Here is a 144,179-nt window from a genome sequence, read left to right on the forward strand (position 1 = left end):
CGAACATATGGCGATGTCCGCCGGCGCCATATTCTTTTACATTGTGAAGAACTTTGACACATGATACATCCATCGGTTTGAAGATGTGTTGGTCACTTTGGATATGAGATCATTCTTGCAGGCAAACAATCGACAGCTGCCCTCCGGATCCAGCATCAGGGAACGCCTAGACTGACAGGTGTCCGACTACATCGGGTTAACGGCCGATGTGGACGCTCTGAGAAGCGAGGAACCCCTGGACTACTGGGTGTGCAGGCTTGACCTGTGGCCAGAGCTGGCACAATTTGCCATGGAACTCTTGGCCTGCCCCTCGTCGAGTGTCCTGTCCGAAAGGAAGTTCAGTGCAGCAGGGGGGATCGTGACCGATAAGTGCACTCGCCTATCTCACGACACTGTGGACTACCTCACATTTCTTAAAATGAATGGGTCATGGATCTCCGAGGAATTCAACACATTTGACGAGTCGACCACGTTTAATTGAATTTCCTCATGACAGCCCACAAATATCCGCCACCACCCAGAACAAATAATCGTCCTTGTCTTAGGTAAATACAGTGGCATAAAAGGCCTTTTCTCTCCATTGAATGCCTAATGTTTTCGGCCTAGGAGGAATTCAACACCTGTGACGACCACGTGTTTCAACTATTATCATCTGTTTTATTTTTAAGAGGGAGGATTTCATTAGCCATGTTTCTAATCCAATTTTATATTTTTAGTTCTTTTAAACATATGTATTTGACCTATATTTGTACTGGCCCTCAGTAAAATTGATATCCTTTCATCGTCTAATAGACCTCCAGCCACATAATCACTTGATCTTTTCTGTGCAGTGAATACATAATATTTGGGGCCTGTAATACACTGGCCAGCAGTAAAATTGATATCCAATGACTATGTCATCTACCTCCAGCCACATACTTACTTGTTCTTTTCTGTACGCTGAATGCATAATTTTTGGGGCCTGTAGTACACTGGCCTGCTGTAAAATTGATATCCAATGACCGTGTAATCTACCTCCAGCCATATACTTACATGTTCTTTTATGTCCGCTGAATGCATCATTTTTGGGACCTATAATCCACTGGTCTGCTATCAATGCCAGAATAACACCCCCCTGTAGGGCAATATCAGGGACAGTTCTTTGCCCACCCTGTCCTTCAATACCACATCATCATCTAGCCCAGGGATAGATGTTTTTTGCTTTCCCTTCGGGATTCATGGATGTGCACTGGAACCCCCCGGATTGTGGTAAGACATATGGTTTCTCATTTGGTGCCGCCGAATACTTGTTATTGCCTATCACATCTATGCTTTTTGCTTCACTTTAATAATTTAATTTCTTTTCATTATTAGGGATATCTTTTCCATTCACACGTCCGCAAAATGGGTCCTTATCCGTTCCTCAATTTTGCTGAACGGGTGCAGACCCATTTATTTTTAATGGGGCCAGAATGTGCTGTCTGCATCCGCATTTGCGGATCTGCACTTCCGCATCTGTGCTTTCGTTTCCGCAAAAAAATAGAACATTTCCTATTCTTGTCCGCAATTGCAACAAGTTTAGGCATTTTCTATTATAGTGCCGGCGATGTGCAGTCCGCAAATTGCGGAATGCACATTGCCGGTGTCCGTGTTTTGCGGATCTGCAAATACACTTACGGACGTGTGAATGGACCCTCGTAGTAACATTATTAAAGGTTATGTTTTATCTTTATGTATATTCTAATGGATTGCCTTCCTTGTGCAATGTTATAATATGCTTTCTATGTTAGAAAGTATATTATAGTGCATTTGTATTGTGAAGCACTTGTGTGCGGTTCTGCTGCTATACTGCAGGTATATAGAGGGACAAGCATTATTGGAACAAATAATTTCTACTGGTGTGATATACCAGTCGCCCCCCAAAAAAACTGATTAAAGCGGGGTGTTATATACCAATATACTTTCTTTATTGTGCATTTGGGTACTGTATAGTGCATTTGCGCATGCGCATACGCGAAAATTATATTGTCGATTTTTCGCATTGAAAAAAATTATGAATGGAGATCGCAAATTCGAATACATCTGGTATGTCACTGTCCATGTTGTGGGACTATTTGTGCACTTATGGTAATTATTTCTTGGCTGCAAATATGCGCTGAATGTTTGCCTGCCATTAAAATGAATGGGACCCGCCGCGAACTTGCGGTTTGCGAACATTTGATCATGTTCGTGCAATCACGTTCGCGAACCTTCCCGGCAGATGTTTGTCCATCGCTACATGTGATGACTTGAGCAGCGGAACCTTCAGTGCAATGCATGATTTGAAACCATGACGGCGTGTTCAACCGACAGTGACCTTTGAAACTGTGGTCCCAGCTCTCTTCATGTCATCGACCAGCTCTTCCCTTGTAGTTCTGGGCTGATTCGTCACCTTTCTTATCATCAGTGATACCCCACGAGGTGAGATCTTGTATGGAGCCCCAGTCCGAGGGAAACTAACAGTCATCTTTAGCCTCTTCAATCTTCTAACAATTGCTCCAACAGTTGATCTATTTTCACCAAGCTACTTGGCAATTGCCCCGTAGCCCTTTCCAGCCTTGTGGAGGTCCACAATTTTGTCTCTGGTGTAGTTTGACATCTCTTTGGTCTTGCCCATGGTAGTCGTTGGTGTCTGACTGACTGTGGGGTGGACAGGTGTCTTTAAAGAGCTCAGACAGGTGCTACTAAGTTAAATTAATGAGTGGAGTAGAGGTGGACTTTTTAAAGGCACAGTAACAGGTCTTTGAGAGCCAGAATTCTTGCTGTTTCTCAGGTGTTCAAATACTTATGTTCAGCAGTGCAAGACAAATAGATTCTTTAAAAATCATACAATGTGACTTCCTGAATTTGTTTTTTAAATTCTGTCTCTCAGAGTGGGAATGCACATACAATGTGAATTTCAGACACCACCATGATTTCTAAGTAGGATAACTTGCAAAATTGCAGGGTGTTCAAATCCTTCTGTTCCTCACTGTATATAATAAACTAAATATCAATTCCCAATCTTGCATAGAAAATTTACTATTCACACAAAAACCCAAAGGTCCCACCTGAACCTGTTTTTTGCCTTGTGTTATTATGTATGGGTGAGATGTTCTATTTTTCTCAGTATGCAACTTATGCAAATTAATCTTTCTAATTGCTTTATGCATATCTATTTCAAATAGTATTGGATTAAAGTCACTACTGATGCAGTAATTCAGACCCCTAGATAACACTGAAGTGCAGTCTTTTGTAAGTGTAACTGATGTAAGATTTATGATATTAGTTTCTATATAGTCAGTAGGCAAACTATGTATTTCCTACTGCCAGGAGAACTGCTTGCGCTTGATTCCTCCTCTGTTGCCTCTTACGTGCCTTCCAACCCCTCCTCATATGTTTTCTAAAGGGGGCATCTGAGGTGTAAGAGCATTATTATGGTCTCCAGATCTCAATGTACGTTGAATATCTTCGTCCATATTGGAATCAGAGCAGGAGTCAGTGGTTCAATAATCTGACACTTTGTAGTTAGATTTAGATCTCCTTCGGAACCTATGTATGTTCCAATCAAATATGTGACTTGTATCAAAGTTTTGCTTATTACAGAGAAATTAGTATTTTAGTGTTTTTTGTTCCTGTCTGAACTGGATCCGATTTACTCTCCAGTAAATATGAACGCTTTTAGAGCCTTTGTTCCCAGGATTTGCACTTCATCTAAGGAATTACATTGCATAAAATTCATGTCCACATTCTACCAGCCTGCTGTTAATGATGACAAATCCTCCATATTGTGCTCATTTGTCTGTTCATTTGAACCACTTTCCATTTTAGGTAATCTGAATAGCAGTGTGCTCTAAAACAAAAGTAACTCACTAATTGAATGAAGGAGGCTTGCACTACTGCTCAAATCTCAGTCCCCCCAATTACACAAGCACATAGAAGTTTATATCTCCTTTAAGGTCACGGTGGTGCTCTATGTCAAAGTCAAATACATATTTTCTAAAGGAGTAAAAGAAGAACATGGCACTTATCATTCAACCTTTTCATCTACTTTACTGTACCATAAAAAACAGCCTGGGGTGGACAGGGTAGAGAGACGGCCGTTTCGTGCTGTCTGAACTTCGTCTGGCTCCAGAGCTGCACAAGTGCCCTGCCCTTGTTGTATAGACATACACACACATGATGGATTAAGCAAAATCAGAATAACACAAACTGTATGTCATGTCAATACTTAAAGGGAATCTGTCACTAGCATATTAGCAAAAAAAAATTTTTATGAATCCATGTATAATAAAGTACCTTATTTCCATATGGCGTTATTCTTTCTCCACGGTGCCCAGGAACGTCCCTCTGAAGTGCCGTGCCCGCCGAAATTTGAAAACTAAGAACTCCTCCAAGTTCAGCTAAATCGCCTCCCAGAGGCGCGGCTAAGTGCTCATTCCCCCACCCCCCCAGCGCCGCGCTCTGCGGCAAACACCCCGATCCTCCTCTTGCCCGCATCCGAAATCCCGCGCAGGCGCAGTGCCGGCGATTGCCTGCGCGATGATAAGACGACTGAGGGCAACAGCGTCACTGGGCATGCGCCGATCCCAGTGACGTGTTCGCTGTTTCCTCAGCCAGCTAAATCGCCGGCCCTGCGCGGGATTTCGGATGCAGGTGAGAGGAGGATCGGGGGTGTTTGCCACAGAGCGCGGCGCTGGGGGGGAGGGGGGGGGAGCACTTTGAGGCGATTTAGCTGAACTTGGAGGAGTTCTTAGTTTTCAAATTTCGGCGGGCACGGCACTTTAGAGGGGCGTTCCTGGGCACCGTGGAGAAAGAATAACGCCCCTCTGGGCTCCTTGCAGCTTCATTTGCATATCATAAGAAGCGGTTTTTTTAAGAAATGAGAAGACTCACAATAAAAAGAACAAGACATATGGAAATAGGGTACTTTATTACACATGGATTCATAAAAAAAAAATTGCTAATATGCTAGTGACAGATTCCCTTTAAAGATACAAAAAGATGCATTAAAACAATAGTAGACCCTTGGTAAATCATCACATTTTATCTAATCCAAAAATGCATTCACATCATTTCTATCATTGAGGCCGAGCGGTCCTATTGCCCTGGTTAGTATAATTAATAGGGCTATATGATTATATTTGCTATCCATTGATACATTTCTACAAAATTATTAGATTGCGACTAGACTGCCCCTTTTTTAAACTGAGTAGTAACTCCAACTTTAAGTACCTTTTTAGTATTACCAATCCTTTGGTCTATTCTGCACCCATTCTAATGCCACTATGCCACAAATCGTGTACTATATTCTATATGTTGCTAAACTTATCTTTGATGTCCATCAATATCACCAAATCCTTTAGTTTTACCCAGTGTTTTCTAATATATATTGTAGAATGACTTTTCTGTCCCTATTTGCACAACCTTACATTTACACTGACGAGCATAATGGTAACAATGTTTTGAACTTTTGACTTTCAAACTCAATATCCACTACAGCTTCAAATGTGAGACTACCATCATTTTATAGACAATTATCTTGGCTATATTATGTATATATATATATACATATATATATATATATATATATATATGCATAAATTGGACTTGCAATTATTTAGCATATGATTAGTTATGAAGATTTTTGTCATGTAACTGCATTGTTTTGCTCCTGGTGCTGGAACAAACCTTTTCTTCTTGTACACTACAAATTGCAACCTGTTCTCAGGTGCTCAGTGTGTTATTAAGTTGATTCCAAAGCGAAAGGTCACTGGTTCGAATTGAGGATTCTTCTTCATGAAGATTTTCCAAAAAAAGAGAAACAGCATCATCCAGCTGATCAATAGCGGTATCTCGGCCAAGGCAATTGCCAAACTGCATCAGATGAGTGCCATCACAGTTGGAAAAATATGAACTGAAGTCCGTCTATCCATTCCAAAGCCAAGAGGTGGACCTCCAGGCAAAATACTGAATAAGTTGGCTCATCACAAAGTCTATCATTTTTGGTGCGACAAACACAGCAGTCGAGATGGCTCATATGCTTTGTAATAGTGAGATCAAAGATGCAAAGATGAGATGCAAAGCGTATTACACAAGTCTGGAATGGTGGCCCGAAAAAAGGTGAAGAAACTTAAACTTCAATATCATGATAAAAAGTGTCCGTTCGAGTTTCCAAAAAAGTACAGTGGACAGTAGAAGATTGAAAACGGGTCATTTGGAGACATGAGACAAAAGTAAATTGACTGGGCTGTGATGGGTTCAAATGGGTCTGAAAGAAAGAAGGGAAAAGGGAGCTAATAGATCGAGAAATTGAATGTACTTGTAATGGGGTTCCGAAGGTGCACTCGGTCTCCCATTAGCCGGAGACCTGCTGCTTAGCTTCGGGAGCGAGGATCTGTGTTTGACCTCGTTCCCAGGGTGGCTTTGCTAGCTGGGAGGCCCCCTGCTCCTAAGTCTGCCTTGAGCGCCGAGCTGATCACTCGGTGCTCGACTGGTTGGTCTGTCGGTCATGTGACGCTGGCCACGTCACATGACCCTCACTCCCCACTATAAATACAGGCAGCCTGCTGGCCACAGGTTTCCTGTTAATTTAGGTTCCACCTGTGACTTTGTCTTTCCTGGCGTACTTACCGCCTGCTGAATTCCTGACGATCCTCTGCCTGCTCCTTGTGTACTTTGCTGCTCTTCTGGTATTCTGACCCCGGCCTCCTCCTGACAATCCTCTGCTGACTCCTTTCGTACTTCACGACTCTCCTGGTATTTATGACCCCGGCTTCTCCTGACAATTCTCCGCTTGCTCCATTTGTACTTTGTAGCTTTCCTGGTATTGACTCGGTCCGTTCACGTTCTGTTGTTTGTCTGTCTGTCATCCCTGCACTTATTCCAAGCTAGGGATTGCCGTCCAGTTGTCCCCTGTCATTAGGACTCGTGAGGCAAGTAGGCAGGGCCAGGGGTAAGGGTGGAGCGCAGTGGTCACTTCCCTCCCCCTGTGTGTGTGTGTGTACGCGACCGTTACAGATTAACAGGCCCAATAACCACTGTATAATGAATCCTCTGGTGACCCTGACTGACCATGTCTCTAATGTGATGCAGATGGTGCAGGAGTTAGGGGAAAAACTCCGTTCTTTTGAGTTAAGGCAAGGTTTTTCCACTCCTCAGGCCTCCAGTCCGCATTTTGAGCCCCAGATTAAGCTCCCAGAACCCTTTTCTGGACACCGGAAGTAGTTTCTCTCTTTTAAGGAGAATTGCAAACTTTACTTCCGTTTGCGCCCCGTGTCCTCTGGCCCCGAGAGTCAACGCGTGGGCATTATCATTTCCCGACTACAGGGTGATCCCCAGGACTGGGCGTTCTCTTTACCTGCTGGCGCCAGTTGTTTATCTTCTGTGGAGGGGTTCTTTCAGGCCCTGTGTACCCTCTATGATGAACCAGACAGGGCTCTAGTAGCCGAGACGGCTCTAAAGGCCCTGGTTCAGAGCAATCTATCTGCGGAGGATTATTGCACCCAGTTCAGAAGGTGGTGTGTCCCCTCAGGATGGAACGAACCAGCCATGAAGAGTCAGTTTAGGTCAGGTCTGTCTGATAATTTAAAGGATCTTCTGGTCAGTTATCAACTTCCAGAGACCTTAGAGGAGATGATGACCCTTGTTGTCCGACTTGACCGACGGGTTAGAGAGAGACGACAGGAACAACAGTTCTCTTCCCAGATGATGGTCCAGCCAGAGGCCTATCCCAGAGACAATGCTGAGGTCTCCACCGAGGAACCCATGCAGGTTGGCATGACCCGAGGGAATCTTCGACGCAGACGTGGAGAATGCTTTTACTGTGGAGATCCTGACCATTGGATCAACCAGTGTTCTAAGAAGGTCCTCTCTGTCAAGTCTCCTAAGGCAAGGCAACCTAAAGACCAGGTACACCCTGATTTTTCTAAAGGTAAGCTTTTGGTACCCATTACGATTTCTCTGGGAGTAGATAAATGGCCGGGTAAGGCCTTTATTGATTCTGGCTCAGCGGCCAGTTTTATTGACTCTAAGTATGCTGTAAGATTGGGTATTCCAATGTTTGCCTTACCTACTCCTATCCATGTCATGGCTATTGATGCTACTCCCCTTATTGGTGGTACGGTGAGCTCATGTACCTCAGAGATTTCTCTAACCGTGGGTGTGTGCCACTCAGAGAGATGTTGCCTTTTAGTCCTGGAGAACCTACCGGCTGAGGTGGTACTAGGGTTGCCTTGGCTCCGACTACATAACCCCACTATAGATTGGTCCAATGGGGAGTTGGTGAGATGGGGGCCTAAGTGTGACTCGTGCTTGTCCGTGGTACAGGCTGGGGTCTCAGACTTTACCCACTGTTGTTAGGGAATATTCTGATGTATTCTCATCACCAACCCCAGAGGTTCTACCCCCCCATAGACCTTATGATTGTACTATAGAGCTAGTAGAGGGGGCCAAGTTTCCTAAGGGGCGAATTTATAATCTTTCTAAGCCCGAACGCAAGGCCATGGAAGATTATATTAAGGAGAGCCTAATGGGCATATTAGACCTTCTGTCTCTAATATGAGGGCGGGGTTTTTCTTCGTTAAGAAAAAAGATGTTGGTCTTAGGCCATGTATCGATTACCGGAGATTAAATAAAATCACTGTCCAGAATAGATACTCCCTCCCATTGATTCCGGATTTATTTACCCAGGTTCTGGGGGCAACCTGGTTTTCCAAAATTGACCTGAAAGGGGCATGTAATCTTATCCGAATCAAGGAGGGAGACGAATGGAAGACGGCATTCAATACTCCGGTAGGACACTTTGAATATCAGGTGATGCCTTTTGGACTCAGCAATGCCCCAGCTGTGTTCCAAAACTTCATGAATGACATTCTTAGGGAGTTCTTAGGTAAATTTGTTATTGTCTATCTTGACGACATTTTGATATTCTCTCCTTACTTCGAATCCCATGTGTCTCATGTTAAACAAGTATTAGAGGTGTTGAGGGAGAATCAGTTATCCGCTAAGCAAGAGAAATGTGTCTTTGGTGTACAGGAGATTCTGTTTCTAGGGCATGTTCTGACTCCTCACGCCTTCAAGATGGAGCCTGGTAAGGCACTAGCAATTAAGGAGTGGGTAAGACCTTCATCCTTAAAGGCCTTACAACGGTTCTTAGGTTTCGCCAATTACTATCGTAAATTTATTATGAATTTTTCCGTAATTGCTAAACCGTTGACCGACCTTACTAAGAAAGGGGCGGATTTGGAGAATTGGTCTACTGAGGCCATTTCTTCATTTGAAAAATTAAAAAAGGCATTCAGTAGCGCTCCCATTCTGATCCAGCCTGATCAGGAGAAACCTTTTATTGTGGAGGTGGATGCGTCTGAGGACGGCGCAGGAGCAGTCCTTTCACAAGGTCCTGCTAGCCTCACTAACCTGAGACCATGTGCCTTCTTCTCCAGGAAATTCTCTCCCACGAGAGAAACTATGACATAGGGAATAGGGAGCTGCTGGCCATTAAATGGGCATTTGAGGAGTGGAGGCATTTTCTGGAGGGGGCAAGGCATTGTGTAACTGTTGTCACTGACCATAAAAACCTTACGTTTCTCGAGTCTGCTAAGAGGTTGAATCCCCGTCAAGCCAGATGGGCTCTGTTTTTTACTTGATTAGATTTTTCCATTACGTTCAGGCCAGGAAGTAAAAATGTGAAGGCGGACGCATTATCTCGGAGCTTCCATGCTTTTCAACCTACTGAGGTACCACCTGAATCCATCCTACCAGCTAAAATCTTTATAGCAGCTCTAACACAGGATATCTCTGCTCGCATTAGGTCTGAACAACATCTGGCACCGGTATCCACCCCAACAGATTGTTTGCTCCCGTACAATTTCGTCTCCTGCTGTTGGGTGAGTGTCACGATTCTGCCTTTTGTGGACATCCGGGTGTTGAGGGCACTAAGGATCTGGTTTCAAGATCTTATTGATGGCCCACTCTTACTAGGGATGTCAAGTCCTACGTGTCAGCCTGTGAGGTTTGTGCCAGGTCCAAGACACCTACGACTCGCCCTGCTGGTAACCTATGACCCCTACCCATTCCCAGTAGACCCTGGTCCCATATCTCGATGGACTTTATAACTGACCTACCGCCGGCGGAGGGTAAGACTGTAGTTTGGGTAGTGGTCGATAGGTTTAGCAAGATGGTCCATTTCATTCCCCTGTCTAAACTCCCGAATGCCAAAACCCTGGCGTCTATTTTTGTGAAAGAAATTGTTCGATTGCATGGTATCCCGGAAAATATTGTTTCTGACAGGGGTGTGCAGTTTGTGTCCAAATTCTGGAGGGCCTTCTATCAAAAATGTAAAATTTCATTGTCTTTTTCCTCTGCCTACCACCCTGAGAGTAATGGGCAGACTGAACGCCTTAATCAGTCTGTGTAACAATTCTTGAGGTTGTATGTTGATGATGACCAGCAATTATGAGTGAAATTTCTTCCATTGGCTGAATTTGCTTTGAATAAACGTGTCAATTCTTCTGCTGGGGTTTCACCTTTCTTTTGTAACCATGGTTTCCATCCCCATTTTCATTCAGGGTCATCCGTCTCCTCCTCTAACCCTGAGGCGGATAGGCTCTCCTCTGAACTATGCACAGTTTGGGCCCGGGTTCAATCGAACTTAGAAAAGGCTCAAAGTTCTCAGAAACTCAAGGCCGATAGGAGACGTTCAAGGGGGGTGAATTTTCAGGTTGGGGATAAGGTATGGTTGTCCTCCAAGAATCTCTCTCTTAAGGTAGATTCTAAAATGTTTGCTCCTCGTTTTATTGGCCCATATAAGATCACAGAGGTGATTAACCCGTTATCATTAGGTTGGAGCTGCCCAAGTCATTCCACATTCATAATGTGTTCCATAAATCTCTACTTAAAAAATATTTTGAACCGGTAGTACCATCGAAAGCCTCGCCTCTGCCGGTTCTTGTTAATGATGCTGTCGAGTATGTGGTGTCTAAAATAGTGGATGTCAGGAAGGTGCGTAATTCCTTGCAGTACCTGATTCACTGGAAGGGGTATGGACCTGAAGAGAGATCTTGGGTACCTGCCAGGGAGGTTTATGCTCCTAGACTTGTTCGAAAATTTCATTTAGAACACCCTGAAAGGCCATCGCCTGAAGTCTTGGGTCCGGTGGCCCCTCGTAAAAGGGGGGGTACTGTAACGGGGTTCCGAAGGTGCACTCGGTCTCCCATTAGCCGCAGACCTGCTGCTTAGCTTCGGGAGCGAGGATCTGTGTTTGACCTCGTTCCCAGGGCGGCTTTGCTAGCTGGGAGGCCCCCTGCTCCTAAGTCTGCCTTGAGCGCCGAGCTGATCACTCGGTGCTCGACTGGTTGGTCTGTCGGTCATGTGACGCTGGCCACGTCACATGACCCTCACTCCCCACTATAAATACAGGCAGCCTGCTGGCCACAAGTTGCCTGTTAATTTAGGTTCCACCTGTGACTTTGTCTTTCCTGGCGTACTTACCGCCTGCTGAATTCCTGACGATCCTCTGCCTGCTCCTTGTCTACTTTGCTGCTCTCCTGGTATTCTGACCCCGGCCTCCTCCTGACAATCCTCTGCTGACTCCTTTTTTTACTTCACGATTCTCCTGGTATTTATGACCCCGGCTTCTCCTGACAATTCTCTGCTTGCTCCATTTGTACTTTGTAGCTTTCCTGGTATTGACTCGGTCCATTCACGTTCTGTTGTTTGTCTGTCTGTCATCCCTGCACTTATTCCAAGCTAGGGATTGCCGTCCAGTTGTCCCCTGTCATTAGGACTTGCGAGGCAAGTAGGCAGGGTCAGGGGTAAGGGTGGAGCGCAGTGGTCACTTCCCTCCCTCCTGTGTGCGTGTGTACGCGACCGTTACAGAACTGTCAAGTTTGGTGGAGGAAGCCTGATTATATGGGGTTGTTTTACAGTCAAAGGTGTTGGATACTTTACCAGGATCAATGGTGGTCTCAATGCTGAGCTATATGTGAGTATCCTATTCGTACACTCAAGTACTATGCATATGAACAGAACAACATAGTGTTCCAGCAGGACAACAACCCAAAGCATACATCGAGATTGGCAAAAAAATGGTTCAGTGACAATGGAGTAGATGTGCTGGATTGGCCCCAACAGTCCCCAGACCTCAACCCAATTGAAAACTTGTGGAAAGAGTAAAAGAAAAAGCTGTATTTGTACCCAAGTGAGTCAACCGGTATGCACCAACATTGGGAACAAATAGAAGTGACCTGGGAACAGATTTTGGTCGAGACATGCTTAAATCTGATCAAGAGTATGCCCAGAATGATTCAGGCAGTGTTAAATGCCATAGGTGGATTTACATGATACTAACAATATGGTAGAAATTTTAATTTAGAATTTTAGGAGAAAAACTGTAACAATGCAGTTACATGGCAATAATCTGCATAATTATTCATCATATGCTAAATAGTTGCAAGTCCAGTTTATGTATGAGATGGTGAGATATGGAGCCTGAAACCCTTTTTCTCATCGGTATATCGTAATTAAACTTTTGTGATATTTATAGATGTAGCCAAGCTAAAATAGACTCTAATAACATGTCAGTGTTATCTTGTCACAAAAGTAATTGAAATCCATTGAAAAAGTCAATTAACATTTCTTGTCATTGTTTACTTAGCACAATAACCATTAATGTTAGCTCTGCTACATCAGTAAATTTTTCTGTTGGTTATACAAAAAATACATAATTGGAGATGAGGAAAGGGAATTAACAGGGCCAGATGAGATGTCAAATCAACCAAAGGGGAACCTCTTACGCAGCAGGGCCAGACCTTTGCAGCTCAAGTACTCTATTTTTATGAATTGATTTGTTCATCTCTACTAGGGGTGAGCGAATCAAAGCTGTGGAAGTGGAATTGGATCCGAATTTCAGGAATTATTTGATTCGCACTGAATCTGAATTTCCTCACGCTTTTTGGTAATGAATCACATTTTTTCCTAAAATGGCTGCTGCACATGTTAGGACATGGAGCAAGGAACTCTGGGAACAAGGGATCACCCACAATGCCATGCATGCAGCCAATCAGCAGCCAGCCAGCCCTGTGATGTTACAGCCCTTTAAATAGCCTCAGCTGGGGGGTGTGGCTTGGCACCCGGAGCTTATGGCTGCCTGAATCAAGAGCTCCTGCACCAAGCGACAAGAAACCCCAGCTAAAGACTTTATTAGACCCGCTTTTGCAGTTAAATACCTCTCATTCCCGCATGATGACCAGAGGGAAGAGAACCCAGCAACAGCAGGGCAAGTTGGACTATTTCTTTGACCGGCAGAGGCAAAGAGAGGAGTTGAGCAATCCCTCTCCACGGTCCCTGTCTGGCTGTCAGAGATCGGCCATCCCAACTTTCCAGTTATTGTACAATCACACTTTATTAAAAAGCAAAGGGGGGTCCTGTTAGCCTTCAGAGGTACGATTGCCTACAACCCTATCTCGAGAGTTATTAATGAAGAAAGCAGATACATTATTCAGGTTTGCTCCATCAACAACTTTGACACAGTGAGAGGTTTGGTCTGGAAAAACAGGTATTTTCCTCCCAGCATGCGCTGCTGGTTTGATTTACAGCCAGGTGAGTTCAAATATCAGACCGGATTTTATGTGCCGTTCTGGGTTTTGGCAGAACCTGGCTGTCCTTAAATAGGCAGCTGGGCTCCAAAGCGATGTCTCTGTGTTGGGATCTTGGAGCCTTGTGTCTGGATGAAGGCTTGCTACCTGTTTGGCGTGAAAACAGGTTGGTGCTGCTATCAGCAAGGACTCTTTAAGGCAGAATTGCCGCATGGTGTGAATTACCACCAACACCGCAAGGTGACTATTTTTTTGAATATGACTGCTTGTTTTGTCACTTGCCTACAGTGCGAATAAAACACTGAACTGTTTGATCCAAAGAACTTGTTGTTGCATCTATATTGCCTCCGCTAATCCTGTCTACCAGAGCGAGTCCCCACACGACCTACAGTATACAATAGTAGCAGTATATGCTCCTAATTCTCACCAGATTAGTTTTTTGAAAAAGCATTTTAGGAAAATAAACAAAGTAAAGCAAGGGCAGTTAATGCTCTGTGGCGATTTTAATATTATTCCTAACCCTGAAGTGGACTCTTCAGTCCCTTCCAGACGCAAGAACTCTCCTCTCCAGCAGAGGATCTCTTCAGAGAAACTGTTTGACATAGGGCATATTCACCACCTGCAGGAGCGGGATTATTTCTTTTTCTCTGCCACACACCAATCCTACTCCCACATAGATTTGTTCCTGCTATCTAGGTCACTACTCCCGAAAGTCCTTGAATCAATCATAGTGCTGATTAAGTGGTCTGATCATGCAGCTATCACTCTATCTTTACAAGAGAACTATCCCCCTACACATTCCACCCTTTGGCGGAATAATAACTTTCTAATGGCACACTCCACATATAGAGCAGACATAGAAACGGCACTAAGGGAATATTTCCTCTTAAACGTGGGCTCTGTGTTGTGCCCATTCTCTTTATAGGCAGCTCACAAAGCTCCAAAACACCCAAGAGTAATAATTTGTATAATAATGGAGATATGGCACTTAATATCTGGAAAGTTGCTCAAAACAAACCACTTTATTGATGTAAATTTATCACATTAAAATAATTAAAATGTCGTACAAGGTATGTAGATTGTACTAAAATTAAATAACATAAGGATAAAAGGTCACAAATGACGATACAGTAAAAAATCACTCAGGGTATATATATATATACACGTCAGACAACAATTAGGTCCTATCTCATATTCTGATTGATTCACCACAGAAATTATATTAAATTGTCGGCAACATAACACTGTGTATGTTATTTACCGATAATTCCATGAGAATTTGTGAGAATCAATCGAGAGTCACCATTATTTCGATATATTATAATCGTCGATTTTCATTACTAGGATAAAATCGTAGGCTTTTCGAATTAGTTATGAACTGTTATTTTGAATATTTAGAATAGTCACAGTAATTCTTATGTCACAGTTCTTTAAACTTATCGGATTAAAGTTCGGGAGTTATTAGCTCTAGGTGGCGTCCCACCTATTTTCGAGCTATCTTATTCCCTTACCTCCAACTTCTTAGTGTGGCTTGTTTTAATCGCCGTTTCCTCAGCATCCCACGTGTTCGATTTCTCCTTACTTTCGATTGAGTGAAAAATGGTAGTGTGTCACTCCAAGGATTTTTCGAACATAAACTCACATGTAGGACGAGTCGATCATTTAGGAAATTGTTAATAAGGAGGTATAGTTGTAGATATCCTTGCGTACGCCAAAAATGGTGGTAGTGTGGGGTCCAGATTCCTTCCAGACGCGTTTCGAAGTCCCAAGGGGTGCTGAGGAAGAAGTCAGCACCCCTTGGGACTTCGAAACGCGTCTGGGAGGAATCTGGACCCCACACTACCACCATTTTTGGCGTACGCAAGGATATCTACAACTATACCTCCTTATTAACAACTTTCTAAGTGATCGACTCGTCCTACATGTGAGTTTATGTTCGAAAAATCCTTGGAGTGACACACTACCATTTTTCACTCAATCGAAAGTAAGGAGAAATCGAACACGTGGGACGCTGAGGAAACGGCGATTAAAACAAGCCACACTAAGAAGTTGGAGGTAAGGGAATAAGATAGCTCGAAAATAGGTGGGACGCCACCTAGAGCTAATAACTCCCGAACTTTAATCCGATAAGTTTAAAGAACTGTGACATAAGAATTACTGTGACTATTCTAAATATTCGAAATAACAGTTCATAACTAATTCGAAAAGCCTACGATTTTATCCGAGTAATGAAAATCGACGATTATAATATATCGAAATAATGGTGACTCTCGATTGATTCTCACAAATTCTCATGGAATTATTGGTAAATAACATACACAGTGTTATGTTGCCGACAATTTAATATAATTTCTGTGGTGAATCAATCAGAATATGAGATAGGACCTAATTGTTGTCTGACGTGTATATATATATATACCCTGAGTGATTTTTTACTGTATCGTCATTTGTGACCTTTTATCCTTATGTTATTTAATTTTAGTACAATCTACGTACCTTGTACGACATTTTAATTATTTTAATGTGATAAATTTACATCAATAAAGTGGTTTGTTTTGAGCAACTTTCCAGATATTGAGTGCCATATCTCCATTATTATAAAAATGAGGAATAAAAGCACTCCTATATTCTCAGACAATTTAAAATATCTCAGACTTCAACTAAAAGATTTCCTTCTATATGAGCGGAACATACAGAAAATTAAAGCTAGATATTACTCACAAAATAACAAGGCAGAGAAACTACTGGCACAACGAGTAAAAGCTCAGAGAACTAAATCCGGAATCCCTTACATGCTGTCTTCTAAAGATAGCTCCAAAATTATGGATCCACAAGGTGTAGCAAACAGCTTTATGGAATACTATTCATCTCTTTATAACCTAAATTCATCCTCAGGACCCCCTCAAAGCTCTTCAACAGAGATCAACTCCTTCCTAGAAAGCCTTCACCTACCGGCTATATCCTCTGACCTAGAGGCATTGTTAGGTGCCCCTCTCACAGAAACAGAGCTTAAGAGGGTTATAGATTCCCTGCCCAAACAGAAAGCCCCTGGTCCCGATGGTCTATCAAATTGCTATTATACAGTGCCTTGCAAAAGTATTCACCCCTTGACTTTTTTGGTATGTTGGTGCCTCACAACCTGGAATTAAAATGGATTGTTTAAGGATTTGCATCATTTCATTTACAGAACATGCCCACAACTTGGAAGATGTTTTTTTTTTTTTTCTTTTTTTTATTGTGAAACAAACAGCAAATAGGACAAAATAACAGAAAAAGTCAATGTGATTAACTATTCACCCCCCTAAAGTCAATACTTTGTAGAGCCACCTTTTGCGGCAATCACAGCTCCAAGTCGCTTTGGATAAGTCTCTATGAGCTTGCCACATCTTACCACTGGGATTTTTGCCTATTCCTCTTTGCAAAACTGCTCCTTCAAGTTGGATGGTTTGCGCTGAACAGAAATCTTTACATCTGACCACAGATTTTCTATTGGATTGAGATCTGGGCTGTGACTAGGCCATTCCAACACATTTACATGTTTCCTCTTAAACCACTCAAGTGTTGCTTTAGCAGTGTGTTTGCGGTCATTGTCCTGCTGGGAGGTGAACCTCCCTCCCAGCCTCAAATCACGCACAGAGTGGTACAGGTTTTGCTCTAGAATATCCCTGTATTTAGCACCACTCATCTTTCCCTCAACTCTGATGAGTTTCCCAGTCCCGGCTGCTGAAAAAAATTCCCTCAGCATGATGCTGCCACCACCAAGTTTCACTATGGGGATGGTGTTCTTTGGGTGTGATGTGTTGGGTTTGCGCCAGACATAGCATCTTCTTTAAATGCCCGAAAAGTTCATTTTTAGTCTCATCAGACCAGAGCACCTTCCTCCATTCATTTTGGGAGTCTCCTACATTTCTTTTCACAAAATCACAACGTGCCTTTTTGTTTTTTGCTGAAAGTAATGGCTTTCTTCTGGCCACTCTGCCATAAAGCCCAACTCTATGGAGCGTACATTTTTTTGTCGTCCTATGTACACATACTCCAGTCTCTGCTGTGGAACTCTGCAGCTCCTCCAGGGTCACCTTAGGTCTCTGTGCTGCCTCTCGGATTAATGAGCTCCTTTTCCGGTCCATGAGTTTTGGTGGACAGCCGTCTCTTGTCTGGTTTGCTGTTGTGCCATGTTCTTTCCATTTGGTTATAATAGATTTGATGGTGCTCCTGGGGATCATCAAAGATTTGGATATTTTTTTATAACCTAACCCTGACTTATACTTCTCAACAACATTATCCCTTACTTGTTTGGAGAGTTCCTTGGTCTTCATGGCAGTGTTTGGTTAGTGATGTCTCTTGCGTAGGTGTTGCAGCCTCTGGGGCCTTTAAAAAAGTTGTGTATGTAATGACAGTTCATGTGACACTTAGATTGCACGCAGGTAGAAATCATTTCACTAATTATGTGACTTCTGAAGGTAATTTGTTGCACCAGAGCTTTTTATGGTCTTCCTAACAAAGGGGGTGAATACATACGCACATTCCAATTTTCTGTTTGCTATTTCTAAATAATAGTTTTATTTATATATTTTTCTTATTTCACTTTACCAACTTGTGTTCTGATCCATCACATAAAATTCAGATTAACAAAACATTGAACTTAAAGGGCTTCTGTCACCCCACTAAAGTAATTTTTATTTTTTTGGCTAGTTAAATTCCTTATACGGCGATATATGAATATATAATGCTCTTACTCACTTTCCTTCAACAGTTTCTTCAAAAAATGGACTTTTATAATATGTAAATGAGCTCTCTACCAGCAAGTAGGGCGGCTACTTGCTGGTAGCAGCCGCATCCTCCTTTCATAATGACGCCCCCCTCCTCATGTTGATTGACAGGGCCAGCGAATGTGCTCGTCCTCTGGCTGGCCCTGTCTGCATTCAAAATCTGACGCCTCCACCGTACCTGTCTTCAGTCGGCGCAGGCGCACTGAGAGGAGGACTCTCGCTTGGCCGCTCCTTCCTCAGTGCGCCTGCGCCGGGTGTAGATGTGATGTCAATGGCGCAGGCGCATTGAGGATGGAGCGGCCGAGCGAGCGTCCTCCTCTCAGTGCGCCTGCGCCGACTGAAGACAGGTACGGTGGAGGCACCAGATTTTGAATGCAGACAGGGCCAGCCAGAGGACGAGCACGTTCGCTGGCCCTGTCAATCAACATGAGGAGGGGGTGTCATTATGAAAGGAGGATGCGGCTGCTACCAGCAAGTAGCCGCCCTACTTGCTGGTAGAGAGCTCATTTACATATTATAAAAGTCCGTTTTTTTAAGAAACTGCTGAAGGAAAGTGAGTAAGAGCATTATATATTCATATATCGCAGTATAAGGAATTTAACTAGCCCAAAAAAAAAAAAAGACTTTAGTGGGGTGACAGAAGCCCTTTAAGACTGTAATGTAACAAAATACGAAAAAAGTTAAGGGGGTGAATACTTTTGCAAGGCACTGTAAATCCTTTCACTGAATCCTCCTCCCATATTTATGTGAAACTCTACAAAAAGGTTTTGCTGAGGGCAAATTCCCTGCCGAGAAGCTTTCTGCGGTTATAGTGACTATCCCAAAACAAGGAAAATCTCCAGACACTCCACAAAACTTTAGGCCTATCTCACTGTTAAATACAGATATAAAAATATACGCTAAAGTCCTGGCTAACCGTCTAGCTCTAGTGTTGATCGAGCACTGTAGTGCTCGGGTGCTCGGGCCGAACACATCGTGATATTCGGGTGCTCGACCGAGCACCCGAGTATAATGGAAGTCAATCGGAGAACCCGAACATTAAACCAGGTACCCCCTGCTATGAAGAGGGGAGGGTGCCTGGTTCATAAGAAAATGTCAGAAATTGTTGGTAACACCACCAAAATGGTTCTGTAACAGCATGGGGAGGATATATAGATGCATCTTGGATTCGCTGGTCGCTGCTGGGAACTATGCTGCCTGAATAGTACGCCACTTTTACATAATAACAATAATACGCACAAAACCAAGGGGAAAAAAAATCGATTTTAGAGGAAAAATTGATAGAAAACATTCTTTACTGAATATTTACTTGTATATAAAGTGCAAGTGCTGCCAAAAATTACAAGGAAGAGGCACTCTGATACTCCCTTAGTTACACATAAAGGAGGGCATCATACCCACCTTTTAAAAATAATTGATGGCCTGCTGGTGACCCTCAAAAACATTAGGAGCAAGGGCCTGCTGATCTGACCATCTAAAACATTATGGGCGGTGGCCTGCTGCCACTTTGGTGACTCTAGTTAACCACGTGATGGCGATGATCCATTCGGATGTCTGGCCTATGAACTTTCGATGTAATTGTCAGCTCAAAACCATTGTAAACTACGGGTATCGGGGAATCAGTGTTTGATTCCGGAGAGGGAGCCTGAGAAACGGATATGGCTACCACATCCAAGCAAGGCAGCATGCACGCAAATTACCTATTAGGTATAATTAGCTGAGGGCCTGCAGGTGAGCTGATCCTTTAAAAGATTTGAGTTGCGGGCCTGCTGGTGAGCTGAGGTGGAACCGACAAACCCAACTTTATTTTGATGGCTGCATTAATCTGCAGGTGACCGTCATACAGCTCTACAGATTTTTTTTCCATCTGCATCCTTCTCAACAATCTGTGGCCTCAGTCTTTTATCCAGACTCTGTCATTGTGCCACTATGTGGCCTCCTATCTGGTCACCTTGCCACTCATTTTTATCACCATGCTGCTGCTGATGCTGCTTAAAGGGTTTCTGTCACCCTGCAAAACTCATTTATTTTTTTTTGGATAGTTAGATTGCTCATAGTGCGATATAGCAGAATATAATGCTCTTACTTACATTCATGCGGCCGATTCTTTATAAAACGAACTTTTATAATATGTAAATTCGGGCTCTACCAGCAAGTAGGGCGTCTACTTGCTGGTAGCTGCTGCAGAAATCCGCCCCCTCGCCGTGTTGATTGACAGGGCCAGCCGTGATCTCCTCCTCCGGCGGCCCTGTCAGTAATTCAAAAATCGCGCGCCTCGCGTCATTCGGCGCAGGCGCTCTGAGATGAGGAGGCTCGTATCCTCAGCACTCCCTCAGTGCGCCTGCGCCGATGACGTCTTCTCTTTCGGTGATGTCATCGGCGCAGGCGCACTGAGGGAGTGCTGAGGATACGAGCCTCCTCATCTCAGAGCGCCTGCGCCGAATGACGCGAGGCGCGCGATTTTTGAATTACTGACAGGGCCGGCCGGAGGAGGAGATCACGGCTGGCCCTGTCAATCAACACGGCGAGGGGGCGGATTTCTGCAGCAGCTACCAGCAAGTAGACGCCCTACTTGCTGGTAGAGCCCGAATTTACATATTATAAAAGTTCGTTTTATAAAGAATCGGCCGCATGAATGTAAGTAAGAGCATTATATTCTGCTATATCGCACTATGAGCAATCTAACTATCCAAAAAAAAAAAAAAAGAGTTTTGCAGGGTGACAGAAACCCTTTAAAAGGCCTTAAACTGATGACAGCAAATTTTTGAATGGGGCTCCATCCCACATTAATTTTTTAGCGACCCCTTCCTTTCATGCCTACAGGAATGGGGGGATTCCTGTAGCTAGTAAAGATCGCTCTCTCAGACCAGGGCCGGCAGTTGTTCCATCCGTTTTATACACTGTCTATACTGTCACTGTATATAATTTCATTGTGTAATACTGTTGAGGGGGCCCCTAACCAAATCCTTTAGTCCTCCTCCTCCTGGATGGGCCCCTTCTGGGTCAGGGCCTGAAAGCTGCAGCTTCCCCTATAGCTACGCCCCTGGTCTGCACTAATCTGCAGGTGACCGTCATACAGCTCTACAGATTTGTTTCCATCTGCATCTTTCTAAACAATCTGTGGCCTTAGTCTTTTATCCAGACTCAGTCATTGTGCCATTATGTGGCCATCTCCACAGTATGTCACCTTGCCACTCATTTTTATCACCATGCTGCTGCTGATGCTGCTTAAAAAAGCCTTAAACTGATCACCAGGCCCACAATATAATTAAGGTTTTACGCACAAAACCATAGGAAAGATTGATTGAAAACATTTTTTCCTGTATATTTACTTGTACATAAAGTGCAAGTGCTGCCAAAAATTACAAGGAAGAGGCACTCCGATACAACCTGTATATCACATAAAGGAGGGCCTTATTCACATTGAGTTGCGGGCCTGCAGGTGAGCTGATCCTGTAAAAGATTTGAGTTGCGGGCCTGCAGGTGAGATGACCCTGTAAAAGATTTGATTTGTGGGCTTGCAAGCGAGCTGACTCAGTAAAAGATTTGAGTTGCGGGCCTGCAGGTGAGCGGACCCTCTAATAAATTATGTGTGAGGGCCTGCTGGTGAGCGGACCCTGTAAAAAATTATATTTGAGGTCCTGCTGGTGAGCGGACCCTCTAAAAAATTATATTCTAAGTCCATATATGTGAGGGCATTTGTCACAACCAGACAGCTGAGAAGCTCTGACAGGAGTCTTCCAGATCCTCCTCCTTGAGTTTCTTTGTTTTGGTTTCAGTTCCTCATCTCGTTAGTCTATCTCAGCTGTCATGCAGTTGGACTGATTGCTTCCCTTTAAGTTCCTCCCCATAATGCAGTAGTGTGCGGCTTATACAACTTCCTGGAGTGTGTGTGCATGCTGTTCCTATTTCCCAGTCCTCTGCAAGATAAGTGCTGTTCCTTTATTTGTGATTTTCTGTCTGCTGGATTTCAGGAGACCCTGACTCCCTCCGTGTCTAGTGTAGGGAGCCGGTGGTCGTGTCCCCTCACTATTGTAAGGTCTTCAGGTATTAGATAGCCGAGGTACGTGGATATGCGCCCATCCACCTTTGGGGTGTTCGCATAGGCTGAGCAGTCAGGGAGAGTGGCAGGTCTCATGCAGGGGTCTCCCTTTTGTTCCTTAGTTGTGGATCCAGTGGGTCATTGATTATATTGCATTGTCTTGTTTCCTGTACACCATCCGTGACAGCATTATATGTGACAAATAAGCAATGCATGTTGATATGACGGAAGAGGAGGATGAGAAAAGGAAGATTCAACCATATACTCTTGTTTGTTGTGGAAGGGGTGCATGGGAATACAGTCTATTAACTACATTAAAATCAACACATGTAAAGTGCCTTTATGTTCATAAGCATTACTCTGGTGGAGTCGAGAAGTCATGGTCAATCCAGGCCTTGTTCATTTTTATATGAGTCAACCTGTCAGCATTTTCAGTTGACAGGTGGATACGCTTATCTGTTATAATTCCACCAGCAGCACTAAATACACGCTCAGACAAAACGCTGGTAGCAGGGCAGGCCAACACCTACAAGGCGTAGACCGCAAGTTTGTGCCATGTGTCCAGCTTGGACACCCAGTAGTTGTAAGGCACTGAGGGATCATTTAGGATGCTGACATAGTCTGTTATGTATTCCTTCACCATCTTCCAAAACTTTTCTCTTCTTTTACCACTTGGCTGCGCTTCAGGGTGAGGTTGCTGGCGGGGTGTCATGAAAGTGTCCCATGCATTGAAGAGTGTTGCCCTGCCTTTGTTGGAACTGCTGTGTGTTCCGCTTGTCTCCCTTCCTTGGTTGCCTAAGGAAATACGGACTCTGCCCGCAGCGTTGTCAGCTGGAAAATTTTGGAGCAATCTCTCAACAAGTACCTTCTGGTATTGCACCGTTTTACTTGTCCTCTCCACCACAGGAATTAGAGATGAAAAGTTCTCTTTGTAGCAGGGGTCGAGAAGTCTGAACACCCAGTAATCCGTGTTATCTAAAATGCGTATAGCGCGAGGGTCACGGGAAAGGCAGCCTAACATGAAGTCAGCCATGTGTGCCAAAGTACCAACAGGCGAGACTTTGCTGTCGTCATCAGGAGGATCACTCCCAATCTCCTAATCCTCTTCCTCCTCTTCTTCCCACCCACACAGAACAGATGGTATTAAACCTCCATGGGTACTACCCTTTGTAGCTGAGACAACCATCTCCTGTTTATCCTCATCCTCCTCTTCAGTCTCCAATTTGCGCTGAGAAGAAGAACTGAGGGTGGTCTGGCTATCATCAACCTGCGTTATGTCTTCCCCCATTTCCACCTCTACCAAATGCAAAGCGTCGTCCTTAATTGTGAACAGCAAGCGTTTGAGAAGACACAGAAGTGGGATGGTGACACTGATAATAGCGGCATCGCCGCTCACCTTCTATGTTGATTCCTCAAAGTTGCGTAAAACCTCACAGAGGCTCAGACATCCATGCCCACTCCTCGCTTGTGAATAGCGGAATCTGACTGGAAAGGCGACAACCATGTTGCAGCTGGCATTCCGCAACTGCCCTCTGCTGCTCACAAAGCATGGCCAACATGTGGAGAATGGAGTTCCAGCATGTGCTCACATCACACAACAGCCGGTGAGCCGGCAATTTCAAGCACTGCTGCAGCGTTCACAGACCGGCTGAAGCTGGCAGTGATTTGTGGAAATGTGCACACAAGCGACGCACCTTCACCAGTAGCTCAGGCAAATTGGGATATGTTTTTAGAAACTGCTGAACCACAAGGTTGATTACGTAGGCAAGGCATGGTATGTGTCTAAGGTTGCCAGCTCCAAAGCTGCCACCAAGTTATGGCCATTATCAGACACAACCATGCCTGGTTCTAGGTTGATTGGTGAGAGCCACAGCTCAGTCTGGTCTCTTATCCCCTGCCATAGCTCTGCGGTGGTGTGCTGTTTGTCACCTAGGCAGATCAGCCTCAGCTCGGCCTGTTGCCGCTTCTCCACTGCAGTGCTACACTGCTTCCAGCTACCGACTGATGACTGACTGGTGCTGCACGCGGATAATTCGAAGGTGAAAGTGGAGGAGGAGGTGGGGGAGGAGGAGAAGTGGGAGTTGGAGCCACTAACGTAGGTGGTGGCGGAAACCCTCATGGAATTGGGGCCCAAAATTCTTGGCATCGGTAGCACCTGTGCCATCCCAGGGTACGATTCGCTCCTCCACAACATTCACCCAGTGTGCCGTCAGGGAAATGTAGTGTCCATGGCAGAAAGCACTTATCCATGTGTCCATTGTTAAGTGGACCTTCCCAGTAACTGCGTTGGTCAGGGCACATGTGATGTTACGGGACACATGTTGGTGTAAGCCTGGCACGGCACACCTTGAAAAATTGTGCTGGCTGGGGACTGCGTAACGAGGGACGGCCACCGACATCAAGCTGCGGAAGGCCTCAGTGTCCATCAGCCTAAATTACAACATTTCCAGGGCCAGTAATTTAGAAAGCTGCGCATTTAGTGCTATGGCCTGTGGGTGGTTGACTGGGTATTTGTGCTTGTGTTCAAATTCCGGAGGTAATGACATTTGGACGCTGCGCTGGGACAGGGAAGTGGATGTGGTCGCTGATGGTGCTTGCGAAGGTCCAGGTGCAGGGCGGGAGGTATCCGGGCCTGTGTCTTGGACAGGGGATTAGCCAGCACATAACACAAGGGAAGAGGAGGCAGTGGTATGACCCACAGACACAGATTGTTGACCCAGGTGTTCGGCCCACCTATTAGGGTGCTTTGATGCCATGTGGCGGATCATGCTGGTGGTGGTGAGGTTGCTAGTGTTCGTGCCCCGGCTCATTTTTGTATGGCGCAGGTTGCAAACTACTATTCTTTTGTCGTCCGCACTTTCCCCAAAAAAGCGCCATCATGCGAACACCTACCCCTTGGCAAGGGAGATTTACACAAGGGGGTGCTCCGTGGAACAGTTGCGGGCCTGTTCGGTGGTGCCCGCCTTCTACCTTTTGCCACCCCACTGCCTCTTCCAGCCTGTTGCAGTGCTGCAGATCCCTCCCCCTCTATACTGCTTTCCTTGCTCGGCTTGTTGCCACCTTCCCAGGTTGGGTCAGTGACCTCGTCGTCCAGCACCTCCTCTTTCACTTCCTCACTCTGATCATCCTCCTGATATGTTGACCTAACCACAACCTCAGTGATTGACAACTATTTGTTATCCTGTTCCTCAACCTCTTGAGACAGTAATTGCGGTTGAGTCATTGGCAACTGTGTCTCATCATCATCTACCTCATTAAACACTAATTGCAGTTCCTCAGTGTCATGTTCTTGTGACTCTGGATGCTTAAGAGGTTAGCAATCGGGGCACAAGATCTCAGGTCCCTCTTTAAGCATGCTTGGCAAGAGGGCCAAATCAATTAATGGCGATGAAAAGATGTCCTCGGAATATCCAAGTGTTGGATCACTTATTTGGCCAGACTGCAAATGGTAGGAGGAAGGAGGATCAGGGTGAGGATTGTGTGGACCAGACTCCTGGCTACTGAGACTGGATTTGGGGGAAGACAGGGTAGTGCTTAACCGACTGGAAGCACTATCTGCTGCAATCCAACCGAGCACCTGCTCGCACTGGGCTGACTTCTAGAGCAGTGTCCTGTGCCACCCTGCAAACTGAAACATGAAGCTAGGTATCTTGGATGTTTGTTTTTCTTGTGCTCTGGCAACAGGCACAGTAGCAAAGCGCCCAGGGCCACGGCCTCTGCGTGCACCATCAGCATCACAGCCACTTCCCCGTCCCTTAATGCTTGCCTTCTTAATATTAAATGTTATATGCACGCTTGTCACACAAGATGTGGCACGGATGTCACAGTTCACAGCAAAATTCCAAATCAGACAGCTCACAACCTCAGAATCGATTTCTGCACGGGAAAGGAGCAATCCCCATATAATGCATAAAAGATGATCCCAGCAGACGTACTTGCTCTTAATAGTATGCTTTATTAAACGGTTCACAGAATGCGTTTCGGCTAGTCAGCCTTCCTCAACTGCACAATGTGAACTGACTCTTTCTCACATTTTATAGGCATAGATCACAATCACATGGTCATGACATCATCAATCAATTAGTAAATTAGTAACACAGGAACTGACATCACTAACTGAAAAACCTCATATCCTGATTCATGTCCATCCAGACTAGTTAGTCTGGTTGGACATGAATCAGGATATGAGGTTTTTCAGTTAGTGATGTCAGTTCCTGTGTTACTAATTTACTAATTGATTGATGATGTCATGACCATGTGATCGTGATCTATGCCTATAAAATGTGAGAAAGTGTCAGTTCACATTGTGCAGTTGAGGAAGGCTGACTAGCCGAAACGTGTTCTGTGAACCGTTTAATAAAGCATACTATTAAGAGCAAGTACGTCTGCTGGGATCATCTTTTATACAGTTCACAGCAAGCACAGTATATGGAAAAAGTACGTAAAAATATGGAAAAAAGAAAAATAGATTTTATTTATATTTTTACTATATCTTGTTCGGACACACACACGCTATTGCAGCGCAGATGTGACAATTCACTGCATACACCATTTATAGACAAAGTGTGGATAAATTCTGGAAAAAATATATTTGTTGTAACTAATATTTTTCCCAATATCTGGGCCTGACACACAGACGCTATTGCAGCACAGATGTGACAATTCACTGCAGGGACCGTTTATAGGAAAAATGTGGATAAATTATGGAAAAAAATATAATTGTTTTTGCTAATATTTTTCCCAATATCTGGGCCTGACACACACATGCTATTGCAGCACAGATGAGACAATTCACTGCAGGGACCGTTTATAGGAAAATTATGGATAAATTATGGAAAATATATATTTGTTGTCACTAATATTATTCCCAACATCTGTGCCTGACACACAGACACTATTGCAGCACAGATGTTCACTGCAGGGACCGTTTATAGGAAAAATGTGGATAAATTATGGAAAAGAAAAATAGTTTTCAAAATCTTCTTCCTATCTCTGCCCCTGACACACATAAGGTATTGCTGAACAGATGTCACAAGTCACTGCAGACACCCTCTATAGAAAAAGAATTGCAAAGTATGGAAAAAAAATCAAAGACTACTTTGCAAGATTAAATTGCTGCCACCACACACAATAGTCCTTAAAAGGACTTTTGGGTCTTTGAAACGGTTTAAAATTGAATACATTTTGTTCACAAACTCCCTACACTGTCTCTTCCTAAGTGCAGCTCTCCCTGACTCGCAATGAGCCGCAACCGATGACGTGTGCCGGCCAGCCAATCACTGTAATGCCAGTAGCCAACATGGCTACTGACATTACAGTGAGGGCAGTACTTACCTGCACATTTATTGGCTGCATAGTAGCCACGAAACGTGCAGGGAGGAGACTTGAGTATGGCGCTCGAGCACTAGTGTTGATCACGAATATTTGAATTGCGAATTTTTATCGCGAATATACACTGCGTGCAGAATTATTAGGCAAATGAGTATTTTGACCACATCATCCTCTTTATGCATGTTGTCTTACTCCAAGCTGTATAGGCTCGAAAGCCTACTACCAATTAAGCATATTAGGTGATGTGCATCTCTGTAATGAGAAGGGGTGTGGTCTAATGACATCAACACCCTATATTAGGTGTGCATAATTATTAGGCAACTTCCTTTCCTTTGGCAAAATGGGTCAAAAGAAGGACTTGACAGGCTCAGAAAAGTCAAAAATAGTGAGATATCTTGCAGAGGGATGCAGCACTCTTAAAATTGCAAAGCTTCTGAAGCGTGATCATCGAACAATCAAGCGTTTCATTCAAAATAGTCAACAGGGTCGCAAGAAGCGTGTGGAAAAACCAAGGCGCAAAATAACTGCCCATGAACTGAGAAAAGTCAAGCGTGCAGCTGCCCAGATGCCACTTGCCACCAGTTTGGCCATATTTCAGAGCTGCAACATCACTGGAGTGCCCAAAAGCACAAGGTGTGCAATACTCAGAGACATGGCCAAGGTAAGAAAGGCTGAAAGACGACCACCACTGAACAAGACACACAAGCTGAAACGTCAAGACTGGGCCAAGAAATATCTCAAGACTGATTTTTCTAAGGTTTTATGGACTGATGAAATGAGAGTGAGTCTTGATGGGCCAGATGGATGGGCCCGTGGCTGGATTGGTAAAGGGCAGAGAGCTCCAGTCCGACTCAGACGCCAGCAAGGTGGAGGTGGAGTACTGGTTTGAGCTGGTATTATAAAAGATGAGCTTGTGGGGCCTTTTCGGGTTAAGGATGGAGTCAAGCTCAACTCCCAGTCCTACTGCCAGTTTCTGGAAGACACCTTCTTCAAGCAGTGGTACAGGAAGAAGTCTGCATCCTTCAAGAAAAACATGATTTTCATGCAGGACAATGCTCCATCACACGCGTCCAAGTACTCCACAGCGTGGCTGGCAAGAAAGGGTATAAAAGAAGAAAATCTAATGACATGGCCTCCTTGTTCACCTGATCTGAACCCCATTGAGAACCTGTGGTCCATCATCAAATGTGAGATTTACAAGGAGGGAAAACAGTACACCTCTCTGAACAGTGTCTGGGAGGCTGTGGTTGCTGCTGCACGCAATGTTGATGGTGAACAGATCAAAACACTGACAGAATCCATGGATGGCAGGCTTTTGAGTGTCCTTGCAAAGAAAGGTGGCTACATTGGTCACTGATTTGTTTTTGTTTTGTTTTTGAATGTCAGAAATGTATATTTGTGAATGTTGAGATGTTATATTGGTTTCACTGGTAAAAATAAATAATTGAAATGGGTATATATTTGTTTTTTTTTTAAGTTGCCTAATAATTATGCACAGTAATAGTCACCTGCACACACAGATATCCCCCTAAAATAGCTAAAACTAAAAACAAACTAAAAACTACTTCCAAAAATATTCAGCTTTGATATTAATGAGTTTTTTGGGTTCATTGAGAACATGGTTGTTGTTCAATAATAAAATTAATCCTCAAAAATACAACTTGCCTAATAATTCTGCACTCCCTGTAGGTACTTCGAAAATTTGCAAATAATTGCAAATAATTTGCAAATAATTTTGGCCACAAGCAAGAAGCAGGGAGGAATCATGACTTTAAATGGGAAAAATTATGAATATTCTAAAAAACTAATATATAGCACTATATCGAATATATTTGTTTTTTCGAATATTCGTAATATTCTAAAGCAAGAATATATAGCAATATAGCGAATATTCGAAAAAAAACTAATATAGAGCAATTTAGCTAATATAGTGCAATAATCTTCTTTGTCTAATAGTTGTAATTTTTTTCTCATTTGAGGTTCAGATTGGAAAAAAATGTCAACTATTGAAAAAAAAAAGATTATAGCACTATATTAGCTAAATTGCTCTATATTCGTTGTTTTTTTTCCAAATATTCGCTATATTGCTATATATTCTTGTTTTAGAATATTGCGAATATTTGAGAAAACAAATATACTGTATTCAATATAGTTCTAGGGCTCATGTTTTTGCTCGGCAATTGAAAAATTTGCAATAAAAATTTGCATGACAAAAATTTGCATTCTGAAAATTCGCATATCACGCGATCATTACCTTGTCGATTTTTTGAGTAAAAAAATCGTATAATTTAACGAATATTCAAATTCGCGAATATTCACTGAATATTCTACAAAATATTTGCGAAATATTGCGAATTCAAATACGACCACTGCCGCTCATCACTATCGAGCACATACAGTACTCGGCCGAGTACCGCCATGTGCCTGGCATAGTGATGCTCGAGCCGAACAGGTATTCGGCCGAGCATGCTCGCTCAACACTATCTAGCTCCCATTCTACCTAATCTGCTAAATTGTGGCCAATCAGGTTTTATCACATGAAAGCAAATTATAGGAAACACTAGAAAAGTTATGAATATTGTAGACTACATTGAGAGAATGGGCCTGGAGACAGTCTTGGTGACCCTCGACGCTGAGAAGGCGTTTGACCAGATTAACTGGTCTTTTGACTCCTCTGTGCTTCAGACAATGGGAATTTGTGGTCCTTTTCTGGGAGCAGTAAAAGCCTTATACAGTAACCCTTCTGCGAGAGTATAAGTTAATGATACTTTATCATCAACATTTATAATCACTAATGGTACCCGACAGGGATGTCCGCTATTCCCTCTCATATTTATCACTTCTATTAAACCCTTAGCACAAGCAATTTGCCTCTCTGACCAAATAAAGGGAATAGAAATAGGCGGGAGAACCCATAAACTATCACTATACGCAGATGACGTCATACTGACCCATAGCTCCCCAAAATACTTGTTACCTGCGGTAATGGAAATTACAGGGAGTGCAGAATTATTAGGCAAGTTGTATTTTTGAGGATTAATTTTATTATTGAACAACAACCATGTTCTCAATGAACCCAAAAAACTCATTAATATCAAAGCTGAATATTTTTGGAAGTAGTTTTTAGTTTGTTTTTAGTTTTAGCTATTTTAGAGGGATATCTGTGTGTGCAGGTGACTATTACTGTGCATAATTATTAGGCAACTTAACAAAAAACAAATATATACCCATTTCAATTATTTATTTTTACCAGTGAAACCAATATAACATCTCAACATTCACAAATATACATTTCTGACATTCAAAAACAAAACAAAAACAAATCAGTGACCAATATAGCCACCTTTCTTTGCAAGGACACTCAAAAGCCTGCCATCCATGGATTCTGTCAGTGTTTTGATCTGTTCACCATCAACATTGCGTGCAGCAGCAACCACAGCCTCCCAGACACTGTTCAGAGAGGTGTACTGTTTTCCCTCCTTGTAAATCTCACATTTGATGATGGACCACAGGTTCTCAATGGGGTTCAGATCAGGTGAACAAGGAGGCCATGTCATTAGATTTTCTTCTTTTATACCCTTTCTTGCCAGCCACGCTGTGGAGTACTTGGACGCGTGTGATGGAGCATTGTCCTGCATGAAAATCATGTTTTTCTTGAAGGATGCAGACTTCTTCCTGTACCACTGCTTGAAGAAGGTGTCTTCCAGAAACTGGCAGTAGGACTGGGAGTTGAGCTTGACTCCATCCTCAACCCGAAAAGGCCCCACAAGCTCATCTTTGATGATACCAGCCCAAACCAGTACTCCACCTCCACCTTGCTGGCGTCTGAGTCGGACTGGAGCTCTCTGCCCTTTACCAATCCAGCCACGGGCCCATCCATCTGGCCCATCAAGACTCACTCTCATTTCATCAGTCCATAAAACCTTAGAAAAATCAGTCTTGAGATATTTCTTGGCCCAGTCTTGACGTTTCAGCTTGTGTGTCTTGTTCAGTGGTGGTCGTCTTTCAGCCTTTCTTACCTTGGCCATGTCTCTGAGTATTGCACACCTTGTGCTTTTGGGCACTCCAGTGATGTTGCAGCTCTGAAATATGGCCAAACTGGTGGCAAGTGGCATCTTGGCAGCTGCACGCTTGACTTTTCTCAGTTCATGGGCAGTTATTTTGCGCCTTGGTTTTTCCACACGCTTCTTGCGACCCTGTTGACTATTTTGAATGAAACGCTTGATTGTTCGATGATCACGCTTCAGAAGCTTTGCAATTTTAAGAGTGCTGCATCCCTCTGCAAGATATCTCACTATTTTTGACTTTTCTGAGCCTGTCAAGTCCTTCTTTTGACCCATTTTGCCAAAGGAAAGGAAGTTGCCTAATAATTATGCACACCTAATATAGGGTGTTGATGTCATTAGACCACACCCCTTCTCATTACAGAGATGCACATCACCTAATATGCTTAATTGGTAGTAGGCTTTCGAGCCTATACAGCTTGGAGTAAGACAACATGCATAAAGAAGATGATGTGGTCAAAATACTCATTTGCCTAATAATTCTGCACGCAGTGTATACACCAATTTGGAGAATACTTCTACTACATAGTCAATGAAATTAAATCACAAGCCCTACCCATCAATGTTACATCTACTTCCTTGGCGAAACTACGCTCTAACTTCAAGATAGACTGGCAATCTGAAAGTGTTCAGTATTTGGACACGAAGGTCACCAGGAGTACTAAACTCGTATATATATAGCTCCAATTATATTCCCTTGCTAGAAGAAGTAGAACAATACCTCGCTAAATATAGTAAACAAGAAATATCTTGGGTTGGACGTATAGCGACTTTTCAGATGTAAACTCTTCCCAAAATTCTATACAAATTCAGAACAGTTCCTATCTCGATCCCGATTAACTTCTTTGCCCGTATTAACAGATTACTCAATACATTTATATAGACTCCCAAACGACTCCGAGTAGCCCTTAAACTGTTGACCAAACATAAGAAAGCTGGAGATCTGGGACTCCCCAACATGTATGACTATTACCTTGCTATTCACATGAGTTTTATGAGAGAATGGTGGAGAGGAGACTTACGACACCACTGGCTACATATTGAGACAGCTGTCTTTCTGAGTCATAACTTAAAGGCGCTGCTTATAGAGGCACTAGATCCCACTCTGGCACTAGACGCCCTACCAAGCTTTCTTGATACTTCAATATCAGTATGGATTACATTCCACTCTAAAACCTCTAAAACTCATATCCCTTTCTTTTCCTACACCCCACTGGAGACATTAACCTATTTTATTCCTGGTTTGGATGTAGCAAAATGGCTATCTAAGGGCCTAACCCAGACAGCATTCCTTTTCGAGTCCTCCCAGCTTAAACAATTTTCCTCCTTACATGAACAATATCTAATATCTCATAAATACTTTTATATGTATGTTAGAATAAGACACATTTTCCAAAATAAAGTCTTCCTTACCTCATAAGCATGCAAAGAGACCCTAGATCTCTGGAGTATTACAACCCCCCCCCCATTAAATGGTCTGAGACTTACAGTATATATGCTATGATTAACTCCAAACATAATTTTGTGAAGTCAGCACCATTCATCTCTTGGGAAAAAGAGCTGGGAAGAGAGTATCCAAACTCAAGCTGGTCTTCTTCACTCTCTTTTATATCCAAAGCTTTCTCATGAGTCACTTACTATGAAGCTGCCGTAAAAACATTGCTTAGATGGTATTTTACTCCTGATAGATTGAGCCATATATACCCAGGCAAATCTAACCTATGTTGGAGGGGTTGTGGCGATAGAGGATCCCTTCTCCACATCCTTTGGTCTTGCCCCAATCTACTTAATTTATTGAAAGATAGTTTTACTCTTCTCTCCGCTATCACAGGGATCTGTGTAAATCCATCACCTGATCTGGCTTTATTGTTGCACAATATCACAAACTTCCCAGTGAAGTCACGCTTCATTATAGCCCACATTATGTTATTGTCACGGTGGGGAGTGGGGGAAACCCCCCACCATACAATGTCAGGCATAAAGCGGAAGCAGCTAGGCCAGGACGCCGGGATCAGGGAGCAGGTCACCTCCTAAAGCAGGGGTGCACAACCTTTTCTGGTTGGGGGCCACATTGTCAACCTGAACCAATTCCAAGGGCCGAAAATAAACTTTAAAGGGGTATTACCAAGTGAAATACTATATTTAAGGCATATTGAACATACAGTATATATCATGAATCTCTAGTTACACTTCCAGGACTCCCATCTAATGGGACAATACATTAAAGATTCATGTGAGCAGCCACAAGACATAGACATACATGTCTGCTACCAGGTGGTTGGGGGCCGCATAGAATGGTATTGAGGGCCGCATGTGGCCCCCGGGCCGCAGGTTGTGCACCCCTGTCCTAAAGTATCCCTAATCCTTGCCCTAACTCCTCACCGTATAAGCGGACCTGGATGTTAGGACGGCTCATACTCAGGATACCTTTGGCCCTGATAATCCCTATCATAGGAGCAGGGGAGAGATGACCTGTTCTTCCAAGACACGGAAGAACAGGAGTCTCAAATGGCCTAGTTGCAAGGAAAAGTAGGAGACTGTATACAGTAACTAAATCAGCAAGTAAGTACACAGAAACACACTTAGGCTACTTTCACACTTGCGTTCGGAGCGGATCCGTTTGGTGTCTGTACAGACGGATCCGCTCCTATAATGCAAACGCTTGCATCCGTTCAGAACGGATCCATCTGCAAAACTGTTTTTTTCAGATCTGATTTTTTTCAGATCTAACACAGAGGCGTTCCCATGGTGATGGGAACGCTTCAAGTTAGAATATACTAAAAGAACTGTGTACATGACTGCCCCCTGCTGCCTGGCAGCCAGGCAGCAGGGGGCAGACCCTCCCTCCCCTGTATTTAACTCATTGGTGGCCAGTGTGGCCCCCCCTCCCTCCCTCCCCTGTATTTAACTCATTGGTGGCCAGTGCGGCCGGCCCCCCCTCCCTCCCCTGTATTTAACTCATTGGTGGCCAGTGCAGCCGGCCCCCCCTCCCTCCCTCCCTCCCCTGTATTTAACTCATTGGTGGCCAGTGCGGCCGGCCCCCCCTCCCTCCCCCCTAATTAAAATGACCGACCCCCCATCATGGGTGGCAGCGGAGAGATCCGATCGGAGTCCCCGATTGGTAACCATGGCAATCAGGATGCTACTGCAGTCCTGGCTGCCATGGTTACTTAGCAATTTTAGAAGCATTATACTTACCTGCGATGTCTGTGACCGGCCGGGCGCTCCTCCTACTGGTAAGTAAAAGGTCTGTGCTATAAGCAATGCGCCGCACAGACCTTTCACTTACCAGTAGGAGGAGCGCCCAGCCGGTCACAGACATCGCAGGTAAGTAAAATGCTTCTAAAATTGCTAAGTAATCATGGCAGCCAGGACTGTAGTAGCATCCTGGTTGCCATGGTTACCGATCGGAGTCCCAGCGATTAAACTGGGACTCCGATCGGAACTCTCTGCTGCCACTAATGATGGGGTTCGGTCATTTTAATTAGGGGGGGAGGGAGGGGGGCCGGCCGCACTAACCACCAATGAGTTTAATACAGAGGGGGGGGGTCTGCCCCCTGCTGCCTGGAAGCACCTGCCAGGCAGCAGGGGGCAGTCATGTACACAGTTCTTTTAGTATATTCTAACTTGAAGCGTCCCCATCACCATTGGAACGCCTCTGTGTTAGAATATACTGTCGGATCTGAGTTTCAGGATCTAACTCAAATCCGATGGTATATTCTAACATAGAGGCGTTACCATGGTGATGGGGACGCTTCAAGTTAAAATATACCATCGGATTGGATAAAACTCCAATCTGATGGTATATTAATAGGGACTCCTGACTTTACATAGAAAGTCAATGGGGGACGGATCCGTTTGCAATTGCACCATATTGTGTCAACGTCCAACGGATCCGTCCCCATTGACTTGCATTGTAAGTCTGGACGGATACGTTTGGCTCCGCACGGCCAGGCGGACACCAAAACGCTGCAAGCTGCGTTCGGGTATCCGCCTGCTGAGCGGAAGGGAGGCCAAACAGTGCCAAACTGATGCATTCTGAGCAGATCCGCATCCACTCAGAATGCATTGGGGCTGTACGGATCCGTTCGGGGCCGCTTGTGAGAGCCTTCAAACGGAACTTACAAGCGGAACCCAGAACGCAAGTGTGAAAGTAGCCTAACCAGCCGTTGCCACCATAACTGGAACCCGTGCATAAGTACAGGAGCCCACACACCAAACAGGACACCGCACTAACAACACCCACACACAGGTATCAAGCACACCAGATACTGCCTGGACCCCATGCCGCAAGGTGCACGGCAGCCCCAGGCAGCGCTGCATACAGGCTTATGGTTCACCCCTCTGGGAAACCAGCCCCCTTCTGGAGGTACACAACACAGGAACAAGTCTAGTAAACATGCTAGACTACAAACACCAAGGGACCAGATATGTAACAACCACTAGACAAGACAACAACCACCCATACATACAGTTGAGCGTACCCGAAATGTAAAGTTCGGGTTCGTACCGAACTTTAGGGTTTTCGGCACCCGGACCTGAACCCGAATATTTACATAAAAGTTCGGGTTCAGTGTTCGGCGATTTTTATGGCACTTTTTGAAAGGTTGCACAGCAGCCAATCAACATGCGTCATACTACTTGCCCTTGGCCAACTGCAGCATGTGACCCAGCCTCTATTTAAGCTAGAGTCACGTAGCGCCGCCCATCACTCTGCTCGGATTAGTGTAGGGAGAGGCTGCAGCTGCTGTGAGGGAGAGATCAGGGAGAAATCTTATCAAGAACTGTTTTTTGTACTCAGCGATCTACAGCAAAAGTGTTTTGTGGGTGCAGTGCACATTTTTTTTAAGCCTGCCCTGAGCCAACTACTGCTGAAAACTATTTTTTTTCTTCAGTCAATATCTATACATGATCGGCAGCCATTTTATGCAATGATAGTGCACCAGCACAGACTATCTGCAAGTCCAGAAATACAGCTTTGGCATACTGGGGTGAAAGAAGCCTCTGATATACTGCACATCTAGGATTAGACAAGCATAAGTGACTGTTACATTTAGGACAGAAATACAGCTTTTTGGTTATGGTGAAAAAACCCTCTAATATACTGCACATCTGGGATTACACGTGCTCAAGTCACTGTCACATTTATGACAGAAATACAGCTTTTTGGTTAGGGTGAAAAAAAACGCTAATATACTGCACATCCTGGATTAGACAAGCATAAGTGACTGTCACATTTCGGCCATAAATACGGCTTTTTGGTTACTGGGGTGAAAAAAGCTTCTAATATATTGCACATCTGGGATTACACGTGCATAAGTGACTGTCACATTTAGGACAGTAATACATCTTTTTGGTTAGGGTGAAAAAACCCTCTAATATACTGCACATCTGGGATTAGACAAGCATAAATGACTGTCACATTTAGGACAGAAATACAGCTTTTTGGTTAGGGTGAAAAAACCCTCTAATATACTGCACATCTGGGATTAGACAAGCATAAGTGACTGTCACATTTAGGACAGAAATACAGCTTTTTGGTTAGGGTGAAAAAACCCTCTAATATACTGCACATCTTGGATTAGACAAGCATAAGTGACTGTCACATTTAGGCCATAAATACGGCTTTTTGGTTACTGGGGTGAAAAAAGCCTCTAATATATTGCACATCTGGGATAACACGTGCATAAGTGACTGTCACATTTAGGACATAAATACAGCTTTTTGGTTAGGGTGAAAAAACCCTCTAATATACTGCACATCTGGGATTAGACAAGCATAAGTAACTGTCACATTTTGGCCATAAATACGGCTTTTAGGTTACCAAGGTGAAAAATACCTCTGATGTACTGCACATCTGTGATTTCACGTGCATAGGTGACTGTCACATTTAGGCCACAAATAAGTCTTTTTGGATACTGTGGTGAAAAATCCCTCTGATATACTGCACATTTGGGATTACACTTGCATAGGTGACTGTCACATTTAGGCCACAAATACGGCTATTAGGTTACTGTTGTAAAAAAAAAAAACTTTTTTTTTAATACACTGCACATCTGTGATTACATGTGCATAGGCGACTGTCACATTTAGGCCACAAATAAGGCTTTTAGGATACTGTGGTGAAAAAAAACCTCTTATATACTGCACATCTGGGATTACACTTGCATAGGTGATTGTCACATTTTTGGCCACAAATACAGCTGTCATATAGAGTTTAAAAAAAATAATAGAGTGTAATGTAATCAGGGTTTATATTGGCGGGTAATTATTTTTAACATACTTAACCACTTTTTACTTTGCTTTGTGAACGCTAACTATGAGGCAAACATCTAATAAGGGACCCGGTCATAGTCGTGGTAGTGGAGCCTCTGGTGCAGGGAGAGGACGTGGCTGTTCTGCCACAGCTACACGTCCTACTGAACGTACTACCTCAGGTCCCAGTAGCCGCCAGAATCTACAGCGATATTTGGTAGGGCCTAATGCCGTTCTAAGGATGGTAAGGCCTGGGCAAGTACAGGCGCTAGTCAGTTGGGTGGCCGACAGTGGATCCAGCACGTTCACATTATCTCCCACCCAGTCTTCTGCAGAAAGCACACAGGTGGCGCCTGAAACCCATGCCCATCAGTCTGTCACATCACCCCCGTGCATATCGGGGAACCTGTCTGAGCCTCAAGTCATGCAGCAGTCTCTTATGTTGTTTGAAGACTCTGCTGGCATCCACCTAGCCCTTCCCCAGGGGTGGAAGACATAGAATGCACTGATGCACAACCACTTATGTTTCCTGATGAGGACATGGGAATACCACCTCAGCACGTCTCTGATGATGACGAAACACAGGTGCCAACTGCTGCGTCTTTCTGCAGTGTGCAGACCGAAAAGGAGGTCAGGGAGGAAGACTAGGTGGAAGAGGATGCAGGGGACGATGAGGTCCTAGAAATAACATGGAATGAAGGTCGTGCCACTGACTTTCAGAGTTCGGAGGAAGAGGCAGTGGTGAGACCGAGCCAACAGCGTAGCAAAAGCGGGAGCAGGGTGCAAAAGAAGGGCAGCCGTTGCCAAAACAGTTTGCCTGCTACTGGCCACCTTCACCAGGGACCGAGCACACCAAAGGCAGCTTCAAGGAGGTCCCTGGCATGGCACTTCTTCACACAATGTGCTGACGACAAGACCCGAGTGGTTTGCACGCTGTGCCATCAGAGCCTGAAGCGAGGCATTAACGTTCTGAACCTTACCACAACCTGCATGACCAGGCATCTACATGCGAGAAACGGGCTGCAGTGGTGTAAGCACCTTCAAAACCAAGAAAGGGCTCAGGCCCCTCCTGCTCCCTCTTCTGCTGCTGCCTCAGCCTCTTCCTCCGCCTCTGGCGGAACGTTGGCATTTGCCGCCCAGCAAACAGAGGATGCGCCACCAACAACACCACCTCCGTCACCAAGCATCTCCACCCTGTCACACGGAAGAGTTCAGCTCTCCATGTCACAAACTTTTGAGAGAAAGCGTAAATTCCCACCTAGCCACCCTCGATCCCTGGCCCTGAATGCTAGCATTTCTAAACTACTTGCCTTTGAAATGCTGTCATTCAGGCTGGGGGAGACGGACAGCTTCAAACAGCTCATGTCGCTTTCTGTCCCACAGTACGTCGTTCCAAAATGCCATTACTTCTCCAGGAGAGCCGTGCCCTCCCTACACAACTAAGTATCAGATAAAATCAAGTGTGCACAGCGCAACGCCATCTGTGGCAAGGTCCACATAACCACAGATACGTGGACCAGTAAGCACGGCCAGGGACGCTATATCTCCCTAACTGCACACTGGGTAAATGTATTGGCGGCTGGCCCCCAGGCAGAGAGCTGTTTGGCGCACATCCTTCCGCCGCCAAGGATCGCAGGGCATCATTCTTTGCCTCCTGTTGCCTCCTCTTCCTACTCGGCTTCCTCCTCCACTTCTACCACCTCCTCATCTGGTCAGCGACAGACCTTCACCACCAACTTCAGAACAGCCAAAGGTAAACGTCAGCAGGCCGTTCTGAAACTAATGTGTTTGTGGGGACAGGCCCCACACCGCGCAGGAGATGTGGCGGGGTATAGAACAACAGACCGACGAATGGTTGCTGCCAGTGAGCCTCAAGCCCTGCCTGGTGGTGTGCGATAATGGGCGAAATTTCGTTGCAGCTCTGGGACTAGCCGGTTTGACGCACATCCCTTGCCTGGTGCATGTGCTGAATTTGGTGGTGCAGAAATTCATTCACAACTACCCCAACATGTCAGAGCTGCTGCGCTAAAGTGCGGGCCGTCTGTGCGCGCTTCCGGCGTTCTCATGCTGCCGCCACTCGGCTGTCTGCTCTACAGCATAACTTCGGCCTTCCCGCTCACCGCCTCATATGCGACGTGCCCACCAGGTGGAACTCCACCTTGCACATGCTGGAGAGACTGTGCGAGCAGCAGCAGGCCATAGTGGAGTTTCAGCTGCAGCACGCATGGGTGAGTCGCACTGCAGAACAGCACCACTTCAAGACCAATGACTGGGCCTTAATGCGAGACCTGTGTGCCCTGTTGCGCTGTTTCGAGTACTCCACCAACATGGCCAGTGGCGATGACGCCGTTATCAGAGTTACAATACCACTTCTATGTCTTCTTGAGAAAACACTTAGGGCGGTGATGGAAGAGTATGTGGCCCAGGGCGAGGAGGAGGAAGAGGGGTCATCTCTAACACTTTCAGGCCAGTCTTTTAGAAGTGGCTCAGAAAGAGGATTTTTGCAGCAGCAGAGGCCAGGTACAAATTTGGCCAGCCAGGGCCCACTACTGGAGGACGAGGATGAGGAGGAGGAGGAGGAGGATGGGGATGAAGCATGTTCACAGCGGGGTGGTATCTAATACAGCTCGGGCCCATCACTGGTGCGTGGCTGGGGGGATACGGAGGACGCAGACGATACGCCTCCCACAGAGGACAGCTTGTCCTTACCTCTGGGCAGCCTGGCACACATGAGCGACTACATGGTGCAGTGCCTGCGCAACGACTGCAAGAGTTGCCCACATTTTAACGTGTGCTGACTACTGGGTTGCCACCCTGCTGGATCCCCATTACAAAGACAATGTGCCGTCCTTAATTCCCTCACTGGAGCGTGATCGGAAGATGCGCGACTACAGGCACACGCTGGTAGACGCGCTCCTGAGAGCATTCCCGACTGACGCCGGGGGACAAGTGGAAGCACAAGGCGAAGGCAGGAGAGGAGGAAGAGGTCACCAACGCAGCTGTGTCAGCGCCAGCACCTCAGAAGGCAGGGTTAGAATGGCCGACATGTGAAAAAGCTTTGTCACCTCGCCGCAACAACCGGCACCAACTGCTGATATGGAGCGTGTTAGCAGGAGGCAGCATTTGAACAACATGGTGGAACAGTACCTGTGCACACGACTACACGTACTGACTGATGGTTCTGCCCCATTCAACTTCTGGGTCTCCAAATTGTCCACATGGCCTGAGCTTGCCCTGTATGCCTTGGAGGTGCTGGCCTGCCCTGCAGCCAGTGAACTCTCTGAACGTGTATTTAGCACGGCAGGAGGCGTCATGACAGACAGACGCAGCCGCCTGTCCACAGCCAACGTGGACAAGCTCACGTTCATTAAAATGACACAGGCTTGGATCCCACAAGACTTGTCTGTACCTTGTGCAGAATAGACATTTATGCCACCATCAAACATACATTCTTGTATTCAAATCAAGTGCAATGATTCTTTGTTTTCTTTTTTTTTATTTGTCCCAATATTTTTGGGGCTACCTACCCCAATAAAAAATAAAAAAAAAACATTGTTGGCTACCTCCTCCTCCTCCATTGCTGCCTCCACCTACAACACCACATTCACCGCCTACTCAACCTCCGACTCCATATCCACTTCCTTCTCTGAGTTGCAGGTTAATAATTTGTAATTTTTAGTTATTTTATTTCATTTTAAGTTATTTCCCTATCCACATTTGTTTGCAGAGCAGTTGCCATGCTCTTAAGCACATTTTACTGCCTTTTACATCCCTCTAGCCTTTTCAAGGACTATTTTGGAGCCATTTTAATTTAAAAGAGTGCCAATTTTAGTGCCTTAAATTAAAAAAAAATCTTATTTTCAATTGTCGGGTGACATTTTACAATTTTTGGCATATACAAACCCCTGCTGTGCCTGGGTGACAGGGGCCTAAATCTCTCAAAATCCTCTGTTCTATTGCTGGGTGACATGAACACCCTTTTGCCATGAATGAACCCCTGCTGTGCTTGGGTGACAAGGGCCTAAATCTTTCAAAATCCTCTGTTGTATTGCTGGGTGACAAGAACCCCCTTTTGCCGTGAATGAACCCCTGCTGTGCCTGGGTGACAGGGGCCTAAATCTCTCAAAATCCTCTGTTGTATTGCTGGGTGACATGAACCCCCTTTTGCCGTGTATGAACCCCTGCTGTGCATGGGTGACAGGGGCCTAAATCTCTCAAAATCCTCTGTTCTATTGCTGGGTGACATGAACCCCCTTTTGCCTTGAATGAACCCCTGCTGTGCCTGGGTGACAGGGGCCTAAATCTCTCAAAATCCTCTGTTCTATTGCTAGGTGACATGAACCCCCTTTTGCCGTGAATAAACCCCTGCTGTGCCTGGGTGACAGGGGCCTAAATCTCTCAAAATCCTCTGTTCTATTGCTGGGTGACAAGATCCCCCTTTTGCCGTGAATGAACCCCTGCTGTGTCTGGGTGACAGGGGCCTAAATCTCTCAAAATCCTCTGTTCTATTGCTGGGTGACATGAACCCACTTTTGCCATGAATGAACCCCTGCTGTGCCTGGGTGACAGGGGCCTAAATATCTCAAAATCCTCTGTTCTATTGCTGGGTGACAAGAACCCCCTTTTGCCGTGAATGAACCCCTGCTGTGCCTGGGTGACAGGGGCCTAAATATCTCAAAATCCTCTGTTGTATTGCTGGGTGACATGAACCCCCTTTTGCCGTGAATGAACCCCTGCTGTGCCTGGGTGACAGGGACCTAAATCTCTCAAAATCCTCTGTTCTATCGCTGGGTGACAAGAACCCCCTTTTGCCGTGAATGAACCCCTGCTGTGCATGGGTGACAGGGTCCTAAATATCTCAAAATCCTCTGTTCTTTTGCCAGGTAACATGAACCCCCTTTTGCCGTGAATGAACCCCTGCTCTGCATTGTTGACAGGGAACTAAATTTTGTGAAAACATCTGTTAATGATCGGAAGATGCGCGACTACAAGCGCACGCTGATGATAGCATTCCCACCTGACAGCGGGGGCAGAGTGGAAGCACAAGGCGAAGGCAGAGGAGGAGGAAGAGGTCGCCAACGCAGCTGGGTCACCACCAGCACCTGAGAAGGCAGGGTTAGCATGGCCAAAATGTGGAAAAGCTTTGTGATCCTTGGAGGTGCTGACCTGCCCTGCAGCCAGTGTATAGTGTGAACGTGTGTTTAGCACGGCAGAGAGCATTATCACACGCCGAAGCCAATGTGGACAAGCTTACGTTTATTAAAATGAACCAGGCATGGATCCCACAGGACTTGTCCGTACCTTGTGCAGAATAGACATTTATACCAGCCTCAACCATCCATTCTTGTACTCTAGTGCACTTATTCTTTGTTTTATTTTGTTATATGTCCCAATATTTTGGGGGATACCCCAATTTAAAAATTAAAAATAACACAAATCATGGTTGGCTACCTATTCCTCCTTCACCGCCGCTTCCACCTACATGGCCGCGTCAACCTACACCACCACATCCACCCATCCACCGCCTCCTCAACCTCCTACTCCTAGATCCAGATTGTTATTTTAAATTTTACTGTATTTTATGTTATTTTAAGTCATTTCCCTATCCACATTTGTTTGCAGAACAGTTTGGGCACATTTTGATGCCTTTTGCAGCCCTCTAGCCCTTTCCAGGACTATTTTAGAGCCATTTTAGTGCCCAAAAGTTCGGGTCCCCATTGACTTCAATGGGGTTTGCGTTCGGGGTCAAGTTCGGGTCCCGAACCCGAACTTTTTTTTTCAAGTTCGGCCGAACCTGCCGAACCCGAACATCCAGGTGTCCGCTCAACTCTACCCATACACTCGTGGCCAAAAGTTTTGAGAATGACACAAATATTAGTTTTCACAAAGTTTGCTGCTAAACTGCTTTTAGATCTTTGTTTCAGTTGTTTCTGTGATGTAGTGAAATATAATTACACGCACTTCATATGTTTCAAAGGCTTTTATCGACAATTACATGACATTTATTCAAAGAGTCAGTATTTGCCCTTCTTTTTCAGGACCTCTGCAATTCGACTGGGCATGCTCTCAATCAACTTCTGGGCCAATTCCTGACTGATAGCAACCCATTCTTTCATAATCACTTCTTGGAGTTTGTCAGAATTAGTGGGTTTTTGTTTGTCCACCCGCCTCTTGAGGATTGACCACAAGTTCTCAATGGGATTAAGATCTGGGGAGTTTCAAGGCCATGGACCCAAAATGTCAACGTTTTGGTCCACGAGCCACTTAGTTATCACTTTTGCCTTATGGCACGGTGCTCCATCGTGCTGGAAAATGGATTGTTCTTCATCAAACTGTTGTTGGATTGTTGGAAGAAGTTGCTGTTGGAGGGTGTTTTGGTACCATTTTTTATTCATGGCTGTGTTTTTGGGCAAAATTGTGAGTGAGCCCACTCCCTTGAATGAGAAGCAACCCCACACATGAATGGTCTCACCATTTTTTACTGTTGGCATGACACATGACTGATGGTAGCGCTCACCTTTTCTTCTCTGGACAAGCCTTTTTCCAGATGCCCCAAGCAATCGGAAAGAGGCTTCATCGGAGAATATGACTTTGCCTCAGTCCTCAGCAGTCCATTCACCATACTTTCTGCAGAAGATCAATCTGTCCCTGATGTTTTTTTTGGAGAGAAGTGGCTTCTTTGCTGGCCTTCTTGACACCAGGCCATCTTCCAAAAGTCTTCGCCTCACTGTGCGTGCAGATGCGCTCACACCGGCCTGCTGCCATTCCTGAGCAAGCTCTGCACTGGTGGCACTCCGATCCCGCAGCTGAATCTTCATTAAGAGATGATACTGGCGCTTGCTGGACTTTCTTGGACGCCCTGAAGCCTTCTTAACAAGAATTGAACCTCTCTCCTTGAAGTTCTTGATGATCCTATAAATTGTTGATTGAGGTGCAATCTTAGTAGCCACAATATCCTTGCCTGTGAAGCCATTTTTATGCAACGCAATGATGGCTGCACGCGTTTCTTTGCAGGTCACCATGGTTAACAATGGAAGAACAATGATTTCAAGCATCACCCTCCTTTTAACATGTCAAGTCTGCCATTTTAACCTAATCAGCCTGACATAATGATCTCCAGCCTTTTGCTCGTCAACATTCTCACCTGAGTTAACAAGCTGATTACTGAAATGATCTCAGCAGGTCCTTTAATGACAGCAATGAAATGCAGTGGAAAGTTTTTTTTGGGATTAAGTTCATTTTCATGGCAAAGAAGGACTATGAAATTCATCTGATCACTCTTCATTACATTCTGGAGTGTATGTAAATTGCTATTATAAAAACTTAAGCAGCAACTTTTCCAATTTCCAATATTTATGTAATTCTCAAAACTTTTGGCCACGACTGTACATAAACATCACCAAACATATGCAAGGGTAGTGAAGGGAGGACAGAGGGATGACAACAGAGAGACATCACAGGAGACATCAATGTCCCACTAGGTGGCCCTCAAGTACTGGGCAGACAGAACACCCTGAACTGGAGAAGAGCTCCAGCACCAACGACGGCTGGAGTACAACTGACTCCAGCCAGGGAGCCACAGGTAATAAAACCCAAGTGACCACACCCAGCTAAGGAGTTAACCCTCCCAGCATCAGACAGAGGAGGAACCAGGAGAAGGGGAGCAAAGAACACACATGCAGACAACCATGCGTTGCACCTAGCAACCGGAATGTACGGCAAAGGTGTCACAGCGTACAACACCGAGACCGTGACAGTTATCTACAAAGCTGGTAATCACAAGATATTGGAAATCTCCAACTATTCTTCAATTGGAAGAAGTGGTCGACCTAGTAAATTCTTCATGTGCGTATGAAAAAAATGATAACATACATGAACCACACTTATCCTCGTTATGAAGTGGCTTGGGGATCCTGGTTGGCTTCCTCCCATGCGATAATACCAATGTCACGACCATGGTATGACCGTGACTCCTGAACCACATGCAGTTGCCTGTGGTCTGGGGTTGTTGTCAATCACAGGTGAGGGCTGAAGTATGTTGCCTCACCTGTGGTTGCCGCTGGCAACATTAGGTATGTGGCAGTTGAGCAGTTGGAGCTGGTTGCTAGGCTGCTCGCTGTCATTGCATGCGGTTGCACCTGGCAACCTATCTTTGTTAGGTGTGTCTTTTGTATGTCTGGTGTGCACAGGGTTTTAGTTATGGGTGTACTTTCTCCTGGTCGAGCAGCAAACTAACATCTTCTGGCATCGCACGGCTGAGGGTTTCCCCCATCCTCAGCCGTGACAGTATGACCACAAAGGCTCCTCACCTGGTATCACCTTCGGAAGAGGGTGCAGCATGCTTCGCCATATGTTTGTGGGGTGCATGCGTGTTCTCCGGAGGGAGAGCATTTGGGGGGTTTCTCCGCTGACGGCACGGTGAGTGGCTTTTCCCCGCCATTCCTTCACCGTTGTCTGTCTTGGTGTCCCCTTACCTTTATTTCTGCACTGTTGTTTGTTTGGTGTGCGGTTGCACACCTTCAAAAGAGGGTGTAGCATGCATCGCCATATGTTATGGGGTGCATGCGCGTTCTCCAGAGGGAGAGCGTTTTGGGGGTTTCGCCACAGACGGCGCGGTGAGTGGCTTTCCCCCCCCATTTCTTCACTGTTGCCTGTTTTGGTGTCCCCTGACTTTGTACTCTTTTACCCTTCTTTGTTTGGTGTGTGGTTGCACACCTTTGAAAGAGGGTGCAGCATGCAGCGCCATCTGCTTTTGGCCTGCATGCACGTTCTCCGGAGGGAGAGCGTTTTGGGGATCACCGTTAACGGCGCGGTTGGTGGCTTATTCCCCGCCACCTTACCTTCCGTGTCCGTGTTGGTGATCCCTCGTCCCTCTCCATGTTCCTATCTCTGGTCGTCTGCTGGCAGCATTCCATTAGTGCTCCGGCGGCGTGCTAGTTAAGAGTGTCTGCTGGCAACGACTGGAGTGGGGACGTGAGTGGAGAGTGGACGCAGTGTTAGTGCGTTCTCCCCGGGCTGTTTCTTTGCTGGTCTCCGGTTCCTGTGTGTTGCTCCGGAGCCTGGCAGTCGTCTCCTGGTTCCTGTGTGTTGCTCCAGGGGCCGGCAGCAGTCCTGGGGAGACGCGCATATTATGACACTGATTCCCCTTCTCCTATCCCCTTGTATGGGTCCCTTTTTGGTTTTCCTTTTTTTTTGGTGGGGGGCTTTGAGGGGTGGGAGTGTCACGACCATGGTATGGCCGTGACTCCTGAACCGCATGCAGTTGCCTGTGGTCTGGGGTTGTTGTCAATCACAGGTGAGGGCTGAAGTATGTTGCCTCACATGTGGTTGCCACTGGCAACATTAGGTTTGTGGCAGTTGAGCAGTTGGAGCTGGTTGCTAGGCTGCTCGCTGTCATTGCATGCGGTTGCACCTGGCAACCTATCTTTGTTAGGTGTGTCTTTTGTATGTCTGGTGTGCACAGGGTTTTACTTATGGGTGCACTTTCTCCTGGTAGAGCAGCAAACTAACATCTTCTGGCATCGCACGGCTGAGGGTTTCCCCCATCCTCAGCCATGACAACCAAGCCAATAAAGCTTCTGGTATTGGACTCTTCAAATAGGAAACGCAGAGAGTACCTTGTTTAGGTTTTGTATTCTTTATTTCTTATCCATATCTTATGGTTGACACTAAGCTGCCTTAGGGCATTAACTTTGCTGGAACATTATTATTATACGTATATGTTTGTATTCCTACCTGACTTATGTATCTGCAACTCTCATCATTCTTTGATGTTCTATTATGATGTTTATGGAGGGCTTATTAGCCGTTGTGCAGTGAAGTGAGAAAAGTAAAGCCCTTTTTGGCGTGTATTAGTGGCAAAAAAATAAATAAAATGATCTGCCTTTCGCGGCCGCAGTTATATCTTCTAAAGCCTTTTTTTGGCGTGTATTAGTGGGAAAAAGGGCTTATTAGCCATTTTGTGGTGAAGTGGGAAAATTACAGCCCTTTTTAGCGTGTATTAGTGGAAAAAATATATATTATTTGCCGTTCAGCAGGGAAGTTTCATTGTACTACAGCCATTTACGGGGTGTATTAATAGGATAGATATGTACATCCTATTAGCCATTCTGCAGTGAATTGTGATTGTTATATTTAATATTTTTGGGAGTATTAATAGAAAAAAGTATATGTCTTATTAGCCAGCCTGCAGAGAACCGACATTGTTATACTGCCATTGTTGGGGTGTGTTAATGGAAAAAATAAGTAAGTGTTATTAGATGTTCTGCGGTGAATTTTTCATTGCCATACAGATATTGTTACGCTGTATTAACAGCAAAAATAAGTATGTGTTATTAGCTGTTTTGCTGTGTATTTATATTGTCATTGAGTGGTGAAATGTTTTTGTGATATAGCCTTCTTTAGGAAAGTTGGTCGGTGAATGTAGGCTTTCTTCTGTAGGGACAGAGAAATTAAATCGATTAGCCATTCAGTAGTGAATTTTTTTTGCGAAACAGCCCTTTTTGGGAAAATTGATGGGTGATTGTAGAGTATCTTCCATAGGGACTAACAATTTGTCGATTAGCCAATCAGTGGTGAAATTTGTTTGTGATACAGCCTTTTTTGGAAAAATTGGTCGGTAGCTATTACTACAGTATGGTCAACGACAATATATGTCCTTTACGGCCCACTGGGTAAATGTGGTTCCTGCCCAGCCACACCATCAACTTGGCCAGGTGACGCCGTTTCCGCCTCCACTTTCTCATGCCGTTGGTCCTGCAACAATGTTCGCCTCTGCCTCCTCATCCTCCCCCGTGTCCTCAGCCTCCACTGCAGGGGCAATTCATAGTGCTCTTCCAGCATACCACATGTGCAGGGCACGTCAGTGTCACGCTGTTCTACACCTCGTTTGCCTGGGCGAACAGAGTCACACAGGGGAGGAACTGATCCGTATCCTTCAGAAATCAAATCCTGGCTTTCACCGCGAAAACTCAAAATCGGAACCATGGTGACCGACAATGGGAAGACCATGGTGTCGGCGCTGCATCAAGGAGGGCTTCATCCACTCATACACCACCAATCACACCCTCCTTGAGCCGCAGTGGCAGAACGGCGTCCCCCAACATAGGCTGATATGTGATGTTTACACCCTTTGAAATTCCACCATCTGGAGTCGCCAGGACTACTGGATGAACAACGTCATTCCACTGATTCATATCCTGGAAATGATGCTGGTAAATATGGCTGGTCAGGGAACTGGAGACGTGGCACCTACATCCCACGGCCACATGAGCCCTGTGGGGGCTGAACTGGAGTAGGAGGACATTGGAGCTCAAGCAATGTGTAGCGAAATTGGTGTTTTTTATACACAGATGACAGGAGAGGAGGAGCAGGAGCAGCCAGAGGAGCAAGAGGTAGATGAGTAAGATGAGGCAGATGACCTAAGCACACCGTGGCAGTATGCAGTGGAGATGGAGGCAGGGAGTCCCTTCGAGTCACTTGCGCAAATGGCCCAATGTATGCTCCCTTGATTGCGTAGTGACAGCTGAATTGTCACCATTCGCCAGAGGGATGACTACTGGCTCTCCACCATGTTAGACCATCGCTACTGGTCCAAAATGGGGGTATTTTTTACAGCCACTGAGAGGAAGGACAGACTGAAATACTAAAGAGGCATCCTATGTAGCCAGTTGGTCGCTGCCTATCTGCGGCATCGTAAAGCCTCTCGCAGGTCTGACCGGAGAGGGCCCTCTGCACTCATGTTTCGCTGCCATGGCTGCTGGGGGGGGAGATGACAGAAGCAGTACCAGCTCCATCAGCAGAAGCCTGAGTCTAGAGTGGCTGATGAGCAGATTCCCTCTTCCGCATAGTGAAGAAACTACTCACCAGCAGCTAGACATAGAGCAGAACCTGAACCAGCAGGTGATGGCATACTTGGAATGCACCCTGCCACCCGTCATCAAAGATCCTACTGGACTACTGGGCAGCAAAACCGGATTTGTGGCTGCAACTGGCCGAAATTGCCCTGGAAAAACTGTCCTTCCCGGCCAGTAGTGTGGCATCAGAGCAGGTGTTTAGTGTGGTGGGGGCCATAGTTACCCCAAGGAGAACTCGCCTGTCCACCCAAAATGTGGAGAGACTGACCTTTGTCAAGATGAATCATGCGTGGATCAGCCAGGATTTCCACCCACCAATTCCTGATGAATCAGATTAGATCTTCCATGTTGCCTCACCTAAACCTTGACAAAAGATAATTAGTAGCTGAGGCTACCTGCCTCAGCTACTATTCTGATGCTGCCACCTGCCTGATGCCACACATCTGATGCCAAGTGCTCCTTCTTACACCCACCATCGTCAACAGGTACTGTTATTGTCACCCACCTCCCCACTCTGTCACCGGGTCACTCTGTGGTCTCCTCATGCTGCTGCCACCTCCACACTATGTCACCTTGCCACTCTGTGGTCTCCTCATGCTGCTGCCACCTCCACACTATGTCACCTTGTCACTATGTGGCCTTCTAATGCTGCTGCTGCCACCTCCGCACTCTGTCATTGTGCCACTCTGTGGCCTCCTCATGCTGCTGCTACCTCAACACTATGTTACTGGGCCACTCTGTGGCCTCCTCATGCTGCTGCTTCCACCTCACCACTATGTCAATGGGCCACTCTGTGCTCTCCTCATGCTGCTTCCACCTCACCACTATGTCATTGGGTTACTCTGTGGACTTCTCAAGCTGTGCAACCTCCCCACTCGATGACTGAGCCACTATGTTGCCTTTTTGGCCTAGATGACATCACCATTTTTTTGACCATTCTTCTGATCTGTGAGAAGAAAGGAAAAATGAGATGTACAATGAATCCTGTCTGTGTAGCAGCTATAAGGCCTGTATGGTCCCATCAGAGTTGTCTTATGATTTGGTAGCCAAAAGCAGGAGTGGGTACAAAACACAGAAGACCTGCAAATATTCCATTCACGTGTCATCTCTGTTTTTTATCCACTCCTGTTTTTTTTTGGGCATTATCAATACTGATGGATTACTGACCAAATGTTGACTAAGTAAAGGCGGATGCTTAATAGACAAGATCCGTTTTTTGGGGGATATTGTTCTGATGGATCAGAGGAAGGGCAAAATAATCTGTGTAGTCAACACACACTTACTGCTGACACCTCCCTCTCCACTGTGTCGGGGGGCTCTACTTGTATACGCGTTTAATAGAACAGAGAAAGGGGTGAACATTGGGACCCCGAAACGCGTCTGGTGCTACATCCCCGACTTTTGCGGCACGGAAAGACTGACTACCGAATATCAACTGCCATTGACCAGAGGTGTGTTGCTTTAATCGACGAAAGTTGAAAGCACAGAATTCTCGAGGTTTGACTATCTTCTATTAGCGAAAATCTCCCGATAAAATAGTGCTACAAACAACGGAGGCACGTTTGGGGAGTGAGAAACATCTCAAGGTCTGGCAATAGGTGAAGTCGATTTAAAGGTAAAGTGACTTGCAAGTTATTGAGTAGCGGGACGCCGCTACCTACCCTGTTTAAGCGGGACGCCGTTGTTCCAGGTGTGGGTAAATTGTCATATGAACATAGTTTTGTGGTCTTGAATTCATCGGATACTATTAACTGACTTTCTGCAGGACATTGCACATAACCGATTTTTATTAGAACCGATTTTTTTATTATCATCATTTTTAGGGTGCATATCCCTTTTATGGACACTGGGTCGAATATTCTATTGATTATATATTATCGACTATCTAAAGAATATTTACCGATTATTGAATTTGTCATTTCGAATGTATGTATGGTCTCAACTCAATAATTCGATTTTTAGTTTATTTGTAATATTGTCCACATTTATATGAGGTTGTCACCTATTATCCATATATAGAGCTAATATATACATCTTTAGCTGTTATTAGTTATTGATTTTATTGTTGGCTGACATATCAGTTAAATAAAACTATTTTCTTTGTGCATACACATGGTCCCGGATTTCTTTGAGTGCTCTGTCTTTATTTACCATTTGTTCCCTTTTTCTCTAATCGAGTGAGGGTTCTCGATTTGACGGGTGCCGGGTGGTGGTCGGGTTTCCCTAGTGCGATATTTAATTGTATATTGTTTAATAGAACAGGTTTTGTAGACATCTATGTGGAATCAGCTGACGACGGTGTAAAAAGAGTTTGTTTCTTCTTAACGCTAACATCATCCAGTAAGTCTGAGTTCATACTTGAGTTATTTGGTCAGTTTTGGCCCCGTAACTGCCCAAATAAGTGAAGTGTGCAGTGAATCTAAGAGCGATGCCTGTCATCTGTGTGTCATAGTGTCTAACAGTATTGTTTTACTAACACAGCCTACTCCCTATGCATGTTACTGCAAGGCACAGTGTTCTATACTACTATACAACTCTTTGCAGCCAGAAATAGCTGTTTTTTAACGCGATTCGCCACAAATAAATTCGGATCGAATCATTTCGTAAAATTTGGTGAACCGGCCAAATCAAATTTTTGAAAAATTCCCTCTTCTCTAATTCCTTTATATAATCCAATAGGAATAGAATTCAGCATACAGATAACTTAATTATTGCCCATATTACTCTCAAACCCTAGGGAGAAATAAAATCACTTAAAATAATTTTGTCCATACTGACAGAAAATTCTGCTTTAATGCTTATTTAGACTATTTAGATAAAAGTTCACAATTGTAGATTTGTTTAGTTAGTCCAATCCAAGCTTGTAAGGTTAATTGTCAATGTGATATCACTTCCTAGATATTTCTTTACCCTTATATGTAATATCAGTGTAGAGGAGAAGGTCTTCTATATTATACAGGGAGTGCAGAATTATTAGGCAAGTTGTATTTTTGAGGATTAATTTTATTATTGAACAACAACCATGTTCTCAATGAACCCAAAAAACTCATTAATATCAAAGCTGAATATTTTTGGAAGTAGTTTTTAGTTTGTTTTTAGTTTTAGCTATTTTAGAGGGATATCTGTGTGTGCAGGTGACTATTACTGTGCATAATTATTAGGCAACTTAACAAAAAACAAATATATACCCATTTCAATTATTTATTTTTACCAGTGAAACCAATATAACATCTCAACATTCACAAATATACATTTCTGACATTCAAAAACAAAACAAAAACAAATCAGTGACCAATATAGCCACCTTTCTTTGCAAGGACACTCAAAAGCCTGCCATCCATGGATTCTGTCAGTGTTTTGATCTGTTCACCATCAACATTGCATGCAGCAGCAACCACAGCCTCCCAGACACTGTTCAGAGAGGTGTACTGTTTTCCCTACTTGTAAATCTCACATTTGATGATGGACCACAGGTTCTCAATGGCGTTCAGATCAGGTGAACAAGGAGGCCATGTCATTAGATTTTCTTCTTTCATACCCTTTCTTGCCAGCCACGCTGTGGAGTACTTGGACGCGTGTGATGGAGCATTGTCCTGCATGAAAATCATGTTTTTCTTGAAGGATGCAGACTTCTTTCTGTACCACTGCTTGAAGAAGGTGTCTTCCAGAAACTGGCAGTAGGACTGGGAGTTGAGCTTGACTCCATCCTCAACCCGAAAAGGCCCCACAAGCTCATCTTTGATGATACCAGCCCAAACCAGTACTCCACCTCCACCTTGCTGGCGTCTGAGTCGGACTGGAGCTCTCTGCCCTTTACCAATCCAGCCACGGGCCCATCCATTTGGCCCATCAAGACTCACTCTCATTTCATCAGTCCATAAAACCTTAGAAAAATATCATAGTGAGATATTTCTTGGCCCAGTCTTGACGTTTCAGCTTGTGTGTCTTGTTCAGTGGTGGTCGTCTTTCAGCCTTTCTTACCTTGGCCATGTCTCTGAGTATTGCACACCTTGTGCTTTTGGGCACTCCAGTGATGTTGCAGCTCTGAAATATGGCCAAACTGGTGGCAAGTGGCATCTTGGCAGCTGCACGCTTGACTTTTCTCAGTTCATGGGCAGTTATTTTGCGCCTTGGTTTTTCCACACGCTTCTTGCGACCCTGTTGACTATTTTGAATGAAACGCTTGATTGTTCGATGATCACGCTTCAGAAGCTTTGCAATTTTAAGAGTGCTGCATCCCTCTGCAAGATATCTCACTATTTTTGACTTTTCTGAGCCTGTCAAGTCCTTCTTTTGACCCATTTTGCCAAAGGAAAGGAAGTTGCCTAATAATTATGCACACCTAATATAGGGTGTTGATGTCATTAGACCACACCCCTTCTCATTACAGAGATGCACATCACCTAATATGCTTAATTGGTAGTAGGCTTTCGAGCCTATACAGCTTGGAGTAAGACAACATGCATAAAGAGGATGATGTGGTCAAAATACTCATTTGCCTAATAATTCTGCACTCCCTGTATAAAGTATGTGGTTCTATCATGCCTAGGTCCATTGATCTTTCAATGTTATGTTAAAGAAGAACTCCCGTAATTTTTTTTATTCTCTGACCTGTTAGAAAGGCACATGATGTAGTCTGTAGTAAATATAATCTTCTCATCAGTGTCTGTATTCATGAGTTATCCCCCCCCCCCCCTTCTGCTTTTCGGCTTTGTCATGTGACCAGCAATCAGGCTTTCCAAATAACAATAAGTATTCCTATGGGAGCCTCAATGTCAGTCTTATAGGAATTAATAGAGAAGTAACTGACTTCTTGTCCTGTGTCTGTTGGAGATCAGAAAGTTGGTCATATGATACAGCTAAAAATTAGAAGGGAGGGGATAGCTCACAAATACAGTCACAGATAAGAAGATTACATTCACTACAGATTACATCATGCACCTTTCTAACAGGACAGCTATTGACAGCCAGGCCCCTGCTGCATCCAATAGGATCACTGCGAACTTCGATGTCAGTGGATTAACCCCTTAGATATCTTGGTCAATGCTGACTGTGGCATTAAAAGAGGGCTTCCTCTCTAACTACAATTGGCTCCCCGCGATTGTGGGGTTACAATGGTTGCCATTCCACCCAGAAGGAATACAAATACCTCTGGACCTTTTATGTATGGAAGGCTATGTGGCTATTCCCCTGGGTTGCGTCTCATAGGCAATTTTCAGTGTGAAACTGATAATTTTAATGTAGTACAATACAGCATGTATTGTACTTTATTGAAACAGACTTCAGACCCTCAAAAGTTAAGCCCAAAGTGGTACTAAGATAACAATTTTTATAAATAAATAAATAGTGTTTTATATAAAAAGTTTCAAGTAAAGGATAACTGTCATATTTTTAGTCTGTCAATGATTGCCAAAAGATCTGTAATTACCTTATAATAACAGCTTTCATTAATGTCTCCTGTCCCTTTCCACTGCTCCCTAAAAAAAACATTGCTATGGCTCATCTGTCTCCGGCTAGGAAGACAGAGGGGTGGTCCTTCACACTGCATGCCTGCATTAGGCTACAGAGTGAGGAGGCGTGTCTCTAAGTAATACAATCTGATTGGCTGGCAGGGAGCTGCTGGCTACAGCAAGTTTGTATGTCACCTGAGGGAATGCAGTTTTGGCATCAGAGAACTGGCAGAGGAGTCATCTTGAGAAGATCCTCATAATGTAGAATTCAAAACAGCCGTAACTAAGGGGAAAACTCAAGGAAAACAGTGGCAAGTGAAGAAACTAAAGATCGCAGTAACATATGCAAAAATAGATTTTTTTATGAAAATATGACAGTTATCCTTTAACCGCCTCCGGACCGCCTAACGCAGGATCGCGTTCCGGAGGCGGCTCACTCAGGCAGAGTCACGCATCTACACGTCATCTCGCGAGACGCGAGATTTCCTGTGAACGCGCGCACACAGGCGCACGAGTTCACAGGAACTGCAGGTAAGCGAGTGGATCTACAGCCTGCCAGCGGCGATCGTTCGCTGGCAGGCTGTAGATGCGATTTTTTTAACCCATAACAGGTATATTAGACGCTGTTTTAATAACAGTGTCTAATATACCTGCTACCTGGTCCTCTGGTGGTTTCTTTTGCTTGGATCGACCACCAGAGGACACAGGCAGCTCAATAATAAGTAGCACCAAGCACCACACTACACTACACCCCACCCTGTCACTTATTAACCCCTTATTAACCCCTGATCACCCCATATAGACTCCCTGATCACCCCCCTGTCATTGATCACCCCCCTGTCATTGATCACCCCCCTGTAAGGCTCCATTCAGACGTCCGTATGTGTTTTATGGATCCACGGATCAATGGATCGGATCCGCAAAACACATACGGACGTCTGAATGGAGCCTTACAGGAGGGTGATCAATGACAGGGGGGTGAACACCCCATATAGACTCCCTGATCACCCCCCTGTCATTGATCACCCCCTGTAAGGCTCCATTCAGACGTCCGTATGTGTTTTACGGATCCACGTATCCATGGATCGGATCCGAAAAACACATACGGACGTCTGAATGGAGCCTTACAGGGGGGTGATCAATGACAGGGGGGTGATCACCCCATATAGACTCCCTAATCACCCCCCTGTCATTGATCACCCCCCTGTAAGGCTCCATTCAGACGTCTGTATGTCTTTTACGGATCCACGGATCCATGGATCAGATCCGCAAAACACATACGGACGTCTGAATGGAGCCTTACAGGGGGGTGATCAATGACAGGGGGGTGATCACCCCATATAGACTCCCTGATCACCCCCTGTCATTGATCACCCCCCTGTCATTGATCACCCCCCTGTAAGGCTCCATTCAGACGTCCGTATGTATTTTACGGATCCACGTATCCATGGATCGGATCCGCAAAACACATACGGACGTCTGAATGGGGCCTTACAGGGGGTGATCAATGACAGGGGGGTGATCACCCCATATAGACTCCCTGATCACCCCCCTGTCATTGATCACCCCCCTGTCATTGATCACCCCCCTGTAAGGCTCCATTCATACGTCCGTATGTGTTTTGTGGATACGATCCATGGATCCGTGGATCCGTAAAACACATACGGACGTCTGAATGGAGCCTTACAGGGGGTGATCAATGACAGGGGGGTGATCACCCCATATATGAACAAAGGATCCCAGCAGTCGCGTCTTTGTGAATCAAATGTCTTTTATTCCATAAATGAAAAGACCAGGACCAGGTTTCGGCAGTGTGCCTTCATCAACAGGTAGTCCAAATACAATCTTAGCAAACTATATATGCTCTACAGTCACCGCCCACAGGAGCTAAAGTCCATCCCATAGAGGGAATGGCCACAAAGTTACAGGTGTAATCAATTCAATAATAAACAAGCCAAAGTAGAGAAAAAAAGCATCTAGATAGATATTTCATCTTACATTTGTAGATAATACTCTTGTATAACGTTCAAATTTTCAATACCTGAGAAATAAACAACAGATATATTATAAATATATAACAAAATTATTCTATTACAGATACATAACCTCATATTCCCTATTGAGGCCTCTAGGGTGCAATGTGTCCAATGTATGGATCCAAAAGGCTTCCCTCCGTAGCAACATCTTATTAATGTCACCCCCCCCTCCCTGGTCGAATCACCTGCTCTATAACCTGAAATTTCAGTTGGGCAATAGAATGTCTGCACTTTTCAAAGTGGCTTGGGATAGGTAATAATAAGTTTTTAGTTCTAATGGTCGATTTATGCTTGTTAATTCTGTCCCTCACTGCCTGCATTGTCTGACCAATGTACAACAGACCACAAGGGCATTTATTCAGATAAACAACATTTGAAGACTCACATGTAAAAAAACCTTTTACTTCAAACGGATTCCCGGTGTGTGGATGATAAAATGTAGGGCCCTTTATGATGTGTGAACATTGGAGACAATGCAGGCAGGGGAACATACCTTTACGTGGTGTTGATAATACACTTTGACGCAACCGATGTTTAGTGCCCCCTATATCCGCTTTCACTAGCATATCCCTATAACTGGGGTTCTTCCTATTGCAAATCAGGGGTAAACTTTTAAATTCTGAGACCTCTGGATAGGCCTTACCCAATAAATGCCAGTGTTTTCTTACAATATTGTCAATGTATGCATTAAAGGGGTGAAATTTATGGACAAATGCTATCCTAGCATCATCCTTTTTCTTATGTTTAACCCTCACTTGACAAGCACCACTGTTCGATAATACATCTAAGGGATATCCTCTTTCTCTGAATCTAGTAGTCATTTCCCCCAGCCTCTGATCCTGTAAGAGCAGATCCGTAACAATCCGCCTTACCCGCTGATACTGAGATTTAGGTATAGACCTTTTTAAGGAAGGGGGGTGTGCACTCGAATAATGCAAAATACTGTTTTGATCCGTTTCCTTCCTATAGAGGTCAGTGGATAATTCACCTTCCTGGTTTTTTTTAACCAATGTATCCAAAAAGCTGACTTTATCTCTATCTCATGTCATTGTAAACTGTAGACCTTCACATGCTGAATTCAGATGATCCATAAACGCCTTATAGATGATCCATAAACCCTCCTTACAGGAGGGTGATCAATGACAGGGGGGGAACACCCCATATAGACTCCCTGATCACCCCCCTGTCATTGATCACCCCCTGTAAGGCTCCATTCAGACGTCCGTATGTGTTTTGCGGATACGATCCATGGATCCGTGGATCCGTAAAACACATACGGACGTCTGAATGAAGCCTTACAGGGGGTGATCAATGACAGGGGGGTGATCACCCCATATAGACTCCCTGATCACCCCCCTGTCATTGATCACCCCCCTGTAAGGCTCCATTCAGACGTCCGTATGTGTTTTACGGATCCACGGATCCATGGATCGGATCCGCAAAACACATACGGACGTCTGAATGGAGCCTTACAGAGGGGTGATCAATGACAGTGGGGTGATCACCCCATATAGACTCCCTGATCACCCCCCTGTCATTGATCACCCCCCTGTAAGGCTCCATTCAGACGTCCGTATTGTTTTACGGATCCACGGATCCATGGATCGGATCCGCAAAACACATACGGACGTCTGAATGGAGCCTTACAGGGGGGTGATCAATGACAGGGGGGTGATCACCCCATATAGACTCCTTGAACACCCCCCTGTCATTGATCACCCCCCTGTAAGGCTCCATTCAGACATTTTTTTGGCACAAGTTATCGGAAATAGTTTTTTTTTTTGGTTTTGTTTTTTCTTACAAAGTCTCATATTCCACTAACTTGTGACAAAAAATAAAATCTCACATGAACTCACCATACCCCCTCACGGAATCCAAATGCGTAAATTTTTTTAGACATTTATATTCCAGACTTCTTCTCACGCTTTAGGGCCCCTAAAATGCCACAGCAGTATAAATACCCCACATGTGACCCCATTTCGGAAAGAAGACACCCCAAGGTATTCGCTGAGGGGCATATTGAGTCCATGAAAGATTTAACTTTTTGTCCCAAGTTATCGGAAAGGGAGACTTTGTGAGAAAAAACAAAAAAAAATCAATTTCCGCTAACTTAAAAAAAAATAATCTTCGATGAACTTGCCATGCCCCTCATTGACTACCTTGGGGTGTCTTCTTTCCAAAATGGGGTCACATGTGGGGTATTTATACTGCCCTGGCATTTTAGGGGCCCTAAAGCGTGAGAAGAAGTCTGGGTTCCAAATGTCTAAAAATGCCCTCTTAAAAGGAATTTGGGCCCCTTTGTGCATCTAGGCTGCAAAAAAGTGTCACACATGTGGTATCGCCGTACTCAAGAGAAGTTGGGCAATGTGTTTTGGGGTGTCATTTTACATATACCCATACTGGGTGAGATAAATATCTCTGTCAAATGCCAACTTTGTATAAAAAAAATGGGAAAAGTTGTCTTTTAGAGAGATATTTCTCTCACCCGGCATGGGTATATGTAAAAAGACACCCCAAAACACATTGCCCAACTTCTCCTGAGTATGGCGATACCAGATGTGTGACACTTTTTTGCAGCCTAGGTGGGCAAAGGGGCCCACATTCCAAAGAGCACCTTTAGGATTTCACAGGGCATTTTTTACACATTTTGATTTCAAACTACTTCTAACTCATTAGGTCCCCTAAAATGCCAGGGCAGTATAACTACCCCACAAGTGACCCCATTTTGGAAAGAAGACACCCCAAGGTAATCCGTGAGGGGCATGGTGAGTTCCTAGAATTTTTTATTTTTTGTCACAAGTTAGCGGAAAGTATATATATTTTTTTTCTTTTTTTTTTTTCTTACAAAGTCTCATATTCCACTAACTTGTGACAAAAAATAAAAACTTCCATGAACTCACTATGCCCATCAAGAAATATCTTGGAGTATCTTCTTTCCAAAATGGGGTCACTTGTGGGGTAGTTATACTGCCCTGACATTTTAGGGGCCCTAATGCGTGAGAAGTAGTTTGAAATCAAAATGTGTAAAAAATGTCCTGTGAAATCCTAAAGGTGCTCTTTGGAATGTGGGCCCCTTTGCCCACCTAGGCTGCAAAAAAGTGTCACACATGGCATCCGCTCATGTGAAACAGCCCTAAATGTTTTTTCAGCATGTGTCTGCTTAAAAATAGGAATATATTTCATACTACAGTATGGTAGAATATTTGCTCTCTTCAAAATTAAAACTTGTTATTGTAAATGGTGTTTATAACAACAAAAATATATATATTTTTGTCTTTTTATGTCACCATCATACAATGAATCTGTTTACAACCTATTTTTATGCTAATTGTTTTCCTATCTCTTTCTTATGATGATATTTTCAAAGCTGGTATTCTTTCTAAATTCTGCCAGACATATAATTTATGTATGTGCTTATTTATCATAGCCAAAAACAAATACAACTTGACCATACAAAAGTACAGCAGACGTTACACTCATCATGTTGAAACGACAGGTCCTTCTCTGGTGCCAAGAACAAGACAGGAAAAAAAATGTTGAACAGATGACACTATTGCAAAGATTTATTTAGCTGACAACCGCGGTTTGTTGGAATGTAATATACCATAAGCAACTAAAAATTATATATATATATATATATATATACACTAAAAGAAAGTTAGACCACCACCTCCAAACTATGTATAAAAAGAGGGTTCAGATGCAAGCTACCATGGCTGCAAAAACCAAACAACGATTACAAGTAGCAGCACACTCCCATGTGCATACACACATTCAAATACTGAACATGAATAAATATAAATTGCATTACTAAATTAGAAGCTCTTTGCACACCTTTTTGATCAAAATAGTTTCAGGCCCATCTATCAGTGTCAAGGCAGCTTCTAACATATGGGAGTTTCTAATTTTCATATAGTAAGTATAACAGTCAAACAAGAAAAAGTGATTGTTGCTGTGCTCACCTGAAAGGACACCAAAATTGAAAGCACGGACTGGAACTGTGAATTCAGGTTCAATAACAACAAGATAAAATGAAGAAAAAGGTCCAGCTTCTCCAAAAAGTGACAATCTTTATTTCCTTAGTGCAGGTGAAGATCCAATAACAGCGTCTACATGTTTCGGGCCCCTGTGGTTAGGAGTGGACCTTATTCATGACAGTAAGTATAACAGTAATACAACTTACATTTACATTTACTTTACATTTATTTTCAGTGTTTGAGTATGTCTTTGTGCATAACAGTGCTGCTGCTTGCAGTCCCTGAGTGTACAGTGTGTGTGTATATATATACACAGTCGTGGCCAAAAGTTTGGAGAATGACACAAATATTAGTTTTCACAAAGTTTGCTGCTAAACTGCTTTTATATCTTTGTTTCAGTTGTTTCTGTGATGTAGTGAAATATAATTACACGCACTTCATACGTTTCAAAGGTTTTTATCGACAATTATATGACATTTATGCAAAGTCAGTATTTGCAGTGTTGGCCCTTCTTTTTCAGGACCTCTGCAATTCGACTGGGCATGCTCTCAATCAACTTCTGGGCCAATTCCTGACTGATAGCAACCCATTCTTTCATAATCACTTCTTGGAGTTTGTCAGAATTAGTGGGTTTTTGTTTGTCCACACGCCTCTTGAGGATTGACCACAAGTTCTCAATGGGATTAAGATCTGGGGAGTTTCCAGGCCATGGACCCAAAATGTCAACGTTTTGGTCCCCGAGCCACTTAGTTATCACTTTTGTCTTATGGCACGGTGCTCCATCGTGCTGGAAACTGTTGTTGGATTGTTGGAAGAAGTTGCTGTTGGAGGGTGTTTTGGTACCATTCTTTATTCATGGCTGTGTTTTTGGGCAAAATTGTGAGTGAGCCCACTCCCTTGGATGAGAAGCAACCCCACACATGAATGGTCTCAGGATGCTTTACTGTTGGCATGACACAGGACTGATGGTAGCGCTCACCTTTTCTTCTCCGGACAAGCCTTTTTACAGATGCCCCAAACAATCGGAAAGAGGCTTCATCGGAGAATATGACTTTGCCCCAGTCCTCAGCAGTCTATTCACCATACTTTCTGCAGAAGATCAATCTGTCCCTGATGTTTTTTTTGGAGAGAAGTGGCTTCTTTGCTGGCTTTCTTGACACCAGGCCATCTTCCAAAAGTCTTCGCCTCACTGTGCGTGCAGATGCGCTCACACCGGCCTGCTGCCATTCCTGAGCAAGCTCTGCACTGGTGGCACTCCGATCCCGCATCTGAATCCTCTTTAGGAGACGATCCTGGCGTTTGCTAGACTTTTCTTGGATGCCCTGAAGCCTTATTAACAAGAATTGAACCTCTTTCCTTGAAGTTCTTGATGATCCTATAAATTGTTGATTGAGGTGCAATCTTAGTAGCCACAATATCCTTGCCTGTGAAGCCATTTTTATGCAACGCAATGATGGCTGCATGCGTTTCTTTGCAGGTCACCATGGTTAACAATTGAAGAACAATGATTTCAAGCATCACCCTCCTTTTAACATGTCAAGTCTGCCATTTTAATCCAATCAGCCTGACATAATGATCTCCAGCCTTGTCAACATTCTCACCTGAGTTAACAAGACGATTACTGAAATGATCTCAGCAGGTCCTTTAATGACAACAATGAAATGCAGTGGGAAGGTTTTTTTGGGATTAAGTTAATTTTCATGGCAAAGAAGGACTATGCAATTCATCTGATCACTCTTCATAACATTCTGGAGTATATGCAAATTGCTATTATAAAAACTTAAGCAGCAACTTTTCCAATTTCCAATATTTATGTAATTCTCAAAACTTTTGGCCACGACTGTGTAATATTAAAACTATCTGCAGAAAATTGTGTAGGACCCCTTGTTCTGTAAAAACAAAAATTCTTATCCATTAAAATATGCATTACTCAAATTATCAGTACGATTACAGCAACACAAAATCCATATAGCTTTTCATCTTTTCACTTTTGCAAAATAAAATTTATTTTTAAAAATAATTAGTTTTTATGTCATCATATTCAGTCTCATAGCATTTTTTTTTTCCGACAGAGCTGTGTTTCATTAATGTCATTTTGGGGTATATACAACTTTTTCATCACTTTGTTATATTTTTTGGGAGGTGGATTGAACAAAAAAAAAACCATCAGCCCTTATTAATCATAGCAAAATGATTAAGGGCCGCTATGTAGGCTAAAAAACCATAAGCCGTTGTATTTTTTTTTTACAATTTGCACATTGTGGTTTTTAGGATGTTCCAATAAATTGGATTGTTCACTGATCACTATACTACTATTTGCTGGATGTTAGAACAGCATGTTTGCTTTTTAGATACACCTACCTTCTAAAAATGGGCAATAGTCAGTTTAATAGCTAGGAGGAAAAAGTGTAGTGGTATTTTGGTTTTGTGCAGTATAGCAGTACTACAAATGTGTGTGACATTGCAGTAGCTATGTTATATTACAGTTTATGGAGGACAAATGTAGTAAATTAATACATGACATACTGCATATCTGTACACCAAATGCCTTTAAAGATGGCGCCTTCTCAAGAGCTGAGTGGGCACCACAGTCACAGTTCATGATTGGCGATATATATACTCAAATCACCCCAACCCTTTTCCCATTTTAAAAATATATAAAAAATAAACAAAATAAAGATCATTGTTATTGCCATGTCCTAAAATACCCACACTATTAAAATACAACATATTTATCCCAGAGATCTGATTGATTGTATGCTTTTTCCCTGAAGAAGCACAGCGAAACCCAGGTCAGGCAAATTTAGAAAGAATTTTATATGTTTTAAAAGCTTTTTTTCAGGGCATTCTGAAATTTGTTTTTCAAATAAATTGAAAATCAAAACTGATGGAAATTAATTATTTTTAAAGTTTTTAAGATTTAAAGATTATGAAACATCACAAACTTAGTAAAATATGAACTGCATTACATATATGAATCCAAAGTAGAAACTGCTCATATTAATAATCCCTTCAGAAAAAAATTGACCTTGTACTCTGAATGGAGTTCTCATCAGTTGATATAATTTAAATAAATTGCATACGCTAGTATCATCAGGAAGTGCCATAAAGTCAAGCTCTTTTCACTTATTAATTAGTCTATGAATTACCTTTTCTACAACAATTCACGACCTTTGTTTTGAGTAGCTACTGTTTCCTGATCTATATCTTTGGCAATCTCCATCTATGAATGTCAACTATATTATTCTTTATCAGTTCAATACCTTTGCTATTGCACACAAGTTTATGACTCAATTAATATCTGTCTCTTACCATTTCTTATTTTACTAATAACACTGTGAAAAGTGTTTTTAATTGGACATTTTTTCTTTTGAGCAAACTTTTCTTTTATGTCAAAATAACAGGTTCTGCATTTATTATTATATTGAAAAATGAATGCAGTTCACATAACCAAATGTAAGTATGCAATCTGTTTCAATACTATGAGACTAGAGATGCGCTAGTTTCTTAAAATTCCTTGTGTATCCTATTTGTAAGATGTTAAAAAAAATTTGATTCAAGTCTGCATTCATTCTACCAGAATAAAAAGTGCTCCAATTGCACGGTATTTCCAAAGACTAATATGCCTACTTTTTATTTATTTTTTTGCTCTCTCTCAGACACCCTATTAAGCTCTTTAACACAATGATAATGATAGCAAATAACAACATAGAGACACTAACATATGTTGCTAAGGGTAATTGCCAGCTTTAAAAAAATAACCCACGCCTGTATTGATTGCGTAATAATTGCATATTACGCGAACATTACCTTGCTGATTTTCGAGTAAGGGCTCATGCACACAACAGTATGGCTTTCTCAGTGTTTTGCGGTCTGTTTTTTATGGATCTGTTGTTCCATTTTTTGTTTCCGTTGTGTTTCCGTTTCCTTTCCGTTTTTCCGTTCTGTTTTTCCATATGCCATATACAGTATACACTCACCTAAAGAATTATTAGGAACACCTGTTCTATTTCTCATTAATGCAATTATCTAGTCAACCAATCACATGGCAGTTGCTTCAATGCATTTAGGGGGGTGGTCCTGGTCAAGACAATCTCCTAAACTCCAAACTGAATGTCAGAATGGGAAAGAAAGGTGATTTAAGCAATTTTGAGCGTGGCATGGTTGTTGGTGCCAGACGGGCCAGTCTGAGTATTTCACAATCTGCTCAGTTACTGGGATTTTCACGCGCAACCATTTCTAGGGTTTACAAAGAATGGTGTGAAAAGGGAAAAACATCCAGTATGCGGCAGTCCTGTGGGCAAAAATGCCTTGTGGATGCTAGAGGTCAGAGGAGAATGGGCCTACGGATTCAAGCTGATAGAAGAGCAACGTTGACTGAAATAACCACTCGTTACAACCGAGGTATGCAGCAAAGCATTTGTGAAGCCACAACACGCACAACCTTGAGGCGGATGGGCTACAACAGCAGAAGACCCCACCGGGTACCACTCATCTCCACTACAAATAGGAAAAAGAGGCTACAATTTGCACGAGCTCACCAAAATTGGACTGTTGAAGACTGGAAAAATGTTGCTTGGTCTGATGAGTCTCGATTTCTGTTGAGACATTCAAATGGTAGAGTCTGAATTTGGCGTAAACAGAATGAGAACATGTATCCATCCTCTGATGGCTACTTCCAGCAGGATAATGCACCATGTCACAAAGCTCGAATCATTTCAAATTGGTTTCTTGAACATGACAATGAGTTCACTGTACTAAAATGGCCCCCACAGTCACCAGATCTGAACCCAATAGAGCATCTTTGGGATGTGGTGGAACGGGAGCTTCGTGCCCTGGATGTGCATCCCTCAAATCTCCATCAACTGCAAGATGCTATCCTATCAATATGGGCCAACATTTCTAAAGAATGCTATCAGCACCTTGTTGAATCAATGCCACGTAGAATTAAGGCAGTTCTGAAGGAAAAAGGGGGTCCAACACCGTATTAGTATGGTGTTCCTAATAATTCTTTAGGTGAGTGTACAGTAATTACATGAAAAAATTGGGCTGGGCATAACATTATTAATAGATGGTTCAGCAAAAACGGAACGGATACGAAAGACATACGGATGCATTTCCATATGTGTCCTTTTTTTTGCGGACCCATTGACTTGAATGGAGCCAAGCACCGTGATTGGGCTCATGCACACGACAGTATTTTGCTTTCCTTATACTGGCGTTTTTTTGTTCAGTATGCGGTACAAATACTGAACCACTCATTTCAATAGTTCAGCAAAAAAAACGGAAGTGTCTCCGTGTGCATTCCGTTTACGTATTTCCGTACCGTGAAATGATAGAACATGTCCTATTATTGTCCGCAAATCACGGTGCTTGGCTCCATTCAAGTCAATGGGTCCGCAAAAAAAACGGAATACATACGGAATGTAACCATATGTCATCCGTATGTCTTCCGTTTTTGCGGAAACACATTTTCTTCAGCTTTAAGGCCAGCCCACTTTAGCCATGTGCTTTTTGTTGATCAATATTGGCCAAGCACATGACCTGGAAATCCCCTGAGGGCCTAGAGGAGCTTTGACTGAAAACTTTGAACATGGATGTTGAAAAGCTAATATCACTCATTCAAGAGAGACCTCAAATTTGGGACAGCCGCAGTGATGGTTACCAGGACCGTGTAGCCAAGGAGATGGCATGGGAGGAGGTGGCGCAAGACATGCTGTCGAGCCAGTGGGAGAAGGCGAATTCCAAGAAATGCCATGAGTTAGGTAAGACTACCCATGTGTCATGTGTTTTTATGCAAAAGTATATTTAAATGTACATATATATATATATATATATACATAAATGTACGTATATTTGATGCTGCAGCATAGCTATAGGGCCCTTGAAGATGAGTATTGGTCATGCTGCGAGTCTTCAGCGCAGCTCCCAGCCTGACCTCCCAGCACTGCTGTGGGTCACATAGCATTATATTAATTTAGTAATGCTAGATTAACCCTTTTACAGTTTATAGAATTGATTGGCTAACACCGCCAGCATTATCTCAGTGTTTTACCAATACATAGCAGAGCTGTAAAGGCTTACTGTAACGGTCACGTCCACATACACACAGGGGGGAGGTGTCATGGTCTTACCTTCTTGCTGTTCTCCTTCGTTTGACATGTGCTGGCGGCCATCTTGGTTTCTGGGTTTCTTGTAGCCTCCCACCCTGCGGCTCCTCCTTCCCACCGGGAGGAGCTGGATGCCTAGCTCATATATATAGGAGGTCTGTGGCTTCAGTTCCTTGCTTGGTCCTCCTGTGTTCACATGCTTCTAGACTGCTGCTGCTTCTGGTTCCTGATCCTGGTTTCGTCCGACTACCCTGCTGGTTCCTGATCCTGGTTTCGTCCGACTACCCTGCTGGTTCCTGATCCTGGCTTCGTCTGACTACCCTGCTGGTTCCTGATCCTGGCTTCGTCTGACTACCCTTCTGGTTCCTGACCTCTGGCTTCGCAAAGACTCTGCTTCGGTTTCGCCATCCGTTTGGACTTTTGCTTTACAGCTTTATTTTCAATAAAGCCTTCTTATTTTCACTTATCCCTTGTTGTACGTCTGGTTCATGGTTCCGTGACATTAGGACCAAGCCATGAATTCTGACGGTACAGGGCCATCCTCGCTACCCACGCTGGTTGCCAGACTTGATCAGCAGGATCACCTGTTGGGTCGGTTCGCTGTTGCGTTGCAAACCCTGCTTGAACGCACGGCTCATTTCGCTCCCGTTGCCGATGGGTCGGTTGTCGCTCCTGGGCCCGCTCCTACTGCCGCTCCGGTTGTTGCGCCAGAGTCTACCCCGACACCTGTTGTTGCACCTGCGGTGTTTCGGGGTATTACCGGTTCTGCCCCTCTTCCACAGCGCTTTGGGGGAGAGCCAACTCAGTGCCGAGGTTTCCTTAACCAGGTGGGCATTTATTTCGAGTTGCTGCCACATGCCTTTCCCACTGAGAGATCAAAGGTGGGCTTCTTGATCTCGCTGCTCTCAGACAAGGCCTTGGCCTGGGCCAGCCCTTTATGGGAGAACAACAATCCGGTGGTTGCCGAGTTTTCCGGTTTTGTTGCTTCTCTTCGGAAGGTATTCGATGTGCCGGCTCGTGCTGCCTCTGCTGCGAAGCTCTTTATGTCCATCAGACAGGGTTCACGATCCGTAGCTGAATACGCCATTGAGTTTCGTACCCTGGCAGCAGAGGTGGGCTGGAATAATGAGGCTCTGGTCGCTGCTTTCTCTCATGGTCTCTCGGATGCCTTGAAGGATGAGGTTGGAGCTAAGGACCTACCAGTGGAGCTCGAGTCTCTTATTTCTTTCCTGATTTTGATTGACACCAGACTCAGGGAGAGACCTTCCTTTAAGGAGAGCCTGCGGAGGTTTTCTAACAGATTGGCGCCTACGTTTGTTGTCCCACCCGTGACTCCCTCTCCTCCCACGCCTCCTGGGGATGACTTGTCTGGGGGTGAACCCATGCAGCTGGGGTTTGCTCGCCTGTCCGAGGGGGAGAGGGTACTCCGGAGACGCGAGGGCCGATGCATGTACTGTGGTCTCGGTGGGCATTTTCGGTTGGCATGTCCGAACCGTCCGGGAAACGCTCGCACCTGAGATCCTGTCGGGGGCAGATCTTGGGTGGAGTCTCCTCGTCCCCGGTTTCCCGTGTTGACAAACCACTGATCACTGTTGTCCTCTCCTGGGTCGGGGGCTCGGTGAACAACACGCACAACCTTGGTGGACTCTGGTGCCGGTGGTTTGTTCATTGATAATGTGTTCGCTGCCGCCAATTCCATTCCTCTGCAGGCTCGAGGTTCCCCACTGGCTCTTGAGGCGATAGACGGCAGACCCCTTCTGCCGCCACACGTGACTCATGAGACCCTTCCAGTGGGGATAGCCATTGGTGCCGTTCACAGAGAGTCGGTCTGCCTCCAGGTTATTTCGTCTCCACACTACTCGGTGGTCTTGGGGTACCCCTGGCTCCGGAAGCATAATCCGACTTTCGATTGGAGATCGGCCGAGATCCTCTCGTGGTCACCGCAGTGTGGGGCTAGTTGCATCCATGGGTCTGTCAAGTTGCTGTGTACTTCCTCGGACTCTCTGTTGCCTCCTGAATACGAGGAGTACCGGGATGTATTCGATAAGGTGCGCGCGGTTGCCCTACCTCCGCACCGCCCATACGATTGTGCCATAGAGTTACAATCTGGTGCCGTTCCTCCTCGTGGCAAAGTCTATCCACTGTCGGTAGCGGAGAATGAGGCCATGGAGGAGTACGTGAGGGAGGCGCTTTCACGCGGACACATTCGCAAATCCTCGTCCCCGGCAGGGGCTGGATTTTTCTTTGTGAAAAAGAAGGGCGGTGAGTTGAGGCCTTGCATCGATTACAGGGGTCTCAATCGCATCACGATCAAGAACGCTTACCCGATACCCTTGATTTCCGAGCTGTTCGATCGCCTTAAAGGGGCCACGGTCTTTACCAAACTCGACCTGAGGGCGGCATATAACCTGGTAAGGATCAAGGCGGGCGATGAGTGGAAGACCGCGTTTAACACCAGGACCGGTCATTATGAATCCTTGGTTATGCCCTTTGGGTTGTGCAATGCACCCGCAGTCTTTCAGGAATTCATCAACGATGTTTTCCGTGACCTGTTGCAGCAGTGTGTGGTGGTCTATTTGGATGACATCTTGGTATATTCTGAATCCATGGAGGCCCACATTCTGGATGTCAGACGAGTGTTGCAACGGTTACGAGAGAACAAGCTGTTCGGTAAGCTTGAGAAATGCGAATTTCACCGATCCCAGGTAACCTTCTTAGGTTACATCATTTCCGCTGAGGGGTTCTCCATGGATCCTGAGAAGGTTTCGGCTGTCTTACAGTGGCCCCAGCCCAGTGGTCTTCGTTCCCTGCAGCGCTTTTTGGGCTTCGCCAATTATTATCGGAAGTTCATCAGGGACTTTTCCATGCTAGCCAAGCCTCTCACGGATCTGACCAGGAAGGGCAGTAATTCCCAGGTCTGGCCGCTCGAGGCCATCCGAGCTTTTGAGGCTCTAAAGTCCGCCTTTGTGTCGGCTCCGATTCTGTCGCATCCCAACCCTGGGTTGCCCTTTGTCCTCGAGGTGGACGCGTCTGAGACGGGAGTAGGCGCCCTTCTGTCTCAGCGTAGAACACCAGAGGGTCCTCTGCTTCCTTGTGGGTTTTCTCCCGGAAACTGTCTTCCGCGGAGTGCAACTATCAGATTGGTGACAGGGAGTTATTGGCCATCGTGCAGGCCCTTAAAGAATGGAGGCACTTGCTCGAGGGTTCGGTGGTTCCGGTCCTCATCCTGACGGACCACAAGAATCTGACCTACCTTTCTGAGGCCAAGAGATTGTCACCACGTCAGGCCAGATGGGCTCTGTTCTTGTCACGTTTTAATTACGTGGTCTCCTACCTACCCGGTTCCAAGAACATCAGGGCGGATGCCTTATCACGGCAGTACTCCGAGCTGTCAAGGGAGGAGTCGATTCCGACTTCGGTCATACCTCCGAATCAGATCTTGGCCGCCATTCGCACCAGCCTGACCTCTCCCCTGGGTGAGCAGATTTTGGCGGCTCAATCTGGTGCTCCCTCTGGGAGACCCAACGGCAGATGTTTTGTGCCTGAGGAGTTGCGCACTCGGTTGTTGCGAACCTACCATAACTCCAAGACCGCGGGGCATCCTGGAAAGAATCAGCTGTCCTGGGCTGTTTCACGTCTGTTCTGTTTGCCTTCCCTACGTTCCGACATCGCCGCATATGTAGCGGCATGCTCCGTTTGTGCCCAGAGTAAGTCCCCTCGGCACTTTCCGTTGGGCCTTCTGCAACCCATAGCCACCGGGGAGCGCCCATGGTCACACCTGGGGATGGATTTCATTGTGGACCTCCCTGCATCCCGAGGCCATACGGTCATTCTCATGATTGTGGATCGGTTTTCCAAAATGTGCCACTGTGTTCCTCTCAAGAAGTTACCCTCTGCACAAGAGTTGGCCACGATTTTTGCCAGGGAGGTCTTCCGGTTGCACGGTTTGCCCAAGGAGATTGTGTCGGATCGGGGGAGTCAGTTTGTGTCCAGGTTCTGGCGTGCCTTTTGCTCCCAGTTGGGGATTCATCTCTCCTTCTCCTCGGCCTACCACCCTCAGTCCAATGGGGCCGCAGAACGATCCAATCAGGCCTTGGAGCAATTCCTTCGTTGCTATGTCTCCGATCACCAAGACAATTGGGTTGACCTCCTGCCTTGGGCTGAGTTTGCCAGGAACACGGCGGTGAACTCTTCCTCTGGGACGTCTCCCTTCATGGCCAATTATGGGTTCCAACCTGCCGTGTTACCGGAGGTATTCTCTCCCCAGGATATTCCGGCTGTGGAGGATCACCTTTCCGTCCTACGTGCTTCTTGGGTACTGATCCAGAAGTCCCTTGAGGTCTCTGCGCAGCGCCAGAGACTCCAGGCTGATCGCAGACGAGCGCCTGCTCCTTCCTACCAGGTCGGAGACCGTGTATGGTTGACCACCCGCAACCTCAACCTTCGAGTGCCCACTCCCAAGCTGGCGCCTCGCTTTGTTGGTCCCTTCCGAGTGCTTCGCAGGGTAAACCCGGTAGCCTATGCCCTTGCGCTTCCTCCTGGCATGCGGATCTCCAACGTGTTTCATGTCTCCCTGTTGAAGCCACTGGTGTGTAATCGTTTCACTTCCTCGGTTCCTCGGCCTCGTCCGGTCCAAGTGGGTAATCGTGAGGAGTATGAGGTGAGCAATATCCTGGACTCACGCCTGGTCCGCGGTCGGGTGCAGTTTTTGGTCCATTGGCGTGGTTATGGTCCAGAGGAGCGTTCCTGGGTTCCCTCCGCAGATGTCCATGCTCCTGCCTTGCTCCGAGCCTTCCACGCACGCTTCCCTCAGAAACCGTTCTTTACTCCGCGGAGGAGGGGCCCTTGAGGGGGAGGTACTGTCATGGTCTTACCTTCTTGCTGTTCTCCTTCGTTTGACATGTGCTGGCGGCCATCTTGGTTTCTGGGTTTCTTGTAGCCTCCCACCCTGCGGCTCCTCCTTCCCACCGGGAGGAGCTGGATGCCTAGCTCATATATATAGGAGGTCTGTGGCTTCAGTTCCTTGCTTGGTCCTCCTGTGTTCACATGCTTCTAGACTGCTGCTGCTTCTGGTTCCTGATCCTGGTTTCGTCCGACTACCCTGCTGGTTCCTGATCCTGGTTTCGTCCGACTACCCTGCTGGTTCCTGATCCTGGCTTCGTCTGACTACCCTGCTGGTTCCTGATCCTGGCTTCGTCTGACTACCCTTCTGGTTCCTGACCTCTGGCTTCGCAAAGACTCTGCTTCGGTTTCGCCATCCGTTTGGACTTTTGCTTTACAGCTTTATTTTCAATAAAGCCTTCTTATTTTCACTTATCCCTTGTTGTACGTCTGGTTCATGGTTCCGTGACAGGAGGATAGTGACCACTGCGCTCCACCCTCACCCCTGGCCCTGCCTACTTGCCTCACGAGTCCTGATGACAGGGGACAACTGGACGGCAGTCCCATCTTAGAATATGTGCTGGAAGGAGAGACGAGACAAATAGCGGATCGTGAACGGACCGTGTCAAAACCAAGAGAGCAACACAGTACGGAGGGATAAGCAAAGAATGGTCAGGAGAAGCCGGGGTCAAATACCAGGAGAGTAGAGAAGTACAACAGGAGTCCGCAAAGAATAGTCAGGTGGAAGCCGAGGTCAAAATACCAGGAGGGATGCGCAGTACAGGAGGAGCAGGCAAAGGATCGTCAGGTAACAGGATCAGGTAAGCATACAGGAATCAAACAAATTGCCAGGAACCTAAATTAACAGGCAACCTGTGGCCAGCAGGCTGCCTGTTAAATACTAGCTAGCTGGGGTCATGTGATGTGGCCAGCATCACATGACCCGCACCAGGAAGTACAGCTGAGCACCGAGTGCCCAGCTCGGTGCTCAGACCTTGCCTGGTTGCTGGGGGAACTGGGGACGCCGTCCGCGCGGAGGAGACATGCGCGGCCTGTCCGTCCCGCCCCCTGTCACCAAGGAGACGAGGACATGCTTTCAAAGTATCTAAGGGTCACTCCCCATTTTTTTCGCAAAAATACAGAGCCAATATAAAATATTATATATAAATGGCAATGCGTTATAGCTGAAGATAGTCCAGTAATAGCAGCATAAACACCCCAATAGTCGGCCGGTTTTTAACTTAGCAATAGTTCATCATAGAAGACAATGCCAATGTCTCAATAGATTTTGTCAATATTCAACAGCGGCAGAATTAAAGTGCAATGTGCTAATAACAATGTTGCAACAACGTTGATACTATTGGTTAAGATAACAGCAACAATGATGTTGATAGCAATGGCTGTAAATGATGATGGCTTGATGTTTCCAAATACAATGTAAATCGGACTTCACTTCTTATATAGTGCAGATGATCGCACCTTTTTATATAGTCACACCTTTTCAGTGCAAGCAATTCCTCCATTACATGTAGTAAGAGGTAGATGTCTTTACTCATGGTTCGGCTGTCTCTTAGTGCGGCGTCCCACACAGTTTCTGAGAGCAGGCTGACCTTTATCCTGCTCTTTTTGGAAACTCCGATCGCAGCTGTCCTCCAGATTCGGCGTCCCTCATGTTATGGAGGCGTCTCTGTGTAGTTCAGATTCACCCCTCAGATATTTGGTTCGCCTTTTTGTTTTGCTGCCGGTGTTCCACTTATATGGGAATAGGTCAGTTTACCATTAGAGATGTCCCGAACTATTCGCCGGCGAATAGTTCCTGGCGAACATATGCGATGTTCAGTCCGCCCCCTATTCGTCATCATTGTGTAAACTTTGACCCTGTACCTCACAGTCAGCAGACACATTCCAGCCAATCAGCATCATACCCTCCCCCCCAGACCCTCTCACCTCCTGGACAGCATCCATTTTAGATTCATTCGGAAGCTGCAGTGTCACAAATTTGACTAAGTTGTAATCGCAATGCAATTACTACAGGTTACATTAATCGCATTGCGAATTCAACTTAGAGCTGGGTTCCTAATGGTTATATTGCTGGAATATAACGAAGATTGAGAATATAGTGCTATATTCGTTATATTCGTCAACTCTAGCAATACAACCATTAGGACTCAGATCTAAGTTGTAATCGCAATGCGATTAATACAGGTTATATTAATCGCATTGCGATTTCAACTTAGAGCTGGGTTCCTAATGACCCTGTACCTCACAGTCAGCAGACACATTCCAGCCAATCAGCAGCAGACCCTCCCACCTCCTGGACAGCATCCATTTTAGATTCATTTGAAGCTGCATTCTTAGTGAGAGGAGGGACAGTGTAGCTGCTGCTGATTTAATAGGGAAATCGATAGCTAGGCTAGTGTAATCAGTGTCCACTACAGTCCTGAAAGACTCATCTGATCTCTGCTGTAAGGACAGCACCCCAAAAAGCCCTTTTTAGGGCTAGAACATCAGTCTGCTTTTTTTTTTTCCTGTGTAATCTAATTGCAGTTTCCTGCCAGCGTGTGTGTCAGGCTCACAGCGTATACTGTGCCCACTTGCCCAATGCCACCACTCATAACTGGTGTCACAGTAGCTTGCATAAAAAAACAAAACTTTTTGGACTCTAATATAATAGCAGTCAGTTGCCGACACGCGCGTGTGTTTCATGCCCTGCAAGTGCACAGTGTCACCAGCGCAACTCATATCTGGTGTCACATTCGATTCCATTTAAAGAAAAACAACAATTTTGACTGTGAATAAATAGCAGTCAGTTGCACACACGTGTTTGTGTGTTTAAGGCCCAGCTGCAAGCGCATAGTGTCACTTCAGCGCCATTCATATCTGGTGTCACATTCGATTCCATATAAATAAAAACAACAATTTTGACTGTGAATAGCAGTCAGTTGCACACACATGTTTGTGTGTTTAAGGCCCAGCTGCAAGTCCATAGTGTCACTTCAGCGCAACTCATATGTCATGTCACATTCGATTCCATTTAAAGAAAAACAACAATTTTGACTGTGAATAAATAGCAGTCAGTTGCACACACGTGTTTTTTTGTGTTTAAAGCCCAGCTGCAAGTTCATAGTATCACTTCAGCGCAACTCATATCTAGTGTCACATTCAATTCCATTTAAAGAAAAACAACAATTTTGACTGTGAATAAATAGCAGTCAGTTGCACACACGTGTTTGTGTGTTTAAGGCCCAGCTGCAAGCGCATAGTGTCACATCAGCGGCATTCATATCTGGTGTCACATTCGATTACATTTAAATAAAAACAACAATTTTGACTGTGAAAAAATAGCAGTCAGTTGCACACACGTGTTTGTGTGTTTAAGGCCCAGCTGCAAGTCCATAGTGTCACTTCAGCGCCATTCATATCTGGTGTCACATTCGATTCCATTTAAATAAAAACAACTATTTTGACTGTGAATAAATAGCAGTCAGTTGCCTGCACGTGTTTGTGTGTTTAATGCCCAGCTGCAAGTGCATAGTGTCACCAGCGCAACTCATATCTGGTGTCACAGTAGCTTTCACGCATAGTACAACTTAACAAATCTGAAAAAAAGGACAGGCAGAGGCAGGCCACCCTGCAGGGGCCGTCGTGGTGCTGTGATTCCCTTTGGCCCTAGAATAATGCCCAGTGTTCAGAGGCCACGTACCCTGAACTCGAAAAGTTCTGAGGACATAGTTGACTGGCTAACACAGGACACCCAATCTTCTACAGCTTCCGCTCGGAACCTTGACGCACCATCCTCCTCCAGCTCAGCTTCGGGCACCTCTCAAGTTACCACTCGCCCACCTGCCACCACCACCAACACTAGTTTATTTACACATCAGTTGGAAGAAATGAGTGATGCGCAACCATTATTGCCAGAGGATGTAGATAACAGGCATATGTCTCAGTCAGGCAGCATTACACACATGGACGTACGGTGTGGTGATGATGATGATGTTGTACCCACTGCTGCTTCCTTTGCTGAGTTGTCAGATGCAAGTGAAGCGGTTGATGATGACGATGTATCCGTGGATGTCACGTGGGTGCCCGCTCGAAGAGAAGAAGAACAGGGGGAAAGTTCGGATGGGGAGACAGAGAGGAGGAGGAGACGAGTTGGAAGCAGGGGGAGGTCGTCGCAAGGAGCTAGTGGCACAGTCAGACAGCATGCATCGGCACCCGGGGTCAGCCAGACAGCACGCCAATCAACGCATGCTGTTGCCACCACCAGAATGCCGTCATTGCAGAGCTCAGCAGTGTGGCTTTTTTTTTGTGTGTCTGCCTCTGACAACAGCGATGCCATTTGCAACCTGTGCCAAAAGAAACTGAGTCGTGGGAAGTCCAACACCCACCTAGGTACAACTGCTTTGCGAAGGCACATGATCGCACATCACAAACGCCTATGGGATCAACACATGAGTACTAGCAGCACACAAACTCAAAGCAGCCATCCTCCTCCTGGTCCAGCATCTATAGCCACGTCAACCACTGCTGTCCTCCTTGCCCCCTCTCAACCATCCGCCACTCCGTCTCTCGCCTTGAGCAGTTCCTGCTCATCTGCCCACAGTCAGGTGTCTGTCAAGTACATGTTTGAGCGTAAAAAGCCAATGTCACAAAGTCACCCCCTTGCCCTGCATCTGACAGCTGGTTTGTCTGAACTCTTAGCCCGCCAGCTTTTACCATACAAGCTGGTGGAGTCTGAGGCGTTCCAAAAATTTGTAGCTATTGGGACACCGCAGTGGAAGGTACCTTGCCAAAATTTCTTTGCACAAAAGGCAATCCCCAACCTGTACTCGATTGTGCAAAAGGAAGTAATGGCATGTCTGGCACACAGTGTTGGGGCAAGGGTCCATCTGACCACTGATACCTGGTCTGCAAAGCACGGTCAGGGCAGGTATATCACCTACACTGCGCATTGGGTAAACCTGCTAACGGCTGCCAAGCATAGAATGCGTGGCTCTGCAGAGGAGTTGGTGACACCGCCACGACTTGCAGGCAGGCCTGCTGCCACCTCCTCTACTCCTCCTACTCCATCCTCTTCCATAACCTCCTCGGCTGAGTCCTGCTGCTGCATCTTGCTCCACATCAACGGCACTCCCCCAGCTCCCCAGGGGCTATTCCACATCCCGGATATAGCATTGTCACGCCGTCTTGGGGTTGACTTGCATGAAAGCAGAAAGTCACACCGGACCAGCACTCCTGTCCGCCCTGAACGCACAGGTGGATCAGTGGCTGACTCCGCACCAACTGGAGATCAGCAAAGTGTTGTGTGACAACGGAAGCATTTTTTGGCGGCATTGAATTTGGGCAAGTTGACACATGTGCCGTGCATGGCACATGTGTGTAATCTGATCGTACAACGCTTTGTGCATAAATACCCAGGCTTACAGGACGTACTGAAGCAGGCCAGGAAGGTGTGCGGCCATTTCAGGCATTCCTACACGGCCATGGCGCACTTTTCCGATATTCAGCGGCAAAACAACATGCCAGTGAGGCGCTTGATTTGCGACAGCCCGACACGTTGGAATTCAACACTCATAATGTTCGACCGCCTGCTCCAACAAGAAAAAGCAGTCAACGAGTATTTGTATGACCGGGGTGGTAGGACAGCCTCTGCGCAATGCCTGTAGGCTCATGCGTCCTTTTGAGGAGGTGACAAACCTAGTCAGTAGCACCGAAGGCACCATCAGCGACATCATCCCATTTGTTTTCTTCCTGGAGCGTGCCCTGCGAAGAGTGCTGGATCAGGCCGTAGATGAGCGTGAAGAGGAAGAGTTGTGGTCACCATCACCACCAGAAACAGCCTTATCAGCATCGCTTGCTGGACCTGCGGCAACGCTGGAAGAGGATTGTGAGGAAGAGGAGTCAGAGGAGGAATGTGGCTTTGAGGAGGAGGAGGAAGACCAACCACAACAGGCATCCCAGGGTGCTTGTTGTCACCTATCTGGTACCCGTGGTGTTGTACATGACTGGGGGGAAGAACATACCTTCAGTGAGATCACTGAGGACGAGGAATGGGACATGAGTAGCTCGGCATCCAACCTTGTGCAAATTGGGTCTTTCATGCTGTCGTGCCTGTTGAGGGACCCTTGTATAAAAAGGCTGAAGGAGAACGACCTGTACTGGGTGGCCACGCTACTAGACCCCCGGTATAAGCAGAAAGTGCCTGAAATGTTACAGAATTACCGCAAGTCTGAAAGGATGCAGCAGTTCTAAAATAAATTAAAAAGTATGCTTTACACAGCGTATAAGGGTGATGTCACAGCACAACGGGAATCTAACAGGGGAAGAGGTGAAAGTAATCCTCCTCCTCCAACGACCACACCGGCGAGGACAGGACGCTTTACAGACGTGTTGTTGATGGAGGACATGCAGAGCTTTTTAAGTCCTACGCATCGCCACAGCCCTTCGGTGTCCACCCTCAGAGAACGACTCGACCCACAGGTAGCAGACTACCTCGCCTTAACTGAAGATATCGACACTCTGAGGAGCGATGAACCCCTTGACTACTGGGTGTGCAGGCTTGACCTGTGGCCTGAGCTATCCCAATTTGCGATAGAACTTCTGGACTGCCCCGCTTCAACTGTCAGAAAGGACCTTCAGTGCAGCAGGAGGTATTGTCACTGAGAAGAGAAGTCGCCTAGGTCAAAAAAGTCTAGATTACCTCACCTTTATTAAGATGAATGAGGGATGGATCCCGAAGGGACTGACAGTGGGCGATACATTCGACTAAAAAAGGCCTGATGAGATGAGCTGCCTTGGGCTAAAAATGGTCCACACGCTGCTGTATTTTATCTCTGAATGCCGGATGACTTGCGTGACTTATCCGCCACCAACTAGGGTTCAAGCCGCAATGTTTTAGGGCACTTTCTGCCTGGGAAACAAACATAAATTTTTCTGGCCGCTGCTACAGCAGCGGCTGCAACAATACCTAATTTTTCAGGCATGTGTACATGCCTAATTTTTCTGGCCTCTGGTGCTGCACTGTGGCTTCAAACCCCCCCGTTACCTTGTTGTGGTGAAGGGGCTTGCGTATCACAATGAAGCGACCACCTCTATGAGTGTGTTGGCAATGGCAATGTTGGCACACCCCAGATGATAAGGTCGTTGCTTCATTGTGAACAGACCAAAAGCGATCGGCTGGATAATTTTGCATAGAAAAAACATTAATTTTCTTTGTGATCATCTAAGGTGATCATTAAAGCCTACTAGGCCAACAATGGGCCCACACTGCAGAATCATTGTTTTCTGGGTCACTTAACTGTCGCTGAACTACCTCAACACGACCATAGGCTTTGAAAAAACCCCATCGCCTGCAATCTCCCAAACGTGCGCACGAGCACAGTCATAACTACACCAAGATTGACGCATAGAGGTATAAAATTTATGTCATGAGTGTGTCAACTATTGACAACTCTTTGCGGTTGTCTAAAATCTATTCCATACACGTCCCCTGATAGGGGACGTAACAGGGATTAAACTGATAGGAATAGTACTACTTAACACACCACTCATATCTGGTGGCACATTAGATTGCACGCGCAGTGCCCCAAATTTGAAGTAGGAGGACCGACCAAGCATCTTTTTCCATCTCCCGGTTCCTAAAATCGATTCCATATACATGTCCCCTGATAGGGGACTTAATAGGGATTAAACTGATAAGAATAGTACTACTTAACACACCACTCATATCTTGTGGCACATTAGATTGCACGCGCAGTGCCCCAAATTTGAAGTAGGAGGACCGACCAAGCATCTTTTTCCATCTCCTGGTTCCTAAAATCAATTCCATACACACGTCCCCTGATAGGGGACGTAACAGGGATTAAACTGATAGGAATAGTACTACTTAACACACCTTATAATAATAATAATAATACTAGTGAACGTAACAGGGATTAAACTGATAGGAATAGTACTACTTAACACACAGTACTGTGTTACTTTATGTTGTATTGCTAGAATTGCTAGAATTGACGAATATAGCACTATATTCTCAATCTTCGTTATATTCTAGCAATACAACCATTAGGAACTCAGATCTAAGTTGTAATCGCAATGCGATTAATATAACCTGTATTAATCGCATTGCGATTACAACTTAGATCTGAGTTCCTAATGGTTGTATTGCTAGAATTAACGAATATAGCACTATATTCTCGATCTTCGTTATATTCTAGCAATACAACCATTAGGAACTCAGATCCAAGTTGTAATCACAATGCGATTAATACAGGTTATATTAATCGCATTGCGAATTTAACTTACCACAGTCTGTGTCAACTACGTAATTTTCCATGGGAGTTTTGCCATGGATCCCCCTCCGGCATGCCACAGTCCAGGTGTTAGTCCCCTTGAAACAACTTTTCCATCACTATTGTGGCCAGAAAGATTCCCTGTGGATTTTAAAATTCGCCTGTCTATTGAAGTCTATAGCGGTTCGCCCGTTCGCGAACAATTGAGAAATTCGCGTTCGCCATTCGCGAACGGAAAATTTTATGTTCGCGACATCTCTATTTACAATCATTCTTTACTTTTCTTCTTTTTGGAGGGCTCCAGCAATGTTGTTTTCTGTGTTAGTATGCTTGTTCACCCAAACATGTTTCGGAGCGTAAACTCGCTCCTTCCTCATTGGTCAAGCATACTTCACATCACGCAATCTTTTTATTGTGTCCAGGTCAATCAGAAAAACCGGAACAAAATCCGGAATAGTCTCTCTACATTTTTATGGAATTTTTTTCTTTTTTGTGTTATTTATTTATTCTCTTCATCTGTCAAAGCCACAAAGGTTATTTGTCACCTCCAAGTTCTCTGTATAGGGATTTCAAAACATCCCAAGGATTTAAATTATTTCATCCTTATGCTGCTTCCAATAAATAATGTATACAATTGCATTTCACTATAGGGAATATGTGGTTATATAGGAGGCCCCTAGTCAAGGGAAGACGGGGGTGCTGATAACAAACAGAGACCCCCGTCGTCCGTCAACCAGGGGCATCCTATTTTACAGGAAGCCGAAGATTTCGAGTTCTGCATTTAAGCCATTGGGTTGAATAGTATCGAACTCAAAAATCCTTCTTGATTCCTGTCAGGGACATCCTAGATATATGATCACCCCACCTCTAATGTTTGCTTACTTTTTCAAATGCTATAAACATTAGACCTGAGTAGAGTTGAGCGAACACCTGGATGTTCGGGTTCGAGAAGTTTGCCGAACTTCCCGGAAATGTTCAGGTTCGGGATCCGAACTCGACCCGAACTTCGCCCCGAACCCGAACCCCATTGAAGTCAATGGGGACCCGAACTTTTTGGCACTAAAAAGGCTGTAAAATAGCACAGGAAAGGGCTAGAGGGCTGCAAAAGGCAGCAAAATGTAGTTAAATCCCCTGCAAACAAATGTGGATAGGGAAATGAATTAAAATAAAAATAAAATTAATTAAAATTAACCAATATCAATTGGAGAGAGGTCTCGAGGCAGAGAATCAGGCTTCATGTCATAGCAGAGAATCAGGCTTCACGTCACCCACCACTGGAACAGGCCATTGTCAGATATTTAGGCCCCAGCACCCAGACAGAGGAGAGAGGTCCCATAGCAGAGAATCAGGCTTCATGGCATAGTAGAGAATCAGGATTCACGTCACCCACCACTGGAACAGGCCACTGTCAGATATTTTTAGGCCCCGGCACCCAGACAGAGGAGAGAGGTCCCATAGCAGAGAATCAGGCTTCATGTCATAGCAGAGATCAGGCTTCAAGTCATAGCAGAGAATCAGGCTTCATGTCATAGCAGAGAATCAGGCTTCACGTCACCCACCACTGGAACAGGCCATTGTCAGATATTTAGGCCCCGGCACCCAGACAGAGGAGAGAGGTACCATAGCAGAGAATCAGGCTTCATGGCATAGCAGAGAATCAGGCTTCAAGTCAAAGCAGAGAATCAGGCTTCATGTCACCCAACACTGGAACAGGCCATTGTCAGATATTTTTAGGCCCCGGCACCCAGACAGAGGAGAGAGGTCCCATAGCAGAGAATCAGGCTTCATGTCATAGCAGAGAATCAGGCTTCAAGTCATAGCAGAGAATCAGGCTTCATGTCATAGCAGAGAATCAGGCTTCACGTCACTCACCACTGGAACAGACCATTGTCAGATATTTAGGCCCCGGCACCCAGACAGAGGAGAGATGTCCCATAGCAGAGAATCAGGCTTCATGTCATAGCAGAGAATCAGCATCCATGTCACCCACCACTGGAACAGGCCATTGTCAGATATTGTTAGGCCCCGGCACCCAGACAGAGGAGAGAGGTCCCATAGCAGAGATTCAGGCTTCATGACATAGCAGAGAATCAGGCTTCATGTCACCCAACACTGGAACAGGCCACTGTCAGATATTTTTAGGCCCCGGCACCCAGACAGAGGAGAGGTTCATTCAACTTTGGGTTGCCCCGCAATATAATGGTAAAATAAAAATAAAAAAAGGATTGAATGAGGAAGTGCCCTGGAGTACAATAATATATGGTTAAGGGGAGGTAGTTATAAATGTCTAATCTGCACAAGGGATGGACAGGTCCTGTGGGATCCATGCTTGGTTCATTTTTATGAACGTCAGCTTGTCCACATTGGCTGTAGACAGGCGGCTGCGTTTGTCTGTAATGACGCCCCCTGCTGTGCTGAATACACGTTCAGACAAAACGCTGGCCGCCGGGCAGGCCAGCACCTCCAAGGCATAAAGGGCTAGCTCTGGCCACGTGGACAATTTGGAGACCCAGAAGTTGAATGGGTCCGAACCATCAGTCAGTACGTGGAGGGGTGTGCACACGTACTGTTCCACCATGTTAGTGAAATGTTGCCTCCTGTTAACACGTTCCGTATCAGGTGGTGGTGCAGTTAGCTGTAGCGTGGTGACAAAACTTTTCCATATCTCTGCCATGCTAACCCTGCCCTCAGAAGAGCTGGCCGTGACACAGCTGCGTTGGCGACCTCTTGCTCCTCTTCTGCCTTCGTCTTGGGCTTCCACTTATTCCCCTGTGACATTTGGGAATGCTCTCAGTAGCGTGTCTAACAACGCGCGCTTGTACTCGCGCATCTTCCTATCACGCTCCAGTGCAGGAAGTAAGGTGGGCACATTGTTTTTGTACCGGGGATCCAGCAGGGTGGCAACCCAGTAGTCTGCACACGTTAAAATGTGGGCAACTCTGCTTTCGTTGCGCAGGCACTGCAGCATGTAGTCGCTCATGTGTGCCAGGCTGCCCAAAAGGAAGGACAAGCTGTCCTCTGTGGGAGGCGTATCGTCATCGTCCTGCGTTTCCCCCCAGCCACGCACCAGTGATGGGCCCGAGCTGCGTTGGGTGCCACCCCGCTGTGAACATGCTTCATCCTCATCCTCCTCCACCTCCTCCTCATCCTCGTCCTCCTCGTCCTCCAGTAGTGGGCCCTGTCTGGCCACATTTGTACCTGGCCTCTGCTGTTGCAAAAAAACTCCCTCTGAGTCTCTTCTAAGAGACTGGCCTGAAAGTGCTAAAAATGACCCCTCTTCCTCCTCCTCCTCCTCCTCCTCCTGGGCCACTTCCTCTTCCATCATCGCCCTAAGTGTTTTCTCAAGGAGACATAGAAGTGGTATTGTAATGCTGATAACGGCGTCATCGCCACTGGCCATGTTGGTGGAGTACTCGAAACAGCGCAACAGGGCACACAGGTCTCGCGTGGAGGCCCAGTCATTGGTGGTGAAGTGGTGCTGTTCCGCAGTGCGACTGACCCGTTTGTGCTGCAGCTGAAACTCCACTATGGCCTGCTGCTGCTCGCACAGTCTGTCCAGCATGTGCAAGGTGGAGTTCCACCTGGTGGGGAGGTTGCATATGAGGCGGTGAGCGGGAAGGCCGAAGTTACGCTGTAGCGAAGACAGGCGAGCAGCGGCAGGATGTGAACGCCGGAAGCGCGAACAGACGGCCCGCACTTTATGCAGCAGCTCTGACATGTCGGGGCAGTTGTGAATGAACTTCTGCACCACCAAATTCAGCACATGCGCCAGGCAAGGGATGTGCGTCAAACCGGCTAGTCCCAGAGCTGCAACGAGATTTCGCCCATTATCGCACACCACCAGGCCGGGCTTGAGGCTCACCGGCAGCAACCACTCGTCGGTCTGTTGTTCTATACCCCCCACAACTCCTGTGAGGTGTGGGGCCTGTCCCCCAAACATATGAGTTTCAGAATGGCCTGCTGACGTTTACCCCGGGCTGTGCTGAAGTTGGTGGTGAAGGTGTGTGGCTGACTGGATGAGCAGGTGGAAGAAGAGGAGGAGGAAGCCGAGTAGGAGGAGGAGGCGACAGGAGACAAAGAATGTTGCCCTGCGATCCTTGGCGGCGGAAGGACGTGCGCCAAACAGCTCTTCGCCTAGGGCCCAGCCGCCACTACATTTACCCAGTGTGCAGTTAGGGAGATATAGCGTCCCTGGCCGTGCTTACTGGTCCATGTATCTGTGGTTAGGTGGACCTTGCCACAGATGGCGTTGCGCAGTGCACACTTGATTTTATCGGATACTTGGTTGTGCAGGGAATGCACGGCTCTCTTGGAGAAGTAGTGCCGGCTGGGAACAACATACTGTAGGACAGCAAGCGACATGAGCTGTTTGAAGCTGTCTGTGTCCACCAGCCTGAATGACAGCATTTGATAGGCCAGTAGTTTAGAAATGCTGTCATTCAGGGCCAGGGATCGAGGGTGGTTAGGTGGGAATTTACGCTTTCTCTCAAATGTTTGTGAGATGGAGAGCTGAACGCTGCCGTGTGACATGGTTGAGATGCTTGGTGACGGAGGTGGTGGTGGTGTTGGTGGTACATCCTCTGTTTGCTGGGCGGCAGGTGCCAACGTTCCTCCAGAGGCGGAGGAAGAGGCCGAGGCGGCAGCAGCAGAAGAGGTAGCAGGGGGAGCCTGAGTGAGTTCCTTGTTTTTAAGGTGTTTACTCCTCTGCAGTTAATGCTTTGCATGCAGGTGCCTGGTCATGCAGGTAGTGCTAAGGTTCAGAACGTTAATGCCTCGCTTCAGGCTCTGATGGCACAGCGTGCAAAGCACTCTGGTCTTGTCGTCAGTACATTGTTTGAAGAACTGCCACGCCAGGGAACTCCTTGAAGCTGCCTTTGGGGTGCTCGGTCCCAGATTGCGGTGGCCAGTAGCAGACGGACTCTCTTGTTGGCGGGTGTTCTGCTTTTGCCCACTGCTCCCTCTTTTGCTACGCTGTTGGCTCGGTCTCACCACTGCCTCTTCCTCCGAATTCTGAAAGTCAGTGGCACGACCTTCATTCCATATGGGGTTTAGGACCTCATCGTCCCCTTCATCGTCTTCCACCCAGTCTTCCTCCCTGACCTCCTGTTCAGTCTGCACACTGCAGAAAGATGCAGCAGTTGGCACCTGTGTTTCGTCATCATCAGAAACGTGCTGAGGTGGTATTCCCATGTCCTCATCATTAGGAAACATAATGACATGGTTGTGTGTTAGTGCATTCTATCTCTTCCACCCCTGGGGAAGGGCTAGGTGGATGCCCTTGGGAAACCCTGCCAGCAGAGTCTTCAAACAGCATAAAAGACTAGTGCATAACTTGAAGCTCAGACAGTTTCCCTGATATGCATGGGGTGATGTGACAGACTGATGGGCTTGGTTTTCATGCGCCATCTGTGCGCTTTCTGCAGAAGACTGGGTGGGAGATAATGTGAACGTGCTGTGCTGGATCCACTGTCGGCCACCCAATTGACTAATGCCTGTACCTGCTCAGGCCTTACCATCCTTAGAACGGCATTGGGCCCCACAAAATATTGCTGTAAATTCTGCTGGCTATTGGGACCTGAGGTAGTTGTTTCACTAGGATGTGTGGCTGTGGCAGAACGGCCGCGTCCTCTCCCAGCACCAGAGGGTCAACTAACACCACCACGACCATGTCCGCGTCCGCGTCCCTTACTAGATGTTTTCCTCATTGTTACCGTTCACCACAATAAGAAAAAAATTATTTGGCCCAATGTATTGAATTCAAATTCAGGCCTTTTTTTACAGACACCTAACACTATCTGGCTATCTATTTAGGTATCGTATTACACTAATACAGGTACAACAGTAACGACAGATTTAGCTGAATATAAATTGTAGGCCTAGTATTTAGGCGCTGGGTGACAGGTATACGTTTACGAACAGAATTATTTAAACTTGGAAATGCACGGTAGCGTGTGAAGTTATTGAGGATGACACTATCCGCACCTTCAATCTAATATACCCTTTTATGGATAAATTTAAACTTGGCCTGATACAGCAGAAAAAATATATTTAGGGGATTGCTAAGTTGGGAATTGTATTCAACCCAGAACAAAAACTGTGCTTTGGCGGACACTAAATAAATTGACCAGCTACAGCAATAAACACAGATTTAGCTGAATATAAATTTGAGGCCTATTATTTAGGCGCTGGGTGACAGGTATGCGTTTACGGACAGAATTAGACTTGGATATGCACAGTAGCGTGTGTGTGAAGTTATTGAGAATGACCCTATCAGCACCTTGAATCTAATATACCCTTTTAGGGATAGATTTAAAGTAGGCCTGATACAGCAGAAACCACTAATTTAGGAAATTGCTAGGTTGGGAATTGTATTTCAACCCAGAACAAAAACTGTGCTTTGACGGACACAAAATAACTTGACCAGCTACAGCAATAACCACAGATTTAGCTGAATATAAATTTGAGGCCTATTATTTAGGCGCTGGGTGACAGGTATACGTTTACGGACAGAATTAGACTTGGATATGCACAGTAGCGTGTGTGTGAAGTTATTGAGAATGACCCTATCAGCACCTTGAATCTAATATACCCTTTTAGGGATAGATTTAAAGTAGGCCTGATACAGCAGAAACCACTAATTCAGGAAATTGCTAGGTTGGGAATTGTATTTCAACCCAGAACAAAAACTGTGCTTTGACGGACACAAAATAACTTGACCAGCTACAGCAATAACCACAGATTTAGCTGAATATAAATTTGAGGCCTATTATTTAGGAGCTGGGTGACAGGTATACGTTTACGGACAGAATTAGACTTGGATATGCACAGTAGCGTGTGTGTGAAGTTATTGAGAATGACCCTATCAGCACCTTGAATCTAATATACCCTTTTAATGAATAGATTTAAATTAGCCCTGATACAGCAGAAACCACTAATTTAGGAAATTGCTACGTTGGGAATTGTATTTCAACCCAGAACAAAAATATATCCTTTGCGAGACAGCAGACAGTATTACAATTGGCTGGCCACAGCTGAAACACCAGATTTAGGGTACTGCTATTTTGGCAATTGTATTTCACCCCTCAATAAAATTGCAAGCACAGCCAAGCCCCTAATGTAGGATATAGCCAAAAAATAACCACACTATTAATGGTTAAATGGACTTGGTGGCAGCTTGCCACTGATGTAGGATATAGCCAAAAAATAACCACACTATTAAGGGTTAAATGGACTTGGTGGCAGCTTGCCCCTGATGTAGGATATAGCCAAAAAATAACCACACTATTGATGGTTAAATGGACTTGGTAGCAGCTTGCCCTTTATGTAGGATATAGCCAAAAAATAACCACACTATTGATGGCTAAATGGACTTGGTGACAGCTTGCCCCTGATGTAGGATATAGCAAAAAATAACCACACTATTGATGGTTAAATGGACTTGGTGTATATATCACAGAAAAAATGCACCAAACGGATATGCCACTGACTATACTGGCTAGTCATAAATGCAGATATTAAAAGCTGAGACTTTCGCCAATATATTCCTGTCAGGAAAATATCGGAGCCCATCATTGCACCACGTCACGGTCACTCAGCATGGCAAAGGGTCCTACCACTACGCTACCTATGGTGTGAACACGGTCTGAAGGTGATGTAATCCAGCTCGCAGCCAGGCTTCCACACAAACGCCTAGCAGGACAACTAGTGCAATGTGAACAAAGCCAAGACTGCAAGCCACGCCCATATCAGACCCTGTGATGGAGGTCACCAGGTGCAAAAGAGTGTTTGAATGCCAGGTAACGGCACATACACTACATATAAAACAAGACAAAAACACAGAAATATAGTGGCAATACTGGAGGAGCGGCTCAACCCCTAACACTGTAGCGTGTTTTACATTGGGGGAGCAGCCCCACCGCATGTGGACCGCAGCAAACGACTATCCCCAGCAAAAAATGCATACGGTGGAGGATGTCGGCGCGGTCCACATGCACCACAAGGGCATCCTACACAAAACGGAGCATTGTGCGGATGTAAATACAATCATATAAATCACAGAAAAAATGCACCAAACGGATATGCCACTGACTATACTGGCTAGTCATAAATGCAGATATTAAAAGCTGAGACTTTCGCCAATATATTCCTGTCAGGAAAATATCGGAGCCCATCATTGCACCACGTCACGGTCACTCAGTATGGCAAAGGGTCCTACCACTACGCTACCTATGGTGTGAACACGGTCTGAAGGTGATGTAATCCAGCTCGCAGCCAGGCTTCCACACAAACGCCTAGCAGGACAACTAGTGCAATGTGAACAAAGCCAAGACTGCAAGCCACGCCCATATCAGACCCTGTGATGGAGGTCACCAGGTGCAAAAGAGTGTTTGAATGCGCCGACATCCTCCACCGTATGCATTTTTTGCTGGGGATAGTCGTTTGCTGCGGTCCACATGCGGTGGGGCTGCTCCCCCAATGTAAAACACGCTACAGTGTTAGGGGTTGAGCCGCTCCTCCAGTATTGCCACTATATTTCTGTGTTTTTGTTTTTTTTAAATGGACTTGATGGCAGCTTGTGCTGGCGCACCACAAGCCACTGAATGGCCGCCGATCACCCCAGAAAAAAGTGACTGAAAAACGCTCTGGGCAGCCTAAAAACAGTGAGCAATTGAATAGCAGCAGTTCAATGATCCACAGCTGTAGATCGATCACAGTCTTAAGTGTTTTGGAGGAGTTAATCACTGCCTAATCTCGCCCTAACGTCGCAGCTGCAACCTCTCCCTACACTTGTAACAGCAGAGTGACGTGACCCACATGCTGCACTGGCCAATCACAGCCATGCCAATAGTAGGCATGGCTGTGATGGCCTCTTGGGGCAAGTAGTATGACGCTTGTTGATTGGCTGCTTTGCAGCCTTTCAAAAAGCGCCAAGAAAGCGCCGAACACCGAACCCGAACCCGGACTTTTACGAAAATGTTCGGGTCCATGTCACGGACACCCCAAAATTCGGTACGAACCCGAACTATACAGCCCTACTCACAGGGCTTTACGTCCGAGACCAAAAGGCAATGAACCCCCTAGAGAGATCATCTGTCGTTTTCTTCACTTCCAAGATAAAGAAGATATAATAGCTAAAGCACGCTTGCCGAATGGAGCAAAGTACTATAGAGTCCCGATTAGTATCTATCAGGATCTAGCTCCTATGACCCTCCAGAAAAGAAGAACCCTCAAGCCCCTCACAGATTAGCCATAAAATCCTCTACCGTTGGCAATTCCCGTTCGGACTGTCTTTTTCTTATCAGGGCAAGAGGATCACCATCAAGTCTTACCTGGACTTAGGCCCTGCATTTGAACTACTGGAAATTTCCCCCTTGGCGATCGAAGATTGGGACACGGTCCAAGATTTATCATCATTACCGGGACTCCCCAGAATAGTGCCATTTGAAATGAAGAACACCCCTAAGGCACAGAGACAAAGAGATAAGAAGAAGATCCAGCCTTTCACCCCAAGACGTATTGCCACGGATATCTTCTGAAGAGTGGAATTGCTCTTTCTCTTCATCTATTGTCATATATGATGAGTATAAATCTCCCATCCTCTCCTTCTTATTCCCTTCCTTCACTCTCCTTATATATGTCTGCAATCTCTCCATCTCTACTTCTTTTCCTGATAATAAGCTGATAAATATCTGGACTGCCCATAAGAATAGCCCATATGGTTCTTACCCATGTTATAGCTGGTGCTGCCCCGCCATGAAATATATTCGGATCCATTGGATTATGAGATGTACTCAGCAGTCCCTGGCGATGATCCCGGCTACACATTGTCTCAGTACTCATATTTTGTCGTGATGGGTCACTGGGTGGCCGGCATCATTAGGCCATACTATGTATTCAGCGCCTTCGGGCTATTTTATGTACTCAGCGGCCTCTGGCTTATTACAAAACACCTGTGTAGAAATTTCCCTTGAGATTCCAACTCAAATCTCAAATATCTTTACCCTGAATTTACAAGTTTTATAAATCTCCAATAGATCAGGGTGTCCTTTGACTCCCTTTTAATCCCATTCCCCATTCTTCCACCCCCCCCCCCATTATTCATATATCTCCTCATATTCTCACGCCACTCTTATATATGATCTCCTTTCTTTTTTCCTAATACCGTCAGACAATTTACTATACTAGGGGAGTCCAGGGTATAACTCGCCCATTTTCATTTACCCTTATTACTTCATACATTAGCCTTGCGGCGTCTATGACAACTATAATAGATTGCCGGGTCTATAATTGGCGAATGCCTTTTCCCCCATCCAGCCAGGTCCCACAGGACCCTTTTGTTATGGTTGCTCTTGTTTTTCTTTTGTTCACTTTTGGTTTGTTTTATTGTTTTATTTCCAGGTCTCTATATACTCAAGGGAATGTCCATCCGAGATGGGTCATCTCATCACCAGGGCTAAGACGGTCAAATCTATCAATCCGACTAGACGTTAAGTACCCGGATCAACTCATTAATGTAACAAACTCTCATGATAATATGATTCAGCACTTCGTCTCTCCTCTTTATTCCTAAGATGGCTATTAGTATTGCCTCTTATAATGTTAGGGGATGCAATTCACCTTCTAAACAGAGAAAGGTTTTTGGGATATTGAGGAAAGATAAAGCAAACATAGTTTTCCTACAGGAAACACATTTTAAGATCCAACATTTTCCTAATCTATCCTTTTCATTTATCCCACTTGGTATCATTGCGGTTCCCCTTCATCAAACTCTAGAGGAGTTAGTATAGGCTTCCAGAGTAAGGTTCCCTTTATCCTAGATGATCAACTATGTGACCCTGATGGTCGTTTTTTAATGATTAAAGGCAAAATAGGTCAACATCTTTATACCTTTGTGAATATATACGCCCCAAATAATCACCAAATTACATGGTTAAAATCAACTCTACTAAAGTTAGAATCTTTTAGAGATGGCGTCACGATGGTAGGAGGGGACTTAAATCTGGTCCTAAACCCCCTCATCGACTCCTCCTCCCAAAAAGGTATGCGCTCTTTATTACGTACTTTAGCCAAAGCCCACCTGATTGATGTCTGGCGTACCATGCATCCTGACTCCAGAGACTATACCTTTTACTCCTCAATGCACAAGTCATATCAATGATTAGACTATTTATTTGTTTCAAAAGAACATCTCCAGCTATGTTTTTTAGGGCCGAAATGGGATCCATAATCCTATCTGACCATGCCCCCATATATCTCCATATGAAGCCTCCCCCTAATCATAGACATATTAGCCACTGGAGGTTTAACGAACAACTCATTAGCTCATCTGATAACAAATCCAAACTGAAGCGCCTGTTAGGAGAATACTTTACTACTAACTGCACCCCTGAGGTCTCACCACAAACAGTTTGGGATGCTCACAAAGCATACATAAGGGGCCATTGTATCAGCCTAGGAGCTCATCTTAAGAAAGAAAGACAAAAGCAGATAGATTCCCTTCATGAAAAAATCAGCTTCCTAGAAAGGGCTCATAAAATTTCCCTGTTGGAGTCACATCTGCAGGAGCTTTCCTCATGTAGGGCCTCCCTCAAGAACCTTTTAAATATAACTTCTGCTAAGTTTTACCTACACTCTCAATACAAAATATTTGCACATGGAAATAAGGCCTCCCGCTATATGATGTCCATGCTCAAACGCAGAAGACTGTACAACTACGTACATAAATTAAAAACCCCAGATGGTGCATTAACCTTTGAATCTAATAAAATAGCTTCATTATTTAGGGATTACTATGAATCCCTCTATAACCTTAACTCACAACAATCCCCCTCGAGTGTCACAAACTCAATGTCGCCCCTGTCTTTGTATTTAGATAACTTAGCCCTTCCCTCGCTCTCAGAACAAAGCAGGATACTCTTAGCATCCCCATTCTCCTCGGAGGAATTATTGAAAGCTATAAAAAACTCCCCCAGGGGGAAATGCCCAGGTCCTGATGGACTCCCTATTCCCTACTATCTGACTTTTCATGAGTTATTGATCCCACATCTCCTACCTGTTTACAATGCCACCTTACTAGGTATACCCCTATCAGCTGATATGACTAGAGCCCACATTACTCTAATCCCCAAAGAAGGTAAAGACTATTCATTATGCCCCAATTATAGACCCATTTCCCTTCTTAATATAGATTTAAAACTTCTAGCCAAGATGCTTGCAAACAGATTAGCGGGACTTCTCCCATCACTAATCCACAGAGATCAAGTGGGTTTTGTAAAACAAAGAGAAGGAAAGGATAATACGGCCCGGATTCTCAATATCATCCACTTTGTCAAGAAAAAAGGCCTCCCCTAGTCCTTCTCAGCACAGACGCTGAGAAGGCCTTCGATAGGGTCAACTGGTCCTTTATGTATTCAGCGTTGCGGTCCCGCAATTTCCCTTCCCCCTTTATACATGCAATAGAAGCTATGTATCATCATGCCTCAGCATCAGTTCGGGTAAATGAAACCCTATCTGACCAGTTTAAGATACGCAATGGCACCCGCCAAGGTTGTCCCTTATCCCCGCTCCTATTTGTCCTCGCCCTAGAACCTTTATTACAGACCATTAGATTAGATAGTGACATCCAGGGACTAACTCTAGGCGACCAGCAGCATAAAATCGCCGCCTTTGCGGATGACCTGCTTTTAATAGTAAGCAATCCTGAAACAGCTCTCCCTAAGATCTATGGCCACCTGGAAACATATGGGTCGTTTTCTAATTTTAAGGTGAATCACAACAAATCACTAATAATATCCACTGGCCTCAAAAAATCCTTAAAGAATCATCTAGAAGCGTGTTCACCTTTTAATTGGTCGTCCCCTTTCTTAACATTCCTAGGTGTAAAAATGAACACAGATCCAAACCAACTCTTTAACTTAAACTATATTCCTCTCCAAAATAAACTGATTGAGGACTTAAATTCCCTGGATGACCCTACACTCTCATGGTTCGGGAGGAAAAACATCCTGTTTGCTCTCATTATTCCTAAACTTACTTACCTCCAACAGACTTTACCAATCCCTGTTCCCTCCACATTCTACTCTAAACTTAGGTCCATGTTTCGAGCCTTCATATGGAGCAAGAAAAAAGCCAGGATGTCCTATAAATCTTTGTCATATCCAAGAGATAGAGGAGGTATATCATTACCAGATCCCGAATTATATGGCAAAGCGGTATTACTCACTAGAGTGGTGGACTGGATGATTGCCCCCAAACAGAAATCTTGGGTTCCGATGGAGGAATCCTTACTTGGGCTTCCTTTTAGAGCAGCGCTACTGGGACGAATGTCACCATTACCTCTCCATCCGAATATTACCCCAGTTATGAAGGCTACCCTGCATGCATGGAATGCCCGCAGGTCTCGCCTCTAAGTTCCCCACTCCCATCTCCTACTCTTAGAATTAGTGACATATTTCACTTAGCCCCCCAGGCTTTACAAAATAGCCTACCTACAGAGATTAGTCAGGCTAAGTTGAGATTGATAGATCTCTATGACGATGGCCAACTGATTTCTGTAAAAGCAATGAGTGATCTTCTGAAGATACCTTGTTCAAGCTTCAATGGGCTTCATTTTCTGCGGGCCTATATGTCTCAAAACATCCAAATACAAAATTTGTTACGCCCTGGTTCGAGCACATGATTTCTCAAAATTATACACCACATAAACCGATTTCACAGTGGTACAATAGGTTGAGGACTCCTCCTGCCGCCCTAACGCCAGCTTTTATTAGACTGTGGGAAAAAGACCTAGATAAATGTTTCTCCCCCAAAGACACCCTCAACATCTACAACTCCTCACATAAAGCCTCAAGATGTGTCAAGATTCAGGAGAACAACTACAAAATCATCACACGATGGTATAAAACCCCTGACAAGACATGTTTTTACTCAGCCTCAGCGTCTGACACATGTTGGAGATGCTCAAAGCATAGAGGCACCTTTCTCCACATATGGTGGACGTGCCTGATTTTGTTAAGCTGGTGGGTTAAGATTTTTCAAACTTGCAATAAGATTTGTAGATCTAATATTGACCCAACACCAGAGGTTGCCCTCCTGAATCTTATTCCTCGAGATCCCCCCCCCCCACCTAATCTGGCACTTTTTAAATAGCTAGTAAATGCTGCTAAATTACTAGTCCCCCTATTATGGTTGTCCGCAGATGCCCCTACTACGGAACAATGGTTCCAGAAAATCGACCAAATATACCGCCTAGAGGAGTTATCCTCATGGGAAATGAGATCTCACCACAAATTTCTGAAAATCTGGAGTCAATGGATCTCTTTTAGGGGTTATTAGACAAATTACCCGGTGATGAAGGATCTTCCAGGGTTTATTTTTATGTGGATGTTTCATCTAAATTTCCCCCTCTATTTCTATAATCTTTGCGTTTACAAAATCTACAGGAGATACTATCTTCCCTTCTAAGACCCGTCTCGGATGTGATTCTCAGATGCGATTTTCAGATATGATTCTCAGATGTAATTCTCTGATATAATGCTTAGTTCTGACTCTCGTATAAGATTTACGGTTTAGCTTTGTAACCAAAAGTGATGACCTATATCCGTCTTCTCTAAATTGTTGTCTTCCTATTGACCAGCCTCATGGATAACATTATGTTCTTCACTATGTACCTGACTGACCTGGACCCTGTTTTGAAATGTCTAAGAGTAGTGGAGACTTGTCATTCCTCCGCTATTCTTTTTTTCTTTTGTATGATATTGACTTGCTCAATAAAAGTTATTAAAAAGAAAAAAGAAAAAGAAAAAAGAAAAGAGGGAGAATGTAGGCCTGCTGCTGCTACTACTACTACTGACATAGTAACATGGTTTATAAGGCTGAAAAAAAAACATCTGTCCATCTAGATCAGCCTGTTATCCTGAAAGTTGATCCAGAGGAAGGAAAAAAAAAAAAGTGAGGTAGAAGCCAATTTTCCTCACTTTAGGGGAAAAAAATCCTTACCAACTCCAATTAGGCAACCGGAATAACTCCCTGGAACAACAACCCATCTGTAGTAACTATAGCCTGTAATATTCTCAAAACTCCAGAAATACATCCAGGCCCCTCTTTAACTCTTTTAGTGAATTCACCATCACCACCTCTGACAGAGAGTTCCATAGTCGCACTGTTCTTACCGTAAAGAATCCTCTTCTATGTGTACAAACCTTCTTTCCTCCAGACGCAGTCATGGTCCTGAGGATAAATAGATGAGAGAGATCATTGCTCTGACCCCTGGTATATCGATACATAGTTATTAGATCTCCCCTTAGTTATCTTATTTATAAAGTGAATAACCCTAGTTTTGATCATCTTTCTGGGTACTGTATTCCACCCATTCCAGTTATTACTTTAGTTGCACTTCTCTGAACCCTCTCCAGTTCCGCTATGTCTGCCTTGTTCACAGGAGCCCAGAACTGTATGTGTGGTCTGACTAGTGATTTGTAAAGTGGCAGGACTATGTCCTCATCATGGGCATCTATGCCATTTTTGATGCAATCCATTATCTTATTGGCCTTGGCAGCATCTGGTTTCTACAGCTTAGTTTGCTAAGCTAGTATGTACTGGTGACATGTATTTTTCCTTTCCATGTGCATAACCATACATTTGTCAGTGTTAAACCTCATCTGCCACTTCTCTGCCCAAGTCTCAAATCTATTCAGATCCCTCTGTAGCAGTATACTGTCCACTTCTGTGTTAATTACATTACACAGTTTATATATCTTTGTTCTGCCTAATAGTGAAATAAGAACATGGTGGTGTGCTAGTGGTTTAGTCATTTGAATGCTACTAACAAGTTCTCTTTAAAGAACACCTTATGCGTATCAGTAATTTTAATGTCAATACTTATCCCTGTTTCACTGCTATGCACCTGCAAACTGGCAATGGAATGCATTGAGAGGACTTCTGTACATGAGCACATAATGGAGAGGACTCCAGGAGAAGTGGTCTCCATGCATTCCATGGTCACTTTGTGGGCACAGCCCGGGAATGGAGGTGAGTATAGACAAACAAATTACTGATCTGGAGTCAATGACAGGTGTTTTATACATGTTTTATTGTACTTAATAGGGCTTGCCGTATTAATTATGTTCTCACCATTGATAGGTTATTTTTAAGGAACTATTACATACATACATAATAGGGTGATTGAGCAAGCACTGAGGTTAACAGATATAATACCTAGGTGACAAAAAACAAACAAAAAAAAACCTGAATCCTGGATGGTTAGTCCCTTTAATACCATGTTCAGTGCTGATTGTGTTATAAAAAAAAAGGGTGGCATGCAATTAAGACAAAAATATGATCAGCTCAACATTCTTATGCTGATACAGACCACATTTTTATGGGGAAAGGAATGAATAGTCCTCTGTTTCAGCTCTCAGATAATTATAAGGCCTATAAAAATTAGTTGCATCCCTTGATTGCTGTCACAGAGCTTTCCTGTATTGCAGTCAAAGAGCTGGACATACTGTATTTCCTTTCCATATTTTCCATTATGTATGCCTGAACAACAACGGCGGTCACAAATGCAATTTAAATAAGTCTGTGCATTAGGGCTCATGCACACAAGCTTATTTTCTTTCCGCTCCCGTTCCCTTTGTTTTGCGCACCGTATGAGGAACCATTCACTTCAATGGGTCAGCAAAAACAACGGACGGTACTCCGTGTGCATTCTGTTTCTGTATTTCTGTATTTCCGTTCCGCAAAAAAGTAGTGCACGACCTATTATTGTCTGCAAATCATGGTCCGAGACCCCATTCAAGTCAATGGGTCGGCAAAAAATACAGAACACACACGGAACACATTCGTATGTCATCTGTATTCATCCATATTTTGCGGATCCATACTGTAGAAATGCTATGCCCAGCACATATTGCTCATGTGTTTGGTGATTAATAAGTTACTGCTTTTGTTTCCGATCCGGAAAAAAACGGATTGCATACGGAAACCATACGGATATGTTTTGTGGAATAACGGAATGGAAGAGGACTTAAGTCAGAGAAAAAAAGAACCTCAGATACGGAACAACGGATCCGTGAAAAACGGACCGCAAAACAACAACGGTCGTGTGCATGAGCCCTTAAGGAAACATTTTGATATAGTGTTGATTCCTAAAATGTTGGAAGATATCCAGATATCTAAGCTGTGCAGCCTTTTAATCTCTTTGTTGAAAGTTGGAACATCAAATAAGTTATGCCAAGGTTAACATAAAAAATGAAAATTGGGCATAATATAGTACCTGACAATTTCTTTCTTTAAAAAAAGCTAGAAATAGCCCTGTACACTACCTCACATGGATCAAGAGTTCTTCCCATTATTTGCTCCGATCCCTCTACTAGATTCTTTTCAGCCCAGCAGCTCAAGAGGAATGTCTTTTCTGATACAGTTTCCTCCCTGTATCTTCTAACAGTAGATATGACTGGTGGCAGTTGAAGGATAGAGCTGAGCATGTGCAACCACCTCAGTAGGTGGTCCTGTATATTACTATAGATAGAACATCCGAGGTGCCATTATAATGAAATAAAGATATCTCACAGCTGGATCATTTTTGTGGCAGAAAGTAAATGACAAAAGTAACTATTTTTTAATGCTGAATTATACTAAAATAACATTTATTGGTGGTACGACCCTTTTAATTTTAGTCATTTTGTCTCATGGATATGTAACATTGTTGACCTAGTGTGGTAGAGAAAATGTGGAACTTACTGAAGTATGGTACAAGGAAAGGAAGAAAGAGTGGGCCTGAAAAAAGAATTGTTGCACTATTGTAAGAATTTCCTGATAAGCGGATGTCCCATTTTTCCCAAGTTTTCAAATTGATAATGCAGGAGATATCTAAAGGCGATTACATCTTGTGTTCCACTCATGAAGAGAATTCAAATGATGATAACAGAGGATAGAGATGAGAAACTTTTCCCTATTGGGGAATCTTTGTCAAGTAAGTCTATGGATTGCTCTTCATCTTCAAAACACCCTGCATCTCCATGTGTATTGCTCGTGATAAGCTGGTCTTATCTGGGACATATACAGATGTACTAAGAGCATGATGTCTAAATGGTACAAAGCATCAATGCCTCTCCCTCAGCTAAAATTCTGGAATGGGACCAATCACGTTCTACTGATATCACAAAGAAGGAAGAATGCAGGGACAGGGATACTAACAAAGAGGCAACTTTCAGATTTCCAACTTTCAGATAATTATTCTTTTAGAGAACAATGTTTAACATTATGACAATATTAAATACAGTTTTGTATTTTCTTATGTTATTACAATTCTTTTTACAAGTTAAGTTTCAAAAATGTCTATAGGAAAAAAAGCGAAAGAAGGAAAATTCGACATTCTCTTACAACCTTTGTGTTTAAATATTCTGCACAGTTGTTCTCTCCCAGACAAGTTTTATTACCTATATATTTTATGTAGCCATCAGTCCAGTTGGTAAAATATCAATAACAATTGTTTCAACAGAGAACAGAACACAACATTATTTATTGACAAAATATTCATTTGTACATGCTGCAGAAAGTGGATGTCACATAACAAATTGCTACCTTCAATCTTGTCAAAGCGAGCATCTGCATTGATATGAAACAGAGCTTACAGTAAATTCCAGTTATAGTGTAAGTGTATGGAAAGATATTTATGCAAACATATTGATGTATTTCATAGGTAACATCATGTTTTGCAAAACAGGATATCAAGCAAATAATTGAAATATTTGCAAGTATTTATAAAATGGGAACAGAACTTGTGACTTGCAAATTCAAATACATATCTGCATTTTAAGTGGGGACAGAAATGTTTCAAAAACTGTAGGTAAGTAGCATTTATATTTACAGTCAAAGTTGTAGAAAACAATGAAAACATTTCTTTGAATGTCATCTACAGTATGTCTAGTAGAAGACATTTTAGCTTGATGTAACGGAGAAAATATATGGAATGGTGGTAACCTTTAATAATTAACATTTGTTAATATTTATAATAAAATAAATGCCCTTAGATATAGGTGCAGAAAAAATAGAGAGGGGTGGGCATCCACCCCACTCGTGGTGAGAGTACAGTACTCCTAGGGAGGGTGTAGGGAAGAGGGGGAAGGGAATGCTGGGTCTCAGCCCCTATTATTACCCTGGTCAGAGGGCCCTTCTCCTGGTACACCGCAACCTTCTATACTACCCCTAACTGTATCCCTGTGCAGTGCTACGACTGCCCAGCTTCGTCCTGAGGGGGTAGGAAAGGGGGGGGGAGGGGGTCCCTAGAGGCAGGTCAAGTACACCACCCACATATTCGCTCCCAGATCCCTGGAAACGACTGTGACAAACAACACTAGACCAGTGAAGATCTGTGTCCTATGAGAAATAGTATGTTAGGGTGTCACTTCGTGAGTCACCCAACATAGGTAGATGATTAATGCTGAAGGGATCAGTAACCATAAGGTGTCCCGACGCGTTTCTCTGATGTGTTTCAGTTCGTCAGGGGCCCACAGGAATAGATGTCAGCAACAGTATCAATGGCCTACCCTCAGGTGGGGGCAGGTCACCAAGATTTCAAACAAGCTGTGCTCAGCAGTGGTTAGTGACAACAACTGTGTAGATGTATAAATTCAACTTCACAGAACTCCCATAGTGTGGCAGTGTAACATTGGCCGCAATCACAAATGGGAGTGGAAGGATATTACTTATCTCGTCAGGAGTGACCGGTCAGTGGACCTGTTCCCACGATACAGACTGGTTCCTGTTCCTCGCCAGTCTGTGCGCTGGATCCCGCGTGTGGGATTACCAGGTACCTACGCAATTACCAGGTACCTAATACTCGAACGGTCTATCTCTTAGTTAGTTTACAGTCCTTGATGTATCGGAATCAAAGATTTTCATTGCGGATGCTGCATAATTGTTTTGATGTGTAGACTTGCTGAAGTAGGAAGGTCAGCCTAATTATTTTAGCATCAAAAAAATGTTTGTACAAAACCTTATTAGCTATAGGACAATGCATGCAGTAAAATACTAGAACAAAATATAAACTGATATTTAATCAATTCTTAGGCTCTTTAACCACCTCAGCCCCCAGTGCTTAAACACCCTGAAAGACCAGGCCACTTTTTATACTTCTGACCTACACTACTTTAACCGTTTATTGCTCGGTCATGCAACTTACCACCCAAATGAATTTTACCTCCTTTTCTTCTCACTAATAGAGCTTTCATTTGGTGGTATTTCATTGCTGCTGACATTTTTACTTTTTTTGTTATTAATCGAAATTTAACGATTTTTTTGCAAAAAAAGGACATTTTTCACTTTCAGTTGTAAAATTTTGCAAAAAAAACGACATCCATATATAAATTTTGCTCTAAATTTATTGTTCTACATGTCTTTGATTAAAAAAAATGTTTGGGTAAAAAAAAAATGGTTTGGGTAAAAGTTATAGCGTTTACAAACTATGGTACAAAAATGTGAATTTCCGCTTTTTGAAGCAGCTCTGACTTTCTGAGCACCTGTCATGTTTCCTGAGGTTCTACAATGCCCAGACAGTACAAACACCCCACAAATGACCCCATTTCGGAAAGTACACACCCTAAGGTATTCGCTGATGGGCATAGTGAGTTCATAGAACTTTTTATTTTTTGTCACAAGTTAGCGGAAAATGATGATTTTTTTCTTTTTTTTCTTACAAAGTCTCATATTCCACTAACTTGTGACAAAAAATAAAAAGTTCTATGAACTCACTATGCCCATCAGCGAATACCTTGGGGTCTCTTCTTTCCAAAATGGGGTCACTTGTGGGGTAGTTATACTGCCCTGGCATTCTAGGGGCCCAAATGTGTGGTAAGGAGTTTGAAATCAAATTCTGTAAAAAATGACCTGTGAAATCCGAAAGGTGCTCTTTGGAATATGGGCCCCTTTGCCCACCTAGGCTGCAAAAAAGTGTCACACATCTGGTATCTCCGTACTCAGGAGAAGGTGGGGAATGTGTTTTGGGGTGTCATTTTATATATACCCATGCTGGGTGAGAGAAATATCTTGGCAAAAGACAACTTTTCCCATTTTTTTTAAACAAAGTTGGCATTTGACCAAGATATTTCTCTCACCCAGCATGGGTATATGTAAAAAGACACCCCGAAACACATTCCTCAACTTCTCCTGAATACAGAGATACCAGATGTGTGACACTTTTTTGCAGCCTAGGTGGGCAAAGGGGCCCATATTCCAAAGAGCACCTTTCGGATTTCACAGGTCATTTTTTACAGAATTTGATTTCAAACTCCTTACCACACATTTGGGCCCCTAGAATGCCAGGGCAGTATAACTACCCCACAAGTGACCCCATTTTGGAAAGAAGACACCCCAAGGTATTCCGTGAGGGGCATGGCGAGTTCCTAGAATTTTTTTTTTTGTCACAAGTTAGTGGAATATGATGATTTTTTTTATTTTTTTTTTTCATACAAAGTCTCATATTCCACTAACTTGTGACAAAAAATAAAAACTTCCATGAACTCACTATGCCCATCAGCGAATACCTTGGGGTCTCTTCTTTCCAAAATGGGGTCACTTGTGGGGTAGTTATACTGCCCTGGCATTCTAGGGGCCCAAATGTGTGGTAAGGAGTTTGAAATCAAATTCAGTAAAAAATGACGTGTGAAATCCGAAAGGTGCTCTTTGGAATGTGGGCCCCTTTGCCCACCTAGGCTGCAAAAAAGTGTCACACATCTGGTATCTCTGTATTCAGGAGAAGTTGAGGAATGTGTTTTGGGGTGTCTTTTTACATATACCCATGCTGGGTGAGAGAAATATCTTGGTCAAATGCCAACTTTGTATAAAAAAATGGGAAAAGTTGTCTTTTGCCAAAATATTTCTCTCAGCCAGCATGGGTATATATAAAATGACACCCCAAAACACATTCCCCACCTTCTCCTGAGTACGGAGATACCAGATGTGTGACACTTTTTTGCAGCCTAGGTGGGCAAAGGGGCCCATATTCCAAAGAGCACCTTTCGGATTTCACAGGTCATTTTTTACAGAATTTGATTTCAAACTCCTTACCACACATTTGGGCCCCTAGAATGCCAGGGCAGTATAACTACCCCACAAGTGACCCCATTTTGGAAAGAAGAGACCCCAAGGTATTCGCTGATGGGCATAGTGAGTTCATGGAAGTTTTTATTTTTTGTCACAAGTTAGTGGAATATGAGACTTTGTATGAAAAAAAAATAAAAAAATAAAAATCATCATTTTCCACTAACTTGTGACAAAAAATAAAAAATTCTAGGAACTCACCATGCCCCTCACGGAATACCTTGGGGTGTCTTCTTTCCAAAATGGGGTCACTTGTGGGGTAGTTATACTGCCCTGGCATTTTAGGGGCCCCAAAGCGTGAGAAGAAGTCTGGTATCCAAATGTCTAAAAATGCCCTCCTAAAAGGAATTTGGGCCCCTTTGCCCACCTAGGCTGCAAAAAAGTGTCACACATCTGGTATCTCTGTATTCAGGAGAAGTTGAGGAATGTGTTTTGGGGTGTCTTTTTACATATACCCATGCTGGGTGAGATAAGTATCTTGGTCAAATGCCAACTTTGTATGAAAAAAATGGGAAAAGTTGTCTTTTGCCAAGATATTTCTCTCACCCAGCATGGGTATATGTAAAATGACACCACAAAACACATTCCCCACCTTCTCCTGAGTACGGAGATACCAGATGTGTGACACTTTTTTGCAGCCTAGGTGGGCAAAGGGGCCGACATTCCAAAGAGCACCTTTCGGATTTCACAGGTCATTCACCTACTTACCACACATTAGGGCCCCTGGAAAATGCCAGGGCAGTATAACTACCCCACAAGTGACCCCATTTTGGAAAGAAGACACCCCAAGGTATTCCGTGAGGGGCATGGCGAGTTCCTAGAATTTTTTATTTTTTGTCACAAGTTAGTGGAAAATGATGATTTTTTTTTTTCATACAAAGTCTCATATTCCACTAACTTGTGACAAAAAATAAAAACTTCCATGAACTCACTATGCCCATCAGCGAATACCTTGGGGTCTCTTCTTTCCAAAATGGGGTCACTTGTGGGGTAGTTATACTGCCCTGGCATTCTAGGGGCCCAAATGTGTGGTAAGGAGTTTGAAATCAAATTCAGTAAAAAATGACGTGTGAAATCCGAAAGGTGCTCTTTGGAATGTGGGCCCCTTTGCCCACCTAGGCTGCAAAAAAGTGTCACACATCTGGTATCTCCGTACTCAGGAGAAGTTGAGGAATGTGTTTTGGGGTGTCTTTTTACATATACCCATGCTGGGTGAGATAAATATCTTGGTCAAATGCCAACTTTGTATAAAAAAAATGGGAAAAGTTGTCTTTTGCCAAGATATTTCTCTCACCCAGCATGGGTATATGTAAAATGACACCCCAAAACACATTCCCCACCTTCTCCTGAGTACGGAGATACCAGATGTGTGACACTTTTTTGCAGCCTAGGTGGGCAAAGGGGCCCATATTCCAAAGAGCACCTTTCGGATTTCACAGGTCATTTTTTACAGAATTTGATTTCAAACTCCTTACCACACATTTGGGCCCCTAGAATGCCAGGGCAGTATAACTACCCCACAAGTGACCCCATTTTGGAAAGAAGAGACCCCAAGGTATTCGCTGATGGGCATAGTGAGTTCATGGAAGTTTTTATTTTTTGTCACAAGTTAGTGGAATATGAGACTTTGTATGAAAAAAAAATAAAAAAATAAAAATCATCATTTTCCACTAACTTGTGACAAAAAATAAAAAATTCTAGGAACTCGCCATGCCCCTCACGGAATACCTTGGGGTGTCTTATTTCCAAAATGGGGTCACTTGTGGGGTAGTTATACTGCCCTGGCATTTTCCAGGGGCCCTAATGTGTGGTAAGTAGGTAAATGACCTGTGAAATCCGAAAGGTGCTCTTTGGAATGTGGGCCCCTTTGCCCACCTAGGCTGCAAAAAAGTGTCACACATCTGGTATCTCCGTACTCAGGAGAAGGTGGGGAATGTGTTTTGGGGTGTCATTTTATATATACCCATGCTGGCTGAGAGAAATATCTTGGCAAAAGACAACTTTTCCCATTTTTTTATACAAAGTTGGCATTTGACCAAGATATTTCTCTCACCCAGCATGGGTATATGTAAAAAGACACCCCAAAACACATTCCTCAACTTCTCCTGAATACAGAGATACCAGATGTGTGACACTTTTTTGCAGCCTAGGTGGGCAAAGGGGCCCAAATTCCTTTTAGGAGGGCATTTTTAGACATTTGGATACCAGACTTCTTCTCACGCTTTGGGGCCCCTAAAATGCCAGGGCAGTATAAATACCCCACATGTGACCCCATTTTGGAAAGAAGACACCCCAAGGTATTCAATGAGGGGCATGGCGAGTTCATTGAAAAAAAAAAAATTGGGCACAAGTTAGCGGAAATTGATTTTTTTGATTTTGTTCTCACAAAGTCTCCCTTTCCGCTAACTTGGGACAAAAATTTCAATCTTTCATGGACTCCATATGCCCCTCAGCGAATACCTTGGGGGTCTTCTTTCCAAAATGGTGTTATTTGTGGGGTGTTTGTACTGCCCTGGCATTTGAGGGTCTCCGCAATCATTACATGTATGCCCAGCATTAGGAGTTTCTGCTATTCTCCTTATATTGAGCATACGGGTAATGAGATTTTTTTTTTCCGTTCAGCCTCTGGGCTGAAAGAAAAAAATGAACGGCACAGATTTCTTCATTCGCATCGATCAATGTGGATGAAAAAATCTCTGCCAAAAAAAGAAAAAGGAGGGGAAAGGCATCTGCCAGGACATAGGAGCTCCGCCCAACATCCATACCCACTTCAGCTCGTATGCCCTGGCAAACCAGATTTCTCCATTCACATCAATCGATGTGGATGAATAAATCATTGCCGGGATTTTTTTTTTTATATATACAAAGTGTTTGCCAAAGTATATGAACACCGCCACCTCCTCAGCTCATATGCCTCGGCAAACATATCTTTTACTGCAGAGGAGAAATCTTGTCTTGCAGCGCCGCATACACCGACTTGCGTGTAATCTGACAGCAGCGCAATGCTTCTGTCCGAATGCACATCAGTGCTGCAGCTGGTCGATCGGTTGGTCCACCTGGAAGGTAAAAAAAACAAAACAAAGAAGAAAAAACCAGGCCGCAAAGCAATAACTTTATTAACTTTAGAACAGAACATATTAACTTTTTTTAACTTTTTTAACTTTTTTACTTACCGGTAATTTTTTTTTTGTTTAGTTTTTTTTACCTTTATAGAACAAACCTCTCCTTCCCCATGGGACAATGTGCAAAGCGCAAATCGCCCAAAGATGTGGCGAAGTACGTTATGCACTTTATCCCAGGTGAAAGGAGAGGTTTGCAGCAGCTGAGAGTAAAAGGGCCCTAATAGCCCTGTGTGCCTGTCCTGTGAGATGCAATCCCTATGCTAGGTGTACCTGTGTGTGGTACTTCCGGAAACACTCACCAAAGCATAGGGCAGGGTGGTCAGGACAGTTAGGACAGAAATAGCGGGTGTCACGCCTTATTCCACTTCTGCTACAGACACAACATCTTTTTCGGGGTGACGGTTGGGTTGAGGTACCAGGAACGACACTGGGGAAATGTCGCTCGTGTAGACGGCTAACTACACTGGTGGATGGGGCCACGGAACCTCCTGGGTGAAGGAGGTTCTCGATGATCTCTTCCTGGAATTTGAGGAAAGATCGCGTTCTCCCAGCCTTACTGTAGAGAACAAAACTATTGTACAGCACCAATTGAATTAAATATACAGACACCTTCTTATACCAGCGTCTGGTTCTGCGGGAAACTAAATACGGAGACAACATCTGGTCATTGAAGTCCACCCCTCCCATGAGCGCATTATAGTCGTGGACACAGAGGGGCTTTTCAATGACACGGGTTGCTCTCTCAATTTGGATTGTCGTGTCTGCGTGAATGAAGGAGAGCATGTAAACGTCACGCTTGTCTCTCCATTTCACCGCGAGCAGTTCTTCGTTACACAAGGCAGCCCTCTCCCCCCTTGCAAGACGGGTGGTTACAAGCCGTTGGGGGAAGCCCACGTGACTAGTTCGCGCGGTGCCACAGGCGCAAATCCGTTCTAGAAACAAATGCCTAAAGAGAGCCACACTTGTGTAAAAATTGTCCACATAAAGATGGTACCCCTTGCCGAATAAGGGTGACACCAAGTCCCAGACTGTCTTCCCACTGCTCCCCAGGTAGTCAGGGCAACCGACCGGCTCCAGGGTCTGATCTTTTCCCTCATAGATCCGAAATTTGTGGGTATAGCCTGTGGCCCTTTCACAGAGCTTATACAATTTGACCCCATACCGGGCACGCTTGCTTGGGATGTACTGTTTGAAGCCAAGGCGCCCGGTAAAATGTATTAGGGACTCGTCTACGCAGATGTTTTGCTCGGGGGTATACAAATCTGCAAATTTCTGGTTGAAATGGTCTATGAGGGGCCGAATTTTGTGGAGCCGGTCAAAAGCTGGGTGGCCTCTGGGACGGGAGGTGGTGTTGTCGCTAAAATGCAGGAAACGGAGGATGGCCTCAAATCGTGCCCTGGACATAGCAGCAGAGAACATGGGCATGTGATGAATCGGGTGCGTTGACCAATATGACCGCAATTCATGCTTTTTTGTCAGGCCCATGTTGAGGAGAAGGCCCAAAAAAATTTTAAGTTCGGAAACTTGGACTGGTTTCCACCGGAAAGGCTGGGCATAAAAGCTTCCCGGGTTGGCGGATATAAATTGTGTGGCATACTGGTTGGTCTCTGCCACGACTAAGTCCAAGAGCTCCGCAGTCAAGAACAGCTCAAAAAATCCCAGGGCCGAACCGATTTGAGCCGTCTCAACCCGAACTCCAGACTGGGCGGTGAAAGGGGGAACTACAGGTGCGGCTGAAGTTGGTGACTGCCAATCAGGGTTTGCCAGCACCTCAGGGATTCTAGGGGCTCTACGGGCCTGTCTGTGCGGTGGCTGCGACGGGGTAACTAGTGCACGTGCCACCGTACCAGCTTCAACTGCCCTTCTGGTGCTCGCCACGTCACCATGTTGTACGGCAGTGCTGGTACTAGGTCCAGGGAGGGCTGCGCTGCTGGTGTATGCCTCACCACGTGATCCGGCAGCGACAGCCCCACTCTGCTGCTCTTGAAGCGGATCCTGCATAACCTGTGGTCTAGCGACACGGGGCCGGGTACGCCTGGTGCTGCCAGGGACCTCCACCTCCTCGTCCGAACTTTGGGTCAGAGAGCCACTGCTTTCCACAGGTTCATATTCTGACCCGCTAGATTCATCAGATGAGGGTTCCCACTCCTCATCCGACTGGGTCAGAATCCTGTAGGCCTCTTCAGAAGAATACCCCCTGTTTGACATTTTGGACTACTAAATTTAGGGGTATTCCCTGAGACTACCCAAGAAAAAAAGCAAGCCTGTCTTACAAAGGGGAGGCTAGCGAAGTACCGGAGGCCGCTGCGGTTGATAAAAAATATCAAAACTGATTTTTTTATCGCCGCAGTGCGTGTAAAATGAATGTGCAGTGATCAAAAAATATATATTTTTTGTCACTGCGGTGGGGCGGGCGTGGGTGAACGCACGTGTGGGCGACCGATCAGGCCTGATCGGGCAAACACTGCGTTTTGGGTGGTGGGCGAACTAAAGTGACACTAATACTATTATAGATCTGACCGTGATCAGTTTTGATCACTTACAGATACTATAAAAGTACAAATGCTGATTAGCGATACGCTATTCAGCGAATAAAAGTGACTGCGGTGCGGTGGGGTGGGCGCTAACTGACGCTAACTACCTAACCAAGGGGCCTAAACTATCCCTAAATCCTAACAGCCAATACCAGTGAAAAAAAAAAAAGTGACAGTTTACACTGATCACTTTTTTTCCTTTCACTAGTGATTGACAGGGGCGATCAAAGGGGTGATCAAAGGGTTAATTGGGGTGCAGGGGGGTGATCAGGGGCTAAGGTGTAGTGTTGGTGTACTCACAGTTCAGTCTGCTTCTCTGCTGGATCCAACCGACGAAAAGGACCAGCAGAGAAGCAGAGAAGCCATATAACAGATCATATTTACTAATATGATCTGTTATATGACTTTTGATTGGATTTTTTGAAAATCGCCAGCCTGCCAGCCAATGATCGTTGCTGGCAGGCTGGTGACGAACTTCTTCTTTGAATTTTGCCGGCCCGCGATGCGCATGCGCGGGCCGGCTTTGAGCGAAATCTCGCGTCTCGCGAGATGACGCGTATATGCGTGATTGTGCGCTGCGCTGCCACCTCCGGAACGCGAATCTGCGTACAGCGGTCCGGAGGTGGTTAAACAGTAACATTAAGGTTCTGTTTATAATGCAGCCATGTCAAGTATGGCAGAGACATTTTTAAAAGGATCTTGGGAATCTCAAAGGTTTCTAAAAAAAAATTACAGAATTTTGTTGTTAAAAATTTTGGAACTCCTGGTGGAGTGGTAAACATGTGAGTATGAACTGAGTCTTATTCTTTATTCTACATATGACTCTGTTCACATTACTTAAAACTTTTTGTTGGATGCATACATTTGTACTGTATAATCTATCCCACAGCAAAGAGTCAACACAGCCATGTACATGTTTGAGGGCTGCTAACAGGTAATTGCCCACTGTCCCTGTTGATGCTGTGATCTAGACTCTGCTTCAGCAGACATTTGAGCATAGCTTTCTCAATCATTGATCCCCTGATGAGTTCCTATTAAAATCTGGACAAAATGTGTCAGGACTTAGTCTGGTTCATTAGAGAAATCCACATCATGCCTATGTTCAGAGGAGTCCTTATCAGGGCAGATATCTTATATCTTATCTATACCAGGGAGAGAGTTTGCCACTAGTGATGGACGAACATTGGCCGGGACATTAGGTGAACGAAAACGCACGTTCGCAATCAAATGTTCGCGAACCGTGCGATCGCGGCGGGCCCCAATCACTTTAATGGCAGGCGAACCTGAAAAACCTTCAGGTCGTATTTGCAGCCAGCAAACACTAACTAGAAGTGCACAAATAGTCCCACAACATGGACAGTGATATACCAGAGGGGGATCATTGGCATCCCACAAAAAATATGGGCCATTTTTATGCGTCTTAAAGGAATACTCTCAAAAATGTGCCCTGCTGGAGCCTAGAGAAATGTTATTTCCTATCGGTTTGATGTATACAAATGTGCAGCACTCCACGTTTTTGTATCCTGCAGAGCCCATTAAAAAAATGCATACGTTGACGTAAAAAAAAATTCTACCATGATACTGTATGGTGAACGGACGCCACTGTACGGCATCAGTCTGAGGCATCTGTTAACACATAAAATTTTGGTATGCATTAAATTGATGGCAAAAATAGGATGTGAACCCAGCCCTAGTGTCAGAATAAGCACGAGTACAGATCGGAGCAGCGTGGCGGAGAGGGGAGGCCGCCATGTACTGACAGAGCGCTACCTGTTCCTGGTGGTCAGGGATGAGGACTGTGTTTCCCAAGGATCATTTTCTACTGGGAAATACAGGGCACAGTATAATACACTAGAATATATATAATATAAAGATATTAGCCCTACCTCTGAATAATAATACAATTAGGTGGTCATTTATTATATAGAAATACGTCTATGTTAGGCGTATTTCTGACACAGATTGTGACGCGTTATCCGGTCAATGTATAGTGGTGGTATCCAATAACTGGATGGCCATAACTGTATCCCTTTCCCTGCCCACGCCATCCTTTTTTAGACCTGGCATGAGTGGGAAAAATATGCAGATTGCGGTGCTAAGAACCTTTATCATCGCAATCTGCATAATTTTCCAACTCATGCCAGGTCTAAAAAAGGATGGCATGGGCAGGGTAAGGGATACAGTTATGGCCATCCAGTTATTGGATACCACCGCCATACATTGACCGGATAAAGTACAGTGACCGGATAACATCGCCATACCGTGACCGGATAAAATGGTATAAGAGAGCACAGTACAGGGAAAGACTAGGGGCACTGCACAGGGTGTGGTAAAAGGGTACAATGCAGTGTATAAGGGTGAAAAGTACGGGGTGGGGGCACAGTCACATGACCCTGTGACATTAGAGGGTCCTTATGGTGAGTGCGGTTCATAAGCCACCATAATGAGAGGCAGAGGGGTGAGACAGGGGTATGATTATGTGGCTAGAGATAAAAAAAATTAACTGTCGGACAGTACAGGCCCTAAACATTAAGCAATAGGCATTCACCTGACAGCAAAGAACTTTGGATTCTGTGGTTGGAGGTACATTACGTGGTCACAGGATAAAAATGTAACTGTCGGCCAGTATAGGCCCCAAAAATTAGCAAATAGGCATTCACCTGACAGCAAAGAACTTTGGATTCTGTGGCTGGAGGTACATTAGGTGGTCACAGGATAAATACTGTATGTAACTGTCGGCCAGTATAGGCCCCAAAAAATAGCAAATAGGCATTCACCTGACAGCAAAGAACTTTGGATTCTGTGGCTGGAGGTACATTAGGTGGTCACAGGATAAATACTGTATGTAACTGTCGGCCAGTATAGGCCCCAAAAATTAGCAAATAGGCATTCACCTGACAGCAAAGAACTTTGGATTCTGTGGCTGGAGGTACATTAGGCGGTCACAGGATAAATACTGTATGTAACTGTCGGCCAGTATAGGCCCCAAAAATTAGCAAATAGGCATTCACCTGACAGCAAAGAACTTTGGATTCTGTGGCTGGAGGTACATTAGGTGGTCACAGGATAAATACTGTATGTAACTGTCGGCCAGTATAGGCCCCAAAAATTAGCAAATAGGCATTCACCTGACAGCAAAGAACTTTGGATTCTGTGGCTGGAGGTACATTAGGCGGTCACAGGATAAATACTGTATGTAACTGTCGGCCAGTATAGGCCCCAAAAATTTGCAAATAGGCATTCACCTGACAGCAAAGAACTTTGGATTCTGTGGCTGGAGGTACATTAGGTGGTCACAGGATAAATACTGTATGTAACTGTCGGCCAGTATAGGCCCCAAAAATTAGCAAATAGGCATTCACCTGACAGCAAAGAACTTTGGATTCTGTGGCTGGAGGTACATTAGGTGGTCACAGGATAAATACTGTATGTAACTGTCGGCCAGTATAGGCCCCAAAAATTAGCAAATAGGCATTCACCTGACAGCAAAGAACTTTGGATTCTGTGCCTAGAGGTACATTAGGCGGTCACAGGATAAAGATGTAACTGTCGGCCAGTACAGGCCACAAAAATTAGGCAATAGGCATGCACCTGACAGCAAAGAACTTTGGATTCTGTGGCTGGAGGTACATTAGGCGATCACAGGACAACTATATAACTGTTGGCCAGTACAGGCCCCAAAAATTTGCCAATAGGCATTCAAAGAACTTTGGATTCTGTGGCTAGAGGTACATTAGGCACAGCAGGCATGGGATTCAGCCAGTTCCCTCCGATTCTCCAGATCCGTTTGTTAAAATTATAGCCGGATCGGGATTCAGCCAGCAACACGGTTCTCCGATCCGGCTATAATTTTAACAAACGGATCTGGAGAATCGGAGGGAACTGGCTGAATCCCATGCCTGCTGTGCCTAATGTACCTCTAGCCACAGAATCCAAAGTTCTTTGCAGCGGCGGCAGCAGGAGAGCAAGGGAGACTCGTCTCCCTTTCCTGCTCCTCTGATAGGCTGCAGGCACTAGGCTTGCAGCCTATTAGAGACTGGTGCAGGCGGAGCGATGACCATCTCCTCCGCCTAAGCCGAGATTTGTACTGCGCGGGACACAGGCCGGAGGAGGCATGCATCGCTGCCAGCATTGAGGTAAGTATTAGTGTTTTTTTTTCTTTTATGTGGTGCGCTATGGGGGCATCAACTGGGGGAATTACTGACACATGATGGGGGACACTATGGGGGCATTACTGGCACATAATGGGGAACACTATGGGAGCATTACTGCCACATTATGGGGGACAATATGGGGGCATTACTGGCACATGATGGTTGACACTATGGGGGCATTACTGGCACATGATAAGGGATACTATAGGAGCTTTACTGGGACATGATGGGGACACTATGGAGGCATTACTGGCACATGATGGGGGCATTACCGGCACATGATGGGGGATACTATGGGGGCATTAGTGACACATGATGGTTTATACTATGGGGGCATTACTGGCACATGATGGGGGATACTATGGAACAATTACTGGCACATGATCAGGGACTCTATGGGGCATTATTGGTACATGATGGGGGACACTATGGGGGCATTACTGACAAATCATGGGGAACACTATGGGGCATTACTGGCACATCATGCACTTCATGGGGGACACTATGGGGGCATCTACTGGCACATCATGGGGGACACTATAGGAGCATTACTGGCACATCATGGGGAATCTATGGAAGCATCTACTGGGGGCATTACTGGAACATCATGGGGGACACTATGGGGGCATTACTGGCATATCATGGGAGACACTATGGGGGCATTTATACTGGCACATCATGGGGGACACTATGGGGGCATCTGCTGGGGGCATTTAGACTGGCACTTCATGGGGGACACTATGGGGGCTATTATACTGGCACATAATGGGGGACTATGGAGGCATCTACTGGGGGCATTTACACTGGCACATCTGGGGTATCTACTTGGGGGAATTTATACAGGCACATTATGAGGGACTATGGGGGTCAACTACTGGGGCATTTACACTGGGACATCATGGGGAGCACTACGGGGACATTTACTGGGGGGGAAGTTATACTGGCATATCATGGGTGACACTATGGGGGTATCTACTGGGGGTATTTATACTGGCACTTCGTGGGGGACACTATGGGGGCATCTATACTGGCACATCATGAGGGACACTATAGGGGCATCTGCTGGGGGCATTTATACTGGCACATCATTGGGGACACTATGGGGGAATCTTATACTGGAACATTATGGAAGCACTATGGGGTTGGAAGGGGGGAGAACACTATGGGGGCATATTTTATAGGCACATTATGGGGACTCTATGGAGAAAGGGAAGGAGCGCTATGGTGGCATCTACTTGGGGCACTATATAGGGGCATTTTATACTGGCACATTATGGGGGACACTGGGTAAGGGGGAGGAGCACTATGTGAGCTATATATAGGGGTATTTTATACTTGCACACATTATGGGGGCACTATAGGGATATTAGCTTAACCACCTCCCGTCCGCCCAAAGGATATAAACGTCCGGGAGGTGGTTCTCTATTTCTGAATGGACGTTCCAGAACGTCCGTTCAGAAACTGCAGCTGCACGCTAATCGTGTAGCTGCTGATCGGGTTGCCCGCTGTCAGTGACAGCAGGGCAACCCTTAGAGAAGGCAGGGACAGTGCTCAGGTGTCCCTGCCTTCTGGATCGCTGCATACACAGCGCTCACCGAGCGCTGTGTATGCAGAGCAGGAAGCGCTATGCGCTTCCTGTTCCGGCACGGGGGTCATGTGACTGCCGGGAACGGAGAGTGCAGGAGCTGTGTGAGGTCTTCTACAGACCTCGATCAGCCCTGCACTGAGGCTGTACTGCGCTGTATTGCGCTGTACAGCCTCTCTGGGGGGGTGCATTTCTCCTGTAACTGGGGCTACTATGTCAGCCCCAGTTACAGGAGAAATCAACAGTGAAAAGAAAAAGAAAAAGTGAAGTAAATGTCCCCCAGAGGTCTTGTATGACCTTATGGGGGGATGAAAAGTGTAAAATAAAAAAAATAAAAATAAAGTGTTGAAAAAATAAAATTAAAAAAAGGTTTCACATATAAAAAAAAAAATTCCGAAGTAAGGAATAAAAAAAAAATAGAAAAAATAGAAAAAATAAAATAAAATAGACATATTTGGTATTGCCGCGTCCGTAGAAACCAGCTCTATAAAAATTTCACATGACCTAACCCCTCGGGTGAACACCGTAAAAAAAAAAAAACTGTGTCAAAACAAGCAATTTTTGTCACCTTACAACACAAAAAGTGCAACACCAATTGATCAAAAACGTGTATGTCCCACAAAATGGTACCAATAAAACCGTCACCTCATCCCTCAAAAAATGAGCCCCTGCATAAGAAAATCTCTCAAAAAATAAAAAAAACTATAGCTCTTAGAACATGGAGACACTAAAACATCATTTTTTTGGATTCAAAAATGCTATTATTGTGTTAAAGTGAAATAAATAAAAAAAGTATACATATTAGGTATTGCCGCATTCGTAAAAAACAGCTCTATAAAAATATCACATGACCTAACCCATCGGGTGAACACCGTAAAAAAATTAAAATAAAAAACTGTGTCAAAACAAGCAATTTTTGTCACCTTACATCACAAAAAGTGCAGCACCAAGTGATCAAAAACGCGTATGTCCCACAAAATGGTACCAATAAAACCATCACCTCATCCCGCAAAAAATTAGCCCCTACATAAGAAAATCTCAATAAAAAATAAAGAAACTATAGCTCTCAGAACATGGACACATTAAAACATATTTTTTTTGTTTAAAAAATGCTATTATTGTGTAAAACTTTAATAAATAAGAAAAAGTATACATATAAGGCTACTTTCACACTAGCGTTCGGAGCGGATCCGTCTGATGTTTCATCAGACGGATCCGCTCCGATAATGCAGACGTTTGCATCCGTTCAGAACGGATCCGTCTGCATTATTACTTAGAAAATTTTCTAAGTCTGAAAGTAGCCTGAGCGGATCCGTTCAGACTTTACATTGAAAGTCAATGGGGAACGGATCCGCTTGAAGATTGAGCCATATAGTGTCATCTTCAAGCGGATCCGTCCCCATTGACTTACATTGTAAGTGTGGACGGATCCGCTCGCCTCCGCACGGCCAGGCGGACACCCGAACGCTGCAAGCAGCGTTCAGGTGTCCGCTCAATGAGCGGAGCGGAGGCTGAACGCTGGCAGGCGGATGCATTCTCAGTGGATCCGCCTCCACTGAGAATGCATTGGGGCCAGACGGATGCGTTCGGGGCCGCTCGTGAGCCCCTTCAAACGGTGTGCACGAGCGGACACCCGAACGCTAGTGTGAAAGTAGGTATCGCCACGTCCGTAACAATCGGCTCTATAAAAATTTTACTTGACTGAACGCCTCAGGTGAACGCTGTAAAAATAAATAAATAGAAACTGTGCTAAAACAACCAATTTTTTGGTCACATTGCCCCATAAAGTGTTATAATAAATGATCAAAAAATAATATGTACCCAAAAATAGTAGCAATAAAACTGGCACCTTATCCCCTAGTTTCCAAAATTGGATCACTTCTTGGGAGTTTCTACTGTAAGCGTGCATCAAGGGGCTTCAAATGGGACATGGCATCTAAAAACCATGTGGAGTTCCTTTTCTTCTGCGCCCTGCCGTGTGCCCATACAGCAGTTTATGACCACATGTAGGGTGTTTCTGTAAACCGCAGAATCTGGGTAATAAATATTGAGTTTTGTTTGGCTGATTTTTTCCTTTAATTCTTGTAAAACGCCTAAAGGGTTAACAAAGTTTGTGAAATCGGTTTTAAACTCGGCCGCTTCATCCTCAATGCGCCTGCGCCGATGACGTCACATCTACACCCGGCGCAGGCGCATTGAGGATGAAGCAGCCGAGTCAGTGGCCGCCTCTCAGTGCGCCTGCTCCGATTGAAGATAGGTACGGCCGCGGCGCAGGCGCCAGATATTGAATGAAAACAGGCAGGGCCAGCGGAGAAAGATCCCGTCCGCTGGCCCTGTCAATCAACAAGCAGAGGGGGCGTCATTACCATCGGAGGATGCGGCTGCTACCAGCAAGTAGCCGCCCTACTTGCTGGTAGCAAGGTAATTTACATATTATAAAAATAGGGTTTTAGCAAATTCTACTGAACCAAAATTATTATTTTACTTATGTATGGATAAATCGCAGTGTAGGGGTTATTATTAAGCAAAAAAAAAAAACGGTTTAGTGGGCTGACAGAAGCCCTTTAAGTAACTTGAGGGGTGTAGTTTCTACAATGGGGTCATTTATGGGGGTATCCACTATGTAGGCCCCACAAAGTGACTTCAGACGTGAACTAGTCCTTAAAAAGTGGGTTTTGGCAATTTTCTTAAAAATTTGAAGAATTGCTTCTAAACTTCTAAGCCTTCTAACGTCCTAAAAAAATAAAATGACATTTCCAAAATGATGCCAACATAAAGTAGACATATGGGGAATGTTAAGTAATAAATATTTTATGAGGTATCACTTTCTATTTTAAAAGCAGAGAAATTAAAATTTAGAAAATTGTGAATTTTTCAAAATTTTCTGTAAATTTGGGATTTTTTCATAAATAAAGGTGAAATATATTGAGTCATAAATTTGAGTATCATAAAGTACAATGTGTCACGAGAAAACAATCTCTGAATGATTTGGATAAGTAAAGGCGTTCTAAAGTTATTACCACATAAAGTGAGATATGTCAGTTTTGCAAAATTAGGGCTGGTCAGGAAGGGGGCAAATGGCCCAGATGGCAAGTGGTTAACAGGGGGCACTAAGAGGGAGAATTTTTTGTACTGGCACATAGTGATGGACGAACATCTGCCGGGACGGTTCGCGAACGCGATCGCGCAAATGCGATCAAATGTTCGCGAACTGCAAGTTCGCGGCGGGTCCCCTTCATTTTAATAGCAGGCGAGCCTGAAAAACCTTCAGCTCATATTTGCAGCCAAGAAATAATTACTAGAAGTGCACAAATAGTCCCACAACATGGACACTGACATACCAGATGTATTATTCAAATTTGCGATCTCCATTCATAATCTTTTTCAATGCTAAATATCGGCAATATAATTTTCACGTATTCGCAAATGCACTATAAAGAAAGTATATTGGTATATAACACCCCGCTTCAATCAGTTTTTTTGGGGGGACGACTGGTATATCACACGAGTAGAAATTATTTGTTCCAATAATGCTTGTCCCTCTATATACCTGCAGTATCGCAGCAGAACCGCACACAACTGCCGCACAATACAAATGCACTATAATATACTTTCTAACATAGAAAGTATATTATAACATTGTACAAGGAAGGCAATCCATTAGAATATACATAAAGATAAAACGTAACCTTTAATAATTTTACCATGTGGGTCCATTCACACGTCCGTAAGTGTTTTGTGGATCCGCAAAACACGGACATCGGCAATGTGCATTCCGCAATTTGTGGAATGCACATCGCCGGCACTATAATAGAAAATGCATAATCTTGTCTGCAATTGCGGACAAGAATAGGACATGTTCTATTTTTTAGCGGAAACGGAAGCACAGATGCGGAAGTGCGGATCCGCAAATGCGGATGTGGATCCGCAAATGCGGATGCGGACAGCACATTTCCGGCCCCATTGAAAATGAATGGGTCTGCACCCATTCCGCAAAATTGCGGAACGGATGCGGACCCATTTTGCGGACGTGTGAATGGAAAAGATATCCCTCAAAATGAAAATAAATTAAATTATTAAAGTTAAGCAAAAAGCATAGATGTGGTAGGCAATTACAAGTGCTCGGCGGCACTAAATCATCTGCTCGGCGGCACCAAATCAGAAACCATATGTCCTACAACAATCCGGGGGTTCCAGTGCACATCGATGAATCCAGGAGGGAAAGCAAAAAAACATCCATCCCTGGGCTAGATGATGATGTGGTATTAAAGGACAGGGTGGGCAAAGAACTGTCCCTGATATTGCCCTACAGGGGGTGCTATTCTGTCCCTAATAGCCTAACCATAGACCACCCGCCCTGATAAGAGCGACCCCGTCCGGAACCATACCCTATATAAAAATGGCCCTAGTAAGCCCCTAGCCCCTAGACTTCCAGGTGATCACTATATAGATCTATGTGTTTTTGACTTATTATAAAAGTATATTTTAAGTATATTGCACCCCTCTGTATATCACACATATCGATAGCACACCTATACTAGTCCTTAAAATGGCTTTTCTGGCCCTATTAGCTAGCGTTTGGTGTCCCTAACAGCCTGTCCCTGCTCCATACAGCAACCTCTCCCTACACTGGCAAAAGACTGAATGTAAAATGGCGGCCAGATCAGGTTTATTTATAAGGTAGGGGGTATGTCCATGTGCTGAAATGTCTCAATTGGCTGTCCTGTACCACCTGATGGATGTGTTATGGGTGAAAGTTCTTCATAATGTAAAAGAACATGGCGGGCGCGAATTTCTCCATATGTTCGCATGTTCGGCGGATCGCAAACACGCAAAGTTTGCCGCGAAACGACTGCCGGGCGAACTGCAAGGTCATCTCTACTGGCACTCATAACGGGGGCATTTTTGAACTAGTACATATTATTAGGGGGCATTTTTTGTACTGGGGCACATTACAAGAGACATTTTTTGTAATGGTGCTCATTTTAAGTGGCCAGTTTGCTCCCCACAGCAATACTGCTCCAAAGTTTCACCAATAGTAATAATTCTCTGCCAGAGTGCTGTTAGTAGTAATAATGTCCCCACTGTTCCCCAGAAGTAATAATGCTCCCATAGTACCCATAATAGTAACCATGTTCCCCATAGTCCCCCAGTTGTAACAGGGGGACATAATGTTTTACACTTTTAATGTCAGGGGCACTATTTGCTGGGCGCAGTTATTTGCAGAGCAGTGTCTGCCAATAATTATTGAAGGGCACTATCTGTGTGGTACTAGTGTTATCAGGGGTTTTATTTGTTTCTGCTGGTTAGTACTGGGGAGCACAGCGGGCACAGTACTGGGGGCACTATCTGTATGGTACTCGCATTTTCAGGTGTATAGTTTCTGTAGTATAGTATTGGGGAGCACAGCGGGCACAGTATTAAATGTGGCAGGATGAGTTGTTCAGAAGGTAGGAGGATGGAAAAGTAGTAACCTAAGATGACTGCTGCATACTGGATGTTTTTCCCTTTTAACACCATTCTTTGTAAACCCTAGAAATGGTTGTGCGTGAAAATCTCAGTAACTGAGCAGATTGCGAAATACTCAGACCGGCCCGTCTGGCACCAACAACCATGCCATGCTCAAAATTGCTTAAATCACCTTTCTTTCCCATTCTGACATTCAGTTTGGAGTTCAGGAGATTGTCTTGACCAGGACCACCCCCCTAAATGCATTGAAGCAACTGCCATGTGATTGGTTGACTAGATAATTGCATTAATGAGAAATAGAACAGATGTTCCTAATAATTCTTTAGGTGAGTGTATATTGTGTATGTATATATAAACATGTGTCGTGACGCTGCGTACCTGCTGTTGAGTAGAGAACCTGTAGTTAAAAATTTTAATCCCACCCCTGGGTCACAGGATAAATATCTAACTGTCGGCCAGTACAGGCCCCAAAAATTAGGCAATAGGCATTCACCTGACATCAAAGAACTTTGGATTCTGTGGCTGGAGGTGCATTAGGCGGTCACAGGATAAATATGTAACTGTCGGCCAGTACAGACCCCAAAAATTAGCCAATAGGCATTCACCTGACATCAAAGAACTTTGGATTCTGTGTCTGGAGGGGCATTAGGCGGTCACAGGATAAATATGTAACTGTCGGCCAGTACAGACCCCAAAAATTTTGCATTTACCTGACAAAAAAAGGCTTTTTATGCAGCTGTATATACATAAGGCAAGGACCATTCTTTGTTCTGGATGGTGGCGGATATGTGTGGGCTGGCATGAGGAAATTCAATTACACGTGGTCATCACAGGTGTTGAATTCCTCCGAGATTTATGCCTCATTCATTTTTAAAAATGTGAGGTAGTCCACACTGTCGTGAGCTAGGCGAATGCGCTTATCGGTCACGATCCCGCTTGCTACGACAAACGTCCTTTCAGACAGGACACTCGACGAGGGGCAAGCCAAGAGTTTCATAACAAATTGTGAGAGCTCTGGCCACAGGTCAAGCCTGAACACCCAGTAGTCAAGGGGTTCCTCGTTTTTTAGAAAGACATGCAAATGAGCAGAATCTGCCTGGTTTTTCAGCTGTCATAAGACTATGAAAACCGATAGATGGCGCTATTGAATTATGAACAGCGCCCTCTATTGGTTTCACAGACTTATGACAAGACAAATATTCTTGTCAGAAGACTATGAAACCAAGAGAGGGTGCTATTGAGTTATGAACATCGCCCTCTATTGGTTTCACAGTCTTATGACAAGACAAATATTATTGTCAGAAGACTATGAAACCAATAGACGGCGCTGTTCATAACTCAATAGCGCCATCTATTGGTTTCATAATTTTCTGACAAGAATATTAGACTGAGTCTTATGACAAGCCTATTAGTGTAGCCTTTTGCATGGAAAATTTGCGATTAGAATATTCGCGATCTACACTAGGATGATATCTGACACTGGAAAAGCAGGGTAATAACTCTCGATTAGGGTTGAGCGAACCCGAACTGTAAAGTTCGGGGTCGTACCGAACTTTAGGATTTTTGGACCCCGGACCCGAACATTTCAGTAAAAGTTCGGGTTCGGTGTTCGGCGCTTTTTGAAAGACTGCAGAGCAGCCAATCAACAAGCGTTTAACTCTGTGCAATTAGAAGCCATCACAGCCATGGCATGGCATGGCATGGCTGTGATTGGCCAGTGTAGCATGTGACCTAGCATCTGTATAAGGTGGAGTCACGTAGCGCTGCACGTCACTCTGATGTGCTTAGTGTAGGGAGAGGATGCTGCTAGTGATTTCAGGGAGAGAATCTTTGCTCAAAACGTGAATCTAACTCAGCGATCTACATACATTGTGTTGTGTGGGTGCAGGGCACAATTTATTTATCCTGCCCTGAGCCCAGTGACCGAAAAAAATAAACTTTTATAAGTCAGTTAGGTGGGCGGCGGCGGCAATTTTATGCAAGCTCAGTGCACCAGCACTGCATCTGAACTTTTGGGACATTGAAATCCAAGCTTTAAAAACAGCACAAATAATCTGTTTGTAAAAAAAATCGATTTAAGCTAGAAATACAGCCATTATTTTCTGGGTTTTTAAAAACACACTTTTTTGTCAGATTCCACACTTTTTTGCCAAAAATTACTATTTTCCAGATCTGCAAGTGTTAAATTCAAGTTTAATATATACAGCTTTCATATTCTGTTACCAAAAAAACACTTTTTGGCAATATACAACATCTGGATTAGTGAGTATGCAATTTAAGCTAGAAATACACCCATCATTCTCTGGATTTTTAAAAACACACTTTTTTTGTCAGATTCCACTATTTTTCTGGCCTTGCAGCATCAGCACGTGTGAAATTCCAGGGTTATATACTGCTGTCAAATTCAGTTATTAAACAAACACCCGTTTGGGCAAAAAAAAATTAGTTGGCAGCCTTTGCTGCAGATGTCATTGTGAGATACCGCCTTTACATACAGTCTTTCTATTCAGCTATTTGAAATAAAGCCATTTTGGGCACAATTCTTTGATAGCGTCCTAGTGTGGATCAGGGCGTGTGAGATACACCCTGTATATACAGGGGTTCTATTTAGGTATTTGAAATACAGACATTTTGGGCAAACAAAATTAAAAGAAAGCCTAGTCTGGTTCAGGGCATGTGAGATACACAGGGGTTTGATTCTTTTATTAATAAAACACCTTTTTTTGTGCAAAATACACAACTTTTCAGGCCTTGCAGCATCAGCACGTTTGAAATTCCAGGGTTATATACTGCTGTCATATTCAGTTATTAAACTAACACCCATTTTGGGAAAAAAATGTTTATTTTGCAGCCTTTGCTGCATATGTCATTGTGCGATACAGCCTTTACATAGTGTGGTTCTATTCAGGTATTTGAAATACTGCCATTTGGTGCACAAATCTTTAATTGAGGCCTAGTGTGGGTCAGGACGTGTGAGAAACACCCTGTATATACAGGGCTTATATTCTTCTATTAAGTAAACACCCTTTTTGGTAAAATACACAATTGTTGCGCCCTTACATCATCAAGACATTTGAAATTACAGGGTTATATACTGCTGTCATATTCAGTTATTAAACTTACACCCGTTTGGGGGGAAAAAAAGTTTATTTGGTAGCCTTTTCTGCAAATGTCATTGTGAGATACAGCCTTTACATAGTGTGATTCTATTCAGGTATTTGAAATACCGCCACTTGGTGCACAAATCTTTAATTGTGGCCTAGTGTGGGTCAGGCCGTGTGAAAAACACCCTGTATACACAGGGCTTATATTCTTCTATTAATAAAACACCCTTTTTGAGGCAAAATACACAATTGTTGCACCCTTACATCAACAAGACGTTTGAAATTACAGGATTATATACTGCTGTCATATTCAGTTATTAAACTAACACCCATTTGGGGAAAAAAATGTTTATTTGGCAGCCTTTGCTGCATATGTCATTGTGAGATACAGCCTCAGCCTTTACATAGTGTGGTTCTATTCAGGTATTTGAAATACTGCCACTTGGTGCAAAAATCTTTAATTGGGGCTAGTGTGGGTCAGGCCGTGTGAGAAACACCCTGTATATACAGGGCTTATATTCTTCTATTAATAAAACACCCTTTTTGGGGCAAAATACACAATTGTTGCGCCCTTACATCATCAAGACGTTTGAAATGACTGGGTTATATACTGCTGTCATATTCAGTTGTCAAAATAACAACGGTTTGGGCAAAAAAAAATTAGTTGGCATCCTTTGCTGCATGTTATTGTGAGATACAGCCTTTAAATACAGGGGTTTTATTCAGGTATTTGAAATACAGCCATTTTGGGCAAACAAATTTAATTGAGGCCTAGTCTGGTTCAGGGCGTGTGAGATACACCCTGTACATACTGTCATTCTATTCTACTATTAATTAAACAACCATTTAGGGCAAGATCCTAAATTTGAGAAATATGAGGAGAGAGTCAAATAAGGGACGTGGCCCAGGACATGGTGCTGCTGGTGGAGCACCTGTTGCAGGGAGAGGACATGGTCAATCTGTGCCAGCTACACGCACAAGTGAAAACCCTTCCTCAGGTGCGAGTAGGCGACAGAACCTGCAGCGGTATTTGGTCGGGCCTAATGCAGCTCTACAAATGGTGAGGCCTGAACAAGTACAGGCAATAGTAGATTGGGTTGCTGACAGTGGCTCCAGTTCATTCACATTGTCTCGTACCCAGTCTCCTGCTAAAAGATCACAGTTGGCACCAGCAGCCGATGTCCATCAGTCTTTCACCTCACCCCCTTGCAAATCAGCCAAGCAGTCTGAGCCCCAAGTCATGCAGCAGTCTCTTCTGCTTTTTGATGACTCTGATAGCAGGGTTTCCCAGGGCCATCCACCTAGCCCTGCCCCAGAAATGGAAGAGATTGAGTGCACTGATTCCCAACCACTTATCTTTCAAGATGACTTCAAGATGTACATGGGAGGACCATCGCAGCACGTATCGGATGATGACGAAGCACAGGTGCCAAATGCTGGGGCTTTTGAAAGTGTGCAGACCGAGAAGGAGGGCAGGGGTGAAGACTGGGTGGAAGATGATGTGGAGGACGATGAGGTCCTCGACCCCACATGGAATCAAGGTCATGCGAGTGACATATGTAGTTCGGAGGAAGAGGCGGTGGTCGCACAGAGCCACCAGCACAGCAGAAGAGGGAGCAGGGCGCAAAAGTGGAGCGGCTGTCCTCTAAACAGTATGCCTGCTACTGCCCACCACAGCAATGGAACGAGCACACCAAAGCCAGCGCCAAGGAGTTCCCTGGCGTGGCAGTTCTTCAGACAATGTGCTGATGACAAGACACGAGTGGTTTGCACGCTGTGCAAGCAGAGCCTGTAGCGAGGCATAAACGTTCTCAACCTGAGCACAACCTGCATGACCAAGCATTTAAGTGCAAAGCACGAGCTGCAGTGGAGTAGACACCTCAAAAACCAAGAAAGGTCTCTGGCTCCTCCTGCTTCCTCTTCTGCTGCAGTCTCGGCCTCTTCATCTAGCTCTCGAGTGACAGTGCCACCTGCCAGCCCGCAAACAGAGGATCTTCCAGCAACACCACCACCTGGGTCACCAAGCATCTCCATAATGTCCCACGGAAGCGTTCAGCTCTCCAACTCCCAAACGCTGGAGAGGAAGAGGAAGTACCCCCCTACCTACTCACGATCCCTAGCCCTGAATGCCAGCATTCCTAAATTACTGGCCTTTGAAATGCTGTCATTCCGTCTGGTGGAGACGGATAGTTTTAAAGGCCTTATGGTGGTACCGGTCCCACAGTACGTCGTGCCCAGCCACCACTACTTTTCCCTGCACAACCAAGTAGGGGACAAAATTAGGTGTGCACTGCGCAACGCCATCTGTGGCAAGGTGCACCTGACTATGGATACGTGGACCAGTAAGCATGGTCAGGGGTTTTATATATATCCATAACAGCACACTGGGTAAATGCAGTGGTGGCTGGGCCTGAGGCGGATAGTAGTTTGGCACATGTCCTTCCACCACCGAGGATTGCAGGGCGCTTCAGTTTGCCTCCTGTTGCTTCCTCCTCCTACTCTGCTTCCTCATCCTCTACCAGCTCCTCATCCGGTCAGCGTAACACCTTCACCACCAACTTCAGCACAGCCAAGGGTAAACTAAAGCAGGCAGTTTTAAAACTTATCTGTTTGGGGGACAAACCCCACACCGCGCAGGAGCTGTGGACGGGCCTTGAGCAACAGACCGATGAGTGGTTTGTGCCAGTCAGCCTCAAGCCCGGCCCTGGTGGTGTGCGATAATGGGCGAAATCTCTTAGCAGCTCTGGGACTAGCCGGTTTGACGCACATCCCTTGCCTGGCGCATGTGCTGAATTTGGTGGTGCAGAGATTCCTTAAAAATTACCCCGATATGTCAGAGCTGCTGCATAAAGTGCGGGCCGTCTGTGCGCGCTTTCGGCGTCCCTGCTGCTGCTCGCGTCAGCGCTGCAGCGTAAATTCGGCCTTCCCGCTCACCGCCTCATATGTGATGAGCCCACAAGGTGGAACTCCACCTTGCCCATGCTGGCCAGACTGTGCGAGCAGCAGCAGGCGATAGTGGAGTTTCAGCTGCAGCACGCACGGGTGAGTTGTTTGGCGGAACAGCACCACTTCACCACCAATGATTGGGCCTCCATGTGAGGAGACCTGTGTTCCTTGTTGCGCTGTTTCGAGTACTCCACCAACATGGCCAGTGCCGATAACGCCGTTCTCACCGTAACTATCCCACTTCTATGCCTCCTTGAAAAAACGCTGCTGGCGATGATGGAAAAGGATGTGGCACATGAGGAGGATGAGGAAGAGGGATCATTTCGAAGGGTTTCCGGCCAGTCATTCCCAAGTGGCTCTGAGGGTGGGTTCCTGCACCCACAAACGCCAGGTACACAATTGTCTAGCCGGGGCACAGTTCTGGAGGATGACGAGGTGGAGGATGAGGAGGAGGAGATGGAGGAGGAGGAACCATGTTCACAGCAGGGTGGCACCCAGACCAGCTCATGGCCATCACTGGTGCGTGGCTGGGGGGATACCGAGGACACAGACGATACACCTGCAGCGTCCCACTTAGGACACGTGGGAACTGCAAAATAACTGTAAACTGCATTACTGTGTTGCATGTCATTCTGCATTACATCACCTGTTGTATCTCTGTACATAGGCTGGTTAGGTGTGTTTTATTCATCCCACCACTAGAGGGGGATAGCACTCAGTCTATATAAATACCTTAGTCAGGCCTAGTGTGGGTGGTTGTTGGTGGGAGTTATTCAATTCAGTTAAGACTACACATCACAGAGTAGTGAGTGGAGTCAGAAGTGACTATGTGGTAGTGCCAAGGTATGAGGAGCAGGAAAGCGTTTTCCTCCTGTGGTCCTCTTAGTTCCTTTCATCCTACAACCAGAGGATAGAGTTTCGTCCCTGGAAGACATCCAAGCAGAGAGACATTGGTGATAACAGCCACTACCTAAGGCTTAACGGGCACCTTTGCACATGGTGGAGGACAATCTAGCTACAGGCGGCCTCACCATAAAGTATAGAAGACAGATTATCTACCTGTTCAAGAGCTTGGAAGATACAGAAATGATAGGACTAAGCATACCCGAAAAGAGTACTACTGAACCACAGCCTGAGTCAGGACCTAGCCAAAACCTATTAACAGTGGATCAACAGAATTCCTCTATATACTCAGAGACTGTATTCTGACTGGATTTTTATGCTGCAACTAAAACCAGCTACAGTAAAAGTTGTGAGTTGTATCCTACCACTGTCTACCTCATTCTTCAATACTACCACTACAACTGGTTGTACAACCATAAACGGTACTGGCGTCACGACAAATACCACCAAGGGACCCAGCCGCCACAAGCACCCTAAACACCGCCATCATCAAGGGCACCTCAATCTCCATCTAGGCTGGTGCTGCCCTACCACAGAGTGGGCCCCGGAAGGTTTCGTGCTGTCTTCCTCATCACTGTGCTCAGGGAGGCTTTCTGCTAACCGTGAGTAAACCGATGAACTGTATTACTACTCCCCCTCATCGGCCCACCGTGCACCTCACGTGTCGCCCCTGTGGTTCTGGCACGTCACACACCTTCCACAGAGGACAGCTTTACATTGCCTCTGGGCAGCCTGGCACACATGAGCGATTACATGCTGCAGTGTCTCCGCAACGACCGCAGAGTTGCCCACATTCTAACTTGTGCTGATTACTGGGTGGCCACGCTACTGGATCCCCCTTACAAGGATAACGTACCGTCCTTATTTCCGTCACTGGAGTGTGATCGTAAGATGCGCAAGTACAAGCGCACGCTGGTAGACGCGTTCCCACCTGACAGCGGGGGCACAGTGGAAGCACAAGGTGAAGGCAGAGGATGAGTAAGAGGTCGCCAACGCAGCTGGGGCACCACCAGCACCTCAGAAGGCAGGGTTAGCATGGCCGAAATGTGGAAAAGCTTTATCAGCACGCCACAACAACCAGCACCACCAGCTGATATGGAACGTCTTAGCAGGAGGCAGCATTTCACCAACATGGTGGAGCAGTATGTGTGCACACGCCTACACGTCCTGAATGATGGGTCTGCCCCCTTCAACTTCTGGGTCTCCAAATTGGGCACATGGCCTGAGCTTGCCCTTTACGCCTTGGAGGTGCTGGCCTGCCCTGCTGCCAGTGTATTATCTGAACATGTGCTTAGCACGGCAGGGGGCGTCATCACAGACAAGTGCAGCCGCCTGTCCACAGCCAATGTGGACAAGCTCACGTTCATTAAAATGAACCAGGCATGAATCCCACAGGACTTGTCCGTACCTTGTGCAGAATAGACATGTATACCAGCACTAACCAGCCATTGTTATACTGCAGCGCAATTTCTCATTCTTTTATTTTGGATATTTCACACTCTTTTGGAGTGTACCCCAATTTAAAAAAAAATATATTAAAACCAAAAACCTGTGTTGGTTACCTCGTCCTCCTCCATCACCACTTCCACCTACACCGCTAGGTCCACCGCCTCCTCAAACTCCTACTCCATATGGAACTCCACCTCATAAATAAAAAAAAAATTGTATTTGTACGTATTTCACTACTTTGTCAGTTACATTTTCAGTGTTGGTTACCTCGTCCTCCTCCATCACCACTTCCACCTACACCGCTAGGTCCACCGCCTCCTCAAACTCCTACTCCATATGGAACTCCACCTCATAAATAAAAAAAAAATTGTATTTGTACGTATTTCACTACTTTGTCAGTTACATTTTCAGCTGAAATTCAACAATTTTTGGGTGTGAAGTACCACTGCTATACCTAGTAGACAGGTTAAAAAAAAATTGTCAGTTACATTTTCTGGTGAAATTCACCAATATTTGGCTGTAATATACCCCTCCTCTACCTAGTTGACATCTTAATAAATTGCAATAATTTTTCTTACTGTCATAGACTCCTGCTCTACCAAGTAGACAGGTTAACAAATTTTTCTGTTACATTCTTGGGTTGACATTATACAATTTTAGACGTGAATAAACCCCTGCTCTGCATAGGTGACAGGGAATAAAATGGAAGAATTTCTTATTTAATTGATGCGCGCCACCTCCTTTGATTCAATGCTTAAACTTTAACAAGTTGTTCCACATTTGCGCTTCAATAATTTGTCCCACATTTCCGCTTTACTCTTTTGGCCAACATTTGCGCTTCAATACTTTGTCCCACATTTCTGCTTTACTCTTTTGGCCCACATTTGGGCTTCTGTAATTTGTACCATATTTGCACTTTAACAGCTTTTCCCACATTTCCGCTTTACTCTTCTGGCCTACATTTGGGCTTCTGTAATTTGTCCAAAATTTTAAACTCAATAATTTTTCCCATAATTCCGCTTTACTCTTCTAGCCCACATTTGGGCTCCTGTAATTTGTCCCAAATTTTAAACTCAATAATTTTTCCCCTAATTCCGCTTTACTCTTCTGGCCCACATTTGGGCTTCTGTAATTTGTACAAACTAAAAAGAATGGCGTGGTATTAACTACTTCCCATCTGGGCCATTTGCCCCCTGCCTGACCAGGCCTAATTTTGCAAATCTGACATATCTCACTTTATGTGTTAATAACTTTGGAACGCCTTTACTTATCCAAGTCATTCAGAGATTGTTTTCTCGTGACACATTGTACTTCATGATAGTCATAAATTTGAGTCAATATATTTCACCTTTATTTATTTATTTATGAAAAAATCCCAAATTTACAAAAATTTTGAAAAATTCGCAATTTTCAAAATTTTTATTTCTCTGCTTTTAAAACAGAAAGTAATACCTCATAAAATATTTATTACTTAACATTCCCCATATGTCTACTTCATGTTGGCATCATTTTGGAAATGTCATTTTATTTTTTTAGGACGTTAGAAGGCTTAGTTTAGAAGCAATTCTTCCAATTTTTAAGAAAATTGCCAAAACCCACTTTTTAAGGACCAGTTCAGGTCTGAAGTCACTTTGTGGGGCCTACATAGTGGATACCTTCATAAGTGACCCCATTGTAGAAACTACACACCTCAAGTTACTTAAAATCAATTTTACAAACTTTGTTAACTCTTTAGGCGTTCCACAAGAGTTAAAGGAAAATGGAGATAAAATTTAAAATTTCACTTTTTTGGCAGATTTTCCATTTTAATCCAATTTTTTCTTTAACATATTGATGGTTAACAGCCAAATAAAACTCAATATTTATTACCCAGATTCTGCAGTTTACAGAAACACCCCACATGTGGTCATAAACTGCTATATGGGCACACGGCAGGGCGCAGAAGAAAAGGAACTCCACATGGTTTTTAGATGCCATGTCCCATTTGAAGCCCCCCTGATGCACCCATACAGTAGAAACTCCCAAGAAGTGACCACATTTTGGAAAGTAGGGGATAAGGTGCCAGTTTTATTGGTACTATTTTTGGGTACATATGATTTTTTGATCATTCATTATAACACTTTATCCGGCAAGGTGACCAAAAAATTGGTTGTTTTAGCACAGTTTTTATTTATTTGTTTTTACAGCGTTCACCTGAGGGGTTCGGCCAAGTGAAATTTTTATAGAGCAGATCGTTACGGATGTGGCGATACCTAATATGTATACTTTTTCTTATTTAAGTTTTACACAATAATAGCATTTTTTAAACAAAAAATTGCTTGTTTTGACACAGTTTTGTGCTGTCCGCATCCATGGCTCTGTTCCGCGGCCCTGCTAAAAAAAATATAACATGTCCGCGCTTTGCGGACAAGAATAGGCATTTATAATGCCGGCGCCCGTTCCGTTCCGCAAATTGCGGAAGTCAATACACGCGGCTTCCGTTTTTTGTGGATCCGCGGTTTGCAGACCGCAATAAAACGGAACGGTCGTGTGCATGCGGCCTTACTTGGGGAATTTTTTTTTTATCCAAGACCTCTGGGGGACATTTACTTCACTTTTTTTTTTTCACAGTTGATTTCTCCTGTAACTGGGGCTGACATAGTAGCCCCAGGTACAGGAGACATACACCACCCCAGAGAGGCTGTACAGCGCAATACAGCACTGTACAGTCTCAGTGCAGGGCTGATCGAGGTCTCTGAAAGACCTCACACAGCTCCTGCACTCTCCGTTCCCGGCGATCATATGACCGCCGGGCCGGAACAGGAAGTGCATATCGCTTCTTGCACTCTATACACAGCGCTCGGTGAGCGCTGTGTATGCAGCGATCCAGAAGGCAGGGACACCTGGGCACTGTCCCTGCCTTCTCTCTGGGTTGCCCTAATGTCACTGACAGCAGGGAACCCGATCAGCAGCTGCACGATTAGTGTACAGCTGCAGTTTCTGAATAGACGTTCTGGAACGTCCATTCAGAAATAGAGAACCATCCCCCGGAGGTGATTAAACAGGCAGGAAATGCTCAAACCCACCTGCAGTTGTGCATATATAGTACAGACCAAAAGTTTGGACACACCTCATTCAAAGAGTTTTCTTTATTTTCATGACTATGAAGGCATCAAAACTATGAATTAACACATGTGGAATTATATACATAACAAACAAGTGTGAAACAACTGAAAATATGTCATATTCTAGGTTCTTCAAAGTAGCCACCTTTTGCTTTGATTACTGTTTTGCACACTCTTGGAATTCTCTTGATGAGCTTCAAGAGGTAGTACCCTGAAATGGTCTTCCAACAGTCTTGAAGGAGTTCCCAGAGATGCTTAGCACTTGTTGGCCCTTTTGCCTTCACTCTGCGGTCCAGCTCACCCCAAACCATCTCGATTGGGTTCAGGTCCGGTGACTGTGGAGGCCAGGTCATCTGGCGCAGCACCCCATCACTCTCCTTCATGGTCAAATAGCCCTTACTTTCAAAGATTTCCCGATTTTTCGGCTGACTGACTGACCTTCATTTCTTAAAGTAATGATGGCCACTCGTTTTTCCTTACTTAGCTGCTTTTTTCTTGCCATAATACAAATTCTAACAGTCTATTCAGTAGGACTATCAGCTGTGTATCCACCTGACTTCTCCTCAATGCAACTGATGGTCCCAACCCCATTTATAAGGCAAGAAATCCCACTTATTAAACCTGACAGGGCACACCTGTGAAGTGAAAACCATTTCAGGGGACTACCTCTTGAAGCTCATCAAGAGAATGCCAAGAGTGTGCAAAGCAGTAATCAAAGCAAAAGGTGGCTACTTTGAAGAACCTAGAATATGACATATTTTCAGTTGTTTCACACTTGTTTGTTATGTATATAATTCCACATGTGTTAATTCATAGTTTTTATGCCTTCAGTGTGAATCTACAATTTTCATAGTCATGAAAATAAAGAAAACTCTTTGAATGAGAAGGTGTGTCCAAACTTTTGGTCTGTACTGTATATATACAGGGGAGCAAATCCTGCACTTGTGGCCCGTTGCTAATGGCAATCCCCAGCAAAAATGCATACAGTGGAGGATGCCCGCAGCGAACCACAAGTACCACAATAGACATCCTACACAAGATAGCAATTATGTGGATGTGATAATCAATATAAGAAAAGCAAAGACAGGTGCACTCTGCGGTCTTACTAAACCCTTAAACTGATTTTAGAATTGAGAGATTAGCCAACATGTCCTACAGTGTAGGACATGTCTGAGACCGAGCACCGCGCCAAGGTTTCTCAAGTAGCTCGGGACCTAACACTCACCTACCTGTGCCATATGGGCAATACCAGGGGCCAGTGGGCAAATTACAGGAGCATGAGGTCCGACTCACAAACAACTCACCAGTTACCTCCAGCATGTAACCATGCTAGCAATAGGAGGAGGGAGGAGTCTGCGAGTCCCACTCAAGACTGGCTGGTATGGCCCAGGCCTCACAGGTGCACCTAAATGTTGTGGATGGAAAGCAGGCACATTTAAATTGGAGTTTATACACCTCCAGGCATCTCTATATATACAAACTGAAAAGAATGGCGTGGTATTAAACAGGCAGGAAGTGCTCAAACCCATATACAGGGAAGCAAATCCTGCACTTGTGGCCCGTTGCTAATGGCAATCCCCAGCAAAAATGCATACAGTGGAGGATGCCCGCAGAGAACCACAAGTACCACAATAGACATCCTACACAAGATAGCAATTATGTGGATGACATGTCTGAGCCCGAGCACCGCGCCAAGGTTTCTCAAGTAGCTCGGGACCTAACACTCACCTACCTGTGCCATATGGGCAATACCATTCTGTAATTTGTCCAAAATTTTAAACTCAATAATTTTTCCCATAATTCCTCTTTACTCTTCTGGCCCACATTTGGGCTTCTGTAATTTGTCCAAAATTTTTAACTCAAAAATTTTTCCCATAATTCCGCTTTACTCTTCTGGCCCACATTTGGGCTTCTGTAATTTGTCCAAAATTTTAACCCAAATTTTTTTTCCCATAATTCCGCTTTACTCTTCTGGCCCACATTTGGGCTTCTGTAATTTGTCGCACTTTTTCAATTTAACAGCTTTTACCACATTTCCGCTCAATCCCAAAAAAAAATTATAAATTTATTTCCCTTAAATTTGGTCTCTTTTTTCTCACGCTCCTTCTCCGGCATGGAACCCTGATTCGCCGATAACCGTGATCAACATGGTAGGCTCAGAAGAGAACATCGAAAGTAGATAGAGAACATATCCAAATGGATGGTGGATGTCACTGGGGCACCTCTACATAGGTGACATGAACATAAATTTAAAAAAATTGTCAATTACATTGTCAGGTGACATTTTTCAAATTTTGCCGGATAGAAACCCCTGCTCTGCATAGTTGACAGGGAATACAATTTAATAAATTCTTCAGTAATTAATGCGCGCCACATCCTTTCATTCAATGCTTAAACTTTAAAAAGTTGTTACACTTTTATGCTTTAATAATTTCTCCCATAATTCAACTCTATAATTTTAAATCTGAAAAAATGAATCCTCCCTTGGATGTGGTCTCTCTTTCTCATGCTCCCTCTCCGGCGTGGAACTCTGATTCCCCGCCACCCGTGATCACCATGGTAGGCGCAGAAAAGAACATCGAAAGTTGATAGAGAAGATATTAAATTGGATCATGAACATCACAGGGACGTGCGACATGGTGAGGCAGTAAGTTTGCACACGCCTACACTAACTAACTGACAGGGGTCAGCCCCTGCAACTTCTGGGTCTCCAAATTGGGCACATTGCCTGAGCTTGCCCTTTACCCCTTGGAGGTGCTGGCCTGCCCTGCAGCTAGTGTATTGTCTAAACGTGTGTTTAGCATGACTGCAGGGGGTTATCACAGGTTATATTTCCAAATGTTTTGTGGTTTACCCTAATTTGAAAAAATAAAAATACATTTCAAACCAAAAAGCAGTGTAGGCTACCTCCTCCTCCTCCACCGCCACTTTCACCTACACCGCCACATCCACCGCCTCCTCAACCTCCTACTCCATATGGACCTCGTCCTCCTAGATCAAGATTATAATTTTTTATTTTTATGTATTTTATGTTATTTAAAATAATTTCCCTATCCACATATGTTTGCAGAGTACTTGTCATGCTCTTAAACACATTTTGATGCCATTTGCAGCCCTCTAGCCCTTTCCATGACATTTTTACTGCCATTTTAGTGCTCAAAAGTTTGGGTCCCCATTGACTTCAATGGGGTTCGGGTTCGGGGTCAAGTTCGGGTCCCGACCTCGAACATTTTTCTCAAGTTCGGCCGAACCCGTTGAACCCGAACATCCAAGTGTCTGCTCAACTCTACTCACGATCTACACTGAGTTATTACCCAGCGTTTCCAGTGTCAGATATTATCACTGACTTACTACAAATTTATTACATAATATTCACTATATTGCTATATATTCATTTTTTAGAATATTACGAATATTCTTAAAAACGAATATAGAGCAATATAGAGAATATTTTGTAATAATTATGTAGTAAGGCTACTTTCACACTAGCGTCGGGGCTCCGCTTGTGAGCTCCGTTTGAAGAGTCTCACAAGCGGCCCCGAACGCATCCGTCCAGCTACTAATGCATTCTGAGTGGATGCGGATCCGCTCAGAATGTATCAGTCTGGCAGCGTTCAGCCTCCGCTCCGCTCAGCAAGCGGACACCTGAACGTTCGGGTGTCCGCCTGGCCGTGCGGAGGCAAACGCATCCGTCCAAACTTACAATGTAAGTCAATGGGGACGGATCCATTTGAATTTGACACTATATGGTGCAATTTTCAAACGGATCCGTCCCCCATTGACTTTCAATGTAAAGTCTGGACGGAGCCGTCTGAAGCTATTTTCACACTTAGAATTTTTTCTACAATATAATGCAGACGGATCCGTTCTGAACGGATCCAAAGTATGCATTATATGAGCGGATCCGTCTGGACAGACCCCAGACGGATCCGCTCTGAACGCAAGTGTGAAAGTAGCCTAAGTCAGTGATAATATCTGACACTGGAAAAGCTGGGTAATAACTCAGTGTAGATCGCAAGCTATTATTCAGCTTTCCCAATGTCAGATTTTATCACTCAGTTATTACCTAGCTTCCCCAGTGTCAGATATCATCCTAGTGTAGATCGCGAATATTCTAATTGCGAATATTCTAATTGCAAATTTTCCATGCAAAAGGCTACACAAATAAGCTTGTCATAAGACTCAGACTAATATTCTTGTCAGAAGATTATGAAACCAATAGATGACGCTATTGAGTTATGAACATCGCCCTCTATTGGTTTCATAGTCTTCTGACAATAATATTTGTCTTGTCATAAGACTGTGAAACCAATAGAGGGCGCTGTTCAAAACTCAATAGCGCCATCTATTGGTTTTCATAGTCTTATGACAGTTGAAAAACCAGGCAGATTCTGCTCATTTGCATGTCTTTCCCATATGCCCATGTTCATGCAAATTAGTTTTTACATGACAAAACTGTATAGAAAGGTTATTGAATATTATGTTTGGACAATCAGAAAACTTTTTACCGCCCTAATGATATTACTCTAGGTGTGCAGGTCCACCAAAGCCATCCAACAGATGCAAAAATAACTTTGAGGTTTACTAGTTCTCAAACAAAAATAATAATGAGGACTCTTAAAATGGAGCAAAATAATAAATATTTTATTCGTGCTCTTATTGGAAAGGGGTGAAACCTATATAAAATACCTAAGACTAAACCGTCTATCCAATTTAATGTATCCTCATGTATGAATAGTGACACTGCCTAATATAATGTATAGGAGGCCTATTAAAGATATCATATAAGGATAGACGGACTGATATAGCTAAAAACCACCGCACTGATAATCGGATATAGTGCTCCAAACGGCAAGGTGCTGCCTATACAGTTATAATGTGCTGGTAGAAATAGATGCTAAATAGGGATGAGCGAACCCGAACTGTATAGTTCGGGTTCGTACCGAATTTTGGGGTGTCCGTGACACGGACCCGAACCCGAACATTTTCGTTAAAGTCCGGGTTCGGGTTCGGTGTTCGGCGCTTTCTTGGTGCTTTTTGAAAGGCTGCAAAGCAGCCAATCAACAAGCGTCATACTACTTGCCCCAAGAGGCCATCACAGCCATGCCTACTATTGGCATGGCTGTGATTGGCCAGTGCAGCATGTGACCCAGCCTCTATATAAGCTTGGGTCACGTAGCACTGCACGTCACTCTGCTGTTACAAGTGTAGGGAGAGGTTGCAGCTGCGAAGTTAGGGCGAGATTAGGCAGTGATTAACTCCTCCAAAACACTTAAGACAGTGATCGATCTACAGCTGTGGATCATTGAACTGCTGCTATTCAATTGCTCACTGTTTTTAGGCTGCCCAGAGCGTTTTTCAGTCACTTTTTTTCTGGGGTGATCGGCGGCCATTTTGTGGCTTGTGGTGCGCCAGCACAAGCTGCCACCAAGTCCATTTAACCATCAATAGTGTGGTTATTTTTTGCTATATCCTACATCAGGGGCAAGCTGCCAGCAAGTCCATTTAACCATCAATAGTGTGGTTATTTTTTGGCTATATCCTACATCAGGGGCAAGATGCCACCAAGTCCATTTAACCATCAATAGTGTGGTTATTTTTTGGCTATATCCTACATCAGGGGCAAGCTGCCACCAAGTCCATTTAACCATCAATAGTGTGGTTATTTAAATCTATCCCTAAAAGGGTATATTAGATTCAAGGTGCTGATAGGGTCATTCTCAATAACTTCACACACACGCTACTGTGCATATCCAAGTCTAATTCTGTCCGTAAACGTATACCTGTCACCCAGCGCCTAAATAATAGGCCTCAAATTTATATTCAGCCAAATCTGTGGCTATTGCTGTAGCTGCTCAAGTTATTTTGTGTCCGTCAAAGCACAGTTTTTGTTCTGGGTTGAAATACAATTCCCAACCTAGCAATTTTCTAAATTAGTGGTTTCTGCTGTATCAGGCCTACTTTAAATCTATCCCTAAAAGGGTATATTAGATTCAAGGTGCTGATAGGGTCATTCTCAATAACTTCACACACACGCTACTGTGCATATCCAAGTCTAATTCTGTCCGTAAACGTATACCTGTCACCCAGCGCCTAAATAATAGGCCTCAAATTTATATTCAGCTAAATCTGTGGCTATTGCTGTAGCTGCTCAAGTTATTTTGTGTCCGTCAAAGCACAGTTTTTGTTCTGGGTTGAAATACAATTCCCAGCCTAGCAATTTTCTAAATTAGTGGTTTCTGCTGTATCAGGCCTACTTTAAATCTATCCCTAAAAGGGTATATTAGATTCAAGGTGCTGATAGGGTCATTCTCAATAACTTCACACACACGCTGCTGTGCATATCCAAGTCTAATTCTGTCCGTAAACGTATACCTGTCACCCAGCGCCTAAATAATAGGCCTCAAATTTATATTCAGCTAAATCTGTGGCTATTGCTGTAGCTGCTCAAGTTATTTTGTGTCCGTCAAAGCACAGTTTTTGTTCTGGGTTGAAATACAATTCCCAACCTAGCAATTTTCTAAATTAGTGGTTTCTGCTGTATCAGGCCTACTTTAAATCTATCCCTAAAAGGGTATATTAGATTCAAGGTGCTGATAGGGTCATTCTCAATAACTTCACACACACGATACTGTGCATATCCAAGTCTAATTCTGTCCGTAAACGTATACCTGTCACCCAGCGCCTAAATAATAGGTCTCAAATTTATATTCAGCTAAATCTGTGGCTATTGCTGTAGCTGCTCAAGTTATTTTGTGTCCGTCAAAGCACAGTTTTTGTTCTGGGTTGAAATACAATTCCCAACCTAGCAATTTTCTGAATGAGTGGTTTCTGCTGTATCAGGCCTACTTTAAATCTATCCCTAAAACGGTATATTAGATTCAAGGTGCTGATAGGGTCATTCTCAATAACTTCACACACACGCTACTGTGCATATCCAAGTCTAATTCTGTCCGTAAACGTATACCTGTCACCCAGCGCCAAAATAATAGGCCTCAAATTTATATTCAGCTAAATCTGTCATTACTGCTGTGCCTGTATTAGTGTAATACGGTACCTAAATAGATAGCCAGATAGTGTTAGGTGTCTGTAAAAAAAGGCCTGAATTTGAATTCAATACATTGGGCCAAATAATATTTTTCTTATTGTGGTGAACGGTAACAATGAGAAAAACATCTAGTAAGGGACGCGGACATGGTCATGGTGGTGTTAGTGGACCCTCTGGTGCTGGGAGAGGACGTGGCCGTTCTGCCACAGCCACACGTCCTAGTGTACCAACTACCTCAGGTCCCAGTAGCCGCCAGAATTTACAGGGATATTTGGTGGGGCCCAATGCCGTTCTAAGGATGGTAAGGCCTGAGCAGGTACAGGCATTAGTCAATTGGGTGGCCGACAGTGGATCCAGCACGTTCACATTATCTCCCACCCAGTCTTCTGCAGAAAGCGCACAGATGGCACCTGAAAACCAAGCCCATCAGTCTGTCACATCACCCCCATGCATATCAGGGAAACTGTCTGAGCCTCAAGTTATGCAGCAGTCTCTTATGCTGTTTGAAGACTCTGCTGGCAGGGTTTCCCAAGGGCATCCACCTAGCCCTTCCCTAGCGGTGGAAGACATAGAATGCACTAACGCACAACCACTTATGTTTCCTGATGATGAGGACATGGGAATACCACCTCAGCACGTCTCTGATGATGATGAAACACAGGTGCCAACTGCTGCGTCTTTCTGCAGTGTGCAGACTGAACAGGAGGTCAGGGATGAAGACTATGCAGGGGACGATGAGGTTCTAGACCCCACATGGAATGAAGGTCGTGCCACTGACTTTCACAGTTCGGAGGAAGAGGCAGTGGTGAGACCGAGCCAACAGCGTAGCAAAAGACAAAGAGGGAGCAGTGGGCAAAAACAGAACACCCGCCACCAAGAGACTCTGCCTGCTACTGACCTCCGCCATCTGGGACCAAGCACCCCAAAGGCAGCTTCAAGGAGTTCCCTGACATGGCACTTCTTCAAACAATGTGCTGACGACAAGACCCGAGTGGTTTGCACGCTGTGCCATCAGAGCCTGAAGCGAGGCATTAACGTTCTGAACCTTAGTACAACCTGCATGACCAGGCACCTGCATGCAAAGCATGAACTGCAGTGGAGTAAACACCTTAAAAACAAGGAAGTCACTCAGGCTCCCCCTGCTACCTCTTCTGCTGCTGCCGCCTTGGCCTCTTCTGCTGCTGCTGCCGCCTCGGCCTCTTCCTCCGCCTCTGGAGGAACATTGGCATCTGCCACCCAGCAAACATGGGATGTACCACCAACACCACCACCTGCGTCACCAAGCATCTCAACCATGTCACACGGCAGCGTTCAGCTCTCCATCTCAAAAACATTTGATAGAAAGCGTAAATTCCCACCTAGCCACCCTCGATCCCTGGCCCTCAATGCCAGCATTTCTAAACTACTGGCCTATGAAATGCTGTCATTTAGGCTGGTGGACACAGACAGCTTCAAACAGCTCATGTCGCTTGCTGTCCCACAGTATGTTGTTCCCAGCCGGCACTACTTCTCCAAGAGAGCCGTGCCTTCCCTGCACAACCAAGTATCCGATAAAATCAAGTGTGCACTGCGCAACGCCATCTGTGGCAAGGTCCACCTAACCACAGATACGTGGACCAGTAAGCATGGCCAGGGACGCTATATCTCCCTAACTGCACACTGGGTAAATGTAGTGGCGGCTGGGCCCCAGGCGGAGAGCTGTTTGGCGCACGTCCTTCCGCCGCCAAGGATCGCAGGGCAACCTTCTTTGCCTCCTGTCTCCTCCTCCTCCTACTCAGCTTCCTCCTCCTCTTCTTCCACCTGCTCATCCAGTCAGCCACACACCTTCACCACCAACGTCAGCACAGTCCGGGGAAAACATCAGCAGGCCATTCTGAAACTCATATGTTTGGGGGACAGGCCCCACACCGCACAGGAGTTGTGGCGGGGTATAGAACAACAGACCGACGAGTGGTTGCTGCCGGTGAACCTCAAGCCCGGCCTGGTGGTGTGCGATAATGGGCGAAATCTCGTTGCAGCTCTGGGACTAGCCGGTTTGATGCACATCCCTTGCCTGGCGCATGTGCTGAATTTGGTGGTGCAGAAGTTCATTCGCAACTACCCCGACATGTCAGAGCTGCTGCATAAAGTGCGGGCCGTCTGTTCGAGCTTCCGGCGTTCACATCCTGCCGCTGCTCGCCTGTCTGCGCTACAGCGTAACTTCGGCCTTCCCGCTCACCACCTCATATGCGACGTGCCCACCAGGTGGAACTTCACCTTGCACATGCTGGACAGACTGTGCGAGCAGCAGCAGGCCATAGTGAAGTTTCAGCTGCAGCACGCATGGGTCAGTCGCACTGCGGAACAGCCCCACTTCACCACCAATGACTGGGCCTCCATGCGAGACCTGTGTGCCCTGTTGCGCTGTTTCGAGTACTCCACCAACATGGCCAGTGGCGATGACGCCGTTATCAGCGTTACAATACCACTTCTATGTCTCCTTGAGAAAACACTTAGGGCGATGATGGAAGAGGAGGTGGCCCAGGAGGAGGAGGAAGAGGGGTCATTTTTAGCACTTTCAGGCCAGTCTCTTCGAAGTGACTCAGAGGGAGGTTTTTTGCAACAGCAGAGGCCAGGTACAAATGTGGCCAGACAGGGCCCACTACTGGAGGACGAGGAGGACGAGGATGAGGAGGAGGTGGAGGAGGATGAAGCATGTTCACAGCGGGGTGGCACCCAACGCAGCTCGGGCCCATCACTGGTGCGTGGCTGGGGGGAAACGCAGGACGATGACGATACGCCTCCCACAGAGGACAGCTTGTCCTTACCTCTGGGCAGCCATGGCTCACCCAAATAATTGTTATTTGTGGTGAGACACTGACTGACATGGGACACTTCCCATGCTACAGAGAGGATATGAATTACCCACTCTCCTGATTGATGATACGAGGCTAAACCACCTTGATCTCTATTTGCCCTTGAATACATGTGTGAAGTCCCCTGATGATGTCTGGAAAGAAAGACATAAACATGGCATGTAGGGCGTTGTAATTAGGGCTTTATAGAACACTAGACCCATACTGAGGGAAAGGTTCGGTGTGGGGTCGCCCCTGTCGGGGCGGGTGCTCCATGTGTGGTAGGCAGGCTATAAGAACAGCCCCTGACCCCTAGAAAGGCAGGAAAGCCACAATAAGCACCCTGGTCACACCGGTCACAGGCACTACTAACTGCCAGGACCTTACTCCACGGATGTGGATCCTGCTCAGACGAGGTGAGATCCACCCTTTTTCATTTATCGAAGAATATATGATGTGATATAGTGGAGGTAATTTATTGTTACTGTCGTCTCTCACCCAGTGCGAAATATTATTTTAAATGACCTAGTAAAGGTTATGTCCCAGTTTACAAAATGTATCTGTTATATTTGGGTGTAATCAGATGCCACTGCACACACACTAGTAGTGGTGGATTAAATAATTTTATCATTCTAACATGGAACCACATTTAACCCAATATATCATTAACAAACTTCACCTGTGCAACATTGTTCACTGATGCTTTAAATCAGGTTAACCCCATCCTCCCCACCCAATTCGGATAAATAAATCAAATCAAATGCTCTTCGGTATAGGCACCTTAGGAAGAACCAAATAAAAATCGCACAATGTGCACAGTGACAAATACAAAAAATAGTTAAAACAAAGTAGCAAGCCACTTCATGAACCTTCGAAACCAAAATATCACAGATGAACTGATATATCACATTCTTTTATATTATTATACTGCTGTTGCTGATAAACATACATTAATTCCTTTCTCTGGTTCAAACCTGTAGGAACCCTAGTATTTAATCAAAAAAATCCAAAAGGCTTCTCTCAAAAGCAGTTTCTTTCTATGATCACCACCCCGTGGGGGGCGCTATGACTTTTTCAATTGCAAAAGGTGTTCGTTCTCCGACTGTGGATGTGAATAAATTGTTTGGCTGCATTTAAGATATTTAGAGCTGTGGGATTTGTTATATAGTTCAAATGTTCAAGAATCCTATTTTTGAACTTGCGTATTGTGCTGCCCACATACAGTAGCAAGAAAAAGTATGTGAACTCTTTGGAATGATATGGATTTCTGCACAAATTGGTCATAAAATGTGATCTGATCTTCATCTAAGTCACAACAATAGACAATCACAGTCTGCTTAAACTAATAACACACAAAGAATTAAATGTTACCATGTTTTTATTGAACACACCATGTAAACATTCACAGTGCAGGTGGAAAAAGTATGTGAACCCCTAGACTAATGACATCTCCAAGAGCTAATTGGAGTGAGGTGTCAGCCAACTGGAGTCCAATCAATGAGATGAGATTGGAGGTGTTGGTTACAGCTGCCCTGCCCTAAAAAACACACACCAGTTCTGGGTTTGTTTTTCACAAGAAGCATTGCCTGATGTGAATGATGCCTTGCACAAAAGAGCTCTCAGAAGACCTACGATTAAGAATTGTTGAATTGCATAAAGCTGGAAAGGGTTATAAAAGTATCTCCAAAAGCCTTGCTGTTCATCAGTCCACGGTAAGACAAATTTTCTATAAACTGAGAAAGTTCAGGACTGCTGCTACTCTCCCTAGGAGTGGCCGTCCTGTAAAGATGACTGCAAGAGCACAGTGCAGACTGCTCAATGAGGTGAAGAAGAATCCTAGAGTGTCAGCTAAAGACTTACAAAAGTCTCTGGCATATGCTAAAATCCCTGTTAGCGAATCTACGATACGTAAAACACTAAACAAGAATGGATTTCATGGGAGGACACCACAGAGGAAGCCACTGCTGTCCAAAAAAAACAATGCTGCACGTTTACAGTTTGTACAAGAGCACCTGGATGTTCCACAGCAGTACTGGCAAAATATTCTGTGGACAGATGAAACCAAAGTTGAGGTTGTTTGGAAGAAACACACAACACTATGTGTGGAGAAAAAGAGGCACAGCACACCAACATCAAAACCTCATCCCAACTGTGAAGTATGGTGGTGGGAGCATCATGATTTGGGGCTGCTTTGCTGCGTCAGGGCTGGACGGATTGCTATCATCGAAGGAAAAATGAATTCCCAAGCTTATCAAGACTTTTGCAGGAGAACTTAAGGCCATCTGTCCACCAGCTGAAGCTCAACAGAAGATGAGTGTTGCAACAGGACAACGACCCAAAGCATAGAAGTAAATCAACAACAGAATGGCTTAACCAGAAGAAAATACTCCTTCTGGAGTGGCCCAGTCAGAGTCCTGACCTCAACCCGATTGAGATGCTGTGGCATGACCTCAAGAAAGCGATTCACACCAGACATCCCAAGGATATTGCTGAACTGAAACAGTTCTGTAAAGAGGAATGGTCAAGAATTACTCCTGACCGTTGTGCACGTCTGATCTGCAACTACAGGAAACGTTTGGTTGAAGTTATTGCTGCCAAATGAGGTACAACAAGTTAATAAATCTAAGGGTTCACATACTTTTTCCACCTGCACTGTGAATGTTTACATGGTGTGTTCAATAAAAACATGGTAACATTTAATTCTTTGTGTGTTATTAGTTTAAGCAGACTGTGATTGTCTATTGTTGTGACTTAGATGAAGATCAGATCACATTTTATGACCAATTTGTGCAGAAATCCATATCATTCCAAAGGTTTCACATACTTTTTCTTGCTACTGTATATAAGATCACATTCTTCACATCGGATCACATACACTACTCCCGTGCTATTGCAATTTATATAGCTTTTGATAGAGAAAGTTAACGAATGATCAGCATTCTGGAAATTTTTCATTACAGTTACATAATAACCACACCCAAAGGTTTCTAGTCTCACGAGAGAACAAAGGCCAAGGAGGTGAGCTCGAAAATACTACTATAAATGTTTTACAGGGTCAGCTCACCTGCAGACCCTCTCGTATAATGTTTTACAGGGTCATCTCACCTGCAGATCCTCGCATATAATGTTTTTTAGGGTTAGCTCACCTGAAGGCCCTCGCATATAATGTTTTA

The sequence above is a fragment of the Bufo bufo genome, chromosome 7 (assembly GCF_905171765.1).
Source record: "Bufo bufo chromosome 7, aBufBuf1.1, whole genome shotgun sequence".
NCBI lineage: Eukaryota > Metazoa > Chordata > Amphibia > Anura > Bufonidae > Bufo > Bufo bufo.